Below are 144,179 nucleotides of genomic sequence, written 5' to 3'. Positions count from 1 at the left end.
TTACTAGCAAAGATTGCGGCAGCTGCGAAAAAAACAATATTATCTCAATGGATATCCACTGACACTTTAACGCTCAGTCTTTTACAACCTAGAATTACATACCTATTTAATATGGATTGGCTAGAACTATCCCTTAATAAAGACAAGGAAGCAGAGAAGTTCTTTAATATTTGGCTTCCATATGTTCACACATTAACACCTCAGGTTAAAGACACGCTACGAGCTGTAGTTCAACTTACAGCCTGGTATATTGAAGAAACCTTGTCTTCAGGTGAACCACCATTTTAATTCCTGTATTGATACGTTCCTCATGGATCCATTGTATTGCACATTACTGTTGTGGTCCTGTTGATGTCTTGTCATTTTCTGACCAACATGTTATATTGTTTATTGCGGTTTTACAATAAAAATATGTTTTAAAAAAATAGCTGTCTGCCCATCCTATGTCTCTGCTACTGCTCCCTACTATATCTCCTCCCAAATGTGTATAAATAGCTGTCTGCCCATCCTATGTCTCTGCTACTGCTCCCTACTATATCTCCCCCAAATGTGTATAAATAGCTGTCTGCCCATCCTATGTCTCTGCTACTGCTCCCTACTATATCTCCTCCCAAATGTGTATAAATAGCTGTCTGCCCATCCTATGTCTCTCCCTACTATATCTCCCCCAAATGTGTATAAATAGCTATCTTCCTTTCCTATGACTCTGCTGCTCCCCCTACTATATCTCCTCCTAAATGTGTATAAATAGCTGTCTGCCCATCCTATGTCTCTCCCTACTATATCTCCCCCAAATGTGTATAAATAGCTATCTTCCTTTCCTATGACTCTGCTGCTCCCCCTACTATATCTCCTCCTAAATGTGTATAAATAGCTGTCTGCCCATCCTATGTCTCTGCTGCTGCTCCCTACTATATCTCCTCCCAAATGTGTATAAATAGCTGTCTATCCATCCTATGTCTCTGCTGCTGCTCTCCCTCTACTATATCTCCTCCTAAATGTGTATAAATAGCTATCTTCCTTTCCTATGTCTCTGCTGCTGCTCTCCCTCTACTAAATCTCCTCCTAAATGTGTATAAATAGACGGCAGCCCATCCTACAGTATGTCTCTCCCTACTATATCTCCCCCAAATGTGTATAAATAGCTGTCTATCCATCCTATGTCTCTGCTGCTGCTCCCTCTACTATATCTCCTCCCAAATGTGTATAAATAGCTGTCTGCGCATCCTATGTCTCTGCTGCTGCTCTCCCTACTATATCTCCCCCAAATGTGTATAAATAGCTGTCTATCCATCCTATGTCTCTGCTGCTGCTCCCTCTACTATATCTCCTCCCAAATGTGTATCAATAGCTGTCTGCCCATCCTACAGTATGTCTCTCCCTACTATATCTCCCCCAAATGTGTATAAATAGCTGTCTGCCCATCCTACAGTATGTCTCTCCCTACTATATCTCCCCCAAATGTGTATAAATAGCTGTCTGCCCATCCTACAGTATGTCTCTCCCTACTATATCTCCCCCAAATGTGTATAAATAGCTGTCTGCCCATCCTATGTCTCTGCTGCTGCTCTCCCTACTATATCTCCCCCAAATGTGTATAAATAGCTGTCTATCCATCCTATGTCTCTGCTGCTGCTCCCCTTCTATATCTCCTCCCAAATGTGTAGAATTTTTTTTTGAATAAAGTATTCTTTATTAATTTTTTATCATTTAAAACATATACAAAATAAAACATACACATACTAAACATAATTAACATTCCACATACAATATTGTTAATCAACAAAATAATATAAAATAAAGAGATCACAATATAAACTAAAATTAGGTCAACCTTACAAAATATATCTAAGTCTAAGGGAGTGCATATCTCGACTCTATCCATCTAGTTTAAATACGGTCAAACTAAAGGCGGGTATCCACTACTAGATAAACAAACGAGAGCACGATTACGACATTGCAATGCTGAATGTGATGGGATCGTCAGGTTGACCAGCATGTATGGGCGATGATAAATGGCGAAAACGACCAGCGTGCACGTGCATCGCTGGTCATTTTTGTCATTTACATGCCCGATTTGTGGGCGATTGCACGATAACGAAGTAGTTATCGTGAAATCGCCTGTCAAAATCGCCTAGTGGATACCCCCCTTTAGACTCTGCTTTATGGGCAAGGTACAAATATCACTCATGTTCCACAGTAGCATTAAGTAAAGAAACCCACTCCAGAAATTCAGGCCCACTAGGAGCCATCCATGAGCGAGCCAAACAGACTTTTGCCAGAGCACATAAATTAATAGCATATTGAGTGCTATAACGGTCCAGCTCATCATCTTCTCTAGCCCCCAAACTACAGAATTTTGGTGTAAGTACTTTAATGGGAATACTGGTGTGAGACATAGCAGCCCTTACCTTAGTCCAAAAAACCTGAACCACCGAACATTCCCACAATAAATGCCAAAATGTGCCCTGAATAATACCACATTTAGGACAGAGATCAGACTGTCTACCTCCAAAACGTACCAATCTCACAGGGGTTAAATATGTTCTATGTAAAATAAATAATTGTATCTGCTGAAAACGTATAGATGCAGTAGCCTTGCATAGAAACCCTAAAGCTGACTCCCACTCCTCATCACTAAAAACACCGACCATAGATACCCAGTCACTACGCAGTTTGGTTAAACCATCCCCATGATGCGATGACATCATTTAAGAATATACAATTGACACTGACTTCCGAGGACCTAAGGATAACACAAACTCCTTTACTGGAAAATTGGAAATAGAAGGAGGAACACCCTGAAATTGGGCATTTAGGTCATGTCTGAGTTTCAAAAACCTATAAAAATATGTAGCCGGCAGATTAAATTCTTCCTTCAATTGAATAAAAGATTTCAAAACCCCATTTAAATATAACTGCCCCACTGTACCAATACCTCTTTTATCTCAAACCTGTTTAATAGAAAGAGTGTCCAATTCAGAGAAACGATGCGAACACTACAAGGGGGTGTCCGGATCAATCCCATCAAACTGGACCAGTGCATGAGCCTCACGCCATATCCTAATTGCTTGGGCAAGAGGGGAGGACTACTTCTAGAAATCTTGCCACTTAGCAAGGCTTGCAGTAGGGTATGTCCCAGCATTGCCTCCGACACAGAGTAAATAAGGAGTCAGCATGGCTGTCCTGCAACCAAGACCGAACATGAGCCAACTGTGCAGCATAGTAGTAGAATCGAAAATGTGGAAGGGCCATACCACCATTCACCCTGGGTCTAGTGAGAACATCAATTTTTAATCGGGGCCTCTTACCTGCCCAAATAAGAGAAGAAAGCATACTATTTAATTTCCAAAATATAGATGCAGGAATATATACTGGGGACTGTTGTAATTGTTAATATTAAAATGAACCTCTATATACCCCTGCCTGTACCTTCTAAAATCCTTCCTATAAACCTCTAAGGATGACGCTAATTTGCGTACGCAGTCATACAATAAATAGAGACTCCAGACTCAGAACATGTGGTTCCGAAGCACAAAGTATTATTCAAGTAAAAGTACAGTCAGTTACACGCTATGATCTGTGTACAATTTAGCGCAAAGGAATTATGCAGACCCCAAGTACAGAATACATACGTATGCGCTCTGGACCAGATCACGACATTCAGAAAGAAAACCTCCGTCTATCAGCATTCAGCAAGAAGACTAAAATTCCAGCATTTGAGCACACATATTTATAGCCCCCCAGAATAGACCGGACAATAGAGAAGTTTGTTGCTGATGTCATTGGTACCCAGGGGAGAAGCATATGTTACAGTGCATTTAACAGGCTGGTTCAAATAGACTCTCCCTGCCTCTAACAGCTGAGGGTCTTTCCCCTCCCTGCCCCCATGCTACATCTTAACAGTTGTTCCTAAAATATACATTTTGTTGCTTGTAGTCTCTGCGGTCCATAAGTTGGGAATGCATGATGCGATCTCCACTCCGATAGTACCGGAATTCTGTTGAAAGAGTATGCATCAGTACGAACCCAAACACTGCTGTCTTAACATGTATAGAACCTTAGTTATCAAATATCTTTATTTCACAGCATTTAAACTAACTGAACCAACTTAAATCATATACTTTAAAGCTTATTAAACCTTATGTGTGAATATGTAATATGTGAGTATTCGGGGTTTGGTATAAAGACGTATTAATGTGTGTATGAGGAAGGATGCAGTTAACTCTCACTGAGTGAACATTTTAGCAGTGTGAAATGCTGAGCCAGATAGTTCCACATGCCCACTCTGTGAGCAGTCCCCCCCACCTGTCCCAGGCTTCAAAAGAAAAACTTTTTATTCTTCCAGTCTCTTGTGTGAAATGCAAATAACCCAGCTACAAGAGACAGACCTAAGATTACACTCTAATTTTTGAAATCATGTCATTGCAGGAAGCTTGCTAATGTAAGGTGTGTATTCAAGCCAGACCACCTGTAGTGAGGGCAAACACTATCCAGGAAGCTTATCTACACAAGCCAGTTGTCACCTGGCCACTTGCTCTAATGCAATTTTGGCATACTGTAAAGTAATTTCTGAAATATATATCCTTTATAATACGTAAAGTAATGAAATGGGCTTTTGGTGAATCGCCTTAACCTATGGCGATGGTCACAGATGCATTCGCATGATGCTAATAGTATTATCGCCACATGTACTAAAGTGTGAGTTTACCTAAAATGGCGCTTAGGCGGCCATTTTGCAAAATGGCATCTTGCGGCCAGTCACAAGATGGTGTCGCTGCGATTCAATTTTAAACTGATCTTGTCTCAGCTAATAATCCAGTTTTGACATAATATATAAAGAAATTTGGGTTGCAACGCCAATTTTATCAGGTTCTCTCTGCCCATTATTGTAAGAGGAAGCTTAGTCCAGGAACCAATCTTCTCCCTCAAATAAGAGAACAATGGCATTAAATTCAAATCTATAAAATCTCTTGTTAGATTAGATATCCAGACCCCCAGATATTTAAATCTAGAAACCCAACAAAGAGACAAAGGTATCTCAGGAGCAACAGGAAGAGCACCCCTTAATGGTAATATAGAAGATTTACCCCAATTAGTAACAAGGCCTGAATAGCCACTAAACTCTGCAAATACTTTGAGAACCACGGGCATGGAATTCCTATAATCCTTAAGGAACAAAAGAAAATCATTTGCATACAAAGCTATTAAATCAACTCTAGTCCCCAGCTGTAATCCCACAACATCAGAATGAGCCCGCAGAATACATGCCAGTGGTTCTGTTGCTAGGGCAAAAAGGGCAGGGGATAATTGACAACCCTGTCTCGTACCACGAAATAATGAAAATGGAGGGGAGATAAAACCATTAACAGAAACTCTAGCACTGGGTCTATCGTATATAAGTTGTACCCATTTGAGGAAAACAGGCCCCACCCCCATACAACGCATATCTTCCTACAAATAGGGCCATTCCACTGAGTCACAAGCTTTTGCGACATCTAATGAGACAACAACTGAATTTGCTTCCTGCTCATGAGATGCCTGCAAATGAGTGTAAAGATGTCTAATTTTTATTGATGTAGATTTACCTGGCATGGAGTCTGATCCGGATGCACTACAGAGGTAATAACCCGATTAAGTCTCAAGGATAACATTTTTGCAAGTATTTTGGCATCGGTAGGGATCAGGGATATTGGTCTCTAGGCATCAGGGAATCTAGGATCCTTCCCAGGCTTCGGCAAGACAATTATGGCAGCCTCCAACATAGAGGACGGAAACACACCTTCCTCATACAGATTATTAAATAACTGAAACAATCTAGGAATAAATATCCCAGCATGTTTTTTTGTACAATTCAACCTCTCTGAATCGCCCAAGATTTCCCTCTGCTGCCTCTGGCCGTGCAAAAGAGGTCAGAGAGAAGTACATGACATATTTTAATGGAGATGGTGCGGTGTCATGGCAGGAATAAATATACTCATGTATGGGTATTGATTAGATCTGAAAACACTGTAAACTAATAAATCTATTTTCTACTTGTTATTTTACTATTACTATTTCATTTTAATGTAAAGATTTATAAAAATAAGGCTTTAAATTTAATCAAATTAAAAAACAAGATGTTTCCCTTTCAAAAGCATATCTATCCCTTATTTGCATAGACCTTACAATCTTTCAAATACATTTTTGCCCATTGATGAGGATTTAGGATACAGCTAGTTCAGGAAGGAGATTTATCCAGGTGGGGTAAAGTATTTCTTTGAATTTAGCTGCTGGAGTGATTTATTAAACATTTGGCATTTTACACTTATGACGTATGTCGTTATAAAAAAAAAGCTTGACCCCACCAGGAATCTGTGCATTGCGAAAGTCGGCACTTCTTAAAACATCCACCAGGATGTTGTCCGCTTCATAGTGTGTGGGATGTCGATGTTCATAATACCTACGCATAAATAGCAGACAATTTTAAATTATAGGGGCCATTATCCAGACCATCATCCCCAAAGTTAAGTATACGGTTGCTGGGGGACACTAACTTTAACTAGTGGTATTAAGGGGTGGGTGTGAGTTATGCAGCAGATGGGGGATAAGGTAGGTGGATAACTACTTAACGTTACATTATATTGGTAATCTGTTTGTGGCTGTTGGTAAATATATGTTAATAATCTAACCAGGGTCATCCTGACAACCTTAAGCTGGCCACACACATGGTGATCTGCACACGATCAGCCGATGTGTATGATTTGTGTACGATTTCCCTTGAAACACTCCCCGGCAGCTCTGCATACAATCTCCACGCGATCTGCACACAATTTGGTGTCCAATCTTCAAACGATCTCTCCTGCATCCAGACTTTCACAGTGCATCGTGTCCTAGATTGTCAGATCTGCCCTACTGCATGGCAGATCTGACGATGTGATGTGCGACCAGCGGGGATGCGCATCACATTGTGAGTGGGGAATCAAAAATTCATCATCGCCAAAAACTGGTGCGGGCACTAACAAGTGCAGAGTGCACACCACTGGTTGAAGTACTGGGAAAGGTAGTAGGTGGCGAGGGGCTGCGCGACACCGAAAAGGTGTGGGGCTGTAACGGAGAAGGATTTTGAGAATGGGGATCCACGGAACTTAATTGTGGGGCGGGGAAGTTGCCTGAGGCCGTTGGGTTGCTGCCTGGTATTTAACACTATGGTACTTGCCATACTCAAGTCCCCCTCAATAGCATGTACTATGATCTGTTTGTGAGGTTTGCCAATCGCTTGAAAGGCCTGACCTGTTCCTGAGGAATGGACAGCATTTCATTGGCGAGATTTAAACCAAAAATTTGATGTGCATCCGGGGGCTTCTGAACAACCTCCTCCGCATGTTTTAAATATTGCTCACTCCTTGATGTTCCCGAAGTGGAAGCCTTGCTTGATGTTTTACGCTTCTTAGCGGGGGCCTTGGATGGCGTCTCCATCACAGGTACTTCCACTTCATGCTGCTCGCTGGTCACTGGATCAGGATCTACATCCGCCAATAGTAACTTAAAATACAAATGTATATATTATCAATATCAAAAAATGTAAGTTTCATTAAAAGGCTTCTAATTTAACAGAAGAAAAATAAATATAAAATGAACACTTCCACAGATGCCAAATATAAAACTATATCCCAAATAATGCAAATAAAAGCAACTAATATAAAAATTTAGATTATTAAAAATTTGGTCAAAACATCCAGAAAATTGGATCGGCATAAATTACCGCCTGCCGCACTGGTGGCGGTAAAATTCCTAAAAGCGGCAACCCAATATCGGTGGAAATCACGAACGTTGATAAAGGTAAGTAACCTTAATTTTTACCCCCCCAAACCCTTTCTTAAGGGTGCCTAACCCTAACCTCCCCTTCCCCTAGCCTAAACCTATACCTCCCAGGGAGGTGCCTTAACCCCCCCAGGAGCCCCTAACCTAGCCTTCCCCCCGCGACTGTACATGCCCGGCTTACCTTCGAATGGGATGCCGTGCGTCTGGCTTCATGCGTAGGTATAATGACAGGCATCGGGATTTCGACGCCTGTCATTTAACTCCTGCCGGGATTAAACGGACTCGGGATTTCCATCCGTCGGCTTCCCAACTGCTTCTTCACAAAATACCTAGACTAAATTTTTTTTTTTTTTAAAACAAAAATACAAAAAAAGATTAAAAAAATATATGAAAAGATTTTAGAAAATACCTTTGTGACTCTCAGTCTCCTGGGGCACCACATCAGGCGACTGTGGCTCCAGCGAGCAGCGGGAACGTCTATTTGGTTCTTTGTCAAGAGTAAATAGGAGCGGGTCGTAATACCATAGCGATGGCTTACGGACCTCATCTGCCCCTGCCTCAGAGCGTTGTATTTCTAGAAATTTTTTGTGCTCCCTCAAAAATACGGTACGCAGACCCTGGATCCTGTTCTTGACCTAGTCTATGTCCGCATCAGGCTTTTGCTCTCTACTGTAGTGTGTAATTTTCTAAGTGCCTCATTTTTCTTAACTCTATTTGAGTAATCTTTGCTTTTTCCAGAGGCACTCATTTGCTTGGTAAAGCTCAATGAATCTTGTCCAAAACTTGGTATCCTTGGATGAAGGCATGTCTGAAAAATATTAAATAAATAAAAAAAGATTAATAACTAAAAGAAACCGTATACATTAATAAATCTCATGCCCCCCCAGTAGCAGTGATCCCCCTTATGCAGAGCCCCCTATGCTGTGCAATGCCCCTAGCAGTAGTGCAGCCCCTTATGCAGAGCCCTCTATGCTGTGCAATGAGCCCAGTAGTAGTGCATGCCCCTTATGCAGAGCCTCCTATGCTGTGCAATGCACCCAGTAGTAGTGCATGCCCCTTACGCAGAGCCCCCTATGCTGTGCAATGCCCCCAGTAGTAGTGCAGCCCCTTATGCAGAGCCCCCTATGCTGTGCAATGCCCCCAGTAGTAGTGCAGCCCCTTCCGTGGAGCCCCTATGCTGTGCAATGCCCCCAGTAGTAGGGCAGCCCCTTATGCAGAGCCCCCTATGCTGTGCAATGCCCCCAGTAGTAGTGCAGCCCCTTATGCAGAGCCCCCTATGCTGTGCAATGCCCCCAGTAGTAGTGCAGCCCCTTATGCAGAGCCCCCTATGCTGTGCAATGCCCCCAGTAGTAGTGCAGCCCCTTCCGTGGAGCCCCTATGCTGTGCAATGCCCCCAGTAGTAGGGCAGCCCCTTATGCAGAGCCCCCTATGCTGTGCAATGCCTCCAGTAGTAGTGCAGCCCCTTATGCAGAGCCCCCTATGCTGTGCAATGCCCCCAGTAGTAGTGCAGCCCCTTATGCAGAGCCCCCTATGCTGTGCAATGCCCCCAGTAGTAGTGCAGCCCCTTATGCAGAGCCCCCTATGCTGTGTAATGCCCCCAGTAGTAACGCAGCCCCTTATGCAGAGCCCCCTACGTAATGGGTGCTTTTTTCGTGCCACAAAAGCTAGCCAGACAATGCCTCTATCTATTGTATTGACCCCAGGAACATTGGAGGACAGTGGTGGACTTTACATACCTTTACTTACCTTGTTTTGGTAGGTTCACGCGCTCCTCTTCTGGATGCTTCCGTCTTCAACTCTGCAGAGAGTGACGAGTGAAAAGGGAGTGTCCGGCTGTCCGCCTGGCGCCAAAGCTAATCGTTATTGTTTGATCGTTCAGCGAACAACATGTACATTCTGAACGATTAAACGATAACGACATCGTCCACGTCGTGCTGCATGTACCCGCGATGAACAATGTCGAAACGACAAGCGGGAGAGCGCATCGCTGGGCGTTTTTGACATTGAACAGAATGATTAGTAAGCGATTAATGAATGATTACAATATCGTAATCGTTTAATCTTTCAATTTAATCGCTCAGTGTGTAAGTCACCTTAATTCAGAGATTAAATGCCTGGTTCCCTAGCAGCTATCGGACTACAGGATCCTGAGTGCACAGAAAGCACATGACTGGCAAAGTTGGTAGGAACTTGTAGTAATAGAGGTGATATTCTGAACATTAAATTAAATCAGAATCATGAAATTCTGATCCTTAGAACATTATACATAAAGCATAATATATTGGGTTGGATGCTAATCTGCCCACGGTGCCTTTTTGGGACAAACTCTGCTGCCTATCTCATAATGAGGTAGTGAGGGGTCGCCACTCCTTTGTATGAAAATAAATCTATAAATGAGAGGCGCTAAGTTTGTATAGACTAGTGTATAATTTATTTGTGGCAGCATTTGCTGACAAATATACTAGATGTAAAAGATAAAATATGTTCTTTCAACTAGTAAAATAGCTAAAACAATACATATATATTTATATAATTACAACAATTCCTTTGTATGAAATATATTGAATAGCAATGTTTAATAATACCATACAATAAGAGGCAATCTTTAAATAGCAATAGTAGTTAATAGACCTTCAAATAGATTATATGCACACAGGGCCGGATTAATGTCTGTGGAGACCCCTGGGCAACAAATTTGTAGGGGCCCCTATCAATAAAATTATCAAAATTATATATTTGTGAGATTATAACAAAGTATAATATATCAAGATTGTTATCAATCCCTATAGAAAGCTGATACGGATTATATAAAGTCAAAAAATACAAATAACATTTTACAAAATGTATTGTAATCTTACAATTATCTTGCATAATTCAAAGAAATAACACAACAAATACACTAATGGCATTACCATGAAGTGTATGTGTTAACAGGGTTTTATTGTTATTATCAATTATGTGGAGTCGCAAGGGGTCCCAGTCCACAGTATCTTACAAACTACATAAACAGTAATAGTTTCAACAAAACAAGAACATTTTACTTACTGTACACTACAGAACATTATAGGACATATTATAGGACATGTTCATGGTTTATATACATTAATTCATCAGCAGTCCTAATGCTCAAATAGCAGCAGGACAGCCGAACCCAAAAATATATTTGCTTTTAAACTAATAGAAAGCATGCTTTCTGGCTTTTTGAGAGGCAAATAAGTAAATGACATCATTAAAGTCAAGTTCACGCAACATGTCATGTTCAGTACTCATCAGCGTGAGTCACGAAAGATGACTTTGAGACATTGTTGCTCTTAGTTCTTTATGATCTTCATTTTGGAAAAGGACCGTTCACCACTGCAGTTTGACACCATCATTACCAAGTAGAGCCTTAGAAGAATTTCAACATTTGGAAATGTTGATTTAAAATTTTTCTCAACAAGAATTTCGTAGATGAACAGTTCCTTTGGCATATTGTGAGTGTAGTCTTCTTTGTAAAGCTTCACAAAGGCAGCAAAATGCACTAACTCATTACCAAGGCTGTGCTCTAGGTAATTTTGGTATATGCTGACAAGACTAGCTGCAGCTGAATAGATCTCAGAAGAATTCAACTCTTCAAGCTGGTTGAGGAACCCAAACGGCTCACAAACCATATCATAAGCAGCTATTCTCTCAATTAAGGATAGAATCAACTGGTCAACAACTGGGATAAAGTTTTCAGTGCGAAACTTCTCCCTGGGAGTCGCCTGGGCAATCTCTGCTTTACCATAATCCAGTGGGTTGAGGCTTACATGTCTAATGCGATGACGAATCGGAGTATAGTCGGCTGTTCAAGACAATCTCTTCCCCAAATCCTCATAATCATCAAAGCTCTCTCTCTTTGACTCTACAAATGTTTTCAGGGACTTGAGTGCCATTACTGCAGATCTGAGTACCAATGTATGGTCCTGTAGTATGTGATTTGTTGCATTAAATCTTTCTAAAGTATCATTCCAGAAAGACATGTACAAAGCAATTTCCAATGTACTCATCTTCTCATGAAGACTCTCTGCTTCATTTAGAACTACATCCTCCTGCTCCTGGTCAGTTGAAATGTCACCTAGTGCTTCTTTAATCTTTTCATATCCTTGCACAATGGCTTTTGTTGCATCAGCTCTGCAGGACCAACGAGTTTCACTCAGTCTTTTGGGAATATGCAACCGTGTGTTTGCCTGGGACAACTTTTCCTTTAGAATTCCATAACGTGTTGAAGATACATTGAAGAATACATATATTTGCTGTACAAAATGAAAGTAACATACAGCTGCAGAGCATGTTTTGACTGCTGATTTTCCTACTAGATTCAGAGAATGTCTACATAGTGGCACAAAAACTGACAAGCTATTTTTTTCTCTTATGAGAGCTTGCATTCCATGGTACTTTGGTTTGCAGCATTATCATAGGACTGCCCACGACAGTCATTTATATCAATGTCATGGCAGGCCAAAACTTCAAGTAATGAATTATCCATAGCAGCTCCTGTGTGACCACGGTTGGACATGAAAGTTAGAAATCTTTCTTTTGGTGTTGTGTACTCCATATAGCCTATGACCAAAGTCAGTTGATCGATGTTAGACTCATCTGGGGTTGAATCAAGAGACACTGAATACTTTTATTCCTTTATTCTTGTAATTATTTGCTTCAAAAGGAGTTGCCCCATTATTCTTCACAAAAGGTGGATGACAGGTAATTTGTATGACCACGACCTTCATTTGCATTTAAGTTAATATGTGCAGAAAGAAATGGCTCATACTCTGAAAGTAATACCAAAATTCCTAGATAATTTCCATTTGTTGGTGATGCAATTACTTCATCTGTACCTCGAAAAGCCAAACCATGCTCAGCTATAAATTTTATGGTCCTCACAACATGCATGAGTGGCTTTCGCCAGTATCCACACATTTCTGCTTCTTTTGTTGCTAAATCCTGGTCAACTCCTGCAATTATTTTCCCACGCTTTGCCAAAATGAATGCAGATTCTAGATGAGATTTAGATTTTTCATGTTCAATAAACCGTTCATTTGCATGTTTCCAGTCGCAAAATCCTGGATAATTTATTCTTCTCAGTAGCAACAAGTTTCCATATGGTAACGGTAGACTTTTCCAGTTGTTGGAGAGAAGCAGAGCCAGGAACGATTTTTTGTCTTGTTCTGTGTTTTCTGATGAAACAAATTCCGTGCACATTTTCGCAAAAATTGTTTCCCACTCGCAGTTTTGTAATTGAGATGACCCTGTTTTTGCCCAAAAGGTTATCATTTCCTGTGTTGATGATTCTGGCCATTAGCCAATATCATTGTCAAATCCAGGATTTTCGCCCCCAGTTTCCTCATTTTGTTTCTCTTTCGTTCCTTCCATCATTGAATTACTACTATCTCCTCTGGATTCTTCACAACTATGTGAATAAGAAGTATTTGCCACCTCTGCTGTTAGCTGTGATGAAGGTGATGCTACTGTTGGCACTGATGCCACAGTTGATGCCACTGCTGGCACTGACGATGTTGAAGCTGCTACAGCAGGCTGTCTCTTGCTCATAAAGTAATCCTCAATTCTTCCAACCTTTGCATTAGTTTCTTGTTGCTTACTCTAATGTTCTTTAGCCAGTTTCTTTTTTCTACAGCACCCTCATATATATAAGTGGAGTTTTATGTCTGTAACTTATCCTTGGGTAAATTGTTTAAGGAACAGAAAAAGCAGTTTTAAGTAACCCAGCCTACATCCCAGTGACCAGTATTCAATTGACCCCTATACACAAGGGAGTTAGAACATTTGGGGATGGCAAGATATAATATAATTTTGGTGCCACCCAAACTTACCTGTTGGTGGGTGGAAGCAGGTCGGTAGCACAGGGGAAGGAGGAGGCCGACCACCTGGGACGAGTAGGCAGCACCATAATGTAGCAGGAGGCCAGGGACTGTGCATTATAGCAATAGGCTGCACAGCCCCTGCACTGCACGGAGGAGGTATAGCAGGTGGTCTTTTAACTTAAAAGACCACACATTAAACTTCTGTGCATGGGATGTGCAGTCTTTTACTATAATGTACCGCCACCGACCGTCCGCGGCCGACCGCTCCGCAGTCGCCTCTAAAATGTTTTGGGGGGGCGAGCTGCCCCTTTAACCCTCCCTCCCCTGCCATACAATACACAGAACATTCCAGTGACTCACAAATTATTATAATCATTGTGTTATAATATACAAATATTACATATAATGTATGTAATATTTAATCTCTTTCCATATGCTAATGTCTGCAATTGCAAAGCAGTCACAGGATGTCTGCAATTGCAAAACCATCACAGGCCAACATAAAGACGCCCACTTCCCCTATCTCACATCCGTAATACCTTGCAATCCAGCGAAACATCAGTAACATCAAGTAACATTGGAGCCTCTTGCACAATTACAGCAGTTCACACCTTATTAACCTTGTTAACCTCATCACATGCAGTGAGTACTCAAGCTGTGTATGCAATTGCAGTCGGTAATTTATGCAAGCCCATGCATTTTTGTTTTGTGTTGCGATCATTCTAATGCTCTGATTTTGACCAGTTAAAACTGTTCTTTTTACCAAAATAAATGATACTATTTCTTACCTTGCTGCACTTGCTGCAGTGTCCAGATGATTTGATTCTAAGGGCCTGATTCAGACCCGCTTGCTAAGATGCGTTCGCACGCAGCCAGTCGATTGTTTGCCGATTGGTTCCCACACGTGCATGTGTACGCATCGCAATGCACGTGTGGGAACCAGTGCGAGCAATTGGGAAGCGTGCGCATAGACATCCTGGCTGAATGAGTGACAGGAGAAGCCGTTTGTGGGTGGTGACAGGGGCTGGCCACTAAAAATGGGGGAGTGGAGGTGCGAACGCAGGCGTGCCTGAGCATCTCAACGCCATTTCAGAGGCGTGTATAATTAAGAGGCAGCTTCATAATACACGTCACTTGGCTGAAATTTACACTGAAGCGTTCACAGTGCTTGCAGCAGGTCAACCACAAGTGCTGCGATCGCATCTGATGGTACTCGATGTTACCGATGGTTGCATACACTTCCTGGAGATGACGTGCACAAGTGGTTGTCTTAAGACATGCTGGTGGGTATCTGCATACACAATGCAATTGCACTCTAAGACAGTGGGCATGCTAACCGTTAACCTGTGGATAAAGAGAGAAAAAGATTAGTGCCCCTCATGCCCCTCAAATACTCCACATGACCGCAACATGGCATCAGGCATCCCCACGTAGCTCAGAGGTGGCAGCAGACTCTCCCTCACATAACAAAATGCTTACAAATAGCAACAAATCATAACATTTCTTACCTTGCTAGTGTCCAGATGGTTTCATTCTAAGTTCACTCAAGATTCTAGCACACAGTCACTGTGTAGAGTAGGGATGAGCGGGTTCGGATTTCTGAAATCCGAACCCCCCCCCCCGAGCCCCACCGATCCGAGTCAGGCTCGACTTTTCCTGCCTGACTCGGAACTGAAGTCGAGGCAAAACGTCATCATCCCACCTTCCGGATCTCGCGGGTTTTGGATTCTATCAAAGGTCCCCGCGTCTGCGCCATTTCTCACTCCGGCTGTGGACAGTGAAGAGGATGGGTGGGACCTAGGGCTGGCTGGGCTGTGTTGTGCTGCTGTTGTCCATAGGAGCTGTGACCACTCAGTAATAGGGGCTGACTGGGATGTGTTGTGCTGCTGTTGTCCATAGGGGCTGGCTGGGCTGTGTTGTGCTGCTGTCATAGGGGCTGGCTGGGCTGTGTTGTGCAGTTAGTTGTCCATAGGGGCTGTGTCCACTCCAAAGTCTATAGGGGCTGGCTGGACTGTGTTGTGCAGTGTCCCATAAAGGCTGTAGTCCTAGAGGGGTGCTGTAGTGTTGTCCAGGGGGTGATCTGTGTATCAGGAGTGCTCCCCCAAAGTGTTTGTGAATTGTGTGCACTGTGGCCGCACGTGCATCAACAAAGTAGCGCCAAGCGTGCGCCTGTGTCATAAGTAAAGGGCCAGCTGGCTCATCTGTTAAAGGGTGGTGTAACCCCCAAAGTGCACTCCAAACAAAATCAAAAAATATTTTCTGTGTTTGTGAATTGTGTTCACTGTGGCTGCACGTGCATCAACTAAGGAGCAGTGCCAAGCGTGCGCCTGTGTCCCATCAGTCTGTTAAAGGGTGGTGTAACCCCCAAAGTGCACTCCACAAAAAATAAACAATTCTTTTTTTCTGTGTTTGTGTGCGAAATGTATGCGCAGTAGCCGCACGTGCATCAACACCGCAGCAGCGCCAAGTGTGCACCTGTGTCATAAGTCAAGGGCCGGTTTGGACATCTGGTCCGGACTGAAGAACGTGCCAAAAATCTAAAAATTTCTGAGATGTCTACTGTCACTGCATATGATACTGTCACCACTGACAGAATGGTGGAGGAATTATTTTCTGTGTTTGTGAATTGTGTGTACTGTGGCTGCACGTGCATCAACAAAGGAGCAGCGCCAAGCGTGCGCCTGTGTCATAAGTAAAGTGCCAGATGGCTTGTCCGTTAAAGGGTGGTGTAACCCCCAAAGTGCGCTCCAACCAAAATAAAATAATCTTTTTTTCTGTGTTTGTGTGTGAAATGTATGCGCAGCAGCCGCACGTGCATCAACACAGCAGCAGCACCAAGTGTGCGCCTGTGTCATAAGTAAAGTGCCAGATGGCTTGTCCGTTAAAGGATGGTGTAACCCCCAAAGTGCGCTCCAACCAAAATAAAATAATCTTTTTTTCTGTCTGTGTGTGAAATGTATGCGTAGTAGCCGCACCTGCATCCTCAAAGCAGCAGCAACAAGCGTGCATCTGTCTGTTAAAGGGTGGTGTAACCCTCAAAGTGCGCTCCACAAAAAATAAAAAATTCTTCTTTTTTTTCTGTCTTTGTGAATTATGTGGGCTGTAGCCGCACCTGCATCCTCAAAGCAGCAGCAACAAGCGTGCGTCTGTCTGTTAAAGGGTGGTGTAACCCCAAAGTGCGCTCCAACCAAAATAAAATAATCCTTTTTTTTTCTGTGTTTGTGTGTGAATTGTATGCGCAGCAGCCGCACCTGCATCCTCAAAGCAGCAGCGACAAGCGTACGTCTGTCTGTTAAAGGGTGGTGTAACCCTCAAAGTGCGCTCCACAAAAAATAATAAATTCTTCTTTTTTTTCTGTCTTTGTGAATTGTGTGGGCTGTAGCCGCACCTGCATCCTCAAAGGAGCAGCGACAAGCGTGCGTCTGTCTGTTAAAGGGTGGTGTAACCCCCAAAGTGCACTCCAACAAAAATAAAACATTTTCTTCTGTGTTTGTGAATTGTGTGCACTGTACGTGCATCAACAAAGGAGCAGCGCCAAGTGTGCGCCTGTGTCCCATAAGTCTGTTAAAGGGTGGTGTAACCCCCAATGTGCACTCCACAAAAAATAAACAAATCTTATTTTTTTCTGTGTTTGTGTGCGAAATGTATGCTCAGTAGCCCCACGTGCATCAACACAGCAGCAGTGCCAAGCATGCGCCTGTGTCATAAGTAAAGTGCCAGATGGCTTGTTCGTTAAAGGGTGGTTTAACCCCCAAAGTGCGCTCCAACCAAAATAAAATAATCTTTTTTTCTGTGTTTGTGTGTGAAATGTATGCGCAGCAGCCGCACGTGCATCAACACAGCAGCAGCACCAAGTGTGCGCCTGTGTCATAAGTCAAGGGCCAGTTTGGACATCTGGTCCGGACTGAAGGATGTGCCAACAATGTCAATTTCTGACATGTCTACTGTCACTGCATATGATACTGTCACCACTGACAGAAAGGTGGAGGAATTATTTTCTGTGTTTGTGAATTGTGTGCACTGTGGCTGCACGTGCATCAACAAAGGAGCAGCGCCAAGCGTGCGCCTATGTCATAAGTAAAGTGCCGAATGGCTTGTCCGTTAAAGGGTGGTGTAACCCCCAAAGTGCGCTCCAACCAAAATAAAATAATCTTTTTGTACTTCAGGGTCCATAGGGTATCCACAGGATACCTTGGGGTATAGGTGTGACGTCAGTTGCAGGGCACCAAAGAGTTAAGCTTTCAGCCTCCCAGGATGCACTAGGTCCCCCTCCTATACCCCGCCACAGCCAGCGGTGACCCCAGATGTTCCGGACCATGGCCGGATTCAAGGGGGACAGAGGTAAGCAGCGGGGTCCCGCGGTGGGTCCCCGCTGATCACATGGTCCTAAGTCCCCAGGCAGGGGGCTCCCTGGGGACTGGCTACAGCGTGGAGCCAGGCGACCAACCTGCGCTTCCACTACCCCCTGGGACAGCGGACCGCAGCAGAGCAGTAGCGCTGCGGCGTCCCAGGGGTTAAATGCATGCCAGGGGAGCGCGCCTTCCCTGTCTCACAGCCGGCGCCTCCCCCGCTGCACACAGCCCTCTCTGCACTGTGCTGACTGGCCCTGTGTCAGCGCTCCTCCCCCAGGCCAGCCTTCTCTCTGCTCCTCGCGGCCATCTTTTCAGAAGCATGGTGAACGCTGCTGGAAGCCTGCATTGGAAGCATCATGGTCTGGGTCCCCCCGCATACCTCTCCTCCACTGTGGTCAGGTCTGTGTATGCAGCGCTGTGTCCTACCAGGCCCTGTGTCTGTGTAGTTGAGTGATCAGCGCTGTTAGTGCAGGAATTGATTTTCTTTGCATTGTATGTGACTGTGCTAGCGCTGCTGCCTGTAACTTTTCTTCTCAAGACTGTCAGCTTTATTACTGTCCCTGTTCTTTCTGCTAAGCCCTTGCGGTGCGGTGCTGCAGGGTGGTCTCTCGCCTATTTAATATATAATTGGTGAGAGGGGTCACATACGTGGTGCCATCATGTCTGAAAGTGATTTTCCCCTCCGGCTACAGTGTACCACGTGTAAAGTACCGTTAGCGGAGGGGGAGGGTAGCGCGGAGGGCCTTTGCCGGCAGTGTTTGTCCATGGCGCGGCCTCTTACGGTTACAGCACAGGTACAGGAGCCGCCCTGGGCTTGTTTCGCTCAGGCGCTAACAGCTTTAGTGGGCCAGTTAGCTCCGCAGCCCGCGTTTACTCCGATGGGTTTGTCCCAGCAGTCTGTGGTGTCGTCACCCATGCAGGGTTTCCCACGACAAGTGGTGGTACCCCACAGTCTCCCTATTTCCCCGCTCCCGGTTTCTCAGGAGCCAGCGTGGGTTAACTCCCTGACGAGTTCTGTACAGCACTTGTCGGATGTGTTGCAAGGGGAGTCTGTGATGCAGCCTCATAAACGGCCGGTGGCGTCTCTGTCCGCTCCTTATGAGGATGACGAAGGGACGTCTGCTGATGGGGAGATTCTGGATCCTTACGATCAGGAACCTCTCCATACTAAGGACGCTGATGCTAAGTCCAAAGTATATATTCCTGGACTTATTCGGGCGGTCCGCACAGCCTTGGTGATTGAGGACGAAGTTCCCCCAGCGGCTAAGTCTAAGTATGCCTTTTTCAAAGACGTGAAGGGCGATGCCACAGTCTTTCCTCTTTCGGGTCAGTTGGTGGACCATTTAGAGGAGGCGCCTGGCGGTGGCTTATCCGTTCGCGGATAATTATTTTGCTAAGTGGGAATCCCCTCCACAGGTGATTTCTCACGTGACCCGTCTTGTCCGTAGTGCCACATTGCCGATGCCATCCATGTCCTCCCTTAAGGATGCTACGGACCGCAAGGTGGAAATCTGCCTAAAGTCCGCTTATACCCTTGCGGGGGGGGGCAGCTCGGCCGGCTATGGCCATTTGCTGGGTTGCCAGAGTGATGGAGCGCTGGGCGGATTCATTAGAGGCTTCTTTTGATTCCGACTGTCCGGCCGTACAGGCGGAGTTGATTGGCAATCTCCGTGATTCGGCCACCTACATCAACGAGGCGGCTCTAGACATTAGTACTCTGGTGTCTAGAATTTCTTCAGCAGCGGTAGCTGCTCGTCGCACCTTGTGGCTGCGATCCTGGAAGGCGGACGCAGATTCCAAGAAGGGTCTGGAAGCGTTGCCGTTTACCAGAGAAGTTCTCTTCGGTCCGGGTCTGGATAAGATTGTGACCACGCTGGCGGCAGCCAAATCTGCTTGTCTCCCGTCGGCCGCTGCTCCTTCTGGTTCTGGACCATCGTCCTTTCGGTCATCTAGGGCCCAGGGCAGGCCCAAACCACAGTCGTTTCCTCGTCAGGCTGGCCCTTGGAAATCGGTCAAGCCCCGAAAGCAGGCATGGAGTACCAGACGTCCGGCCCCCAAGCCAGATGACAAGCCTGCGGCCTGACGGTCCGGGCCTCCCTTTGGGGGATCCCAGGGTGGGAGGCCGCCTGCTGCAGTTCACCCAGTGTTGGTCGGTCACTACGACAGACACTTGGGTTCTGGAGGTGGTCTCCCACGGGTACGCCCTCTCCTTCCGGCACAGACCCCCGGCTCGATTCTTCACCACGGGTCTACCATCAGACCGGAACAAGGCTACGGAGCTGCGGAAGGTATTGCACACTATGCTCCAGGCTGGAATTATAGTGCCTGTTCCATTCTCCCAGAGGGGCCAGGGTTTCTATTCAAATCTTTTTTTGGTACAGAAACCCAATGGGTCGTATCATCCGATTCTCAACCTCAAAGCACTCAACAAGTCTTTGCGGGTACCGAAGTTTCGGATGGAGACCCTACGGTCCATCATTCTGGCACTGGAACCTGGGGACTACATGGTGTCATTGGACATACAGGACGCTTACCTGCATGTCCCTATTCTTTTGCGCCATCAACAGTTCCTCAGGTTTGCAATCCGCAGCGACCACTTCCAGTTTCGGGCGTTACCTTTTGGCCTGGCGACAGCACCACGTGTTTTCACCAAGGTGATGGCGGTCATGGCGGCTTCTCTGCGGCTGCAGGGAGTCCGCATGTTGCCGTACTTGGACGACCTGTTATTGGTGGCGGGATCTCCAGAGCTCCTGTTACGCCACTTGGACCTGACCATTGCCCTGCTGCAACGGCACGGCTGGCTAATCAACTGGCAGAAGTCCACTCTAATCCCGTCTCGGAGGATTCTGCATCTTGGAGCCTTATTGGTCTCGGGACAGCAAAAGATCTTCGTGATGGAGGAAAAGATCTCTGCTTTACAGTCAAGGGTGCGCAGTTGTCTGCACAGCCGCCGGGTGTCGCTACACTCGGCGATGAGGTTACTGGGCTCCATGGTGTCGGTGTTCGACATGGTGGAATATGCCCAGTTTCACTCCAGACCTCTGCAGCACCTGATCCTGTCAAAGTGGAACGGGCTGCCTCAGTCTCTGAAGTCCCAGACGATTGTGTTCACCCCGGAGGTTCGCCTGTCCCTTGCTTGGTGGTTACAGACGACCCACCTCAGCGAGGGACGTCCGTTCTGGGTTCCAAATTGGGTCCTGTTGACAACGGACGCCAGTCTTCGGGGCTGGGGAGCAGTTTCGGGTCAACATCTGTTCCAGGGCAGGTGGACGCCGACAGAAGCGGAGCTTCCAATCAATATCTTGGAACTCCGTGCGGTCTTCAATGCTCTCCAGCAGGCACAGCGGTTTCTCCAGGGTCACCCGGTACAGGTCAAGTCGGACAACGCTACCACCGTGGCCTACATAAACAGGCAAGGAGGAAACCGAAGCCGGGATGCTCTCGTAGAGGTGTCTCGGATCCTGGTTTGGGCGGAGCGCAATCTTCCGGCCATATCAGCGGTCTTCATCCCGGGAGTGCTCAATTGGGAGGCGGACTTTCTAAGTCGCCAGGACGTTCATCCGGGGGAATGGTCCCTGCACCCGGACGTTTTTCAGCTACTGGTGGACAGATGGGGTCTTCCAGAGATCGACCTCATGGCGTCCCGGCACAACAACAAGTTGCCGGTGTACGGGTCTCGCACAAGAGACGAAGGGGCGTCTCTGGTGGATGCTCTGTCCGTCCGGTGTACGTTCCGGTTCGCATACCTGTTCCCTCCGGTCTCCCTTCTTCCACAGGTAATCCGGAAATTCAAACGGGATGGAGGGACGCTCCTGTTGATAGCTCCCACGTGGCCCAGACGGCACTGGTTCTCAGACCTTCAGGGTCTGTCCGTGGACAGTCCTCTGCGGTTGCCGCTACGACCGGACCTCCTGTCTCAGGGTCCTTGTCGTCACCCGGACCTGACTCGGCTGTCTTTGACGGCGTGGCTGTTGAGACGGCCATGCTGAGGTCCCGGGGGTTTTCCAGCTCTGTGGTGCGTACCATGTTGCGAGCTCGGAAACCGTCTTCCGCGAGGATATACCATCGCGAGTGGCATACGTTCTTCCAGTGGTGTCAACCGAGAGGTTATGCACCGCGGGAGTTTCGTCTGTCTCGGATTCTCGCCTTCCTGCAAGCGGGACTAGATCATGGGCTTCGCCTTGCTTCTTTGAAGGTACAGATTTCGGCCCTGTCTGTCTGGTTTCACCGTAGGATTACTACAATCCCGGATGTGCGCACCTTTATGCAAGGTGTTGTCCGCATTCAGCCGCCCTTTGTTCCACCTGTGGCGCCTTGGGATTTGGCTGTGGTCCTGAGGGCTCTCCAAGGACCGCCGTTTGAACCACTGGGATCAGTGGATCTTAAATGGCTAACAGCTAAGACTGTTTTCCTTCTGGCTATTGCTTCGGCCAGACGTGTTTCTGAGTTAGGGGCTCTTTCTTGTAGACCCCCTTTCTTGGTTTTTCATGGGAACAGGGCAGTACTCCGCACTCAGCCCGAGTTTCTTCCCAAAGTTGTTTCCCAGTTTCATGTTAACGAGGAAATCGTTGTTCCGGCCTTTAACTCACCGGGTCTTTCCGTGGGTGAGGCCTCTTTGGATGTTGTGCGGGCCTTAAGGACTTATGTTGACCGCACTTCTTCGTTTAGGAAGTCGGACGCTTTGTTTGTCCTCTATGGCTTCCGTAAAAAGGGTTGGCCTGCTTCAAAGCAAACTTTGGCAGCCTGGATCCGTATGGCTATTTCTGAAGCTTAGCTTCATGAAGGCCTACCGGTTCCTCCTTCTCTGAAGGCTCATTCCACTAGGTCTGTGGGTCCTTCGTGGGCAGCTCGACGTGGTGCCTCTTCAGTCCAGATCTGCAAGGCTGCTACGTGGTCCTCTGTCCATACCTTCGTTAGGTATTACAGGTTTGACACCTTCGCCTCTCAGGATGCTTCCTTCGGGCGGCGGATTCTCCTTTCTGCACGGAGGGTCCCCACCCTTAAAGGATACTGCTTTGGGACATCCCCAAGGTATCCTGTGGATACCCTATGGACCCTGAAGTAGAAAATATGAGATATGGTAAGAACTTACCCTTGTTATCTCTATTTCTACGAAGTCCATAGGGTTCCACAGGACTCCCGCCCTGTCGCACCTGTGCTGCAGATGGGCTTTGCTCTGGTCACCGGTTTTCCATCTCCCTCTGGTGAGAATTTGATTCTTGTATGTGTCCAGATCTTTGTTCTCTCTCTTCCTTCTCCTCCTCCGGCCTATGGCTTGGTAACTAACTGAGGTGCCTTGGCTCGGGGGCGGGGTATAGGAGGGGACCTAGTGCATCCTGGGAGGCTGAAAGCTTAACTCTTTGGTGCCCTGCGACTGACGTCACACCTATACCCCAAGGTATCCTGTGGAACCCTATGGACTTCGTAGAAATAGAGATAACAAGGGTAAGTTCTTACCATATCTCATATTTTTTCTGTGTCTGTGTGTGAAATGTATGCGCAGTAGCCGCACCTGCATCCTCAAAGCAGCAGCGACAAGCGTGCATCTGACTGTTAAAGGGTGGTGTAACCCTCAAAGTGCGCTCCACAAAAAATAAAAAATTCTTCTTTTTTTTCTGTCTTTGTGAATTATGTGGGCTGTAGCCGCACCTGCATCCTCAAAGCAGCAGCAACAAGCGTGCGTCTGTCTGTTAAAGGGTGGTGTAACCCCCAAAGTGCGCTCCAACCAAAATAAAATAATCTTCTTTTTTTCTGTGTTTGTGTGTGAATTGTATGCGCAGCAGCCGCACCTGCATCCTCAAAGCAGCAGCGACAAGCGTACGTCTGTCTGTTAAAGGGTGGTGTAACCCTCAAAGTGCGCTCCACAAAAAATAATAAATTCTTCTTTTTTTTCTGTCTTTGTGAATTGTGTGGGCTGTAGCCGCACCTGCATCCTCAAAGGAGCAGCGACAAGCGTGCGTCTGTCTGTTAAAGGGTGGTGTAATCCCCAAAGTGCACTCCAACAAAAATAAAAAAAATTCTTCTGTGTTTGTGAATTGTGTGCACTGTACGTGCATCAACAAAGGAGCAGCGCCAAGTGTGCGCCTGTGTCCCATAAGTCTGTTAAAGGGTGGTGTAACCCCCAATGTGCACTCCACAAAAAATAAACAAATCTTATTTTTTTCTGTGTTTGTGTGCGAAATGTATGCTCAGTAGCCCCACGTGCATCAACACAGCAGCAGTGCCAAGCGTGCGCCTGTGTCATAAGTCAAGGGCCGGTTTGGACATCTGGTCCGGACTGAAGAACGTGCCAACAATTTCTGACATGTCTACTGTCACTGCATATGATACTGTCACCATTGACCTAATGGTGGAGGATTACATCGGTGACAGCATCCAAGTAGGCATGTCAGGCAGTCCGTACCTGTACTGGCAGGAAAAGAGGCAATTTGGAGCCCCCGGTACAAACTGGCTCTATTTTACCTGAGTTGCCCCCCCTCCACTGTGTACTCCAAAAGAGTGTTTAGTGCAGACGGGAACCTTGTCAGCGAAAGGCGTAGGAGGTTGCGTCCACAAAATGTGGAGAAGATGATGTTCATAAAAATTAATTATCAACTCTTCCAGGGAGACCAGTATCCAGAACGTACAGGGGGACCTGTGGTGGTGGATTCCAGCGGGGATGAATTAATACTCTGAGGATGAGGATGTACACAACACTGAAGAGGGTGAGGAATCGGTGGATGAGGAGGATGAGGACGACATCTTGCCTCCGTAGAGCCAGTTTGTGCAGGGACAGATTAATTGCCAGCTTGTTTTGTGGGGGCCAAAATGAACCAATCATTTCAGCCACAGTCGTGTGGCAGACCCTGGCGCTGAAATGATTGGTTTGTTAAAGTGTGCATGTCCTGTTTATACAACATAAGGGTGGGTAGGAGGGCCCAAGGACAATTCCATCTTGCACCTCTTTTTTTTCTTTGCATTATGTGCTGTTTGGGGCCTAGTTTTTCAAACTGCCATCCTGTCTGCCACTGCAGTTTCACTCCTAGATGGGCCACGTGTTTGTGCTGCCCACTCGTGTCGCTTAGCATAGTCATCCAGCTTCCTCGGTGCAACCTTTTTGATATAAAAACACTATTGTGAGGTGTTCAGAATAGACTGGAAATGAGTGGAAATTAAGGTTATTGAGGTTAATAATAACATAGGAGTAGAAAAACCCACAAATTCTGTGATTTTAGCTGTTTTTATGCTTTTTAAAAAAAAAAAAAAATACAGATCCAAAACCCAGAACCCAAAACACGGAAGGGTGGTTTTGGCAAAACCAATCCAGATCCAAAACACGAAAGATCCAGATCCAAAACACAAAACACGAAAAGTGGCCGGTGCACACCCCTAGTGTAGAGAACTGTTTGATGAAGCAAGAAAAAGATTAGTGGCCATCATATATATACAGATGTGTCCACAAACATCTAGCCTCAATACACCATACAGCACTTGGTGCAAGTGAGGCGCCAGGTCCCATGCAACTCCGTTGGCGTCAGCCATGTTTTTTGCAACTTTTTCACTGAAAATGCGATGCACCAGGAGACTACGCTGATTAATTTGATATGCATCACTAGTATATCTGTGTGCTGCTGAGTCTGTCAAATCAGTGTTGTATATTTAAATTAATCAGCAGTCTCCTGGTGCGTCCTATTGCGACTTAAGGTCCCTACACACTAGACGATATTCAGAACAATTTGGCCGGTTCCAACACATTGGAACGACAAATCGTTGAAATCGTCAATTGTGTACGCACTATACATGCTCCCGTGGTGTCATCTGTTGCATCTTCAGATCTTTTGTACATGCAGGAAGATCTGTCAATCTCGTTAATGATTTCCCTCAGATCGTGCAGTGTGTATGCTCTACCAAGCGAGTAGGTGATATGTTTAACATTATATAGTTAATGAAGAAAAGATCAAACGACGCATGATATATATAATGTTCGGTCATTTGTTAATTGCACACTGTACAGCCATGGCCAAAAGTTTTGAGAATGACACAAGTATTGGTTTTCACAAAGTTTGCTGCTTCAGTGTTTTTAGACCTTTTTGTCAGATGTTACTATGGTATACTGAAGTAAAATTACAAGTATTTCATAAGTGTCAAAGGCTTTTATTGACAATTACATTAAGTTTATGCAAAGAGTCAATATTTGCAGCATTGACCCTTCTTTTTCAAGACCTCTGCAATTCGCCCTGGCATGCTGTCAATAAAATTCTGGGCCACATACTGACTGATGGCCGCCCATTCTTACCTAATCAATGCTTGGGGTTTGTCAGAATTTGTGGGTTTTTGTTTGTCCACCCGCCTCTTGAGGATTGACCACAAATTCTCAATGGGATTAAAGTCTGGGGATTTTCCTGGCCATGGACGCAAAATTTCGATGTTTTGTACCACGAGCCACTTTGTTATCACTTTTGCCTTATGGCAAGGTGCTCTATCATGCTGGAAAAGGCATTGTTAGTCACCAAACTGTTATTGGATGGTTGGGAGAAGTTGCTCTTTGAGGATGTTTTGGTAATATTCTTTATTCATGGCTGTGTTCTTAGGTAAAATTGTGAGTGATCCTACTCCATTGGCTGAGAAGCAACCCCACACATGAATGGTCTCAGGATGCTTTACTGTTGGCATCCTTAGATGTGTGGCCAGCTTAAGACTGCACATCTAATAAGGCACAATGAGGATAAGACCTATTAAATATATGCTTTGTGTTAGTTTTTGGGTCTGGGGCCTGTGGCTCTCTGGGCTGGTGTGGCTGGACTGTTTCATGGCATCATAATTTACACTTTTTATCACCTCTTTAGTTTGTTTTTTATATTTGTAGGACTTTTTACACTTTTAATTATAACCTCTTACTTATGTAAGATTTCACACATAGGATTTTTTTTTATATTACTCCAACTATCACTTGTAATCTCACACTAGTGTGATGCCGTGGGGCAGTTCTGCTGGGTTGGCATGGGGGGGGGTCCCGTGCCCTGAACTTTTTCCATAGGAGTGTTAGGGACCTGCCTGATAGAGGTCATCTGAATGCATTGGGCAGACCCATAATTATGGCCATTACTATGCTATGAACCTCTTTCACACAATTTAGTAGAATTATTATTAGGTTTAGCATTGTTAGAGTATGCACTTGCAATTTTTCCCTTTTTTTGCTAGCAGCACTACAAGTGTCAGCAGGTAGCACCTCACATTGCGCTTAGGGTGTGCAATCTAGGGCCTCTCCCCTATTTGTAAGAGTGTTTGTTGCTGTGATATACCTACACTTATTGGTTGTTGTGATGTTTGTCAAATTTGTCAATTTTGTGTTATTAATTTTGAACTGAGATTCCACCTGGAAATTTGCTGCAAATTCGGCCACTTTATTAATTTCTTGATTTGGGAGTGATTAAATTAAGTGCAATGTGAATAGGGGTGGGAAGGGTTCCCCGAGCTATTAAATTTTCTCTTGCACCCAGCACTTAGAGGCCTATATAATTTGTTTTTTTACATAAAATAATGTAAAAACATGCAGTTTTTGCATAAATGTACATATGTAAAGGATCATGAATTCTATCCTCAAACTTCATATTATCAATACAAATGTTGTGTAAGATACAACACACAACAAATATTTTCAAGTTTTGTGAGCACTGTATTGTAAAGCCTCTCCAGATTTGGATAAATATCAGAATCTGATTTTGAGTAATCCAAATAACTGCTCAATAACTCCATGAGTTGATTTATGAGCTTGATTATATTTTTTCTGAGCAGTCCCCTTTGGTTTGGTAAGTTGCGTTAGTAGCCAAGGCTTACAACCATATTCAGAGTCAATTAAAAATTACAGAAATTGTAAATTATAATTGTAAAATTATACATTTTGAGAGTCCTATAGAAGCAATGAACTACACTAAAAACAAAGTTCATAGAATTAATTTCTAAAAGTTATGGATGGTTAATTAAGCATGTTTTATAAGTTTGGTCGAAACAAACCTTAATTCCTTTTTTTATTAATGGGTACTAAAATTATATATAATATTAAAACAATTAAATTTACATGAGATGCGTAATTTTTCAAAAAAGAATGATAAACTTGCCTAATCAATGCTTGGAGTTTGTCAGAATTTGTGGGTTTTTGCTTGTCCACTTACCTATTTTTTTTATATTGGCAAATTATTAATATGAATAATACACGTATTACATTATTTAATTTTTTACTTTTCACATATTTTACAATATATCATTATTATTTCTATAAATAAAACTGTTTTTAAAGGGTAAACTATGCAAATATTTAATTTCTACTGAATGAACTATGGAATTATCCCAACAGATAACTCAGATATCTGCTGGTGTCTTAACATTTCCATTAGCAGCACAATCCCCATAGGCTTCTTTGGGGCTTATGATGCTGTACAGAGTTACCAAGTTGAAAAAGGCTAAACATCCTGGACTTAAAAGTCCGCTACTGTTTAATAATAATTAGATATAACATACCTAGTAACCAGGCTTTCGGAAAATCGTTATTTTCAATTTAAAAAAATATGCTGGAATGTGTAAAATTGGAAGCGTAATAGGTAGAACCTGGGAATGCTGCATATATATTCATAAATCTTAACTCTGAATCACAGACTGATTGAAAGTTCATAGAGTGAAAATTCTTTCAATTCCTACAAACTTCGTCTAAATATTGGGAAGGTGTGAAGGCTACATGTGTGCAGTTAATCGCTCCGACTACATTGGGGAATTTGTCAATATTGTAGAATCCTTGTTTCAATGCAATCCACTTATTCATTGAATGCGGGAAAGTAATATCATCCTTACTGTGTGTTAATGTAGCTTCTAGTACCTTCCCAAAACACTTGCTAATTCCACAGATTACAGAAACAGAATTCTGAAATTACTCTGAAGATAAGAAATGTTGTGCAGCCAAAAGTATGGTTACTCCGGAAATTGCCTGACTACGTCTGGTTCATGGTGAAATATCCCGCTTAATTCATTTTAAGGACGTACACATCTAATTATTGTGTTAGCCACTGAAGCCTTTGGTCTTTGATCTACACATTGCAAAAGTTACCGGGTTTGGGTTTGATAAGAACCCTCCCCCGGCAATGGCCACTGCGCATGCGTGGTTTGTATGACCAAACATGCAGGAGTCTGGGCAGAGGTTAGAAGAGACCACTGATGTGGTCACATCAGCCCGGGCACAATTTAGGAATGGGATCCTTTCAAAAACCTTTATAATGCAGAGGTAAGCTAATAAACACAAACCAATTATTTACATAGCGAGGGCTGACATTTCAACATGCACGTGCATTCAGTTAGCCAACAAATTATCAGATGTTAACTACAGCCGGATCCCCTGCACCAAGTGTACGGGCTAAATACATGTGTCCTTGCACAAGACGGAGGGCCTGGGGGAGGCACTGTTGCTGCCCCACGGCTCCTGTATCTGGCTAGCAAGGTGCCAGGAACGGCACCCTGCAGCTAGGATCAGTACTGCTGTGCCGCCTGGAGCATCCTTTGGTTAGCAATGCACTTACTGGTGCTTGCTGCCACACCCTCTCTGTGCAACGTAATAACATCATGCGTGTAAAGTCAAGACGTCACATGATGAGGGGTCAGGGCCAACACGGCACAGTTGAGCAATATTACAGCACTGATGAATGCTATTGGTTTATGTGAATGTACAAGACTAAATGGTGAACTCACCTCTGGCTGTATTGAAACCTTCCCCAAAATGTTGATTTTATGGAACATATAAAGCACAGTGTTATATGAATCTGCTGCATAGAACATTTTACACTGTGTTTTATTGCAAAATTGATGTTCACTAAGCACATACAGGCAAATAAGTAATAAAAAGCCACATAGGATGTCCCTATGTCCCTATCAATCTCAAAGATACATCTATATAGTAAGCGATAAAGTATGTGTGTGTGTGTGTCTGTCTGTTTGTCCTTTATGCACGGCCAAAGTTTTGTACCTACAGTAACTGGGTAAAGCAGAAGATACAATAATTTACTGAACAATGCCAGCGGAAGTCATATCAAAATATGGAATGCCAAACATTCAAAAGCAAGGGCAAAAATGAGGTGAAGAAAGTCCAACATTATGACACTATGACCAAGTCTGCAACATCCTGACGAAAGAGAAGGAGAAATCGGGCCAAACATTTTTTTAACAAACATGCCAACAAAAAACATGTCTCAAATAAATCATCATGGGCAAGGGCGGACAATGCACTCCCCAAAGCTGAGTGAATGCCAATTGAGGAAGGCCCAGGAAGGTTGGATGGTGACGTAGGGGATCCCGATGCAGAACGGGGATAAATTTGCGGAGGAGGATTTAGGGGAATCGGCGCATGGAGGTGACTTGTACTGGATTCCATGGGTGCACTTTGCAGGGGTATATATGGGGTTATCGTGGTGGTTTCATCAACCTCATCTGCCATACCACGATAGATAATTCCATATATAAGCCACCTGCAAAGTTGTTGGGTTCTGGGCTTAATTTTCCTCAACTCATTGCCCATGTTGAGACCAAAAACAGTTAAATCATCCGAACTAGTCTGAAGAACCTCCTCGGCACGTGATAAAAATTTGTCAGCCTGACCCAGTCCGGAACTTGAGGCTTGTGCCACCTTGCCTGCCGACCTCCGTTTCTTGGCCGGTGGCTGGGAAGGTGGTGTTGGTGGTGGCTTCTCGACAATGCTCGCCTCAAGTTCCACTAGCTCACTGGTCGGAGGCACAGGATCCATTTCCTCCGTTGGATGAAGCTAGGAGAGAAACAAATGTTAATTATCTAATAAATTTTATTTCAAAAACAAACAAACCAATCATTACTCACTAGCAGGATAAAATTTAGTTGGGGAAAAAAGAAGCAACATTTCAAGTGGTGCATACATGACTACATACCATGTGTAAACTATTTTAGCGCTCCAAAAATGTATTACAGAAAATTGTGTGAATCCTGAGTCTCCGGTACTTCCACAGGAGGATCCTCCTCCACGTCCTCATCCAGTGAGCTAATGGACCGACTCTCCGGCTCTTTCGCCACGACGAAGGACAGGCGAAATGTCATAATACCATAATGTTGGTTTCTTCACCTCATCTCCCCCTGCTCCTGAACATTTGGCATTCACATATTTTGTGTGCTCCCGCATGAATGTTGTTCGGAAATTATTTACCTTCTGCTTTACCCAGTCACGGTCAGCATCTTGCTTCAGGCATCTGCAATACTCCAGCAGCTTTTCGTACGCCTTGTTTTTCAAGCCGCGATCTGAGAATTCTCTTATTTTCATATTCCACAGACACTCATTGGCTTGGTACAGTTCCAGAAATCCTGTCCAGTATTCCTTGTTACCAGCCATGTCTGAAATGTAAGATTTTAAGAAACATTCAAAAATCCGGTTACTATAATTTCCCCCCCAAAAAATCAATGATATCTGCCCCATCGAAAATTGTACAACCCTTATGCTGTGTCGCTGTGATCCCTTTATACTCTGGCACCTGATGTTCCTCTCCCCGTGATAGAAATACCCCTTTATAAATGTAACTATTGCACCTTTAAACAATGACCATTTATTCAGTGTATAGCGTAGTATACATAACCCCAATATAAACTGTGTCCACCTTCTAATAAAGTCCCCATATATTTTTGACACCTGCTATATACCACCATATATACCGTTTCCTATGCTCTCAACAGTAAAAATAACTGCTTTACTACTAAAGGAAGGTTTACTATTGACTGGTGTTTTATCAAATGCAAGGTTTTCTTTAAAGTACCCAGGTTTTGGAAAACATGGCAGGTTATCCTGAACATGCATTATTGCCTCTAACAAACCACATTTCCAGTAACAAGCCAGGTTTACTAGATTATGCCATGGTTTTCTTTAACAGGTCAGGTCTACTAAAAAACGCCATGTTTATTATAACATGACAAGTTTCCTATAACAAGCCAGAATTACTATGACATGCTAGGTTTTCTAAAACTAAACAGGGTTACCAAGACAACCCAGATTTACTCAGATATAACCTGACAAATTTCATATAACAGGGCAGGTTTTCTGGTAACAAGGCAGGTTTACTATAACATGCCAGCTTCTGTATAACATGCCAGGTTTTCTAGGACACATACCAGATTTTAACAAACAAGCCAGGTTTTGCAGAACAAGGCTGGTTTTCTATCACATGCCACATTCTGTATTACATGCCAGGTTTTCAAACACATGCCAGGTTTTCCAAGTCACATACCAGATTTTAACAAACAAGCCAGGTTTTGCAGAACAAGGCAGGTTTTCTATAACATGCCACATTCTGTATTACATGCCAGGTTTTCTCTAACAAACACATGCTAGGTGTTTGCTGCTCAACACATCTCCCACCAGCGCTGGTGGCCCCAACTCAACAGTCATTTTATTTTTTTTGGCCCCCCCCTTGTACCCCCCCTCCCCCACCCATCCCCGTTGGTGAGCCCCCCCTGGTGAACCCCAAAACATGGCAATTTGTATATATGGCCCCGTTGGTGTCTCCCTTCCCCCTGCTGGTGAGCAAACGCTGGTGGGGTCAACACATATAATTCCCATTTATATATATGTGGGCCCCGCAGGTGTCTCCATTACCCCCCCGCCCTCCCTTTCTGGCGAGTCCCCGTTGGTGGCGCCAACACTTTTAATGCCCATTTATATATATATATGGGACCCGCAGGTGTCCCACCCACCCCTGTTCATTGGCCCAACTATCATTAGGCTTTATGTGTCCCCCCATGGTGCTGGCCCCCGCTGATGCCAACCCCCCCACATAGCCCGGTTTTGACCTGCTGACTTAAATAAAAATATAAAATAACTTACCTTATATGAAGTGTCTTGGGCTTGCTGAGCTGCAACTCCACGTCTTGTCTTCTCGGCGTCGCGTTGTGCACAAAATGGAAGCTGGGGAGTGACTACTTAGTCAAAATCGTTCAAATCGTTCGCAATGAACAATTTCAATGATTTGAACGATAAAAGAAGAACGATGAACGAAATCTCAGTGCAAACACGTCAGATGTCAGATATCGTTATCTGACAAACGTGAATGTGCATCGTTCATGGTTGCACACATGAACGATTTTTCTATGAGATTTGAATGATTTTTTAAATCGTTATCGTTCAAATCTGAAAAAAAATCTGACCATGTGTATGCACCATTAGTGCAGGTGCAGTGTGACAGTTGATCCTCCGACTCACTGCTCTTCCGTTGGAGCTCTGTCTGTCACCCACTGGTACATATCAGCCTGTGCCTTCAGATCAGTACAGTTTTATGCACTGAAATATATCCCTGAGTGAACTTGCTTAAACCAAGAATTCAAATCAGAGACTTCACTGCCTACTTGGTGGGCACCGACAATGGCGGGCTGGGCGCCCCCCGTGCCGCAGCGTCATGCGGGCCGCGGGCAGTCTGTGTCACTGTGACACAGACTGCCCGCGGCCAGCGCCGGCAGCTGTGTGTTTGTTTTGAGTGGCAGCCAATGAGAATCTTTCAGACTGTCACTGACTGCCGCTGCGCCCACTGCCAGAGCCACTCCATCTTCCGGCTCCCGCAGTGGGTAATGGGAGAGGCGTCATGATGTCATGACGTCACTCCCATAATGCAGAGCAGCCTGGCCCGGGAAGGACAGACGGAGGAGCGGATGGCGACGTTGGGAGTGGGGATTGAGGTAAGTGTTTTGTTTTTTGGTTTTTTTATTACGTGTGTCTACTGGGGGAGGGGCGGGCACTACAAGGGGGAGACCACTACTGTGGGCAATACAAGGGGGGTCTACTACTACTGGGGGCACTACAAGGGGGAACCACTACTGGAGGGACTGCAAGGGGGGGACTACTACTACTGGGGGCAATACAAGGGGGGGGACTACTACTACTGGGGGCACTACAAGAGGGAGACCACTACTGGCGCCACTACAAGGGGGAGATCACTACTAGGGGCACTACAAGGGGGAGATCACTACTGGGGGCACTACAGGGGGGGGCTACAAGGGGGACCACTACTGGCGGCACTGCAAGGTGGAGACCACTACTGGGGATTATTACTGGGGGCACTTCAAGGGGGGGACTACTACTACAAGGGGGACTACTACTGGGGGCACTACAAGGGGGGACTACTACTACTAGGGGCACTACAAGGGGGGACAACTACTACTAGGGGCACTACAAGGGGAGGGGACAACTACTAGGGGCACTGCATAGGGGGGAGAGGACTACCACTGGGGGCACTGCATCAAGGGACCACTGCTGGGGGCTCTATAAAAAGGGCAATACTGGGGGTACTGCATAGAGGGGAGACTACAACTGGGGCCACTGTTTAAGGGGCACTGCATAAGGGTTACCACTATTGGGGGCACTGCATGGGGGGTGGACTGCTACTGGGGGCACTATATAAGGGGCACTGCATAGGGGGTACCACTACTGGGGACACTATATAAGGGGCTTACTACTGGGGGCACAAGGGGCACTGCACAGGGGGGACCACTACTGGGGGCACTGTATAAGGGGCACTGCATAGGGGGATCACTACTGGGGGCACTACTGGTGGCCTGCATAAGGGGGTCCTCTCCAGGGGCACAGGGGGGCACTGCATATGGGCACCATGACGGGGCTGCCCCTAATCTTTACTTTTACTTTACATTAATCCCATATGGATCCGCCTCACTTTCTTCGGGCACCCTGGCTACATGCTACTCCTCTGCCAGGGCCGCCTGCATGCATTTGCCCACCAGGCTAAAAGTTGCCAGCCAGCCCCTGGGCACCATGTAGACCTCTATTGCCCTGATGAACTTCAAGCATAGCCAAAAACCTAATCTTCGTTCAAACTAGGGGTGTGCACCGGCCACTTTTCGTGTTTTGGTTTTGGATCTGTATCTTTCTTCGTGTTTTGGATCTGGATTGGTTTTGCCAAAACCACCCTTCCGTGTTTTGGGTTCTGGGTTTTGTGTTTTGGATCTGTATTTTTTTGAAAAAAAGCATAAAAACAGCTAAAATCACAGAATTTGTAGGTTTTTCTGCTCCTATGCTATTATTAACCTCAATAACCTTAATTTCCACTCATTTCCAGTCTATTCTGAACACCTCACACCTCACAATAGTGTTTTTATGTCCAAAAGGTTGCACCGAGGTAGCTGGATGACTATGCTAAGCGACACGAGTGTGCGGCACAAACACGTGACCCATCTAGGCGTGAAACTGCAGTGGCAGACAGGATGGCAGTTTGAAAAACTAGGCCCCAAACTGTACATAATGCAAAGAAAAAAAAGAGGTGCAAGATGGAATTGTCCTTGGGCCCTCCCACCCACCCTTATGTTGTATAAACAGGACATGCACACTTTAACAAAGCAATCATTTCAGCGCCAGGGTCTGCCACACAACTGTGGCTGAAATGATTGGTTCGTTTGGGCCCCCACAAAACAAGCGGGCAATTAATCTGTCCCTGCACAAACTGGCTCTACGGAGGCAAGATGTCATCCTCATCCACCGATTCCTCACCCTCTTCAGTGTGTACATCCTCATCCTCACAGAGTATTAATTCGTCCCCGCTGGAACCACAGGTCCCTCTGTACGTTCTGGAGGCTGGTCTCCCTGGAAGAGTTGATAATTCATTTTATGAACATCATCTTCTCCACATTTTGTGGAAGCAACTTCCTACGCCTTTCGCTGACAAGGTTCCCGGCTGCACTAAACACTCTTTCGGAGTACACACTGGAGGGGGGGCAACTCAGGTAAAATAGAGCCAGTTTGTACAGGGACCTCCAAATTGCTTATTTTTCCTGCCAGTACAGGTACGGACTGTCTGACATGCCTACTTGGATGCTGTCACCGATGTAATCCTTTAACAGACAGACGCACGCTTGTCGCTGCTGCTTTGAGGATGCAAGTGCGGCTACAGCCCACACAATTCACAAAGACAGAAAAAAGAAGAAGAATATTTTTATTGTTTGTGTAGCACACTTTGAGGGTGTCACCACCCTTTAACAGACAGACGCACGCTTGTCGCTGCTGCTTTAAGGATGCAGGTGCGGCTACAGCCCACACATTTCACAAAGACCGAAAAAAAAAGAACAATATTTTAATTGTTTGTGTAGCACACTTTGAGGGTGTCACCACCCTTTAACAGACAGACGCACGCTTGTCGCTGCTGCTTTGAGGATGCAAGTGTGGCTACATCGCACACAAGTCACAAACACATTAAAAAAATAGTTTTTTATTTTTTGGAGCACTTTGAGAGTTACACCACCCTTTAACAGACAGACACGCTTGTCGCTGCTGCTTTGAGGATGCAAGTGTGGCTACAGCCCACACAATTCACAAAGACAGAAAAAAAAAGAACAATATTTTTATTGTTTGTGTAGCACACTTTGAGGGTGTCACCACCCTTTAACAGACAGACGCACGCTTGTCGCTGCTGCTTTGAGGATGCAAGTGCGGCTACAGCCCACACAATTCACAAAGACAGAAAAAAAAAGAACAATATTTTTATTGTTTGTGTAGCACACTTTGAGGGTGTCACCACCCTTTAACAGACAGACGCACGCTTGTCGCTGCTGCTTTGAGGATGCAAATGCGGCTACAGCCCACACAAATCACAAAGACAGAAAAATAGAACAATATTTTTATTGTTTGTGTAGCACACTTTGAGGGTGTCACCACCCTTTAACAGACAGACGCACGCTTGTCGCTGCTGCTTTAAGGATGCAGGTGCGGCTACAGCCCACACATTTCACAAAGACCGAAAAAAAAGAACAATATTTTTATTGTTTGTGTAGCACACTTTGAGGGTGTCACCACCCTTTAACAGACAGACGCACGCTTGTCGCTGCTGCTTTGAGGATGCAGGTGGAATCTAGACTGGATTTGGAACCGGGGACACACTACCTCCATCAATTGTCTAAATCCCACTGCACTAATGGCGGATACCGGACGCACGTCTAACACCAACATAGCAGTCAAGGCCTCAGTTATACGTTTTGCTTCAGGATACTGCTGTCGTACTTCATCCTCATCGCTAGGGACTGTTGGAGGGTCAATTGTTTAGTAAAAGTAGTGATGTTCCTACTTCCTCTCTGGGATGATGAACAACTCCCAGCAGCAGCAATAGCACTAGGAGGAAGTGGTTCTTGATCTTTCTCTATTTTATTTTTATCGGAGAAAGTTTGGTCCTGCATTTATGTTATATTGATATATACGTGCGGCTAAAGCGCACACAAACACAGAAAATATTTTTTTATTTTTGCTGGAGAGTAGTGCACTTTGTGGGTTACACCACCCTTTAAGAAATGAGCCAGCCAGCTCTTTACTTATGGGACACAGGCGCACGCTTGGCGCTGCTCCTTTGTTGATGCACGTGCGGCTACTGCGCACACAATTCACAAACACAGAAAATAATTTTTTTTTTGGTTTGGACTGGAGTGTACTTTGGGGGTTACAGCACCCTTTAATGGTCAAGCCAGCCGGCCCTTTACTTATGACACAGGCGCACGCTTGGCACTACTTTGTTGGTGCACGTGCGGCTACTGCGCACACAATTCACAAACACAGAAAATATATATTTTTTTGGTTTGGACTGGAGTGTACTTTGGGGGTTACAGCACCCTTTAACGGTCAAGCCAGCCGGCCCTTTACTTATGACACAGGCGCACGCTTGGCACTACTTTGTTGATGCACGTGCGGCTACTGCGCACACAATTCACAAACACAGAAAATTATTTTTTTTTTGGTTTGGACTGGAGTGTACTTTGGGGGTTACAGCACCCTTTAACGGTCAAGCCAGCCGGCCCTTTACTTATGACACAGGCGCACGCTTGGCACTACTTTGTTGATGCACGTGCGGCTACTGCTCACACAATTCACAAACACAGAAAATAATTTTTTTTTTGGTTTGGACTGGAGTGTACTTTGGGGGTTACAGCACCCTTTAACGGTCAAGCCAGCCGGCCCTTTACTTATGACACAGGCGCACGCTTGGCACTACTTTGTTGATGCACGTGCGGCTACTGCGCACACAATTCACAAACACAGAAAATTATTTTTTTTTTGGTTTGGACTGGAGTGTACTTTGGGGGTTACAGCACCCTTTAACGGTCAAGCCAGCCGGCCCTTTACTTATGACACAGGCGCACGCTTGGCACTACTTTGTTGATGCACGTGCGGCTACTGCTCACACAATTCACAAACACAGAAAATAATTTTTTTTTTGGTTTGGACTGGAGTGTACTTTCAGGGGTTACAGCACCCTTAATGGTCAAGCCAGCCGGCCCTTTACTTATGACACAGGCGCACGCTTGGCACTACTTTGTTGATGCACGTGCGGCTACTGCGCACACAATTCACAAACACAGAAAATCATTTTTTTTTTAGTTTGGACTGGAGTGTACTTTGGGGGTTACAGCACCCTTTAACGGTCAAGCCAGCCGGCCCTTTACTTATGACACAGGCGCACGCTTGGCACTACTTTGTTGATGCACGTGCGGCTACTGCGCACACAATTCACAAACACAGAAAATATATTAATTTTAGCACTTGGGGGGAGCACCCCTGATGGACAGAGCACCCCCTGGACAACACTACAGCACCCCTTTAGGACTGGGACACTGCACAGGACTTTGCAGTGGACACAGCCCCTATGGAGAACTGACTGCACAACACAGTCCAGCCAGCCCCTATGGACTTTGAAGTAGTGGACACAGCCCCTATTAACAACAACAGCACAACACAGCCAGCCCCTATGGACTTTGAAGTAGTGGACAACAGCAGCACTACACTACACTACACAGCCCAGCCAGCCCTAACTCCCACCCTCCCTCTTCACTGTCCACAGCCGAGTGAGAAAATGGCGCCGACGCGGGTACCTTATATAGGATCCAAAACCCGCGAGACTCGGAAGGCGGGATGATGACGTTTTGCCTCGATTTCAGATCCGAGTCAGGCGGGAAAAGTCGTGCCTGACTCGGATCGGACTCGGATCGGGGGGGCTTGGGGGGGTTCGGATTTCAGAAATCCGAACCCGCTCACCCCTAGTTCAAACTACACCACCATGCCATATTTGGTGAAGCCACTGTATGTGTGCATTTGTTTATTGGCCCCTGCAATACTTCAGGAGCAGCTGATAATGCCTTGTTGCCCCGATCTGAGTATTTTTTATTTTCAAGGCACTCATTGGCTTGGCACAACCCCCAAGATCCTGTCCAGTATTCCACTGGCATTTAAATACCAAATTTTATATAAAACATTTTTGAAAAAATAAAAAAAAAGGTTGCCTGTGGTTATTTTACAATTATTTTCCAAAAATGTGTATAATTATAGTTTTATTTTAATTTTTACATGTTACCATATATATATTTGTAATGAGTGATTTAACATATTTGGAGTCTATGAAAGTGTGGGGGGCCCTGGTTTATACAAATCTGTTGACCTTTTCACTTTGGTTTATTTAAAAAAAAAACTACCTGGCTATTTTAATTACTACATGCTGGAACGCAAAATTTTTAAAGATAATTAAACAGGGAGAAAGGCACAAGGGTGACAGGGCACTATACACAGGGGAGTAGAAGGGCTACACAGATGGAGAAATGGTATGAGGGCACTGCAGAGGTAAAGTGGACCAAAAATGAGAAGAGAGGAACGGTGCATACAGGATGAAAATGGAGTCTACACAGAGGTGCACATGTTTTAATAGCATAAAGGGTTTGTATTGAAAACCAAATCTATACACTAAAATATAACTCTTTTATTAAAAAGAAAACTACGTTATCTAAAAAATATTAAGTGCTGTATTTATAAAGCAGTCACAATTCTGGAAAAATAAAGTAGATAAGAAGTTTCCAAAAACAAGCAATCAGCTTTGAGGTAGCATTTATCTAGTGCAGGCTATAAAATAATAGGTAGTAACTACTTGGTTGCCATGGCCAACTTCTCCACTGGTCAATTCTTCACACTTTTCACTGTTTTATAAATATACCCCTACTGTTTTTATACCCCTCATTATTTTGTAAAGTTTGGTATACAACACAATGCCTACCCGTGGACACAGGCCTTTTTTAAAACTTACTAGGGTAGATGTATAATAGCGACACTTCGTGTGCCGCGATAACGGTTCCCGCTTCGCCTCTATAGCGAGGCGAAGCAGGAAGCGCTACCGATGACATGTATAAACATCTCATCGCCCGGAGAGGGGAAGCGTTAACTCCCCCATCTGGCGCTACCCGCTAGAGACCGCAGCGCATCAGCCTAGTGCTGATGTGCTCTGTCTCAGTCCCAGCCGGCTCCACTGAGCATGCGCGGTAACTTGCAAGTATCGCGAGATCCCCGTGTGCAACTTGGAGCCGGCAGCTGCCGCAGCAGGGACAGCGCTGTCCCTGCTGTGGGGATAGGGCAGCAGCAGGCTGTCGACAGAGCTGTAACTAGACTTTTTGGTGCCCTGTGCCAGAAAGAGCATTGGCGTCCCCCTCATATTTCAAAGGGACATATAATGCATCAAAAAAAGGAGAATGGACTCATGGGGAAGGGCCAGGGAAGAGATAGGAGAGGCCAGGAGATGCTGGGGATGAAATTAGAGGAAGCTACAAGTGAGAATGATAATAAACAGAAATTTGACAGGCCCAAACAGCGCCCCCGACCTGTGGTGCCCTGTGCGATGGCACCGGCCGCACTACCCTAGCTACGGCTCTGGCTGTCGATAGCTACAGCGGGCCGAATGGTCAGGCGCTCTGACTGTTCATACATGGACCAGCTTATCGGCGCTGCTATCTTGTAGATAGCAGCGCCGGTAATGACAGGGGCGTATAGCGCCCCTGTCATTTACCGCTGAAACACCCGATCATACATCCGGGAGAAGTGCTATCAGCGAACATAACGTGCGCTGATACCGCTTCTGAGCTTCATACATCTCCTTCACTATCTTGTTTGCAAACCTTTGTTAAAATTACACTATAGTGTCCTTTTGCTATCTCTCTGTATTTGTCCTTACCATACTCAATATAGTAGGCCGCAAACACAAGGGTATGTTTACAGTTTTTCAAAACATTTGGTAGTGCCGGGTAGAGGAGCCAGTGAAACATCAGAAACCTACGTGTAATTAATTTATAAACAAAAACACAGAGTGGGTATTTGACCAACATTGAAGTAGGCTTTGGGCGCTTTAATGGGAAAATACTACTTGAAGTGAAACTCTGCATTGTTTAGGTTTTGTTGCTACACATACAGGGGTATTCAATTTGGAGCGAAAATTTCGGAATCAGAGTTAAATTATCGCCGTTGACGTCATTTTCGCCGATTTCAATTATCCCCGTATTCAATTTCAAAGACTTTTCGCAGGTTCGAAAAGTCTTTGAAAAAAAATGGGGATAACTTTTCACCACTGAATAGATGCCAAAAAAAAGTGCAGAATTGGGGTTTAGGGGTGCAGGCTTAAAAAAAATAGCCTGCAATCCTGGGAATGTCATTTAAAATTAAACTGTGTCAAAAAAGTAAAAAAAAAAATTAGGGACACCCCAAAAAAATTATTTAAAAATTGGGGTGAAAAAAGAAAATGGAAAAAAGTGTTTAAAAATAGGGAAATAGGTTCAGGGCTATTCTGCAAGTATGCGGCACGTGTTTTCTAGAATAGGCTATTAGCGGCAGGTGCATTTTGCAGAAATTTTGAAAAATTACTTTAGGGACATAAAAATATGCTAGTACCCATTTTCATGTACCCCAAATTTGATGTGACCACTTAAAAAAATGAAAAAAAATAACCTAAGTGCTCTTCTCCATCACTTCTTCAATGTCGGAAAAAAAACACCTGCCGCGGCTATTTAAAACCCCGACTTTCATTTGCAGGCTAAAACGGGGGGACCCATAGTGATTCCCCGTGTTTTGACAGCTTTAGGGGGGTCCTACAATTTATTCCAGGTAAATCCCGTTTTTTTTCGCCAATCCTATTTCGCCGGCTCCCGTTTTCGTAGCTTTTTAATTGAACACGGGGATAAAGCGGGCGCGTGCCCGATACTCTATCCCAGAAAATCAGCGATGTGGAGTGAAAAGTCCAGCACGGACTTTTCGCTCCAAATTGAATACCCCTGATAGAGATGGAAAATAAACAGGGCACATCCGCTATTTATGTCTGCCCACACATTTCAGCATCACCTACAAGAATATTGTTACTTGGACATGATAAAGCTGTTAGCAAAGGCATGCTGGGATATGTACTATATCAGAAGATTAAGGGGCTGATTCAGAGCCGCTCGCTGTTAATCTGCGCTGGCTGTGAATCAGGGCGTGGATTTTTTTTTTTCTCCTGGCCACTCGCTAACCTGTGGGTGCCCACCCACAGCTTATGCGAGTGGCCTGGAGAAGGTCACGATTATCGCGACCATTTGGGCTTGCGAGGAGACCATGTGGTAGGGTCTCTGCTCTCACAAGGCTGAGTGGACTCCCTGCTCTAATAGAGCAGGAAGTCCACTACTGACATCACCAGTGATGTCAGTAGGGCCGCCCACAAACGCCAGGTGTTCCTAAGGGAACGCCTGCGTTTGTGCAGCCATCCCCCCTCCCCGCCTAAAAAACAGGGCAAGCTGTCAATCAACATCGACAGGCGCCACGTCTTGTAGCGAGACCCGTAGCGACGGAGCTGCCGTCGCTGGACGAGGCTCGCTCATGCGCATGCCGTAGGTGGCACATGCGCATAGGGGGACCATCAACCCGCTTGTGAGCGCTGTGCGCTTCCAAGCTGGTGTGAATCAGCCCCTAAGTTAAGAGTATTGGGCAAATTTTAAATATAAATGTATAAACATTGAATTTGTATACATATATATAAAAAAAATAAAAAAAATAGAGACACGTACTAAAGGCCAAAACAGGAAAACATGCTCCAAAGAAATCTTTAATTTACACTTCCTTGGAATGTGAAATAATGTAGATTTTGGATTATAAGAGCTTTTAACATTATGCACGGTCTGCCTGCCAGGGAACGGCACCATTACTGTTAAAATATGACAGGTACCGCTCCCTGATATCTTTTGCCCCTGCTGTGCCACCTTGGGGAAGCAAAGGACGATTGACTGAGGGCCAGTTTTCAACCCCAGGTTCTACTGAAATTCCCGTTGTCAAACTCTGTTGTCCCTGGCTTTTACGCAGCAGTAGGTTATGTACAACACAGGATGCCAGGACCACCCAATTAATCTTGTCGATACGAAGATTTATTGGCGTGTGGAAGACTCTAAACCTATTGCTCAGAATCCCGAAAGCATTCTCCACTGCTCTTCGCACTCAGGACAGGCGATAATTAAAAATACGCCTTTCTGGCATCAGTGTCCGTTGGGCATATGGTTTGAGCACATGTTCGTGTAAGGCGAATGCCTCATCGGCAACGAAAACATACGACAAACTGTAGGAACACTGTTCAGCAGTAGGAAGATTTAAGGTCTTCACCATCCTGTCGTAAAATGTGGTATTTTTAAATGAAACACCATCGGAGGCTCGACCATTCTTTCCAACATCGGTAAATAGAAATTCATACTTTGCCGAAACAATCGCCATTAGGACAATGCTGAAATAGCCTTTGTAGTTGTTGCTGGGTTGGGATATCCTGATATGCTGCCCATCGATGGCACCGCCGCAGTTCGGAAAGTCCCATTTCCTCTCAAAATCAGTAGCAATGCTCTGCCAATCAGCAACACTAGCAGGAAACTGAAATTAGAAACAGAAAATATGTGTTACAAAATGTTGAACAAATTTTTTTAATAATAAAAACATAATCACATATACAGACTTTTTAATTAAAGTGGGTCGTCACATACTGATCCTAAAGAAATGTGTAAATGCCATTTTTTTATGAAAAAAATGAGCCAACGTTTTGTACGCTAATATTGGCTCACCACCACCATATATGATTTGTTTTTGTCTTTTAAATTTGCAAATGCACTGAACCCTACCACGTTCCCCGCTATACACCTCACCACATCAAGAATAGTTGTTGCAGTGCTTTGACGATGCAGCGTTGCCAGGCTGTAGCTGTCACCATCAATGGACAGTACATAGAACAGACTATCGGCAATGCTATCTTCAAGATAGCAGCGGCGATAATGTGCATAGTGCCCATATATTTTACTAGCCAGAATGTGATTAAAACATAGGGGAGAAGCGCTGTCAGCGCACTTGACGTATACTGATAAAGAATCTGCCATTCATACATCGGAACTATTATCACAAAAAGGGACAGTCCTTAAGGGGGTCTATTTACTACGCAGTGTTTTAGGAGACAGAGTGAAGATTCATAAGGTACCAGGCAATGTTTGAAAAAAACACTGATTGGCTGCCATCCTTATAAAAGTTTTGACTCTGTCTCCAAAATAATGCTTATTAAATAGACCCCCTTAGCAGGTCTGAATAAAGGGGGGGGGGGTGACAGGGGCGGTTGTACATGAGCCCCCACACACGGAAGGGCCCCTAACTAACGGCCCCTGTCTGCACCTGCCACTAGTGTACCCTCCGATTGTGTAGTGTAGACTGCATGGAGCGCGGCCACAATACACAGTGACATCCACACAGCCGCCAGCTGCCCTGCATTCCGGCTCCCCCGCAGCGGGTAATGGGAGAGATATCATGACATCTCACCCATACTGTAGTGAAGGAGAAGAGCTGGGTATCGGAGCGGTAAGCGGCATTTGCGTCAGGAGCAGGGATTCAGGGAATTTTTTTAATAACAGCTTTTTGTGTGTGTGTGTGTGTTTGATAAGGGGCACTGTCACTGCATAGGGGGGAGCGCAAACAGGCAACACTGTATAGGGTGGCCGCTACAGGGCTAACTGAATAGGAGGGCCACTTCATGGGGGCACTGTATAGGTGGGGGTGCTACTAGGGGCTATGCATAGGGAGGGACTACTACTGGGGGCACTGTATAGAGGGGGAAACTACTGTGGCCACTGCATAGGGGGGACCACTACTGGGGGCACTACTACAGGGGGCACTGCATAGGGGGGCCACCCTTACTGGGGAAATTGCATAACGGGCATTTCTACACTGGTCATTACTACTGGAGGCATTAAGGTGAATAGAAATACCACATATTTCCTTTACGGGACTGTCCTAAGGCTGCAGGGGGGTTTCCAAAGATTTGTATCCCCCAAAACACAAAAAAAATCACTTTTTGCATAACTACATTCAGACACAAATCTTTTGGGTCAATTAAATTGCAATAATTTACCTCACCACCAAATAGTCTTTAGAATTTAATATGGTGATACATTTTGCCTGCGACAAATAACGTCACCGACTAAAGTTTAGCACAAATAAATTTTGCCAAATAAATGAATATATGCCCCACAGTGTCTCAATGCATGCATTTATCTGAATGTATAAAGTGCAAATTTAACTTACCTTTAAATACTCAGACTTGGGCGCCTGGTATATGGCCTTACATGTCTCCGGTATTATGACGCCCAAAGCCTGTGGTGAAATGAGGGAACCAAACTTTAGGTCAGCCAAGGATCTTCCGGTTGCCAAAAATCGTAAGGTAACCACCAGCCTCTCCTCAGCTTATATCGCCCTCCTCATATTGGTATCCTGTCGCTGGATAACAGGGGTCACAAGCCGCAACAAATCCTGAAAGACCACGTCGTCTGTCCGCAAGAAATTCCGGTAGTCATCCGGATTATTCTCACGGATTTCCATCAACAAAGGCATATGGGACACGGTATCCCTCCGCAGTAGCCACTCCTTTGTCCAGCAAGAGCGAGGCCTCCTCCTCCTCTCGGCCCTCTCCCTCTCAGACAAGATTGCGACTCCTGCATACGCCAACATGATTCGCTGACGAAGGGTTCTGTCACGCTGGGAGGCGGTTTTCTGGAAGCTAAGGCCTGAGGCTGCGGGAGGAAATGGAGGCGAGGGGCCTGAATGTACGACCTCCGCATCCACGGGTCTTGGTCGTTGGCGAGACCTAGTCAAAGGTGTGGAATCTAACCCACGAGATGGTGTTCGCCAGTGACCCCACCAATCGGGATATGGGCTTGAGCTGCACCTCGTAAGCAGGTCACGGTCCTTTGACTAGGTGACCAAAGCCTGCGGGAAAAAGGAGAGACGAACACTCGTGGCCCAAAGGGTCTGTGCCAGTAAGGGGCACGTAGGGACACTGCACTTGAGGTACAAGGAAGTGTGCACTGCAGACAGAGATTATGACGCTGGAGAGGTGGGTACGTATAACTACACTCAGGCTGTGATGGTAAAGCACTGGTGAAATGGATAGTATACTGCACACAGGCGGCGGTGGTAACGCACTGGTGGAATGGAGGTATACTGCACACAGGCGAGGTGGTAACGCACTGATGAGATGAATGATATAGCTGCACACAGGCTGAGGTGGTAAAGCACTGGTGAGATGAATGATATAGCTGTACACAGGCTGAGATAGTAAAGCACTGATGAGATGAATGATATAGCTGCTCACAGGCTGAGATGGTAAAGCACTGATGAGATGAATGGTATAGCTGCACACAGGCTGAGATGGTAAAGCACTGATGAGATGAATGGTATAGCTGCACACAGGCTGAGATGGTAAAGCACTGGTGAGATGGATGATATAGCTGCTCACAGGCTGAGATGGTAAAGCACTGATGAGATGAACACAGGAATAGATCACTGGAAGCAAGGGAACCTGGAACGATAGACCACTAGTAACACTAGCAGCGACAATGGTTGTTCAGGCAACTACCTGATACACAGGAGCCGGATATATACCCCTGGAAGCTCACTGATTGGTCCACAGCATCAGCTGACCGGCCAGACTGTCAGGGAAGGAAGGATAGTCAGAGAAGGAAGTGTCATGGCGGCGCCCATGACAGGAACTCCGATCCCCGCGCACCAGGCCGCCCGAGTCACCAGCATCAGGGAGAATGCTCAGCACCTCCCACGTCGCTGCACCAGCCGCCCGACTGCCCGGGAAGTCAGGAAGCCGGCGCGACGGTAAGGGACGGCCGATCCCCGGCTGAACTCTGACAGTACCCCCCCTTTCTGGGTGGACACCGGACACCCACCAGGTTTACCAAGAAATCTAATATGGAAGGCTCGAACCATTTGAGGCGCGTGAACGTCTGTGGCTCTGATCCATGCCCTTTCTTCCGGACCGTACCCTTTCCAGTCAATGAGATATTGGAGGTTGTTAGATTTGGTAAATCGAGAGTCCAAAATCCTCCCTACCTCCAACTCTGTACCTTGAGAAGTTTGCACTTGAGGTAACTTGGGAGCAGAAGTTTGAAAACGATTCAGCACTAGAGGACGCAGCAAAGAAATATGAAAGGTATTGGATATTCTTAGTTGAGGAGGGAGTTCCAACTTATATGCGACTGGGTTGATGACCTTGCGAACACGGTAAGGACCAATAAAGCGTGGGGCTAGCTTCATACTGGGTACTTTCAATCGGATGTTCCTGGAGGATACCCAGACTTTATCTCCAACTCTCAGCAGTGGAACAGCGACATGTCGTCTATCCGCAAATTTTTTGTAGTTTTTGGATGACTGCTTCAGAGAGGAATGAACCCTCTTCCAAACGGTTGCGAAAGACTCCACCAATTCAGAAACTGCAGGGACCTCTACTGTAGGCAAATTTTGAAAATCTGGGACTCGAGGATGTCTCCCAAACACCGTAAAAAAAGGAGTGGCTTTGAAGGAAGTGTGATATTTGAAGTTGTGTGAAAATTCTGCCCAAGGTAATAGATCCAGCCAGTTATCTTGTGAGGAGGAAACGAAGAGTCTTATGAAAGTCTCCAGCTCTTGGTTAACTCTTTCGGTTTGCCCATTAGTTTGTGGATGGTAGGCTGAAGAAAATTTTAACTTGGTTCCACAAGTGCTACATAAGGCTCTCCAAAATTTAGCTACGAATTGAACTCCGCGGTCGGAAATGATCTCTTTAGGAAGTCCATGCAACCTGAATATTTCCTTAACAAAGACTCTTGCCAACTGAGGAGCAGAAGGGAGACCCATCAATGGAATAAAGTGTGCCATCTTAGAAAAGCGATCCACCACTACCCATATGGTATTGTATCCTTGGGAGCATGGTAGTTCAGAGATGAAATCCATGGATATATGGGTCCAAGGAGTATTAGGAATGGACAGGGGTCGCAGGAGACCTGCTGCCTTCTTGCGGGGAGTCTTATGCTGAGCGCATTTTACACATGAAAGAATAAATTCTCGAATATCCCCTTTCATTGTGGGCCACCAATAGGAACGCTGAAGGAACTTGTAAGTCTTGAGGATACCAGAATGGCCAGCAAATAGAGAGCTATGAGCCCAAGTTAGTAATTTTCCCCGTAGTTCTGGGGTCACAAAAATTTTCCCTGGGGGAGAAGTCAACATTTGAGTAGAGGCGAAGACTACAGGATCTAAAATTGGTCGGGAACATTGATGATCCTCTTCCTGAGTGCTGGACAAGAAAGACCGTGAGAGGGCGTCAGCTTTTCTGTTTAGACTGGCAGGACGAAATTGAAGTTTTCAATTAAATCTTGAAAAGAACAGGGACCAACGGGCCTGTCTAGCATTTAGACGGTGAGCCGTTTGGAGGTAGATTAAGTTTTTATGATCTGTGATCACGGTAACTGGAAAGTTGGCTCCTTCCAACAAATGCCGCCATTCCTTTAAAGCTAACCGCATTGCTAGTAGTTCCTGGTCACCAATTCCGTAGTTCTTTTCGGCAATGGAAAACTTCCGAGAAAAATACCCACAGGGATGGTACTTTCCATCACTTGAGATTTGAGACAGTACTGCCCCTACCCCTACTGAAGAAGCATCTACCTCAACTGTGAATGGTTTGTCCAATTGGGGTTGGCACAGGATAGGTGCAGTGGAGAAGGCTTCTTTTAATTTTTGGAAGGCTTGGATGGCAGTATCTGGCCAGCGAATGGGATAGGCACCCTTCTTTGTGAGATTTGTGATAGGAGACACCAGTGTGGAGAAATTTGATATAAAACGCCGGTAATAATTTGAAAAACCCAAGAAGCGTTGAGTAGCCTTCAAGGATTTTGGTAACGGCCAGTCAGAAATGGCTTTTAACTTCTCCGGATCCATCCGGAGGGTCTTTCCAGAAATTATGTGCCCTAGGAAGGGTACCGAGGTTTGTTCGAAAAGGCAATTGGATATTTTTCCATAAAGATGATGCTTCCGGAGGCGTGACAAGACTTCGCGGACATGCTGGCGATGATCTTGCAAATTTTTGGAAAAAATTAGAATATCATCCAAATAGACTATAACAAAACTGTAGAGTACATCCGGAAGATCTCGTTCACATAACCCTAAAATATCGCTGGGGCGTTGCAGAGTCCGAAGGGCATTACGAGATATTCGAAGTGGTCGTCTCTGGTGTTAAAAGCGGTCTTCCACTCATCTCCAGCTTTAATACGTATTAAATTATACGCACCCCGCAGATCAAGTTTGGTGAACAAAGAGGTCCCGCGAACTTTATCAAAAAGCTCCGGAATCAGAGGCAGAGGATATCGATTCTTTACAGTAATCTGGTTGAGACCCCGGTAGTCAATACAAGGCCGAAGCCCGCCGTCCTTCTTGCTAACAAAACAAAACCCCGCCCCTGCTGGAGAAGTGGAGGGCCAGATAAACCCCTTAGCTAGATTCTCCTTTATATATGCCGCCATAGCGGCTGTTTCAGGAACTGATAATGGATAGGTTCGACCCCGAGGAGGGTTCTTCCCTGGCACAATACCACAGTCCCAGGAACGATAAGGTGGAAGTTTATCCGCAGCCTGTTCGCAAAATACATCGGCAAAATCTTGATAAGCTGCTGGTAGACCGGGAACAGAGGAACACTTGGGCTTGTCAGACGGGGGGAAGCTTATATTTCCACTGGAGGACACCGCGATAGTGCGGACAGGGAGTACTTGGATGAGACATCCATGGAAACAACTTGGACCCCACGATAAAATCTGCATAGTGGACCACTCAAACGTAGGATTGTGCTTTTGTAGCCAGGGGAGGCCTAAAACTAGTTCATAGGCTGAGTCGGGAAGAACAAAAAATTCAATAGTCTCCTGGTGCAGACATCCATTCCTCAGGAACACTGGCAGGGTTTTTGAGGAAATGGATCTCCCTAGCAAGGTCTTGCCATCTACACCAGAGAGCAGTAATCTATTTGGCAATGGAACCACCAGAATGCCTAGGGTCTGAACCAGTGACTTAGAAATAAAACTGCCGGCAGCCCCAGAATCCACAAGGGCTTTAAACCATCCTTGTCCTGGACTGGTAGGAGAGCGACACAGGCAATAAACTGTCATTTATTTGGGAGGAGTTAGAAATAACCCCCAATTGCATGCTCCCAACATCAATTAGGGTTTTGCGTTTCTCGTCAACACAGGACAATTCCTTAATGTGTGCTCCGGAGCAGCACAATACAAGCACAATTTATTTTGAAAACGCCGGTTCCGTTCGGCGGGAACTTAACCGGGATCTGTTAATTTGCATCGGCTCCTCACTGCTAGAGAAGGAAGGAGAGGAATGACCTCCCAAGGATGGGCGATCCCGAGGACGATCTCCACGCCCCCCATTTCCCCACCGCTCTCTATGGCGAAGGTCAATTTTTATACAGAGGGATATAACATCCGAGAAGGTGGGAGGTAAGTCCCTAGATGCCAATTCATCCTTCATCCTCTCAGATAAGCCATGTAGGAAGGCTGCCTTAAGTGCTTCCTCGTTCCATTTTAGTTCGGACGCCAGGGTTTGAAATTGTACTACATATTGCCCGACGGACCGCGTACCCTGACGGACACAAAGCAAATCTGAAGAAGCAGAGACAGATCTCCCGGTTTCATCGAAGATCCTTTTGAAAGCTGCCACGAACTCTTCATATCTAGATACGAGTGGATCTGCTCGTTCCCACAAGGGGGAGACCCAATTAAAGCTGCCCCGGTTAGTAATGAAATTACATAGGCCACCTTAGACCTTAGGGAAATTCTGGGGTAGGCATTCGAACTGGATCTCACACTGGTTTATGAAACCACGACATCGTTGAGGAGTACCATCGAACCTCTCGGGAGTAGCCAAGTGCAAACGGGATTTTTGAGGAACGACCCCCGAAGGTAATACAGGAGAAACCGTAGGAGCGACAGAAGGTGCAGCATGAGACATAGCTGCCAGAGTGTTCTGAATAGACAGGAGCTGACCAGATAATTCCTGTAGGTACTGGGCCACATGCTGCTGTGCCGCCTCTTGGTTATCCATGCGAGTCGTTAGCTCCTGGAGATTCCCAGTACCTGGAGAGCCTGTAGCTTCCATTTGGCCTGAACAAACTGTCACGCTGGGAGGTGGTTTTCTGGAAGCTGAGGCTGCGGGAGGAAACGGAGGCGAGGGGCCTGAATGTACGACCTCCGCATCCACGGGTCTTGGTCATTGGCGAGACCTAGTCAAAGGTGCGGAATCTAACCCACGAGATGGTGTTCGCCAGTGACCCCACCAATCGGGATATGGGCTTGAGCTGCACCTCGCAAGCAGGTCGCGGTCCTTTGACTAGGTGACCAAAGCCTGCGGGAAAAAGGAGAGACGAACACTCGTGGCCCAAAGGGTCTGTACCAGTAAGGGGCACGTAGGGACACTGTACTTGAGGTACAAGGAAGTGTGCACTGCGGACACACTCTACCGGGTTGCCGGTTAGAAAGAGTGCACCACGGTGCAATACTGTAACACTTAGGTAGGGACCACAGAGTCCAGTAACGAGGTGGGTAGTGGTACTGGATAGTATACTGCACAAAGGCAGCGGTGGTAACGCACTGGTGGAATGGAGGTATACTGCACACAGGCGAGGTGGTAACGCACTGATGAGATGAATGATATAGCTGCAAACAGGCTGAGGTGGTAAAGCACTGGTGAGATGAATGATATAGCTGCTCACAGGCTGAGATGGTAAAGCACTGATGAGATGAATGGTATAGCTGCACACAGGAATAGATCACTGGAAGCAAGGGAACCTGGAACGAGAGACCACTAGTAACACTAGCAGCGACAATGGTTGTTCAGGCAACTACCTGATACACAGGAGCCGGATATATACCCCTGGAAGCCCACTGATTGGTCCACAGCATCTGCTGACCGGCCAGACTGTCAGGGAAGGAAAGATAGTCAGAGAAGTAAGTGTCATGGCGGTGCCCATGACAGGAACTCCGATCCCCGCGCACCAGGTCGCCCGAGACACCAGCATCAGGGAGAATGCTCAGCACCTGCCTGGGAAGTCAGAGGAAGCCGGCGGGATGGTAAGGGACGGCTGATCCCCGGCTGAACTCTGACAGGTTCCATGTCAGAATAGCACAATAAACAGACTTTGCTATTACATGTAGCATGAACTGGTATCACGCTATCATGTACGGTCCCAGGAAAAAATAAAATAATTTTCCAGAGAGATAAGTCACCATAATATGGGAAACACAAAAACACAAGACAGACAGACACATTTATGTATAGAAATTACCTATTACACATTTTCTTCAATCTTGAGTGCAAACCGTTTTGTCCTATTGGCAATGCCACTTATAGGTCAGTGGGATTTATGTTTCTTACTGATACTAGGATATTTGGTAAATGCAATCGATTACCTGTATCATATAATTTAATAGTATGTATCCCAGCTTGCGTTTCTAATGTGTCATCAAACATAACAAAGTGGAAGATGCTCAAATCAATTTGGCTCTTCAGGTGCATGAAAGAGAGGGGTCATACTAAATAGAAAGGGGGGTGTCCCCCAACACACTAAATTGTACCTGCAACAATACTTGAAAACTATATGGTAATATAGTAACACTGCCGGTGATTCTTTAGATGCTACCCCCGATACTTGCACCAGCCCTATGTCAGTTGCCGTTTCTCCACCTGACTCTGGCCTCTGTGGCTGTGGCACATGTGGGAACCCAGCCGCTCTCACTGACACGCCTGTGACACTCCCATAACACGCCCATTAGACAGACTATTTTAGAGTTCACTTCAGGCCGTCTCCCTCTCACCTATCGGGAACGTCCATCACTTTGTCGCCCCCATTTCTGATACTGTCTGTCCCCATCGCAACAGCATCTTTGTGCGTACACTCTGTATGCCGAAAGGATTCTCTGAATGTTTTGCGCTTTCGCAGCTGCAATAATCACTCAACTACGCGATTATCGGCACTGCATGGAAATTGCGTGCGCCTCTGAATTATAGTCCTATTATCCCTCGCCTGTGCAACCTGTCATTCCTGTTGCTATACATTACAGAAGGACCCATTAATTATTGGCATCAGGAAGAAGTAACATGTCGAAAATAATTGATTTAAGACCTTAATAAATTCCCTGCAATAGTCTTTCACGTCGGCCTAAATGTTCTGTCAATGGAACCTTTCAGTATTTATCTCCCCATGTCAAGGGCGTATTAACATCTAAGGGGACCCATGTGCAGAGACCACCTTGCTCCATTACACCCTACCCTCTCAGGCAAGTGGTTCCTCCTTCTTCGCGGCGCCATTTTCCCAGTGATATTTGGGAAGATGGAGCATGTGCACAAGAGAGCAAAGACTCTGACATAAAGCCTTTCCGAAGACATAACTGGGAAGATAGTGCCACGTAGGAGGGGGAACCTCTTGTCTGAGATGGTAAGGTGTGATGGAGCAGGCACCAGTTATTTATGCTCTGAGGAAGGGCCCCTGCTATGGTGTTTGGCACCCTCATATAGTTAGTATCACACAATTCTAATGCCGAAGCAAATGGCTCCATTGGTAAAGTGTCTGACTACAAAGTGCAATGCATACCCTGCTTACGCATATGCACCGGCCCTGCTCTTAGCCCAGTATGCACCGCACACCCTGCACCCATTAAAGATACGCCTATGCCCTTTATTCATTGACTAGCTAATTCAGAAGATTATGGCAAAGCCAGTTTTCAAGTCTCCCATACAATGACATTTATGATGCCGTACATGGGTAATGTTTTCACTCTGTGTTACCCTAGTAATATTTGCTAACACTTATCACAATTCACCATTTTTAGGACATAACTGTTGTTTGCATGGGACACTGAAGAGAAGGTTATAAAACCTTACCCTAACAAAATAAACAGGTCGAAATAATATGTTCATTATGCAATTACACTCAACCTCTTGAAAAACTAGGCTAACAACACCGGTAAACATCTGAAGTGCCATTAAGTACCTCAAAAAATCAAACACTTTAATAATGTTAACAAGTCTTAACCTAGATCATACTTATATTCAAACTGCATATTAGTGGTTATATCTGCAAATTAGAGATGCGCACTGACCCCCGTGTTTTCGTTTTGGATCTGTATCTCCCCTGGTTTTGGATCTGGATTCGTTTTGGCAAACCCTCACCTCTGTGTTTTGTTTTTTGGTTTTGGATCTGGATTTTTTCTTAAAATATCATAAAAACAGCTAAAATCACATAAAATGGGCCTTTTTTTTGTTCCTGCAGTATTATTAGCCTCAATAACATTTATTTCCACTCGTTTCCAGTCAATTTTGACCACCTCACAGCTCACAATATTGATTTTTTTTCATCTAGTTAAGGGTCAAAAGGTTGCATCCAGTTAGCTGGCACAAAACTGAGTTATAAATAGAGTTGAGGACTGTGCAAAGATGATGATTGGGGTACCCCTTGAGCATTGAAGAATTGATAGTTGATAATTGATACAATCACTGGCTGAAGTAAGAATTGATAGTTGGCACAGCCACTGGCTGAAGTAAGAATAGTTGATAATTGGTGCAGCCACTGGCTGAAGAATTGATAATTGGTGCAGCCACTGGCTGAAGTAAGAAGAGTTGATACGTGTTAATTGGTGCAGCTCCTGGCTGAAGAATTGCTAGTTGGTGCAGCCCCTGGCTGAAGAATTGATAGTTGGTGCAGCCTCTGGCTGATTAATTGATAATTGGTGCAGCCCCTGGCTGAAGAATTGATAATTGGTGCAGCACCTGGCTGAAGAATTAAGAATTGGCGCAGCCCCTGGCTGAAGAATTGATAATTGGTGCAGCCCCTGGCTGGAGAATTGATAATTGGTGCAGCCCCTGGCTGAAGAATTGATAAATTAATTGGTGCAGTCCCTGGCTGAAGAATTGATAGTTGGTGCAGCCCCTGGCTGAAGAATTGATAATTGGTGCAGCCCCTGGCTGGAGAATTGATAATTGGTGCAGCCCCTGGCTGAAGAATTGATAAATTAATTGGTGCAGTCCCTGGCTGAAGAATTGATAGTTGGTGCAGCCCCTGGCTGAAGAATTGATAATTGGTGCAGCCCCTGGCTGGAGAATTGATAATTGGTGCAGCCCCTGGCTGAAGAATTGATAAATTAATTGGTGCAGCCCCTGGATGAAGAATTGATAAATTAATTGGTGCATCCCCTGGCTGAAGAATTGATAATTGGTGCAGCCTCTGGCTAAAGAATTGATAAATTAATTTGTGCAGCCCCTGGCTGAAGAATTGATAGTTGGTTCAGCCCCTGGCTGAAGAATTGATAATTGGTGCAGCCCCTGGCTGAAGAATTGATAATTGGTGCAGCCCCTGGCTGAAGAATTAATAATTGGTGAAGCCTCTGGCTAAAGAATTGATAAATTAATTTGTGCAGCCCCTGGCTGAAGAATTGATAGTTGGTGCAGCCCCTGGCTGAAGAATTGAAAATTGGTGCAGCACCTGGCTGAAGAATTAAGAATTGGTGCAGCCCCTGGCTGAAGAATTGATAATTGGTGCAGCCCCTGGCTGGAGAATTGATAATTGGTGCAGCCCCTGGCTGAAGAATTGATAAATTAATTGGTGCAGTCCCTGGCTGAAGAATTGATAGTTGGTGCAGCCCCTGGCTGAAGAATTGATAATTGGTGCAGCCCCTGGCTGAAGAATTGATAAATTAATTGGTGCAGTCCCTGGCTGAAGAATTGATAGTTGGTGCAGCCCCTGGCTGAAGAATTGATAATTGGTGCAGCCCCTGGCTGGAGAATTGATAATTGGTGCAGCCTGTGGCTGAAGAATTGATAAATTAATTGGTGCAGCCCCTGGCTGAAGAATTGATAAATTAATTGGTGCATCCCCTGGCTGAAGAATTGATAATTGGTGCAGACTCTGGCTAAAGAATTGATAAATTAATGTGAGCAGCCCCTGGCTGAAGAATTGATAGTTGGTTCAGCCCCTGGCTGAAGAATTGATAATTGGTGCAGCCCCTGGCTGAAAAATTAATAGTTGGTGCAGCCCCTGGCTGAAGAATTGAAAACTGGTGCAGCCCCTGGCTGAAGAATTGATAATTGGTGCAGCCCCTGGCTGAAGAATTAATAATTGGTGAAGCCTCTGGCTAAAGAATTGATAAATTAATTTGTGCAGCCCCTGGCTGAAGAATTGATAGTTGGTGCAGCCCCTGGCTGAAGAATTGATAAATTAATTGGTGCAGCCCCTGGCTGAAGAATTGATAAATTAATTGGTGCATCCCCTGGCTGAAGAATTGATAATTGGTGCAGCCTCTGGCTAAAGAATTGATAAATTAATTTGTGCAGCCCCTGGCTGAAGAATTGATAGTTGGTTCAGCCCCTGGCTGAAGAATTGATAATTGGTGCAGCCCCTGGCTGAAAAATTAATAGTTGGTGCAGCCCCTGGCTGAAGAATTGAAAACTGGTGCAGCCCCTGGCTGAAGAATTGATAATTGGTGCAGCCCCTGGCTGAAGAATTAATAATTGGTGAAGCCTCTGGCTAAAGAATTGATAAATTAATTTGTGCAGCCCCTGGCTGAAGAATTGATAGTTGGTGCAGCCCCTGGCTGAAGAATTGATAATTGGTGCAGCACCTGGCTGAAGAATTAAGAATTGGTGCAGCCCCTGGCTGAAGAATTGATAATTGGTGCAGCCCCTGGCTGGAGAATTGATAATTGGTGCAGCCCCTGGCTGAAGAATTGATAAATTAATTGGTGCAGTCCCTGGCTGAAGAATTGATAGTTGGTGCAGCCCCTGGCTGAAGAATTGATAATTGGTGCAGCCCCTGGCTGAAGAATTGATAAATTAATTGGTGCAGTCCCTGGCTGAAGAATTGATAGTTGGTGCAGCCCCTGGCTGAAGAATTGATAATTGGTGCAGCCCCTGGCTGGAGAATTGATAATTGGTGCAGCCTGTGGCTGAAGAATTGATAAATTAATTGGTGCAGCCCCTGGCTAAAGAATTGATAAATTAATTTGAGCAGCCCCTGGCTGAAGAATTGATAGTTGGTTCAGCCCCTGGCTGAAGAATTGATAATTGGTGCAGCCCCTGGCTGAAAAATTAATAGTTGGTGCAGCCCCTGGCTGAAGAATTGAAAACTGGTGCAGTCCCTGGCTGAAGAATTGATAATTGGTGCAGCCCCTGGCTGAAGAATTAATAATTGGTGAAGCCTCTGGCTAAAGAATTGATAAATTAATTTGTGCAGCCCCTGGCTGAAGAATTGATAGTTGGTGCAGCCCCTGGCTGAAGAATTGATAATTGGTGCAGCCCCTGGCTGAAGAATTGATAATTGGTGCAGCCCCTAGCTGAAAAATCGATAGATGGTGCAGCCCCTGGCTAAAGAATTGATAATTGGTGCATCCCCTGGGTGAAGAATTGATAGTTTATTGTTCATGCAGCCTCCGGGCTGAGTAGTAGTGGAATACAGAGCTATGATTAGTCCTGCAACAGCCTTGAGGCCTGGAACTCTTGGCAAGTTGCTGCGATTACAGCCTTGAGGACTGGTGAGGAGTGATAACAGGTGACCTTTGGGCCGTGAAGGAGGTTGCGGCCTTTGGGCCATGTAGCAGTCTTAAGGGCTGAGAACCCTTGACTGAATGTCACTGTTGTGCGACTTGTGCCATCGGGTTGAGACAACAAGCAGCAATTGGTTCAGAATTTTCTTTAAAAAAAATGAAAGGGGCATGCAGGAGATGCTCTCTGTGGCCATTACAATTTCTGGACATTCATAAACCGTAACATTAAAAATGTCAGGCAGCAATGCCCCAAACAGCACATAATGGAAAGAAAAAAGGTGCAAGATGGAATTGTCCTTGGGCCCTCCAACCTACCCTTATATTGTATATATATGAAACAGGACATTCACAGTTTAACAAACCAATCACTTCAGCCACAGGGATTGCCACTTGTGGCTGAAATGATTGGTTTGTTTGGACCCCTCACAAAACAAGCTGCCAATGCGCAATGGACATTGGTGGCAATGATCCCATACACAAACTGGCTTTATAATACATTAGATATAGTCATCCCCATCAGTGTGTGCATCCTCCTCACACAATATGAATTCGTCCCCGCTGGAATCCATACAGAGTCAGACGCTTCTGTATTTTTTGGACTTAAGTGCTGGTAAAGGTCTTCCTCGTGGAATTTGTCATTCATTTTGATGAACATCATCTTTTCCACATTTTGGGGAAGTAACCTCCTGCGACGATCACTGACAAGGTTCCCGTCTGCCCTGAAAACTCTTTCAGAGTACAAACTGGAGGGTGGACAACTAAAGTTCAGCAAAGCCAGTTTGTGTAAGGGAATCCAAATTGCCTCTTTTTCCTGCCAGTAGTGAAACGGACTGTCTGACATGCCTATTTCGATGCTATCCCTAAAATAGTCATCTGCCATTCTCTGAATGGTGACCGTATCAGACAAAGTCACGGAAGACATGTCACTCATTGTAGGCAGTTCTTTCAGACCCAACCAGATGTCATTAGATTTTGCTGACCGATCTGCATCATCACCAGCAGTGGGTCTCTTAGGAAAATGTACTTTTTCCTGGCAGCTATAGAAACTGAAGGTAGGAGATGCTGCCATGTCACGTTCCGCTTGAGCTGACATTTTCTTCACCACCAGCTCTTTGCATCTTTTCAGATTTATGTTCGTCGGAAAGAAAGACACAAGGTATGACTTAAACCTAGGATCAAGTATGGTCGTCAAAATATAGTGATCTGATTTCAAGAGATTGGCGACCCTTGGATCCTGTCGAAGCAATTGAAGGGCTTGATCTACAAATCCCACATACTTAGCGGAATCACTCCGTTTCAGCTCCTCCTTCAGTTTCTCCAGCTGCTTTTGCAAAAGTCTGATTAGGGGAATGATCTGACCCAAGCTGGCAGTGTCTGAACTAACTTCACGTGTGGCAAGTTCAAAGGTTTTGAGAGCCTTGCACAACACGGAAATTATTCTCCACTGTGCTTGACTAAGGTGCATTCCTGCCCCTTTCCCTTTGTCATAGGCCGTAGTGTAGCCTTGGATGGCCTTTTTTTGCTCCTCCATCCGCTGAAGCATATAGAGGGTACAATTTCACCTAGTAACTACCTGTTGCTTCAGCTGATGGCAGGGCAAATTTAACAGTTCTTGCTGGTTCTGCAATCTCCGACATGCAGTTGCTGAATGTCGAAAATGTCCAGAATCTTTCAGGCCACCGAGAGCATCTCCTGCACGCCCCTGTCATTTTTGAAAAAATGTTGCACCACCAGATTAATTGTGTGAGCAAAACATGGGATGTGATCGAATTCACCCACATGTAATGCCCGCACAATATTGCTGGTATTGTCAGAAATCACAAATCCCGAGGAGAGTCCAAGTGGGGTAAGATATTTTCCAATTATCTCCCTGAGCTTTTCTAAGAGGTTCACAGCAGTATGCCTCTTAGTGAAACCGTTGATGCACAGAGTAGCCTGCCTCTGAATGAGTTGGCATTTGCTTGCACAGTTTGAGGCCTACCCAGTGGGATGTCACAGTCATGTAATCTTTAGTTTGCCCTATCCCACTTGTCCACATATCTGTGGTTAAGTGGACAGTGGGCACAACGGCAATTCGGAGGACATTAATAAGATTTTTTTTAATGCCCTTGTACAGATTGGGAATTGCTATTCTAGAAAAGTGGAATCTAGAAGGCACATTGTAGCGGGGACACAGGACCTCCATTAACTGTGTAAAACCCACTGCATTAATGGCGGATACTGGACACACATCTAATACCAACATAGCTGTTATGGCGTCAGTAATCTGCTGTGCAGCTGGGTGTTTGCTGTCATACTTGTTTGCCAATGCAAAGGACTGTGTGACAGTCAATTGTTTGGTTGAACTTATTGAACTACTAAAAGTAGTCATCTTCCTGGTCCCCTTCTGGGATGAAGATCCACTTATAACAACAGTAGCAGGAGCAGGCATAACACTCAAGAATCCTTCTGGGCAACAATGGGTAGGAGAGGAGTCAGTTCTTATGATATTGGATGCAGGACTACTTCTGATCACGAATGAGGATGTTGATGATTATGCAGGCGCTTGGATCCAGATAGAAGGGAGCAGCTTGGTGACACTGGACTGATTGTTGTTTGTTTTTTTTGTCCACAAACTTGCAATACCCTTTCCGATTTGATGAATGCGCTTCAAGTGATGTAACAGGGAGGAGGTTCCAAGATGGTTAAGGTCCTTACCTCTACTCACTGTTACTAGGCAATGGTCACAAATGGCTTGGCAAAAGTTGTCCGGATTTGGGTGGAAATGATTCCACACGTGAGAAGTGGATTTTTTGGTCCTTTGCCCAGGCATGGCAACAATGGGATTTTTCCCACCATGGGCAACGACTGTTGCCTGATTTACAGTTTTTACACAAACATCCTCGCCATCAACATCCTCATCATCATCAACATCCTCATCATCCTTGTTGTTATCACCAACTAGATAGTGTGAATGTAGGAGTCAGAACGCCATTTCAGGGGTGTGCATAATTAAGATGCATCGTCAGCATACACGTCACATGGCTGAATTAAACAGCAGCATTCGCAGAGCTTGCGGTAGGGTATGGTCAGTCACAAGTGGTGCGCATGGGTCCGATGTCAGTTGATGTTACCGATTGTTTCATACACTTCCTGAAGATGACGTATGTTACTAAGGGAAAGTGGGCATCTTGTGTCAGGCTGGTGGGCGTCTAATTACATACCGCGATCGCACGGCAAAAGATAGTGGGCGTGCTAATGTCTTGCTAGTGATCGCTTTGGCTGCAGACAGCTGCGTGCAAATGCAGCCTAGCAACCAGGTCTGAATTAGGCCTTAAGGCCCTGATTCAGAGCCGGACGCTCTGACAGAGCGCTCGCTCTGAATCAGGGCCGTCCCTCTTACTGTTTGGAGCGGCCTCCTGGCCGCTCGCATAGCTGTGGGTGACCACCCACAGCTATAGCGAGCGGCCAAAATGATGGTCACGATGGTCAAGCACACGCTATAAAGGACTGCCCGTTGTCAGTTCTTTTTTTCACTTGGTAATTGTTACGTTTACAGCCACTGGGGGATACTCTTTTTCATGCAACTTATGTCTGTTGATGTCTTTTATATTAAAGCTGTGCTTCACTATATATATCTCCCCTCTCTCTTGTTCATTTGTGGGTACTGATCATGTGTCCTGTGAGGGGAGTGCTCCAAGGGATTGGAATTTGTGCTTTGAACAAGACCAGTTGAATTTTCCCAAAGGAACATACTGTGATGTAATGTATATCTAAGCGCAGGTTGAAGTGATTGTTAATTCTTTCTGCAACACTAGAATGAGCCAAACACGAGGGAGAAATACACAGGCGGCACAGAGATCACTATACTACCATGGAACTACCTTTATTGTTTTGCAGAATATGGACTCTATGTTGTAATTAGACTACCAGCATGCCCACTAGATATGTTGCCCTCGAAGATGTTCCCATAGAAACAACTAAATGCTCAATGAAGGTAAACGGCGTCACTCACAGGGTCTTGTAGATTAAGTATCACACTGAGAACTGTGTCTGTCTTGTTTGACGTTTCAGTCCAAATGACTTTAATCAAACGTGTTCTTGATAAAAGTCATTTGGACTGAAACGTCGAACAAGACAGACACAGTTCTCAGTGTTATTCTTAATCTACAAGACCCGTGAGTGCCGTCATTTACCTTCATTGTGTATATACAGTATATATATATTAATATTGGAAGTTTCTTGAATACAAACAAGGCGCGCTCGGAATCCCCACCCCCCACATCTGTCTTTTAACAGAACAATCATCTAGTTATCACCAAGTCTTACATTTGATAAATGTCATTATGTCATACAGTATATAACCCTCAACAGTTTTTACTTTGTCATTATTTATTCAACAAAAAATAATCCAACATGAAGAATCCATCTCTGAAAAGTAAATAAGCCTTTAGGATAATCGGAGCCGGTTATTACTAATCATGTGCTCTTTATCAGTTGGTCATCAGTCAGTGCTACCAGCTCTGTCAGGGCCAGTGCTAGACGGCATCCCTTATGCACTCGGTAGTGGCCCACACCTCTCTCTTACCATGGCAGACGTAAGGTGAGAGCAGCATTATATTACGCCTCAGGGCATGGTGATTGTGACATCATAGCCAAGCACCACACTCCCGGTCCATTACAGACATGGGGGGATCAGTAGCCGACAGCTTCTCCAAGTCAGCAGCCAGCAGTCAGCAGTCTCTGGGTGCCACCAGGAGAATGAAAACACTGGGATGACTGACATTACGTTATTCATTGTTTTATGTTCCACGTGGCCATTGGCTTTCTAGTAGGGGTGTGCACCGGCCACTTTTCGTGTTTTGGATCTGGATCTTTCTTCGTGTTTTGGATCTGGATTGGTTTTGCCAAAACCACCCTTCCGTGTTTTGGGTTCTGGGTTTTGTGTTTTGGATCTGTATTTTTTTTTAAAAAAGAATAAAAACAGCTAAAATCTCAGAATTTGTGGGTTTTTCTGCTCCTATGCTATTATTAACCTCAATAACCTTAATTTCCACTCATTTCCAGTCTATTCTGAACACCTCACACCTCACAATAGTGTTTTTATGTCCAAAAGGCTATGCTAAGCGACACGAGTGGGCGGCACAAACACGTGACCCATCTAGGAGTGGCCCCAAACAGTACATAATGCAAAGAAAAAAAAGAGGTGCAAGATGGAATTGTCCTTTGGCCCTCCCACCCACCCTTATGTTGTATAAACAGGTCATGCACACTTTAACAAACCAATCATTTCAGCGCCAGGGTCTGCCACACGACTGTGGCTGAAATGATTGGTTCATTTGGGCCCCTACAAAAACAAGCTGGCAATTAATCTGTCCCTGCACAAACTGGCTCTACGGAGGCAAGATGTCATCCTCATCCTCCTCATCCACCGATTCCTCACCTTCTTCAGTGTTGTGTACATCCTCATCCTCACAGACTATTAACTCGTCCTGCTGGAATCCACCACCACAGGTCCCTCTGTACGTTCTGGAGGCTGGTCTCCCTGGAAGAGTTGGTAATTAATTTTTATGAACATCATCTTCTCCACATTTTGTGGAAGCAGCCTTCTACGCCTTTCGCTGACAGGGTTCCCGGCTGCACTAAACACTCTTTCGGAGTACACACTGGAGGGGGGGCAACTCAGGTAAAATAGAGCCAGTTTGTACAGGGGCCTCCAAATTGCCTCTTTTTCCAGCCAGTACAGGTACGGACTGTCTGACATGCCTACTTGGATGCTGTCACCGATGTAATCCTCCACCATTCTGTCAATGGTGACAGTATCATATGCAGTGACAGTAGACATGTCAGAAATTGTTGCCAGGTCCTTCAGTCCGGACCAGATGTCCAAACTTGGTCCTGCCTGCCCTGCATCACCGCCAGCGGGTTGCTTAGGATACCTAAGTTTTTTCCTGGCAGCCCCAGTTGCAGGAGAAAATGAAGAAGGAGCTGTTGTCATGTCACGTTCCGCTTCAGCTGACAGTGTTTTCACCAGCAGGTCTTTGCACCTCTGCAGGCTTGTGTCGGACGGAAAGAGAGACACCACATAGGATTTAAACCTAGGATCGAGCACGGTGGCCAAAATGTAGTGGTCTGATTTCAACAGATTGACCACCCTGGAATCCAGGCAAAGCGAATGAAGAGCTTCATCCACAAGTCCCACATGCCGAGCGGAATCGTTCCGTCTTAGCTCCTCCTTCACTTTCTCCAGCTGCTTCTGCAAAAGCCTGATGAGGGGAATGACCTGACTCAAGCTGGCAGTGTCTGAACTGACTTCACGTGTGGCAAGTTCGAAGGGTTGGAGAACCTTGCACAACACGGAAATCATTCTCCACTGCGCTTGAGTCAGGTGCATACTCCCTCTTTTGCCTATGTCATAGGTGGATGTATAGGCTTGAATGGCCTTTTGCTGCTCCTCCACCCTCTGAAGCATATAGATGGTTGAGTTCCACCGCGTCACAACCTCTTGCTTCAGGTGATGGCGGAGCAGGTTCAAGAGTGTTTGCTGGCGCTCCAGTCTTCGGCACGCAGCCGCTGAATGGCGAAAGTGGCCAGAAATTTTTTGGGACCCCCAAAGCGTCTCCTGCACGCTCCTGTTGCTTTTCAGAAAATTCTGCACCACCAAGTTTATTGTGTGAGCAAAACATGGGACGTGCTGGAATTTGCCCAGATGTAATACCCGCACAATATTGGTGGCGTTGTCAGATATCACAAATCCCCAGGAGAGTCTAAGTGGGGTAAGCCACAGGGCGATGATTTCCCTCAGTTTCTCTAAGAGGTTGTTGGCGGTGTGCCTCTTACTGAAACCGGTGATACACAGCGTAGCCTGCCTTGGAACGAGCTGGCGTTTCTGAGATGCTGCTACTGGTGACGCTGCTGTTGTTGCTGCGTAAGGTGATACATCTACCCAGTGGGCTGTCACAGTCATATAGTCCTTAGTCTGCCCTGTTCCACTTGTCCACATGTCCGTGGTTAAGTGGACATTGGGTCTGTACAGTCTCGGTATCGCCTGCCTAGTGAAGTGGAATCTAGATGGGATTTGGAACCCGGGACACACTACCTCCATCAATTGTCTAAATCCCACTGCACTAATGGCGGATACTGGACGCACGTCTAACACCTACATAGCAGTCAAGGCCTCAGTTATACGTTTTGCTTCAGGATGACTGCTGTCGTACTTCATCCTCATCGCTAGGGACTGTTGGAGGGTCAATTGTTTAGTAAAAGTAGTGGTGTTCCTACTTCCTCTCTGGGATGATGAACGACACCCAGCAGCAGCAACAGCAGCAGCGGTAGCAATGCAAGATCCTCCGGAGGAATCCTGGATAGGAGAGTCAGTCATGCCAGAGACATGGCCTGCAGGACTACTTCCGATCCTGACTAAGGAGGAAATTGACGAGGAGGGAGTTGACGGTGTGGTTTGCAGGTGCTTGGATACAACAGGACAACGGGATTTAGGTGTCCCTGGACTGCTTACGGTCTTAGCCAAAGTTTCTGAACTTGACAGTAACTTTTTATGAACGCGCTGCAGGTGCCGTATAAGGGAGGATGTTCCTAGGTGGTTAACGTCCCTACCCCTACTTATTTCACCTTTACATATGGTACATATGGCAAGACAGTTGTTGTCCGGATTTGGATAGAAATATTGCCAGACCAAAGAGGTGGAATGTTTGGTCTTCTGCCCAGGCATGATCGTGATGGTCTTTTTCATCCCACGGACAACAACTGTCTCCCCCGGAGCCTGATTTAAGCAAACCACATCACCATCAGAATCCTCCTCGCCAACTTCCTCCTCAGCGCCAGCTACACCAGTATCCCAATCCTGTTGTACTTCAACAGTGACATCTTCAATTTGCATATCAGCAATGGACTGTGGGTGCTCCTTTCAGCACTTGCAGGGGGCGTGCAAATGGTGGAAAGAGCCACCTCTTCCCGTCCAGTGCTGGGAAGGTCAGGCATCGCAACCGCCACCACACTTGGACTCTCCTTGGGGATTTGTGATATCTTCTTAGAACGCACAGTTCTTCACTGTGCTTTTGCCAGCTTTACTCATTTGATTTTTTTAGCGGGAGGAGGGCTTCCATTGTCATGTGAAGCTGACCCACTAGTCATGAACATAGGGAAAGACCTTAGCCGTTCCTTGCCACTCCGTGTCATAAAAGGCATATTGGCAAGTTTATGTTTCTCTTCAGATGATTTAAATGTTTTTTTTAAGGTAATTTTCCTGAACTTTGTCATTTGGGATTGTATGTGCCCTCTACTATGACATTGGGCATCGGCCTTGGCAGACAACGTTGATGGCATGTTATCGTCCATGTCATGACTAGTGGCAGCAGCTTCAGCACTAGGAGGAAGTGGTTCTTGATCTTTCCCTATTTTATTTTTATCTGAGAAAGTTTGGTCCTCCATTTATGTTATATTGATTTGATATATACGTACGGCTAAGGCGCACACAAACACAGAAAATATTTTTTTATTTTTGCTGTAGAGTAGTGTACTTTGGGGGTTACAGCACCCTTTAACGGTCAAGCCAGATGGCCCTTTACTTATGACACAGGCGCACGCTTGGCACTACTTTGTTGATGCACGTGCGGCTACAGTGCACACAATTCACAAACACAGAAAATATTTTTTTGTTTTTGTTTGGAGTGTACTTTGGGGGGTTACAGCACCCTTTAACGGGCAAGCCAGCCGGCCATTTTCTAATGGGACACAGGCGCACGCTTGGCGCTGCTCCTTTGTTTATGCACGTGCAGCCACAGTGCACACAATTCACACACACAGAAAAAATATATTTTTTTTGCACTTGGCAGGAGCACCCCTGATGGACAGAGCACCCCCTGGACAACACTACAGCACCCCTTTAGGACTGGGACACTGCACAGGACTTTGGAGTGGACACAGCCCCTATGGACTTTGGAGGAGTGGACACAGCCCCTATGGACAACAGCAGCACAACACTACACTGCACTAGACTACACAGCCCAGCCAGCCCTAACTCCCACCCTCCCTCTTCACTGTCCACAGCCGAGTGAGAAAATGGCGCCGACGCGGGTACCTTATATAGGATCCAAAACCCGCGAGACCCGGAAGGCGGGATGATGACGTTTTGCCTCGATTTCAGATCATAGTCAGGCGGAAAAAGTCGAGCCTGACTCGGATCTGCCTCGGATCGGGGGTGCTCGGGGGGGTTCGGATTTCAGAAATCCGAACCCACTCACCCCTACTTTCTAGACAGAAAAAATGGTTAACAGTTACAGTATACTTTACCATCATGTTTACAGTTGGCACAGTAAAAATTCTTTAAATACCATTACTATAGTGTCTGCATTCTGTGCTCAACATTATACTGTGGGCAAAACATTCCAATCCCTCCCGCCTGAGCTTTGTATAAAGCAACTTGGTTTGAAACATTCAAGTTAGTGTTAAGACCATGCCAAGGAGAAAAGAAGAGAACACTGGTGGCAGTTCCTAATTTTCCTAAGAGTGGGCACAGAGACGTCAAGAGCTCTGACAAGCCCAGGTACTGTGGGGGCGTGACCAAATCTGGGGATGTGTGGCCATGCCCCCTCCCAGAAAAAAACCCCATTAAGAAAGTGCTCAGCACAGAGGGTGGCACCAGGGGAGGAGAGGCACCTGTAACCTCCTCTCAGCCCACTACCACTGTGGGTGCTGGTATAGCAGCCACAGAAGCACATCAGGCAGTGAGAGGAAACTGTTCCAGCAGCAGTCTCTGCTCTCTAGCTACATGATGTGCTGCTCTGCTATACCAGTCAGTGGTAGTGGGCAGAGCAGTGGAGGCTGTCACTGACCCAGACTCCTCCAACCAGCCCGGGTAAGTAGTATCCACTCCCTCCCCTCTCTGCGCCCCTGCATGAGCGCTGAAAGGGGGAGCAGGTACTAATTACCCAGGTTTGTTTATGGGGCCAAGCAGGAGTCCTGAGCAGCTATGCAGGTGGAAGTTTTCATAAAAAAAATTTCACACCCCCAAAATTTGCCCACACCTCCCCTCATCACCCAGGCCCATGTTTGCTCTCTATTGGGTAGATGTATTAACAGTAGAAGCGGTATCAGAGCACACTATGCGTGCTGATACCGTTTCTCCCCCATGTATTATTTGGTGTCTGAGCACATACCGCTCCTGTCATTATCGGCAATGCTATCTATAAGATAGCAGCGCCGACAGCCTGGGCAATGTATGACGGTCAGTTCGCCTGATCGTTCTGCCAGCTGCAGCTATCAATATCGCCAGCTACAGCTGGCATTGCCCTATCACCACAGCAGGGACAGCACTGTCCCTGCTGCGGCGGCTGCTGGCTCTGGGTGCTGCATGAGGAATCTTGCGAACGTCGCAGTCCTGCTTATACATTGGTAACATCGAAGCACATTGGCCCGTCACGCACAATTACAGCAGCTCTAACCCGTTGCAGAAATTGCGAGTCTCATTACACGCAGAAAGCTCTCAAGCTGCATATGCAATCTCCTGGGATGCTGGGCACTCCCACGGAGTCAAGCTATCAGGATTTCCCGTTAAGCCATGCCCACTTTGTTTGGGCTATAGAGTGTGCACCGAGTGTCACCACACCCGGTGACACCTCTGGATGTGCTGACAAAATTATCAGAGATGGGTACACCAACTATATGGTAAGGCAAGGGTAGGCAGCATGTGGCACTCTAGCTGCTGTGGGACTACACATCACTGCCACTGTTTTGCTGTTACTGCATGCTAAAGCTGTTGCAAGCTGGGATGTTTAGATCCACAGCTGCTGGAGTGTCACACGTTGCCTACCCCTGTGGTAAGGATTGTCAGCTGACTGGAGAATAGTTTAAAATTGCAATTTTAGCCCCTTCCTTCAGCCCTACCATGAGATGAGTGTAAATGGCTTTACTCTTTAAAGATTCAAGCTCAGCCAATGGGAGATCAGAGCAGAAAGCCAGTCAGAGCTCACCTCTAGCCTTTTTAATGTTGGTGCCATAGCGAGCAATCATGACTTGCAGCGTCATTTATTCTGCCCCATTACTCCGGGTTCTATTAGCCCGTGCCTGTGAAGTGGGTTCAATCTGATGGTGGTGAGGATGTGAAAACCTGAAGAAAGTCATTGTGCCAAAGCTGAGAAAAGATGCCGCCGGCAAGAGGAATAAAAAAACATGGTGCAAAGAAGGCACCGGATAATAGAAAGAAGATGTTCTGTACCTGGCAGCAAAATGCCCCCTTGCTGTCCAGGAGAAGACCAGTGACAGGCAAGAAAAAAAATAAGAAGAAGCCCTGGGCTAGTAGAGGGCTCTTTACAAAAGGTTGTACCGTACTGTGTCCACCGTTTCCCAGGTGCACCAGGACGACAAGAAATGTTAGCTAGAAGCTGATTGGTTGCTATGGGAACCGTCTCCTTTTGTCCTCTTTAGAAGCATAGGCAAGTGCAGGGAAGGGGTGGTACCAGTCCCCCAGAAACCCCTTATCAGTCAGCTGCTCAAATCATGACCACAATAGCAGGAGTGTATAATATTAGTTTACTAGAGCTACGTCACAACATACAGTATAAAGAACAGAGCTGCTGTACATACCCAGTGGAAGTAGCCAAGTTTGCTGTGTTTGTGGATCTGTGCGCTCAATCAGCACACTAGACCAGAGAGCAGCTGCCAGCAAGAAGAGACAAGCATCTTCCTATGAGGTGGGAGAACGTGTGCTTAGACAGCTCAGTTCTGTCTCCTATTGATTATTGTGTATGTACATTTATTATGGGATGTTTAACCTTTTCCACTCCGGCAGGGTGTCCCTACTGCCCAATCTAACGGCTTAACGTGATCACTTATATGTCTGAAAAATAATACATACACTGCACTTTGTATGAGGCAGACTATAACTTGTTAAGTGCTGATTATGCCCTCCTCATGGGCTGGCAACACTCGCTCTAAAATCAAACATATGGAAATACCTGTCGAAATCCTGCATTTGCCTCTGAGAGGGTTTGATATATCTCCACCATAGGCTCTTATGTTAGCTCTGCTTGGCAGAGCTGCAGGTGGTACATACAGTATAACGCTTGATATATATATATATATATATATATATATGTTGAATTTGCAGTGTATTATTATCTTTTATACAGTGCATCCGGAAAGTATTCTCAATGCTTCACGTTTTCCACATTTTGTTATGTTATAGCCTTATTCCAAAATGGATTAAATTCATTTTTTTCCTCAAAATTCTACACACAATACCCCCATAATGACAACGTGTAAAATGTTTTTTTTGCGATTTTTGCTAATTTAATTGTCAAAGCTGAATAATTGGCTGAGACAAGTGCAGTTTAAAATGTAATCGCGGCGACGCCATCTTGCGACTGGCTGCAAGACGCCATCTTGAAAATGAGATCACAAGACGCCATTTTGCGAATGGCCGCCTAAGCGCCATTTTAGATAAACTCACATTTTAGTACATGTGGCGATAATACTATTAGCACCATGCGATTGCATCTTTCACCATTTCCCATACGCACATTAATACACACAATTGCGCTGTTAACTATTTGCATATTAGCGAATGCATAGGACTTTGTATGAAACCGCTATTTTATTAGCTTTATGCGCACGCATCTGCCCCAAGTTAACTAGCGTCTTTATATCAAACCCTGAATACCCACACATTACATATTCACACATAAGGTTCAATAAGCTTTAAAGTGTATGATTTAAGTTGGTTCAGTTATTTTAAATGCTGAGAAATAAAGATATTTGATAACTAAGGTATTATACATGCTAAACAAGTCGTGTTTGGTTTTGTACTGATGCGTATTCTTTTTACAGTATTCCGGTGTTATCGGTGGGGAGGTCGCATCATGCAAACTTGAGTTATGGATCACAGAGCCTACAAGCAACAAAATGTATATTTCATGAACAATTGTTAGGATGTTGCAGAGGGCGGGAAGGGAAAGATCCCCAGCTGTTAGAGGCAGGGAGAGTCTATTTGAACCAGCCTGTTAAATGCGCTGTAACAGATGCTTCTTCCCTGGGAACCAATGACATCATCAACAAACTTCCTTATTGTCCTGTTTATTCTGGGGGGGGTATAAATATGTGTGCTCAAACGCTGGTTCTTAGTCTTCGTGCTGAATGCTGTATGACTAGGGGTCTCTTGCTGATGCCTATCTCCGGGTCCGGAAGCGCTGCATATGTATACTGTACTTGGATCTGTATAATTTCTTTTTGCGCCTAAATTGTGTCTGGATCAATTGCGTGTAAGTGTCTGAACTTTTACCTGAATAACACTTGTGCTTTGGAACCACAGATTCCACGTCTAAGTCTTTATTTATGGTATGACTGTGTACGCAAATTAGCTTCATCCTTAGAGGTTTATAGGAAGGGTTTTAGAAGGTTTAGGCAGGGGTATATTGAGGTTCTGATCCAGTATCATTAGTTGGGGGCTCGTAGTGAAGTCACTTAACTGCTCACACGGTACATACGTCTATCGATATTTCAGCAAAGGGTGGAGTGGCCACATGCAGGGTTTGCCTGCAACCGCTTTGTGCTGAAAGATCGCTATCCATCTCCGTGTGAATCAAGGAAGCTGACTAGAATCCAGGGACAAGAGAGGAAAAAGTTTGTTTTCCTCTTTTGATAGAACCTTACGTTTAAAGGGGTGTCGCAGTACTGAGTACACGGCTAAGTCACAGGTTTGCGCATAGCAAAGACGCACTTTTGTGTATGTAGTTAAAAAGTCATTATACGGTTGTGTGGTAGTCGCATTATTGTGTATGCGACTGGTCGCACAATAGCGTATACATACTTCCGGTTGTGCTGCCACATGTTTGAACAAAGCCATTGAGGTTTAAATTTTTTTCTATTACCAATATCTGGGTTAACGTGTATTTTTCTGCGCAGGAAAAAAGTGTGTAACAGTGAATATTTGTTGAACAAAGTTAAGGTTATCGTATGATCCTTAAGGGCTAGGTGCAAGGGTTAGTCTAGCCGCTCGGTAAGCAGCTTTACCATTCTATACACAGTAGCAGGTGTACATGTTGTCCTTGTCGTAGAGAGGTGTGTGAGAGTAGCCAACATATAAACTCTCATAGGTGTGGAAGTTGCCTTACTAAATCTTATCCGGGTGTAGAAGTTGCCTTTTTCAAATCTTATCCAGGTGTGGAAGTTGCCTTACTAAATCTTATCCAGGTGTGTGGGCGCCGCCGACTTAAATCGTCCACAGGTAAGTGAAAGTATCTTGATTGTCTTTCACCAGTTTAAATCTTTATTGAAAAGCGTAGGAGTTGTCTCAGAATGGGAGCCACGCAAACAGTAGAGATGTTAGGCAATGATGTGCTGCTAATGGAGGCGCCGATCGGATCGGCCCGTCGTATCATGCATGCCAAGTACGGTACTTATGCAATAAGGTATTGTGATTTATGGTTTAATATGACGAGGAAGAGTGTTAGACCGTTTCCCAGAATTGGTAGTTTTGATAAAAATGTGTTAGACAATGTCCGGGATCACATCAGTTTGATGCGCTCCCGAGAGAAAAAGGTTAAATATTTTGAATGTTTAAAACTGTGGCAGCATGAAGGGGATGCGTGGCTTAAAAATGTCCAAACGACGCAAACTAGCGTCGTGAGTACATTGCCAGAAAATACATCCGCGATGCTAAATTGCAATACGGGTGAGCCGCGAAATGGCGCGCACGTGCGGCAAGGTAGCGCCGTGGTGAGTATTGCCAGCAGTTCACGCTCACCTCCCCCACCTTATGTGGATGGAGGTGCAAGTACAGTTACCAAAAATACCTATAAAAATATAACAAGCAACTTGTACCCCCTCTTAAGCAACTATAAAGAAAATGTTCATGATGCGTATGATGAGCCTATTGTAATGTCTGCCGTTTCCCATGCTGTGCAGATGATAGATGCTGCATCACCACAATCACAGGTGGTGCCGCCATCTCCATCGGTAACAGCAAGGGAAGTGTTAATGCCCTCTGCACCCATAGAGGAAGTTGTTCATACCATACGCAGCAGAAGCAGACTTATCCCCCAGCCAGGTAATCAGGTCAAAAGGTAGCAGCGCTACCGGTCTGCATCCCATTCGGACAATAACTGTTCCAAATGGAAATGCAGATGCAAACGGTATAGTGCCCACGAGGGAAGTAGTAATTCATTGTCCTTGGACAAGAGCAGAACTAAATTCCATCATAAATGATTTCCCCAATCCCAAAAAGGAATTAGCCAAATGTCAAAGATTTTTGAGAAATTTGGGTAGTTCACATGAACCCACTAATAAAGATTGGCGTGTGGTGTTAAGGGCCTGTCTGCCACGCAATACCGACGTGACAAAATTTATCACAGATTGTGTATTGGATGGTGACGTTCCCTTAACAGACCAAGTAAACCAAGGTAACATTTCCCGCATTGTAACTCAATTGGGTATATATTTTCCAGTAGTAGTTAACTGGAACAAAATTTTCACCATTAAGCAGAAAGAGAGTGAAACTGCAGAAGATTATTGAGATCGGGCTCTGCAGGCTATCACCCAGTACACTGGGATAGAAGATATTAAAGATAGCACTCACCACAGGGGAATGATAGTTACGGTACTTGTGGATGGTCTGAAAGAGAGTTTAAAAACTCGGGTTCAGACCTCACAGCCAGGCTGGCGGGGACTCACAATAGATACCCTCATTAGAAACCGCCATTGAACATGATAAAAACATCTCCAAAAAGAGAGAAGCCCAGAGCAAAAAACTAATGGCTGTCAGTATACAAGCTCTGGAGGTTATGACGGTAACATCACAGCCAACAGACACACTTGCACACACACTCACGTCTGAACAAATATGTGCTCTCACTAACCCCACTCAACAACAAACACAACTCTATCCCACTAACCCGATGCAACCACAGGTCCCAGGCTATCCACCAACTTCTTATACCCCACAATACCCTTACCTTCCCTATCCTTACCCACATCCACCACCTTTACCCTCTGCGCAAACCTCACAACACCACATGTCTTCACTCGTTACATGAACATGTTTTAACTGTAAACAAACAGGACACTTAAGTAGAAACTGTACAGTACAAAGAGTATGGATCCCACATCAGGGAAGACCTGGATATCCCCATAAGGGATATGCACAGAGGCCAGCAAATGTTCAGCAGGCACCAGCTCCAATTGTAGCCATAAATGCTTTATTGGAGAATGGTAGCCAACGCTAGGGGTCAGGTCATACCTGTAGTCTACAGATGGTCAGGTTAACGGGAAGTACTAGGGAAGAACCGGTCATGATGGTTGATGTAGCTGGTACTGAATATCCTTTTCTTGTAGACACAGGGGCAACCAGGTCGGTGATAAAATATCCCGTTAAATTGCAGGTGACCAACGAGACAGTACCAACAATGGGTGTAACAGGTAAAGTGGAACATTATCCTTTAACAAAGTCCACAGAGGTTACTATTGGGCCGTTGCATACCAGGCCTTCTTTTCTCCTGGCTGCTGCGGCTCCTACTAACCTACTGGGCAGAGACTTGTTATGTAAGATGGGATGTGTTATATATTGCACCCCTGATGGTGTATTTTTAGATATCCCAGAGAGAATGGTATACGAGGTGCGGGATATGTTAGACACTCCTCAAAGGATAATGTATCACTCTACAGTTTTAAATGAAACTCCATCAAAGGTAGATGAAATGTTGTCCCTAATTCCAGATTCCCTGTGGACTAAAGATGGACAGGACACTGGATTAATGGCAAACGTAAGCCCAGTAATGGTAAATTTAAAAAGCAGGAGGTAGAACTAGGGGTTTTTCCAATAATTGAGCGATTATTGCAACAGGGAATTTTAGTTCGTACAGCTAGTGTAGCCAACAGTCCCATCTTTCCAGTGAAGAAGAGTGGTGGGAGGGGTTATAGGCTGGTACAAGACCTAAGAGGTGTTAATAAGGTAGTAGAGAGCCAATTCCCTGTAGTACCAAATCCAGCTGTCATTTTGATGCAGATCCCACCAAATGCAACCCATTTCACTGTCATTGACCTCTGTTCTGCTTTCTTCTCTGTGCCTCTCCATCCTGACTGTCAGTATCTATTCGCATTTACATACAGAGGTTTACAATACACATGGACACGATTACCCCAAGGTTTCATAGACAGCCCCAGTATCTTCTCCCAGGCATTGCACGACTGTTTACAATCTTTTCAACCTGCCAATGGATCTGTTCTAATTCAATATGTGGACAATTTATTGCTATGTTCTGACTCGTTTATGTCATGTTTGAATGATACTAAACTTTTGTTACTTCATCTCTCGCAAACAGGACACAAGGTGGCTAAGGACAAACTACAGCCGTGCCAATCCAGAGTAAAATATTTGGGACACTGCCTAACCCAGGGATTATGACACCTTACAACAGATAGAATCCAGGCCATACAAAACATGACACTGCCGCAGAATCAACAGCAAATTCGTACCTTCTTGGGAATGTGTGGATACTGTAGAATGTGGATACCAGGTTTTTCTATTTTGGCCTTACCTTTACAGGAATTAGTCTCTTCCTCAAAGCCCGATCGTGTCATACACACAGAGGAATCAGAACTGGCTTTCCTTAATCTTAAGGACAGTCTGACAAGAGCTCCTGCATTGGGAATACCTGATTATGAAAAACCTTTTGATTTGTATTGTACGGAAGCCGATGGTTGTGCTGCAGGTGTCCTTACACAAAAACATGGTCATGCCAGTAGACCCGTAGCATACTACAGTGCCCAATTGGACACAGTAGCAAGATCACTCCCCACCTGTTTGAGAAGTGTAGCAGCTACCGCTCTATTGGTGAGTAAAAGTGAGGACGTAGTATTGGGCCATGATATGATTGTCTTCACTCCCCATGCTGTATCTGCTCTGTTGAACTCAGCTCAAACCAGACACGTCTCCTCAGCTAGGTTCACCAAATGGGAACTAGCTCTAATCGCTTCTGCAAATATTACTGTTAAACGTTGCAGTACGCTGAATCCAGCAACATACCTACCATATGTACAACATGATGTACAAAGGGTGGAAGGAGAGGAGTTGCTGGCGGGAGGTGAGTTCGGCAGACATAATGATACGCACGATTGTATGACATATCTGAATCAGACCTTTACTGCTAGACCTGATATACATGACACACCTTTAGAGAATGTGGATGTAACTTTTTTTTTATAATTCTTTATTTTAAATGGTCAAATAGAATACAATATAAGACAAAAAGGAGAACAAATACAGGGTCACAAAAAACCCGATACAAACCATATTTTCAACAATGATAGACAAATAAAACTATTAAAAAAAAATGCTTGGTAAGAAAGAGGGGGGTAAAAAGAGGACAGGTGGAAGGGAGAAATGAGGAGGGGGGGGAGACACGACATATCGTCTAGAAATTAATATATCTCAGACATTTTCTGGAGGGTAAACCTCAGTCGTTGCCCACGGGTCCATGCACCAAGTGTGTGGAGGGAGAAGGGGGACTGCGCTCAGCGAACAGCCAGGGAGCCCAAACTTGAGAAAAAGCATGCCCTCGATCTTGGAGGTAATAAGTTATCTCCTCCATGGTCGCAATATGCCAAATCTGACTCTTAAGTATAGAGAGGAGTGGGGGGGGAGGTCTTTTTCCAATTTAGAGCTATAAGAGACTTTGCTGCTGCTAATATGTGTGCAACTAACTTTTTGGAAAATGTATCAATATTCGGGGGTGGGTAACACAATAGAAATATCCAAGGATCTTTTGAGATCGGAGCTTCCAGAAGGGAATTTAGTAGATTATGGACAGAGTCCCAGAAGGGAACAATAATTTGACAGGTCCACCAGATATGGACCATAGTACCCCTGCAGAGATGGATGTAACTTTTTATACGGATGGGAGTTGTCATAGACAAACAGACACAGGTGAATTATGTACAGGTTATGCTGTTGTAAATGACACAGACATCATAGAAGCTAAACCTCTCGGTCCTCCTCACTCAGCCCAGGTGGCAGAGTTAGTAGCACTGACTAGAGCATGTGAACTGGCAGCAGGCAAATCTGCTAACATTTACACTGACTCGAGGTACGCGTTTGGGGTGGTGCACGATTTTGGGGCTCTATGGCGTCTGAGAAATTTTATGACAGCAGCAGGCACACCAGTTGCACATTCCCGACACATAAAACATCTTTTAGAAGCAATCCAACTGCCCAAAGCAGTGGCAGTAATTAAATGCAAAGCCCACACATGTGAGGATGACCCGGTGTCACTTGGCAACAATAGAGCTGATGAAGCTGCAAAATGGGCAGCAGGGTTAAAAATGTTTTCTCCAACTGAAACAATTATGTAATTTCAAACTATTGATATGCTGAAATTAATTGAGATGCAAAATTTGTGTTCAATTCAGGAAAAATCCATTTGGAAGTCCAAGGGATGTGGGCAAGAGTCCTCTGGGCTCTGGAGGGACGGACATGGTAAGCCAGTAGCCCCCAAGGCATATTACCCCAGCCTGGCTGAGGCAGCACACGGTCTGACTCATCTGGGTAAACAGGGTATGTGCAAGTTGGTGAGGGCATACTGGTGCGCACCAGGTTTTTCTTCACAAGCAGAAAAGATAGCAATGTCCTGTCTGACCTGCTTGAGAAAGAACATAGGGAAGCGATCCCTACCGAACCTTCCCACATTCCACCGACTGATGGACCTTTCCAGGTGATACAAATTGATTTCATCCAATTACCACCCTGCAGGAACCTTAAGTATGTTTTAGTGTGCACAGACGTATTTTCTAACTGGGTTGAGGCCTACCCAGTGGCCACTAATACTGCTGCGTTTACTGCCAAGAAAATAGTTCAGGAATTTGTATGCAGGTACGGTATCCCTAAAATCATTGAGAGTGATAAGGGCACCCATTTCACAGGTGATGTTTTTCAAAATATGTGTAAGCTGATGGGTATTAATAGCCGACTTCATACTGCCTACCGACCGCAAGCCAGTGCCAAGGTAGAGAGGATGAACAGGACTATTAAAAATAAGCTAAGTAAAATCATGGCAGAGACTGGACTAGGATGGCCAGAAGCGTTACCTTTGGTCCTACATAGCATAAGGACCACTCCCAGACCTCCTTTGAATCTGTCCCCATTTGAAATATTGTTCGGTAGACATCCTCATTTTATTTTAAGTCCACAGGAAGACCTGAAGGGTAACAACGAGGTAACTGTAAAGTATCTTATATCAATGAGTAAGCAGTTAAAGCAATAGCAGCAGAAACTGAACTTGTTGTCTAATGATATGCCTGAAACGAACTGTCATGTTGAACCAGGAGAATATGTAATGATCAGAAATTTCTTGCGTTCAGGTTGTTTGACTGATCGGTGGGAAGGTCCGTACCAGGTGCTGCTGACAAGTACTACATCTTTGAAGGTGGCCGAGAGAGATACCTGGGTCCATTCCACTCACTGCAAAAAGGTCAACCAACCGGTGGAGAACCAAGTCGGAGACAAAGCTGGTAGCGTGGACCTGTCGATCGTGAGCTTGTTCCGGGAGGATTGAACAGGTTGTAGTGAAATACCTGCTGTGTTCATTTTCATATTCTCTTTTAGAGTGTTCACCTTCCTGGTCAGTCCGGGGATATCCAGTGTCTGTGATGGGATACCGATTGAGGAAACGGGAGCTGATGGCAGTGCCAATGGAGTGGAGTCAGGAGGAGTGTCTGACCAATCTGAGTACTGTTATTGTTAAGTGAGCTGTCATACCGGATACTCGGGGAAGGTGTGGAGGTTTATCGCCTGAAGATTCCTGTATTTGTGAGCTATGTGGGTCCCTAGTTGATGAGAACTGTATCCAACGGTGCCAACCTAAATATAATCCGTACTGGGGTGGGTATCCTCTAGAGGATTATCATAGCATGGTAGGCAAAGTGTTAAATCAAACTGATTGCTGGGTGTGTTCACATGTGCCACAGGGACAGCATAACGTAGGGTTGGTGCCATTTCCGCTGAATATCACGGAAATTTTAGAATTGCAAAAAGGGAAAACATTGGTTGGAAAATTCCTCTCATCCAAACCACCTCATTTCAAACTCTATCAATTCCAAGTAGATAGATCACTTTTGTGTTTAAACATCCTTAGAGGTTTATAGGAAGGGTTTTAGAAGGTATAGGCAGGGGTATATTGAGGTTCTGATCCAGTATCGTTATAATTTAAAAAATAAATAAATAAATCACACGTACGTAAGTATTCACAACCTTTGCTCAATACTTTGTTGATGCACCTTTGGCAGCAATTACAGCCTCAAGTTTTTTTGAATATGATGCCACAAGCTTGGCACACCTATCTGTGGGCAGTTTCGCCCATTCCTCTTTGCAGCACCTCTCAAGCTCCATCAGGTTGGATGGGAAGCGTCGGTGCAGAGACATTTTCAGATCTCTCCAGAGATGTTCAATCAGATTCAAGTCTGGGCACTGGCTGGGCCACTCAAGGACATTCACAGGGTTGTCCTGAAGCCACTCCTTTGATATCTTGGCTGTGTGCTTAGGGTCGTTGTCTTGCTGAAAGATGAACCGTTACCCCAGTCTGAGGTCAAGAGCGCTCTGGAGCAGGTTTTCATCCAGGATGTCTCTGTACATTGCTGCTTTCTTCTTTCCCTCTATCCTGACTAGTCTCCCAGTTCCTGCCACTGAAAAACATCCCCACAGCATGATGCTGCCACCACCATGCTTTACTGTAGGGATGATATTGGCCTGGTGATGAGCGGTGCCTGGTTTCCTCCAAACATAACGCCTGGCATTCATGCCAAAGAGTTCAATCTTTGTCTCATGAGACAAGAGAGTCCTTCAGGTGCATTTTGGCAAACTCAAGGTGGGGTGCCATGTGCTTTTTACTAAGGAGTGGCTTCCGTCTGGCCACTCTAATATACAGGCCTGATTGGTGGATTGCTGCAGAGATGGTTGTCCTTCTGGAAGGTTCTCCTCTCTCCACAGAGGAATGCTGTAGCTATGACAGAGTGACCATCGGGTTCTTGGTCACCTCCCTGACTAGGGCTCTTCTCCCCCATTCACTCAGTTTAGACGGCCGGCCAACTCTAGGAAGAGTCCTAGTGGTTCCAAACTTCTTCCATTTATGGCTGATGGAGACCACTGTGCTCATTGGGACCTTCAAAGCAGCAGATATTTTTCTGTACCCTTTCCCAGATTTGTGCCTCGAGACAATCGTGTCTCGGAGGTCTACAGACTATTCCTTGGACTTCATGCTTGGTTTGTGCTCTGACATGCACTGTCAAGTGTGGGACCTTATATAGACAGGTGTATGCCTTTCAAAATCATGTCCAATCAACTGAATTTACCACAGGTTGACTCCAATTAATCTGTAGGAACATCTCAAGGATGATCAGTGGAAACAGGATGCACCTGAGCTCAATTTTGAGCTTCAAGGCAAAGGCCGTGAATACTTATGTACATGTGATTTCTTAGTGTTTTGTTTTTTTTATTAAATTTGCACAAATCTCAAAAAAACTTTTTACATGTTGGCATTATGGGGTATTGTGTGTAGAATTTTGAGGACATAAATGAATTTATTCCATTTTGGAATAAGGCTGTAACATAACAAAATGTGCAATAAGTGAAGCCTTGTGAATACTTTATGGATGCACTGTAGAATATACATATCATGTTAAAAATGCACATTTAGAGCCCACACTAATAGAATAATTAATTCATCCCGTTCCCTACTAGTTAATTGAACAGATTATGTAACATAAACTTGTTCTGTATTTGCCCTGTGTGTCCACACTGAATTCATAACTCAGCAGGATGACATCATCAGCATAATATATGCACACCATGTAACAACACCTGATAGTATGTTTATAAAGTTACATAATTATGTTCATTGACTCCGTTCCACAGTATGTAACAGAAGCATTGTTGCTGAACTAAGGCATCTGATGTGTTCGTTGTTCAGTAATCTGAGCTCCAAATACAGAATAGCAGTGTGTGACAGGTCTCATTAGTGGCTTTGTAGTAAAGTCTGATAGTCATTGCTGCCACCTTTACATGTGACTATACTTCCCACGCATGACTTGGCACATGGTAAACTCATGTGACCTAGAGATAACTCATTTGCAGTGCACCCATTATCTACATCAGGGGTAGGCACTCCAACTGCTCTGGAACTATACATCCCCGCATTACCTGCCACAGCTTTAGCATACCCCAACAGCAAATATATGACAGAGAATGCTGGGATGTGTAGTTCCAGAGCAGTTGGAGTACCACACTTTGCCTACCCTGTAGCTACACAGAGTGAAAACAGACATATTTAGGACTGAACTAATGTTCAGGAGAATCTAGCCTATGAAATCAATGGGAACTAATGACAATATTAGTGTAAATATTGCATACTGTACCTCTCAACCGTCCTTATTTCCGCAGACCAATCCCGATTTCCGCTGACCAATCCCGATTTGTGGGACTTTCCCACAATCAGGACATACTTTCCTATTTGCAGAGTAAGGGGGAGATAAGGAATGAGGGTTGGGAGGTACCCCGATTGTGGGTGTGGCCATGCTCATCAGGGAAGTGAAGACATCATTATGACACGGGAACACCCTCAGTGTGCCCCTGCTATGTCCCCACCACTACCAATTCCGAACTTCAAAATGTTGGGCTATATGATATTGGCATCATGCTATCTTCATCAATCTGCCCAAATTATGCTCACATTATCGTGATGTCAATAGGCCTTGTTTTATTGGGTTTTGCAAATGTGGAAAGTCCCAGCCAAAAAGGGACTTTAGGGAGATTTAGCTTTATTGCATAACTATATAGTGTTGCTAAGTAAGTAAGGGGTCTATTTACTAAGCCTTGGATGGAGATGGTTCACTTTAGCTCCATCCAAGGCTTAGTAAATAGACCCCTAAATGTTTAAGCAGCTAAAGCACTGATCATAGACGTATCTGTAATGGCTGCAGGGTGTGTGGTGCACCCATGGTTCAAGGGGGACCTACGCTGTATAACCTGCTCTCTAGAGTAAGGTCCAGTCATGCTGAGACGGACACCATTTTCCCAGCGCTGGCACCGGTTTACTGGCAAATGAAACAACACAAAAATGTGCACATGGTGCCCCCTCATCTGTGACACAGCTTAGCATCCCAGCACTCCTCCTGATATGATATCACAGGTAGCGGAGGTTTGGGCAAAAACAGAAAAGTGCTGAAATCATTTTCAAAATAGTCAGTTCTTAAGGTTGAGTCTTCTACTTATGAAATATTTATATCTGCTAGCATTCCATAGGTGACACTGCACTGCACAAAAGTCTACATGAGTATGCTATGATGTTTTCTGAGTACATTTCTTTTTTATTTTAAGAAAACTGCTTTGTCTTTATAATTCTGCATGTCAATTTCTTTCTTTTTTTATTCCATAAGCATCATTATTTTTGTCATATTAAACTAAGCATGTAATAAAGTTCTTTTTAAATTATGAATGTGTTAGTCTTGTTTTTTTATTTTTTTATATAAAGCTACATTTATGCTGGGAACAGTTTAGTTGAAAAATAACTTTAATTAAATTAGATTGTAATTTCAGTTTGGGATCTGTCCCCGAGTAAATGAACATTTCCTAAGAATTTCTGCTTGTATTAAATGTCAATGGTGGCAGAACTGTTTTGTTTTTTTTAATTGAATGTGCGATATAATTTGGCGGGATGTTTATCACCTTAAGGGTGGGTATACACTTGCACAATACCGGCTCGTTTTGGGGTAATCGTAACGACAAATCAGGCAGTGTGTGTGCCCTACTGTGCGCTCCCGTGGGTCGCATGTGATGTCATGTGACTGACGATATCGCATGCAAGGCTATAAATATTAATGAAGGACAGAACAGTAATCGTTCCATCGTTCTCTATTAAGTGTGTGCCGGCAATCTCCTTTGGAACGGGGCAAAGGGAAAATCGCCCCCTCCATTGGCACGATTTCTGGTCGTACAAGACCAGGTAATTTGCTTTAATTAACCCATTCTCACCAGCAAGTCGTGCATACAAAGATGGGTGTCATCGTTACAGCTCTTCAATGCAACATTGTTTATCTGGGTTCAAATTTCTACCATTTAGCTAGGTCTGAATGAGACTCAGGTATGGATAGAAATGTTGTGTGGGTAGAAGCTGTGATGCTCTGTGCAATAAATGAAAGGTAATGACATCAGAGTAACATATCAGATGCGCTGTTAGCTGCAGAAGGTAACCTTTGAAAATCAGGGAGCTTGTAGTCCTGCATTGAAAGGTCATCTCTCCTACAGTTATATCACTTGCATGAAGGGAAATCTCCCTGTGACATAGCCAATCATAGTTTACTGGATAAACACAGAGAGAGGACAGTAAGTTACAGTGCAGATAAAAGTGGACAGTTACATTCTGTAGAACATGTTGCTGCCAGGCATAAGCTTTCATGTACAAGCTTAAGTAACAGTGACACACATATTGCTACAGTGAACAGTCACGGGGCAGCTGGTGTATGTGGGCACGTGATGCATCAACCCCAAACTAAAGCAGACTGCCAGCCTCAGATACAGGACACCTGTATGCTGCTGTAGTATGATTCAGGCACAAGGGGCAGAATTTACGAAGCAGCGTTAGCCGCTGCTTCCTGGTGGGTTGCAGGTACATATTTTAAACGGCACTCGGAGTCAGTGTAAAGCACACCGGGCTTTACACTGACTCCGGGTGCCGTTTTAAATATGTACATGCAACCCGCCAGGAAGCAGCGGCTTACAGAAACCGCTGCTTCGTAAATTCTGCCCCTGGAGTGGGGTCAGCATAAGGAAAGAGGTGGGGGTGGTTCAGTAGCTGTACAGTAGAGGGAGGTATGTGGGAGTTATTGGAAGCAAATAGGGAACTGGAATCTAGACAGAGTGACTAACACGAGAAGAATTGTGACAGAAGAAACCGGCATAATAAAAATAGAATTAAAGACAGTACGGTTCAATTACATACCGGAAGAAATTTGCATATGCAGCGCAAATACAGTTGTACCTGTCTGAATGAGATTGCTGGATATCCCAGTGCAATAATGACTTTTTGTGATATAGAGGTTAAATACATTTTAAGTTGTCAGGAATGACATTAGGGCCAGCTTCCAAAGGCGTCCAGTGTCTTTGGGGACTGACTTTCTTACAGGAGTGTTAAGTGTATTACATAACATGAAGTGTGCCTACAAATGCATGATTAATTTGTGTTATTAACGTGCTAACTCAGGGCCTGATTTACTACAGATCGCAAGTCCACAGTTGCTAATATCAGCGGTGTTATTTAAATATAGAGGAACAAGAAAAAAGAAAAGATTTATGTCTGGTGCACTTATAGGGTAATAGTAATTCAATATACAATTAGTTTCTCTGATTCCATAATAAAATATAACTTTTATTGACTTTATTACTAAAAGGCTTTAGTCTAGGTACAAAAAATGAAAAGAAAAGGCAAAATATTTAAAATGAAGAGTAAGTGCATATATGTATGAAAAAGTGATTTAGAATGTCACCTGCCATCGGTTTTTGACACGTGTATTGTAATAAAGTTATATTTTATTATGGAATCAGAGAAACTAATTGTATATTGAATTACTATTACCCTATTACCTTTTTTCTTGTTCCTCTATATTAAACCCTAAAGATTGCAAGGTAGCACCTTCATGTAATTATACTGCAATTAATATTTATGAAGTTCTAGGGTGTTGGAGAATCATCAAAATATTCTCTGTGGAGGAGCGATATATAGAAATACTTTGGTGTTTATTGATGTTATTTAAATGTTTGCATTCACATTGTGATCGCAGCCTGACATAAGGACGCCCACTTCCCCTTACTCACATCTGTATATTAGGGCACCATAGCGAAACAATCGGTAACACCGAGTTGCACACTTGCACAAGCCCTGACCTTACTCAGAAATTGCTAACAGCCACGCACACTATCAGTGTTCTGGCTGATTATGGCCACGCAGTGGATAATTTATGCACGCCCCTGCAAAGTTGTTGAAACGCACTGGCACTCCTGCGCTCACCCGACCACCGCCTCCCGTCACCACCCACAGACGGCTCTTCCTGTCAGTCACTCTGCTCTGAGTCTGTGTAGCCTCTGTAAATGCAGTTCCCATCGCAATTGCTAGGTCGTGCACGCACACTGCAATGCATGTGCAGAACGCAACAATCGTCTGATCGCGTGCGTATTAGCAACTGCGTTCCCTGCTGAATCAGGCCCTCAAGCAGCAGTTTTAGAGATAGTAGAAATGTTAATTGTAATTGTAAGGGATGGTGCTAAAAGCTTACTTGCCAACTCTCACTGATTATCAGGGAGACTCTCTGACATAATAGCAATCTCCCTGAGGAGTCCAGCCATCTCCCCGACTGCATCTTACCGCCATTATGTAGCTGTTATATACTTGGGAAATAAAGGAAATCAGAGATATATACATTCAAATGGATTATCAGTGCCATTCCGATGGCTACATGCATTTTCATATAAGGCTTCACTTGGACACTTATATGGAACCACTTGTAAACCACAATACATGAGCAAGCTCTGAAAAGTACCAGTGTGTTTTCACCAACAAGTAGATCTTACTAACTGCTTTGGGGCTGGTTTACATTTGGATGGAACTCAGGCCCCCATTTGTCAAGGATGCATTACCCCTATAGCCCTCACTAAAGGGGTTATGCCAGGTTTCTGGCTTTAACAAACACCGGTAACAAGATTACCGCTGTTTGTCAAGCATCGCTCTCGCTATATTTTAGTCGGAAAGAACGATGCGGGCCCCATTGCCTGCAATGGAGATCCGGCAGTGTCTTTCCGGCCTCAGCGAAGCCTTCATGCACTGCCGGGTCCCCGTGTCATGCGCAGACGGACAGTCGCGCATGCGCATAACACTGGAGCCCCGTTGCTGGCAGCTCCAGCAAAGGACCTCACCGAGGGCCAGGACTTTGTGGGACCTTGCCGGAGGCATAAGTATTGTTAAATACCAATCAAATTTTCGTTTGTATCAGTGATACGAAACGAAAAACTTCACTAGTGTTTAATATGGTTGATAAATGGGGGCCTCAATTTTATGGCCCACCTCTCAGATGTAGCAGCACACTTTGGGCCTCATTCAGAGGCGGTCGGAGGACGCAAGCGGTCGCTCAGAAACTGGGCGGCCACTTGCATCCTGACCGCCCGCCTCTGTTGCGGTCGTTAGGCTGTGGGTTAACACCCACAGCTCTAACGACCGCTCCGGTGATGGCCGCGATGGTCAGAGACCATCGCGACCATCGGGGCTTACGACGAGACCCTAGGGTAGGGTCTCCCTTGTCGTAAGCCCCGGAGAGCTTCTGGCTCTGTCAGAACCGGAAGCTCTCCACTGACATCACTAGTGATGTCAGTGGGGCCGCCCCCAAATGGTAGGCGTTCCCATGGGAACGCCCCCGTTTGGGCTGCCACCCCCCCGGCCCGCCTTCCAAACGGGGCTAGCTGTCAATCAACATCGACAGCTCGCCCCCTTTGGATTGAGACCCGCTACGACCGGCGCTGTCGGTCGTAGCGGATCTCACGCATGCGCACGACGGTGCCGGCGCCGTCGTGCGCATGCTCTGTGGGGGGCCATCGACCCGGGCCGAGCTCATCGGCTCTAACGACCGGGTCTGAATGACCCCCTTTATCTCATAGGTGGTGCTTTCACATCTCCCTGAAATACTTTTTCAAAAGTAGGCAAGTATGACTAAAAGAGGTAGGATGTTGGACTTTAATGAGCTATTTTTAGTGTTCTCCATAGCCCACACACAGGTACGCCAGTGACAATACTTGTTGTGCAGAAACACAACATTATACATGGTAAAATCACATCATCATAATCATATGGTGACATTTAAGAAACAGATGGCGCCACCGTGATGAGAGAATCTGCTATCAATGACCATTACCCTGCTCTCGCCACAGACTAGCTTACCGCACTGCTCAGGAAACAGCATAGGCCTTGTTAATCCATGAATAAGCAAAGAGATGATTACAACTGCAGTGATATCTCAGGCAAACCGAGTGTGGTGGCAGCAGAGGCGGGGGCACGAGTGCAGACTCCGTATGGGCCTCCTGTGGTGCAGTAGACTTGGCATTGTACCAGAGTCTACTGCACATGCGCAAGTCTCTGGTAACATGGTGCCCACACCATGGTCCCGGAGACTTCTCTACTGCACATGCGCAAATCTCCAAGAAAATGGCTGCCACACCATTTTCCCGGGGCTTTGTGCTACCGCTGCAGCACCGACGCTGGACTCCAGAGAGGTAAATATAAAAGACATGGGTGTACGGTGTGAGCGCCCCTGATTCCCGATAATCGGGAATCTGCGTTCAGCAGTGCACTGCTGAATCAGGCTCATTATTGTAAATACTCTGATTTTGTTTTCTACATATGTGAATATCTGAACTTGTCTTCTACTGTGTAAAGGCCCCATACATCAGAGATTGATTGCAGCAATCGTGCAATTTGCAATCGATTGTGTGTAAAAATATTTCCCTTTTTCAATCGATTGTGGCATCTCTGCAATCTGCAATCGATTGAAAAAGATAAAGATTTTTATACACAATCGATTGCAAATTGCACGATTGCTGCAATCAATCTCTGATGTATGAGGACCTTAAAACAATGGAAACAAAGCAGACAAACAGGTATCAAGGAGAATTCTAAATGATAAATTGAAGCTGTATAGATAACCAATAAATCTGTATGAAAGTCAGATCTGGAAAATGTGTATGACGTAAAACAGTTTAGAACGCAGGAACCTCCTGACTCCTTTGGAGCAAATCGGCATGGCAACCAGTCTCATTCTGCACAAATCATTCCATCTTATTATGGCCCCTAGGTGGTTGCTCTAAAGTTAGTAATGGGTAATAGTTAACGTTAGCACTTTCACATGTATTTTATAATAATGGCCTCTTTTATTTATTGCAGTTTTACAGTAACGAGCCTAATTGAATTAACTAGCAGTTGTCACTTTCTTAATGATGACATCTGTTTATAATGTCACCGTCTGCCTGTTTTATTGACATGAGCTTTATTAAATCAGTGTGTTAGATATAGTGATTCCTGACTCACTGGGCTTTGACTCATTATATTTTTCAAGGGCTTATTGGGCTTCCCTCACTGAAATTGTATGTATTCATTGATGTGCTTTAATGAAAATATTCACTTGGTCATCTTCAATCTGATTACACAGGTTAATTTACCCTGGGGCTGATCCACAATAGGAGCAAATAAAAAAAAAAGCAAGTAACTTTGCACCTGGAACAAGCCATGTTGGCTGCAGGTGGGTCAAATATAAAATGTACAGGGAGACTTATGCTGCATACACATGGTACAACCTGCACAACCAAATATACAGTCAGGTCCATAAATATTGGGACATTGACAGAATTTTCAGATTTTGGCCTCCATTCACCACCACAATGGTTTTGAAATGAAACAAACAAGATGTGCTTTACCTGCAGACTTTCAGATTTAATTTGAGGGTAATTACATCCAAATCAGGTGAACGGTGTAGGAATTACAACGGTTTCAATATGTGCCTCCCACTTTTTAAGGGGCCAAAAGTAATGGGACTATCAACTCAAAAGCTATTTCATGGACAGGTGTGGGCTATTCCCTAGTTATTTCATTATCAATTAAGCAGGTAAAAGGTCTGGAATTGATTCTAGGTGTGACATTTGCATTTGGAATCAGTTGATGTCGACCTTCAATATGAGATCCAAAGCGTTGTCACTATCAGTGAGGCAAGCCATCATTAGGCTGAAAAATCAAAACAAACCCATCAGAGAGATAGCAAAAATATTAGGTGTGGCCAAATCAACTGTTTGGAACATTCTGAAAAGAAAGAACGCATCGGAGAGCTCAGCAACACCAAAAGACCAGGAAGACCACGGAAAACAACTGTGGTGGATGACAGAAGAATTATTTCCCTGGTGAAGAGAAACCCCTTCACAACAGTTGTCCAAATCAAGAACACTCTCCAGGAGGTAGATGTATATGTGTCAAAGTCAACAATCTAGAGAAGACTTTACAAGAGTGAATATAGAGGGTTCACCACAAGATGCAAACCATTGGTGAGCCACAAAAACAGGAAGACCAGATTAGAGTTTGCCAAACAAAATCTAAAAAAGCCATTACAGTTCTGGAACAACATCCTATGGACAGATGAGATAAAGATCAACTTGTACCAGAGTGATGGGAAGAGAAGAGTACGGAGAAGGAAAGGAACTGCTCATGATCCAAAACATACCACCTCATCAGTGACGCATGGTGGTGGTAGTGTCATGGCGTGGGCATGTATGGCTGCCAATGGAACTGGTTCCCTTGTATTTATTGATGATGTGACTGCTGACAAAAGCAGCAGAATGAATTCTGAAGTGTTTTGGGCAATATTATATGCTCATATTCAGTCAAATGCTTCAGAACTCATTGGACGGCGCTTCACAGTGCAGATGGACAATGACCCGAAGCATACTGCAAAAGCAACCAAAGAGTTTTTTAAGGCTAAAAAGTGGAATGTCATGCAATGGCCAAGTCAATCCCCTGACCTGAATCCGATTGAGCATGCATTTCACTTGATGAAGACAAAACTGAAGGGAAAATGCCCCAAGAACAAGCAGGAGCTGAAGACATTTGCAGTAGAGGTCTGGCAGAGCATCACCAGGGATGAAACCCAGCGTCTGGTGATGTCTATGCGTTCCAGACTTCAGGTTGTAATTGCCTGCAAAGGATTTGCAACAAAGTATTAAAAAGTGAAAGTTAGATTTAGGATTGTTTAGTTTGTCCCATTACTTTTGGCCCCTTAAAAAGTGGGAGGCACATATTGAAACCGTTGTATTTCCTACACCGTTCACCTGATTTGGATGTAATTACCCTCAAATTAAATCTGAAAGTCTGCAGTTAAATCACATCTTGTTTGTTTCATTTCAAAGCCATTGTGGTGGTGAATAGAGGCCAAAATATGAAAATTCTGTCAATGTCCCAATATTTATGGACCTGACTGTATATCGCTGATAGATTTCCCTCCAACTTTCTGTAGTGCAGGGCAAATGATTTTGGGTAGATATCTATGATAGATATTTCAGTGAAGTCATGTATTTAGAGGCAAATCTTGACAAAATCGTCCAAGTTGGCCTGCATGTACGGTCGACCATAGATATCGTTATCGTTCATGTGGGAATGCGCATCGTTGGTCGATAGCCGATCGTTCACTGCATAAAAATGAACAATATGAACTATTTATCGTTGAACGTTATCGTTCATATTGTTCAAGAAAATCGTCCCGTGTGAATGCAGCATTAACCTACACCTACCGACAGGTTGTGTGATCGGATTGGAAACACAGATCCACCGGTCGGAAATGCCGACCAGCGGCCATTGATGTTCTGTGATTCATCGAAGGAATGGTGAAATTCTCCATGTTAAATTTCACAATCATATTTTGAACCTGATCGGGAAATCAGTGAAATCCAACATGTTGGCTTTCACTGCTCCTGCAACCCAGCATCTCTGGATCGCAGGAACGCGACAATCCATCGCTAGTGTATGGGCCACTAATGATGTGGGAGGGGCGTGTCCTAGCTCAAATCTAAATTGCAGTGTAAAAAAGCTGCCCAGCAGTTGTGGGCTACATGCAAAAGCAGCCAGTACAGTATTTTCCCTGCATGCAAAAAATTTAAATGTATTTGCACCCCTTGCATTGCAACATGGAGTGTCCCTTGACTCCCCTGGTTTTTATTTACCCGTGACTCAGACTCATCCCCTTTATATATAATTGCTTTTTTTTTGTTTACAGGGATTTATTTAAATACTGTAGGTGCGAGCAGTCATGGGTGGGTTGTAAACACATGCAGTGGCGTCCTCACCTTTAGTTGCACCCGGTGCGGGTGTACAAGCAGGATTGCGGCGTAGCCGCGCGCCGGGGAAAGGGGCGGGGCCTCAGGACAAGTGGGCAGGGCCTCACATGTGGGGGCGGGGCCGCGCACCCGAACCCTGGTTTTAGTGTCTCCACGGGGTCCAGGAGGTGCGGGCTGTCCCCGGGGTCCAGTGTGTTTGTAGTGCTGGCTCCTTCACTGTGACAGGAGCCGAGTGCTGCACGGAATTTTACAGTGCAGCACCCGGCTCCTGTCACCAGAGGGGGAGTCTGCATTTTGGTGTCACCCCTCGGCGGGTGACACCCGGGTGCGGCCCGCACCCCCCTTGTGACGCCACTGAACACATGGACATGTGACTAGGGATGGCCATCGGTGTGGTTACCATCGGTGGTGATATAGCAAGTGGCCATCCATGGTTACCAACTATGCAATAGATGACTTTCAATGGTTTCACCAACCGATGGTCACTCCTGTTCTTTGACTCACTGGCCCGTGGGCCAACCAGAACCAGGGGGCGGGGCTTTGTGGGTGTTGGGTACGGAGCTATCCTCCGTGTCCCTGCACCTTTTTAAAAAAAAAAAATTGGTTATGCTGTGCCATCGATGGAGGGAAACCATCTGGTTGTCCCCCTTCGAAGGTAAAAGCATTCAACACCGGCCATAAATCATCGATGGGTCCCTATATGTGACATTATGACATCACATCAAAGAGGCAGGGCTGCAGGAACCCGGAAGCAGAGGAGTGCCAGGAGCATCCTTAGAAGTTTCAAGAAATGAGAGGAGCAGAATGCACATTTTTGTGGCCCATATCCCCTCTGAAAATATGGTGCCAACATCTGCACAGATATTAGAAAATACTCTGGAACAGTGTCAGTGCCTTAGTTATCTTCTGTGCATAAACTTTAGTTCTGGCAATTTCTTTTTGAAAATATCACAGGAATTATGCCGCTGGCGTCTGCCTGGTAAGACATTTTTCTGCGTACCGGATGTGTGACTTGGGTTCCCCCTTGACTCCAGGGGGTTTAGGGGTCTATGTACTAAGCAGTGATAAGATACAGAGTGAAAAGTGATAAGTCTGTGATAAGGTGCCAGCCAGTCAGCTCCCAACTGTAATTTTTCAAACACAGCCTGAGAGATGGCAGTTGGGAGCTGATTGGCTGGCACCCTATCACAGACTTATCACTTTTCACTCTGTCTCTTATCACTGCTTAGTACATAGACCCCATATTTACTAAAGTGAGAGTTTTTAGAAGTGGAGATGTTGCCCATAGCAACCAATCAGATTCTACTTAACATTTAACAAGCACCTTCTAGAAGACAATAGCTAGAATCTGATTGGTTGCTATGGGCAACATCTCCACTTCTAAAAACTCTAACTTTAGTAAATTTACCCCCAGGTCCCAGGTGCCTCACACACCATGCACCCATTATCGATATGCAACTGGGCTTCACCCGACTTAAAAATTCTGCTAGGTTAGTGCTGTATTGCAATCTCCTTGTCATAGTAGGGTAAGAGCATTTGGTGAGGGAGGTACATACATCTGTTTTTGCTTTAAACCAATTTAATCGCAACAAGTGCACCTGAATTACACAAAGTACGTACAATGTCTTCCTGTGCTATAGTTTGAATTTCCGCGATTTATGTGGAAATATATTTAGCTGTGTGCTATTGGTATTTGACATTAGGGCAGGAAATAGAAATCAGTATATAAATGCAGCATTTCAGCCATTACAGTATATAAAGAAAGGAGAGTCAGGACGCTACCTAGTTCTCCTGCAATGTCTGTTGCCGTAGCAATTACAACGTCACTTGATACGCACTTTGGCTATATCTGAGTAGTGAAAAACAAACACAAGAATGAGATCTGTCATGTGCTGCGGATGTGAGATCTATACAGATGCTTATATGGACATGGACATACATACTGATTCCTGTATTGTTTTTAATCAAGATATTGCTGCTTATTAATAAAGATGTCTCATATTCATTATATAGAATCAAGTATTTCAGACCACTTCTTGCTGAATTTATTAATACTTTAGTTTATTGCAGTGTTCTGTCCATTTCAGAGGATAGTGAAGCAGTGGGCCACCAGCCACCCACGTAAGTCTCAGGGGTCTATTTACTAAGCAGTGTTAGGAGACAGAGTGAAAAGTGATAAGGTGCCAGCCAATCCGCTCTTAACTGCCATCTCACAGGCTGTGTTTGAAAAATGACAATTGGGAGATGATTGACTGGTACCTTATCACTTTTCACTGTCTCCTAACACTGCTTAGTAAATAGACCGCTCAGTGACATGTGGAACACACATCATATGACAAAGCACACAACTTCTATCATCCTCCATGCAGTGCTACATACTATGTGCTAGGAAGTTACAGAATACTTTTTGGAATATTTGCGTAAATGTGGCATTTAAATATGCTCAGTTCTTCATCTAAGTCATAAAAATAAAGAAAATGATTACATTTTATGTTTTGGTTGGAAAAGTGTCTACATATCTAGGAATCGGTAACTTGTGTGACCCCCCCGAGCAGCAATTACTTTAATCAAACATTTACGGTAATTGTTGTAATAAAATGATTCATGAACTGTAGTGTGTGTAGAAATTCAATACTAAAAGGACCAACTAGCAGGGACGATCCATTCTCCACTATGCAGGGTACTGAATGGGTGGTAAGGCTCTGGAGCAGACTTGCCTACTCTCCTGAAACCTGTGAGAAGCTCCCGCTTTTTTGGGTAGCCCCCCGCACCCCCATAAGAGTAGGTACTCATCCCGCCCACTTCCTAGAGAAGTGGGCAATATGCAGAGAAACTTAACTTGAATCGGCGGATTCGCGGAGAGAAGGCTGAGCCTAATGAAGTAATACTATGATAATTGCGTCATTTGGCCCGCCCCTATTTAAATATACACAAATTACGTCATTTTGCCGTGAGGGGGAGGGGCCCCTATTTAAATGCACACAAATCGTGTCATTTTGCCATGAAGGGAAGGGGCACCTGTTAAATATACACAAATCACATAATTTTGCTGTGAAGGGGAAGGGTCTAATTGCGCAAATCGTCCGGAGAGAGGTACTGGAATGAAGAGTCGAGGGATGTTTGACGATAATGAGCCTAGGTCAACAGGACCATGTATTTTGCCTCCTGGAGCCATATTATAAAGACTATATGCCCCTGCATAGAGAGCTGCTCATAAAGCAGCCATGGTTTTTAGGAAATAGCATTACTAGAGATGAGCTGAGCGTGCTACAACCAATCAGAGGGGAGAACTGTGGCCGGTGATTGTATGGCGAGATATAAGAACTCAGACATGGGCAATATTCACAAATAAGGTCCTAATGCGAGTGAGGAGAACCGGAGGCAGCGAGAGATTGATCTCTGATAAACCTACTAGTGCCCAGCTAGCCTCTTATAGCTGCACTGATTGGTGTCTGCAAAGCCCAGCCATGGCACATATACATTATATATCAGATAACGTTCTCTCAGATCATTACCAGTCAGACTCTGTGAATTGACTGCCATTAGCTGGGAGTTGGGGTACACACTGCTAGAAATAAGACATTGTGCATCTGCATGTGACAGGGCAGTTGATTCAGTTAGTGACAGTCGATGAACCCATTAATGGGAAGTATAATATGCAGGTTGTCTTCTAATCAATAATAATGTCAGCACTTTGAGTTAGCACTCCACTAGGGATGCTCATCATACCTCCCAACATATCTGATTCTAAAATAGGGCTGTCTGAAAAGGAGCATGGCCTCCTGGGTAAGGGGTATGGCTTCACAGCACATCCCTGTTTTCATCATTCTGGGGAATCTGTGTTTAAGGCCCCCAACTCTTTCCCATCCCCCTTCTGCGGGACATGTGTGGGACAGTGGGAATGTCTCCCAGAGTGGGACAGAGGTATGGCCCATTGATGGTTCCCTGCAGCCCACCGGTGGGAATGTCTCCCACAGTGGTACAGTTGGGAGGTATGGCCTATCGATGGGTCTCCGAAGATGGTACACTGCCATCAATTATGGACAATGATGGTGCCATAGATGGACAGCACTTTTATGGATAGTCCTTGGAGGAACTGGTTCGATCTAGCAAAGGAACATGCCGCACATTAACATGTGATATATAATGAATCCTGAAATAAATGCCATATTTTTATTTTTTCTTTATTTCCAGCTGTTGCATAATGTGGTAACAAACAGAAGATCCCTGTAAACCAGAGGTTCCCAAATGTGGTCCTCAAGGCACACCAACAGTTCAGGCTTTAGAAATATCCACAGTTTAACACAGGTGGTAAAATTAAATTGACTGAGGTATTAATTAAGTCACCTGTGGTCAAGCATGGTTATCCTTAAAACCTGGACTGTTAGGGTACCTTGGGGGTCGAGTTTGGGAACCTCTCCTGGAAACTGATCAGCTTTTGCTTTTTTGTTTAGATGTCAATTGTTACTCATACAACTTTATATGACCTGGTATTAGTTCTACCTTTTCTATAACTTGGTAGCCACAGAACAGACCCTGGTTCACCCATGAGATCCGTTCTGATACTCAGAAATCTCATTACATTATATATTGTAATTATCTTCATTAATATTTACTTTCCTTGCATTGTAATCTATATTTACTAATAAATAGCTTTTAATCATTTGTCTGATATCATCCTGTATGCAAGCCACACGCAACCTGATGATAATCTAGCATATCGCTAAGAACACACTGCATCTTCATTTCATACCCCTAGGATAGTGCTTGGGTATATCTGTCAGAGTTCAGCCGGGGATCGGCCGTCCCTTACCGTCCCGCCGGCTTCCTCTGACTTCCTGGGCAGTCGGGCGGCTGGTGCGGCGACGTGGGAGGTGCTGAGCATTCTCCCTGATGCTGGTGTCTCAGGCGGCCTGGTGCGCGGGGATCGGAGTTCCTGTCATGGGCGCCGCCATGACACTTCCTTCTCTGACTATCCTTCCTTCCCTGACAGTCTGGCTGGTCAGCTGACGCTGTGGACCAATCAGTGAGCTTCCAGGGGTATATATCCGGCTCCTGTGTATCAGGTAGTTGCCTGAACAACCATTGTCGCTGCTAGTGTTACTAGTGGTCTCTCGTTCCAGGTTCCCTTGCTTCCAGTGATCTATTCCTGTGTGCAGCTATATCATCCATCTCACCAGTGCTTTACCATCTCAGCCTGTGTGCAGCTATACCATTCATCTCATCAGTGCTTTACCATCTCAGCCTGTGAGCAGCTATATCATTCATCTCATCAGTGCTTTACCATCTCAGCCTGTGTGCAGCTATATCATTCATCTCATCAGTGCTTTACCATCTCAGCCTGTGTGCAGCTATACCATTCATCTCACCAGTGCTTTACCATCTCAGCCTGTGTACAGCTATATCATTCATCTCACCAGTGCTTTACCACTTCAGCCTGTGTGCAGCTATATCATTCATCTCATCAGTGCTTTACCATCTCAGCCTGTGTACAGCTATATCATTCATCTCACCAGTGCTTTACCACCTCAGCCTGTGTGCAGCTATATCATTCATCTCATCAGTGCTTTACCATCTCAGCCTGTGTGCAGCTATATCATTCATCTCATCAGTGCGTTACCACCTCGCCTGTGTGCAGTATACCTCCATTCCACCAGTGCGTTACCACCGCCGCCTGTGTGCAGTATACTATCCATTTCACCAGTGCATTACCATTACAGCCTGAGTGTAGTTATACGTACCCACCTCTCCAGCGTCATAATCTCTGGCTGGCTCCAGTACCACTACCCACCTCGTTACTGGACTCTGTGGTCCCTACCTACGTGTTACAGTATTGCACCGTGGTGCACTCTTTCTAACCGGCAACCCGGTAGAGTGTGTCCGCAGTGCACACTTCCTTGTACCTCAAGTACAGTGTCCCTAAGTGCCCCATACTGGCACAGACCCTTTGGGCCACGAGTGTTCATTTCTCCTTTTCCCGCAGGCTTTGGTCACCTAGTCAAAGGACCGCGACCTGCTTACGAGGTGCAGCTCAAGCCCATATCCCGATTGGTGGGGTCACTGGCGAACACCATCTCGTGGGTTAGATTCCGCACCTTTGACTAGGTCTCGCCAACGACCAAGACCCGTGGATGCGGAGGTCGTACATTCAGGCCCCTCGCCTCCGTTTCCTCCCGCAGCCTCAGGCCTCAGCTTCCAGAAAACCGCCTCCCAGCGTGACAATATCTCTGCTATCATGTTTGGCAAGTTTGGAGGTTGGTTACCTCCTCGCCCAAGCTGCTACTGATTTATTGATGTTGTTAAAATTTAGAGCACCTGTACACCCTCAAACAGCAAACATAATAATAACACGTCCCGCAGGATTTATTACCATATGTGTGTGTGTCTTTTGTATATTATGTTGCATGCATATATGTTATTCCTGTGTATGTTGCATGCATATATTTTATTCCTGTGTTTGTTGCATGCATGCCATACTTGCCTACCTTTTTTTTTCTCTTCCCGGGAGAAGCAGGAGGGTGGTGATGAGGGGTGGAGCCTGACGATCCACGTCATTGAACCCCGCCCCTCAAATTTCAATAGGCCACACATTAAGCTCCACCCCTCAAATTTAAATAGGGGTGGGACTAAATAACGCATATCATGCAGAATTGCGTCATTAAGCCCCGTCCCCTGCACGGAGACCCGCGATCGCCGTGGAAATTCTCTCCATTCTGCCCACTGTGGGAGAAGTGCCTACCCTTCCGGGGTTGCGGGGGACAGAAATACCATTTCTGTCCCCCGCAACCCCGAAAAATTGGGAGCCTCCCGCGATTTCCGGGAGGGTAGGCATGTATGATGCATGCATATATGGTATTTCTGTGTATGTTCATGCATATATTTTATTCCTATGTTTGTTGCATCATGCACACATGGTATTTCTGTGTATGTTGCATGCATATTTTATTCCTGTTTATGTTGTATCATACTTACCTACTTTGCTGGGCAGCTTTCCGGGAGCAACAGGAGGGGACTTGCTGTTCTCCTCTTTGGGGGGCGGGGCCAGACGATAGACGGCATTAGGCCCCGCCCCCTTTACAGAAAACCCCTGTGATTTGCGGGTCCGTGAGGAGGGGGCGGGGCTAAATGACGCAATTTGCCTAATTTAGCCCCGCCCCTTCCCGACGGACCCGATAATTTCAGGTAAAATCTCCCCATCCTGCCCACTTCACTAGGAAGTGGGTGGGATGCGGGAGATATGCCTACTCTTCCGGGATCGCGGGGGGTTACCCGAAAAATCGGGAGCCTCCCGCGATTCCCGGGAGAGTAGGCATGTATGTGTTGCATGCATATATGTTATTCCTGTGTACATATTACATGCATATATATTATTCATGTGTTTGTTGCAATCATACAGTGCATCCGGAAAGTATTCACAATGCTTCACTTTTTCCACATTTTGTTATGTTACAGCCTTATTCCACAATGGAATCAATTCATTTTTGTCCTCAAAATTCTACACACAATACCCCATAATGACAACGTGTAAAACATTTTTTGAGATTTTTGCAAATTTAATTTAAAAAAAAAAAAACACTAAGAAATCACATACAAATAAGTATTCACGGCCTTTGCCATGAAGCTCAAAATTGAGCTCAGGTGCATCCTGTTTCCACTGATCATCCTTGAGATGTTCCTACAGCTTAATTGGAGTCCACCTGTGGTAAATTCAGTTGATTGGACATGATTTTGAAAGGTATACACCTTTCTTTCAAGGTCCCACACTTGACAGTGCATGTCAGATCACAAACCAAGCATGAAGTCCAAGGAATTGTCTGTAGACGTCCGAGACAGGATTGTCTCTAGGCACAAATCTGGGGAAGGGTACAGAAAAATATCTGCTGCTTTAAAGGTCCCAATGAGCACAGTGGCCTCCATCATCAGTAAATGGAAGAAGTTTGGAACCACCAGGACTCTTTCTAGAGTTGGCCGGCCGTCTAAACTGAGCGGACGGGGGAGAAGGGCCCTAGTCAGGGAGATGACCAAGAACCCGATGGTCACTCCTCTCCAGAGAGGAGAACCTTCCAGAAGGACAACCATCTCTGCAGCAATCCACTAATCAGGCCTGTATGGTAAAGTGGCCAGACGGAAGCCACTCCTTAGTAAAGAGCACATGGCAGCCCACCTGGAGTTTGCCAAAATGCACCTGAAGGACTCTCAGACCATGAGAGACAAAGATTGTACTATTTGGCATAAATGCCAGGCGTTATGTTTGGAGGAAACCAGGCACCGTTCATCGCCAGACCAATACCATCCCTACAGTGAAGCATGGTGGTGGCAGCATCATGCTGTGGAGATGTTTTTCAGCAGCAGGAACTGGGAGACTAGTCAGCATAGAGGGAAAGATAAATGCAGCAATGTACAGAGACATCCTGGATGAAAACCTGCTCCAGAGTGCTCTTGACCTCAGATTGGGACAACGGTTCATCTTTCAGCAGAACAACGACCCTGTTAGAGTCTGTGGCCCTCATTCAGAGCCACTCGCAAACAGCAGTACGCTCGTTGCGTTCCGATGTTGACTAACCGCGCATGCGTCGGTGTAACACTGCGCATGTGCGTACGGCAGATTGCGAGTTTTTTTGGTCTCGTTCGTCAAATAGCGTACAGGAAGTGACATGTCAAATGTGATTGACAGAACAGGGCGTTTTTGGGTGTTGACAGGGGTGGAGATGGAAAAACGCAGGCGTGGCGAGGCGTTTTTGGGGCGTACATACATTAGCAGATGCGAGCGTAAAATGTGTTCGGACCGACTCATACGTCACTGGATGATCCTCTTTCCCTTCAAAATGCTCGCACAGCTTAGGGTCTGGATTACTCGACCACATTGGCGATGGCCTTCTCCTCCGTCCCGGGACTCCACGATGTTGTTGCGATTAATCGCGGGTGGTCTGAAAAGCAATTAGTGTTGGATTGAAAACCGGCTTGGTATGTGTTTTGAAATCAGTTTTTTGGGATAGCACAAAACCGTACGCAGGTGGAAATCATAGCTGCTAATGTCAGGATGACACAATCAATTTGCGTACATTTGTGGGGGTTTATTTTGGCCTCAATTTGGTGGTTAGGGCCTATTGTAACAATAATGTCATCATGTTTTAATTTTCTCACCTTTTTATTTTTGCCTGTTGAATTTGCCTCGTTATGTGATTTTTTAAACGTTCCTTAAAGAGCCCTTTTTAAAAAAAAAAAAAAAAAAAATTTTATTTTTGCAAGTTTTTGCCTTTTGGGCCAGGATTAAATGTAACCCATTTGTACAATAATGTCACAATACAATGTTAGATTTTTGGCATAAATTTATTGGTCAAACCAAAACTAAAATAATAAAAAATTTGGGGACATCTTTTTTTTTGCAAAGATCATTTCCAAAATCAAACAAATTGGCCCAACATAACTGTAGACATAAACGTACAACAAAAAATTAAAAATATTTCACAAGAAAGGAGAGGGAAGTTTTGACCAGAAAGGAATATGAGCCAAGCACAGAAGGAGTGTGGGAAAAGTCGCCATTGCTGTCACCATTTTTTCACCCGTTTGGATGGGGGAGGGAGGGCGCCAGACCGGGTCCGGGATGTCATCGGGCTGGCCTGTCCAGAGGCAGATGTTGTGGCCTCTGGACTAGGCACATTTGGAGGATTGGCTGATGTTGTGCCAGAGGTGGAGGATCCTGATGTTCCGGCAGGAAGGGAGGTCGGCTCCACCATGTGCTGGCGAACAAGCTGCTCCAGGGCATTGGCGATGCGGGTGTTGGCCCTGGTATTTTCCACCAGGGCCTGACCAATGGTCACGTTGGCCGCAGCATTTTGCTCCAGGGCCTCAGCCACCCGTACCAGACTGGCGTCCATCCTCTGCAGAATCTCCGTATGGAAATCCGATTTGAAATTGAGTTCTGTGAGGAGGGCCACTGCCTGCGAGGGGGATTGCCCTGGACTGGCTTCTGCAGGGTCCTCAGCCGGATGTACTGGTTCCTCCCCTGCAGAGCCAGCAGAAATTCGGCGGCCAAGGCTCCCCTCTGGAGCAGACTCATCCGCCTGTGTCTCTGTTAGGAAAAATGAGAAAAGACTCACATTAGAATCTACATATTGGCCCACTAACATTTCAGAGTTGGTGACATCAAAAGATTTACCAGGGACAACATGAGGAGCCGCAAAGTCTGGCATGTCCGTATCCATGTTGGACACGCCAAACACCTCCACAGCCTGCACACACCCCTGTGCCAGCTCTTCTAAATCCGTCAACTCCAATGACACAGGGGTGGGACCCCCACCTGTCCCCCTTGCATGCCTAGCCCTGTCCGCGAGTTTTTGCTTTAGGCGATATTTGAAGTCGGCCCATCTGTGGGAAAAAATGGAAGCCATTATCCTTTTGTTTAAAATGGGGTTTGTTTTTAGGGGGGGCAAGTGTTTACTTACCGCCGTTTGACATCCCGGGCTAGATGGACATAATCACCCACCCTATTGACAGCAACGGCTACCTCTTCCCACATTCTCCACTTCTGGCTTAGACTCATATTCCTGTCTGCCTGTGGCAGGATGTCCACACACTTCTGAATCAAAACCTCCATCTCCTTTCTTGTGAAATGTGGCTGCCTTTTTTTTTTGGCAGCTTTGGCCGGAATACTGGGCCCAGCAGCCTCTTCCATGTCAGCCTCGTCACCTATTTGTGTAAATATTCAGATTTCTCAAATTCACAACTTGCCCAATCTTATGTTTCAAATTAATCATTGATACAAAATGCATGAAAGACTTACCGCCTGACTCTTGGCCATTGTTTCCCTGGTCTGTAGCCATGTCTGAGGTCCAAACAAGAAATACACCAGAATTTAAATGTGTTTTGGTGACGTATTTATACATGCGTCCTTATTTTGCGGCCGCATCATTGATTGTGCGTTCCTATGATCCCTCCTTAATTTGTGCGGGAAACGAAACACTATTTATGGCTTGGTGTGTCTCGAGTCGAGGTGGCGTTTTTGGATTGTTGGAGGTTACCTTGGTTGGAGTTTCTTGTTTGCGGTTAAAGGAGTTGGCGTTTGGAGTTTATTTTGTTTGCTAGATTTGCGTTTTTATTTTCCGTTCTCTTTTTTGGTTTTTTTTTTTTTGGCCTCGTTTCTTGATTTGGTAAGTTTTGTGAAGTCTATCTTTGGTTCAATTGGTGTCTCATTGTGTTTCTTCTTGTTTTTAATTTTTGGATCCATAATTTCATATCTTTTAGCTTTTTTTTAATTTCTGACCCAAAGACCTTTTGATTTGGAATCTTATATATTTGCTCAAGGTAAGTACATTTTTTATCTTGTATTTGCGAACTAATTAGCGCATTTTTACTACTTACTATTGTGACTTGTATTTGCGAACTAATTAGCGCATTTTTCTCAGTTTGTTTATTAACTTGTATTTGCGAACTAATTAGCGCATTTTTCTCAGTTTGTTTATTAACTTGTATTTGCAAACTAATTAGCGCATTTTTAAATGCTTATTAATCCTGTTTAATTTTTGGTGGTTGCCCATTGGCTTTTTTGGCTTAAATTTCAACCCATTTTGATGTACTGTGTGCAATGTCGTTTTGCTCTTTGGCCAAATGTGTGTTTCGCATATTTTAAGTTTTGTCTATCACAAAATTTAGAAACATAAATGCACACACTAAAATTTTTCAAATTATTTTTTGGATTAATTGCAGTTTGGCCGTATCATGACAATACCCCGGCATGTAAGCAGCAATGGATGGTATCATCAAGCTAAGTTGTTCTTAATTTTCTTTTGGGGTGGGTCCAAAGCCTTACATTCCAATCTTGCCATTTCAGGTTGATCTTGGGCGGATTGTTCTGGCCATGCTCCTGGAAGCCGACCAACCTCAATCTCGTCCCAGGCGTAGGCATCGTAGGCGTGCAAGGCCCCAGATATTTCGAACACGTGTCACCCTTTTTGGAATGCCCGATGATGAGGTTTTAAGACGCTACCGTCTTCCTCCCAAAATCATCATAGACACTCTCATTAATAGAGAGTGATCTTGAGCGGCAAATTGACAGTCCAACAGCAATACCACCACTTACGCAATTTATGGCGGTGTTACATTTCTGTGCCTCAGGATCATTTCAAACAACGGTGGGAATAGTGGCGGGCATCTCACAATCCTCCTTTTCCCGGATCCTGAGGGCAGTGATGGAGGCACTTTTCAAGCACCTCCATCATTTTATTCAAATGCCTTTGGATATGGGTGCCCTTAGTGTGGCCAAGGCCAATTTTTACCAAATAGCTGGCTTCCCACACATCATAGGGGTTGTGGATGGTACTCACATACCACTTCAGCCTCCAGCACGGCTGGAGGCCATATTTCGAAACAGGAAACACTATCACTCCCTGAATGTAATGGTGGTATGTGATGCCTCCCTCCAGATCCTGTCCCTGAATGCAAAATTACCAGGAAGTGCACATGACTCCTTCGTCATCCGGCAATCAGGGATATGGCACAAATTAACCAACCTACAAGCTGGTGATGCGTGGCTTCTGGGTAAGTGTAGACCTTTAGTACATAACAATGTTAAGCTTGATACACAGTGATCCTGATGTTGTCTATTCTTTTTCACAGGAGACAGTGGATACCCTTGCATGCCCTGGCTGCTCACTCCTTATTTGGCTCCCACACCAGGTCCACAAAGTGAGTTTAATACCGCACTTACAGCCACCAGGCAAGTGGTGGAGCGCTGTATCGGCCTTTTAAAAGGCCGATTCAGATGCCTCCATCGCTCTGGTGGCGAGCTCATGTATTTGCCGGATATGGTTTCGAAAATTGTGGTCCTGTGTGGGATCTTTCACAACATCGCCATAAGGAGTGGTGTTCCAATGCAGCCAGAGGATGCCTTACCTGAGGATGGCCCCCCCGAGGTTGGTCGGAGGTCAGTATGTGGGGGGGCCATACGCGATGATGTGGTGGCCCGATATTTTAGGTAATTATTGACCAAACAACAGTGTGTATACCCAATGTGTTACGGTTTTTTAGCGTTCATCTTTTTTGATATTAATTCTTGCACCATCTTCTGTTTGTTTGCATAATCTTTGGCACTCCCAAGATGACTACTTCCTGCTACCCTTCAAAAACCTTTATGTGGAAACTTCGGGAATATATTCTGACACCAATATTGCAACGCCATATTTTTTAAATCATGTGGGCATGGACCTTCGTCAACCAGTTCTTGATTTGTTGTGTGTTTGTTTCGTGTTTTTGGTATGTGGTGTATTTCTGATTATCACTGTGTGTTTTGTTTGTGAGTGACCACTTTGTATTTTGATTTCTGTTGTGAATAAATATTTGGAGAGTGTAATTTGTTTCCTTTTTGGGCACGTTAGAAGCAAGTGTAAACAAACTCCCAAACGTTAATTTTACCTAAGGGGTAACCCAGTAATGAAGCAAGTGGAGCTAAAATGTAATATGTTTTCGGGGTACTAACCAACACAACAAGGAATCCTGTACAATCAGTTGCCTTCGTAAGATTGTCCTAAGCAGTTTGGCCACCAAATAGGAACCTGAAAAATGGTGTAAACTTTCATGTTGACCACCACAAAAAAGGAAAATGACATTGGTACTGGGAGGTGTTTGCATTCAAAATACAACACACAATCTGTAGTGAGATTCTGTGGCAATCCTTGCTTGAAGAGTCTACTTATGTCAGTGTAAAGAATCTTGGATTTACTCCAAACGCATGAGACAGAGCTTGATTTAAAACTGATTTATTATGAAACAATTCGAAAATAAAATTAAAAAAAAACTAATTCCTAAGGAGGACCAACAGATGGTCAAGGCCCTGCATAAGCCCGGTGACCTGCTCCCGCATACGGCCCACACAATTCAATATTTCTTCCCGACGCCTCTGTTCCTCTGTGGGTGACAACATTTTGGGGATTAATAAATCGATAATGAAGCTACATTCTAAAAAAACACAAAACAAGCAAACCAAAACTTACAAGCTTGTGGGCCAAAAAAACATTACACGGATAAAACCCAGCACCCCAAAATGTAGGCCAAAAATACAAGGGCCCTAAAAAAAGGCACACAGGTGTGATATGTGTATGGTGACATCAGCAGGAACAGGTAAAGACAACCCCCAAAAATACCCTAAGGCGACAGAAAGGCAAAAAAAATGTGGACGACACAGGATTACATACAAACAGTTTGTGGTGTCCAAAATAAAATTTAAAAACATACCGTTCTCAAAAACGACAGAGCCAGAAGCCACTCCCTGGACCACCTCGGAGGTGGCTACATTCCCCAAACCTAGGGGCAAGGTGTTTGAGGAATCCTGGGAGGGGGTATTTGGAGGAGGGACGGATGGAGGAGAGGGGGAATTGGGCTGGAGGGGAAGTAGGCCTGAAATTTCGGCCACAGGGTCTGGGGAGGAGGGGGTAATAGACGAATTGGGGGTTGGAGAGAGGGGCCGGGACCGGCGTCTTGTCTGGCGATGCCGCCGTTGTGTTTGCTGTGCCCCTAAAAAATTAAAAAAATATTGTGGTTAGTTTCAAGAGGAATCCAAAAAAAAAAAAAAAATGACTCAATAGGACAGACATGAAAACATGCACATGCAGATATGACTACAATGACTCAATAGGACAGACATGAAAACATGCACATGCAGATATGACTACAATGACTCAATAGGACAGAAATGAAAACATGCACATGCAGATATGACTACAATGACTCAATAGGACAGACATGAAAACATGCACATGCAGATATGACTACAATGACTCAATAGGACAGACATGAAAACATGCACATGCAGATATGACTACAATGACTCAATAGGACAGACATGAAAACATGCACACACAGTTAGGGCCCACAAGATAAACTTGAAAACCACAGTCCAGAACACTTACTTTCCGCAATCTGCATGCGAAAGCATGCCAGCAAGCGGGGCGTCCGCCGGTGCAGGTCCGACCACCTGCGCTCCAGCTGGCCAATATGTCGGCGTGAGCCGAAGGAGCGCAGGCGTCGACGTACCTCCGCATATGCGGAACGCTTGCGCCTATTGGAGATGGGTAGAGGCTGACTGGTGATCCGCCTGTCCATCACCTCCGTCAGCACCAGCAGTTCGCGCCTGGTGAATGCGGCGGATCTCATGATGGCAATGGTGTTTTTTTGGCAAAATATTTTTAATAAAGCACCCCAAAAAATTTTGATGGGCTAATGTATTTGGGAAATTAACAGGACAAATTCTATTGGTTAGTGTATGAGTCATGTGTTCGACAGGGCCACAAATCTCTTGAGAGTTATGATAGGCTTGATGCAGTGACATGCGTAAGCAAATTTAAATAAAGAAATGAACCACAGAAAAATTGTGGGGAGACAAACAAATAGAACAATTGTTTAATTGGGGCTAACATGTCTTTTGAACAATAAAAGCGAAGGTTTCAGCCGTACGTATTCTGCGAGCAAATACAAACACGGACAAGATTAAAGTTTATTGCATTGTGTTGAAAAAAAAAAAACAATTAAGCTAATTGATACATTGATTGCCATGATACGATTGAGGGAGGTAGGCAGGAAAAACGAGCAGGTAATCGGAATCTGACAGTCCCACTTCCGGTTTGTACTTGTGCGTGCGTTCCCTTCAAGCCATTTCGGGGATGTACGCTCGCTATTTGGCACGCTCGTTAGTTAGAGGAGGGGTCGCCTGAGTTTGGGGCGGATTTTTAGCTGCGTACGAAAATACGAGCGAGTGCTTGAATTTTAATTTTTTTTACGTACGCCGAACGTACGTACGCCCACTTGCGAGTGGGTCTGAATCAGGGCCAGTGTTTGTTGTGGAAACATGAGTAAACACCTGAACAAGTTTAAACTGAAAAGTAAGTTGCTTAATGTGGTTGTTGGTGGAAATGAACAATAAGATAACTGAAGTCCAGTAATAACAAACTAATAACTGTAGCAGGAGGAAACTGTAGTGAGTGGGAATAAATAAATGTCCAGCACGGTGACAGAGATGAATAAGGTGAATCCAGATAGACTGTAAATGTGAAATGGAAATCCGGGTATGCAGAGTAATGGCTTGAGAGGGATATCCGGAAATGTTGTGATGTTGGATGTACAGGAATGGGTTAACTAAGGAGACAGGTTCAGGCAGGAGTGGGTCTGGTGGAAGGTACAGGGCAATCTCCAGCAGAGTACAAGGCAGAGCGGTGCAGGCTGCAGGGAGCCGAAGGCAGACAAGGAGCAAGGCCAAGCACCGGAGCACAGGTCTCAGGGTAAGGAGCGCAGCTGGCACTGTGAAACACGTTGTACTGGCAACTACAGGGCACTCCAAACACCCTTAAGTACCCAGCAACAGAACGTGATAGGCCAGAGAGAGCAGGTGACCCACAAATGATTGGCTTGGTATGTCACATGGCCAAAGACAACATGGTGGTGCCCAGACAGCCGTGACGCGGAGACGCCACTAGTCTTACACCTGTCAGGATGGCACAACGCTGGCAGACCTCTGCGTACACGCAATGCCAATCTCCACACCAGCTCCCCTGCCAGAAGGACCGAGCCACAGCGCCCTCACCGGTAAGGACCGCAAACCTCCATGCCGCAAAACCTGGGTCGTGGCAGACCCTAAGCACACAGCCAAGATATCACAGAAGCAGCTTCAGGACAACTCTGTGAATGTCCTTGAGTGGCCCAGCCAGAGCCCAGACTTGAATCCAATTGAACATCTCTGGAGAGATCTGAAAATGGCTGTGCACCGACGCTTCCCATCCAACCTGATGGAGCTTCAGAGGTGCTGCAAAGAGGAATGGGTGAAACTGCCCAAAGATAGGTGTGCCAAGATTGTGGCATCCTATTCAAAAAGACCTGAGGCTGTAATTGCTGCCAAAGGTGCATCAACAAAGTATTGAGGAAAGGTTGTGAATACTTATGTACATGTGATTTCTTTTTTTTTTTGTATTGAATTTGCAAAAATCGTAAAAACTTTTTACATGTTGTCATTATGGGGTATTGGGTGTAGAATTTTAGCAGGAAGTGACATCAATCCCAATTGAGAATATAAGGGGGGACAGAAAAAGCACTTCATTATAGCTTGATCATGGGATCAGAGCAAATCAGGGGCGGATTGGGCCGCCGGGAACTTGGGAGAGTTCCCGTTGGGCTGGCCCCCTGTTCCCCTCTGTAGCTTGACACCAGGCCGAATCACATTGCTGCGGGGCCGACTGCCAGGATCGGAGCTCAGCTCGGATCGCGGCAGCCTTCCCCATTCGTTCTACAAGCAGGGTCTTGAACGGGGTCGGGGGAGCCCTGTCTCAGGTCTCCCCATGCAGGCATTGGCTGGCTGCTACACTACAGTGTAGTGCGGCAGGGCAATAAAGTTTTTTCAATATTGCGGCGCAGCGTGTGACGTCACGTGCGCCGCACTTGTGGCAAGCAGAGAGGAGGAGCCGCGGCTAGAAGAGGAACAGAATCAAAACACAGAATAAGGTAAGTGACTGGAATGAGGGCTGACCACAGCACTAGATTATAGAAGAGCCATTATTTTTTTGATTCAAATCCCAGTTTTAAAAGATAGGTGCTCTCAGAAGTATATATAATATATATAGTTAGTACATGAAAGAGGAGAAAAAGTACTTCTCTATGGGCACACTATTACAAATTTATTTTCTTTTAAAAATTCAAAACTGTATAATGGACTCACTGAGAATACTATACAAAAAACGTGTTTGTCAGATATGGGTATTTTAATTAGCATTAGACATTAGTAGAAGGGGGAGGCGCAAAAATATGTGATGGTTGTGAAATACTAGAGCATGACAAAAGTACAAACAAATAAAAAACAACACCAGTGCCTTAAATCAAGATAGAAAGTGATATCTCATATTATAGATTTGATCTGGAGCTGGAGAGATCGGGTGATAGGGTGAGGCTGGAGAGGCATAGGGAGGTGAGGCTGGAGGGACAGAAGGAGGCTGGAACTGCAGATACATTGGGAATAAGGCTAGAGAGACACGGGGGCTGGAGAGACACAAGGGGAGTGAGGCTGAATAGTACTGGAGGGAAGTAGCTGGATATTTTCCGCACCTGGCAGAAATAGAAGGAAAAGACTCAGGAACAGTAATATTCATTAAGGCACCAATTCTAAAGAAACCATATTACTGGTACAAATTGCACCAAATTAGCAAATACAGGGCTCCATTTACTAACAAGTTTGATCCATTACAAACTCATTGCGTATGTTAATTACAGCCGGAGGTATTTATCATGACATACCGTGGTTTTTAGGCAGCACTATTTTAATTTCATGTCTGCATAAGAAATAGCAGTGTGGTACAATTTAACAACGAGCTGTATTTGCCACTTACCGCTCGTGTTCTTAATTGAAACTCTCCAGAGTACAGTAGCTTTTATATAGGGATGTGCGCCGGACCATTTTTGCCAGATTTGGATTTGGTTCTAATTCGTCGTCCGGCTTTGGATTTGGATTTGCCAAACTGCGGTGACTGGCTTTAGATTTGGATTTGGATTTTTTTACAAAAATTGACAAAAAAAGCTTAAATCACATAAATTGGTCTTTTTTTTTCTTCCTAGAGTATTATTAACCTCAATAACATTAATTTCCAGTCAATTTAGACCACCTCACAGCTTTTAATATTGTTTTCAACATTATTGGCCAAAGGTTGCAGTGAGCTGACTGGTTACTAAGCGACAAAGCAGCGGCACAACGACACAGACACCACAGTATAAAGCACATCTATGACACATTGCCTCACAACAGTGGCAGAAATGAAAAGTAGTGCACCCACCCAGTGGGGTACAGCCAGCAGAGTCACAGTACTTGTTTACATAGTAGGCTACGGCCCAAGGAGTCACAGTGCACAATCTTATTCACATTACACTGCACATAGGGCCTGATTCACATTACACCATAAAGTAGTGTCTCTTATTTATGTTACGACACACAGTAGTGCCCCTTTTACACAATGCCCACAGTAGTGACCCTTTTACACAATGCCCACAGTAGTGCCCCTTTTACACAATGCCCACAGTAGTGCCCCTTTTACACAATGCCACAGTAGTGGTGTCCCTTACACAATGCCCCCAGCAGTGGTGCCCCCTATGCAGTCCCCTTAGTAGAAGGGTCCCCTATGCAGTGCCCCCAGTAGAATGCCCCCCAGTAGCAGGCCCCCCCAGTAGTAGGCTGCCCCAGTAGTATGCCCCCCCAGTAGCAGGCCCCCCCAGTAGTATGGCCCCCCCAGTAGCAGGTCCCTCAGTAGTATGGCCCCCCCAGTAGTATAGCCCCCCCAGTAGTATGGCCCCCCCCAGTAGTATGGCTCCTCCAGTAGCAGCACCCCCCAGTAGCAGGCCGCCCCAGTAGCAGGCCCCCCCAGTAGCAAGCCCCCTCAGTAGTATGCCCCCCCAGTAGTATGGCCCCCCCAGTAGCAGGCCTCTCAGTAGTATGGCCCCCCCAGTAGCAGACCCCCCCAGTAGTATAGCCCCCCCCCAGCAGCAGGCCCCTACCAGTAGTATGGCCCCCCCGCACCCTCAGTAGTAGGCACCCCCAGTAGCAGACTCCCCCCCCCCAGTAGAGCCCCCGGCCCTTACACAAGTAAAAGAAATAAAAATAAAAACTTACCTGTATCCCCGCTCCTGCGCCATCCGCTCTGTTGTCACACGCTGAGGAGGGAGCCGGAAGACGTAGCTCATGTGTGAGCTCCAGCCGGCTCCCTCCGTGCAGCAGCCAATGAGAGTCTGTGTGACTCTCATTGGCTGCTGTAACAAACACACAGCTGCCGCTGGCGGCTGTGTGTTTGTGTCTGTGTAGGGCAGAGCGCTATCACAGCACTCTGCCCTACACAATAGGAGCCCTGATGTCGGATTCTCTAGTGAGAATCCGACATCAGGCGGCCGCCGTTCGGCCCCGAAAGGGGATCCGAGTCAGGCGGTGAACACCCGAACAGGGTTCGGGTGGACTCGGATCCCCAATGTTCGGAGCGGTTCGGATTCCACAGAATCCGAACCGCTCATCTCTACTTTTATATAGCGATAACGAGGGCTAAGGTCCCTGCTAGAAGGCTTCATCATCCAAGATCCTGCCCACAATGCACTGCTGCAGCTTTGTCTGCACCTTCCCTCCTGCTCTCCACCCCTATCCTCCCACTCTCCGCCTCCTAGTCTCTGCCTCCTCCATCCAGCTCACCTCCTGTTTACTGGCGTCCACACTGATCCTCCTTACTCGCTGGCAGCCAGATGGGTAGAAAAACACAGCTGGCTGCTTCAATACCACTACCGCTTGCCGGCGAGCGGGTCAGTAGTGAATTCGGGTTAAAAAGAAAAAACTTGCAGCGAGCAGTAGCGCAAAATATCATAAACAGTTTATTAATATAATTGTTTGATCAGGGAAGTTCGCATATTGCCCTGCACTAAAACTTCTGATACTAGGTATTATCTGGTTGAACTTCTGTTATGTGATTATGACATTGGTTATATTCCTACGCAAACAGAAGTCTTCCGAGCCATGTGATCTCCTACCTCTATAGTGAATACAGACTGAAGTCACCATCTGACCAGGGAAGATCAATTTTTTCAGAGTTTCCCCTTTTGCAGAGAAATCAACATATAGGTAAGGAAGACTTTCACATAGAATAAATCGCATGTACATCAAAAAAACTGGCATATCAGGGGCAGACAAGCCTGTTAGTAGACAGCACATCCAGAGGATATTGGAAGCTGGTTCCTTGCTTGAGAACAGAGCCACAGTGCTTTCTACTCACAGGCTTGTTTGCCCCTTATATGCCAGTTTTATAGCTGCATTAGTATAAATTCACAGACGCAACTACCGCAAAATGCGCAAGAAAGGCTGCAACTGCCTCTGACTCAGAATCATCCCTATGAGGAGGGAGTATTATAATTATGTTAAATTTGATATTGGTCACTCAGTTTGTAGCTTAAGTCAAGTCTATAAATTTATCATTGGTATATGTTAATGGTCACATAGTTTGTAGTTTTATATAACTATATCAATTTACCATTGGCATATACATGATGAAAGTTGTAACTTCACTATTGGTATATATATGATGAATTCTGTAAAAACCAGGATGATGTTTTGATGATATTAGGCGATAAATTACATTTATTGATATGAATTATGTTCTTTGAGATTGCATTATATGATGGACATTTTTTCAATGTATAGGTCCATCTTAGGGACAGTGCTTTACCAGTTTTCTACCGGATCATGTGCATTTTCCAAATTTGGTATGTACGTTACCAATGTTTAGGTCCATCTTAATGACAGTACTTTGCCAGTTTTCTACCGGATCATGTGCATTTTCCAAATTTGGTATGTACGTTAATATTGACACCATAGGCACTTTTTAATAAGACCCCGCACCTTTACTTGTTCACTCTTTTATATGTTTATTCTTCAATTTAAGATATATATGCCCCCGATGAAGTCCTAACGGAGAAACGCGTTGGGTTGAGAATTAATTCATTGATCAGTAGGCAGAAACCTGCCTATTGAGATTCTGGCCCTGTATGTATTAACAGCAGGATATACATTGCCTTCCTCTGTTAAAATCATTGAAGAAATTGTGTAAGCAGTTTTTATGTATAAAAAAAAACTTTTATTATATCAAATTGACAATTTTTTTTAAAAATAAATTGTTTATCATATCTAACATTGGGCCATATTTTGGGTGTCTTTTTTTGGTGAGTGGGGTCTTTATTAGAAAGATCAATTTGGAGCCTATGGAATCTACTATCATCTACACTGAAGTCAGTCCAATACATTAAAGAGTAAAAGGGACTTGTCGTGAATGAAATTTTCCTATAAAGGAACCCTATCGGACATTATTGGTGTGGATTCTGAACCATCAAACGTCTGAAATCCTCCCTTTTCAATTGGTGTTATAAAAGACATTTAAGTGATTTGTGCCCTCTAAGTATTTTTTGTATTTTTAGATATTTGTTCCCACTAACAGGGGTTCCACTTGAGGTGCAGCATTTATATTATAGAGCAAAATAAGGGCATTTCTTTTATATATATATATATATATATATGTAGATGTATGAGAACACATCTACATATATATATATATATATGTAGATGTGTTCTCATACATCTAGCCTCCTTGCGCTTTAAACAGCCCTTCTAATTGCTCCATGCCTTGGCGTGACACAGTATCGCCGATCATCTTTGTGCAACTTTTTACCTTCAAATGCATCTTATTCACAGTGATGCAAATATTTAGCACAAGCTTCTGCTGATTAAAATGATACGTAGCATGCCTATGTTCTCTGTACATCTGCAGGTGTATCTGAAATGCTATGTTACAGTGTTACAGTAGCTGACAGCTCTCAACCATAAATGCCATCAATTCAGTATCATGTACTAGAAACAAATAATAGAAAATAAATAAATGACACATCTAGTCATGTATACTATGTTGCAGCCCCTGTCTCCTGTGATTATTATTTATACTTTATGGAAAAACAATTGGGGAAAATACATGAACACTGCTATTCATAAATGAGCTGGCATATGGTCAAGACCATCGCGACCATCATCATGGATGCTCGCAAATGCTGTGGGTGGTCACCCACAGCTATGCGAGCAGCCAGGAGACCGCTCCATTTTCATGGAGGAGGGCCCTGATTCAGAGCGAGCGCTCTGGTCAGAGCGTTCGGCTCTGAATCAGGCCCTAAGTCCTTTCGAATTTGTGCACCATGACCTGTTGATATATCATAATTAAATTGGTCTGGGTGACCTTCTAAATCATCTGGATCCATTTGGTATTCAATTTGAATGTTAGAATCAATACATATGTTGTGGATTATGCAACAGACTACAAAAAATTTGCATACTTTCTCAGCAGAGTATTGCAGAGCTCCTCCTGATTTTGCTATACATCTAAATCTTGACTTAAGGATACCAATTGTTCACTCTTATTCCACGCGTTGAAACATGGGCACGATTATAATTTGCTTCTGCATTATTTCTTGGTCTAGCAACAGGTGTTAGTAGCCAATTTCTACATCCATATCCTAAATCTACTGAAGGAAATAAAGCAAAAAATGTTTTATAAATATTAAGACATTTTTTAATAAATTAAACTTGAAAAATAAATTAACATTTAATATTATAATAGGGAAGACTTTATAAATACATTTATAAAATTACTCATTGCCCATAATCTTTAAGCTCGTTCGGCAGTTAGATCCCACCAGGTTCAAACATCCGTGTCACTCAATACATCCATCACATTCATTATACACAATCAGCTCCATAATTGCTAAAACTTTCATAGACTGACAATGCATGTACACTGTCTTCAACCTCCATGTTGCTATAACAACCCCAAACCCTACAGCTGTGTGTTCTCGCAACTGTACTAGTTTGCATGTCCTCAATCACACCAATATTTTTTTCCTCATGTTCACCCCCCGTCTTCTTGCATGCGCACCACTGATTCCTTGCAGTGGTCCCAGCCACAAGACTCGGTCATCTATCTCTGCCACTTCTTTCTTTCTCCACCAATACACAACTCTGCCCCCCCTAAAAATGCCACTATGTCTTTACCTTCCCACCACACCACTCTGTCTGCCACAATCTCTACTATTGTGAGTTCTCCCATTGTTCTAGTTAGCATTTCTCATCCTCACCAATCTGTCTTTACAAATCTGCGCTGCTTTGTCTTGCCGCCTCCATGCTGCTCTGTGCCCACCATTCATGTCGCTGTGTTTCCCCAAACCATGCCACTGTGTCTCCTACCCATGTACATCACTGCTTTCAAACAACCAGCATCATTATGACTGGCCCCCATCTGTACAGATTAATATTCCCCTCTCCATCCCTTTCTGTAAGCCCCATCTAAAACATTTTTCTTCTGCCCCCATCCACCGTACTCGTATCCAAACTGCATAGGTCTATGTTCTGACATATCCTCAGTTGCATAGACTGCATGTGTGTATTACTATAAGCACTCAATTCTGTGAATTAGCAGCTCACTCTGTGAAGTAGCTGAATCTGCAGATAACCTCATGGTGTCATGCCATACAATTTCATGATTTACGCAAGGATCAAGTTCATTAAGGCATCAGCCTTATTGGTCTTAATTTTTATCTTTAAGACAATTGATTGTCTGAAAATTATTTGGTTTCGAAAAATTTCAGATTATGTACAAGAAGCCTTAATGGTACTTCTGTAACCGTAAGCTTTGCAATCTATGGTATATCATTGTTTAAATTGAAAATTATTTAATATAAATAAATTTGAAGGTGCAACCCGGGCCACATGCAAGGGCAACAAAACACTCTATGCATTAACTAGCGATCAGTGAATGGTCACAATTATACTCAAAGCATTATTATCTGACGGTCACTGAAACCCACTATGTATTATCTTACAGTCACTGATACAGTCTATACATTATCTGGCGGACACTGTTATCATCTATACAGTATCTGGTGGACACTGTTACGCTGTGAGCATTATCTGGCGGATACTGTTACATTCTATTCATCATTTGGCGGTCACTGTTACGCTGTATTTTGCGGTCACTGTAACATTGTATGCATTTTATGGTGGACACTGTTAAGCTGGCCACACACTAGACCAGTGTTGGCTAACCTTGACATTCCAGCTGTTATGGAACTACATAACCCAGCATGCACTGCTACAGTTTTGCTATTAGGGCATGCTAAAACTGTGGCAGGGCATGCTGGGATATATAGTTCAATAACAGCTGGAGTGTCAAGGTTAGCCAACACTGCACTAGACCAACTTTCATTCATGATTGGTTGGAATGAAAATATGGTAAGGAAAGGGAGTAAATGATGATCAGCAATTTGCTCCTAAATGCCAGAAAACTGATGAAAATGGTCGTCAGACAAGTTTGTTAAATGTTTGATCTAAACAATTTGTTTAAACAACAGTTTTTGTCCATTTTCCGGCGTTTGGGAGCAAATTGCTGATTGTCATTTGCTTTCATACCTTACCAGATTTTCATTCCAACCAATCAACTAGTTGGCTGTTTGGATGTAAGTTGGTCTAGTGTGTGGCCAGCTTTAGACTTTGTACATTATCTTCCAATCACTTTAACACTCTGCATTCTTTGGCAATCAATGTTGTGCTCTGCATTATCTAGCGGGAAACGTTAGGCTTTATGCGTTATTATCTGGCGGTCACTGTAACACTCAATGCATAAAGCTTATCATTGACTGCCGGATAATGCATAATAGTGACCGCGTAACTGTGATTCGCCAGATACTGCGCAGTGTGTAACTGTGTCGTCCACATAATGCAGAGAGCTTATCCGTAAATGGGCAGATAATGCATTGAGTGTAACAAAGACCACCAAATAAAGCATAATGTATTACAGTGACTACAAGAAAATGCAGAGAGTGTAGAAGCTACCGTCAGATAATGAATAGAGCGTATCAGTGATCACTAGATAATTAATAGAGCGTATCAGTGATCACTAGATAATGAATAGAGCGTATCAGTGATCACTAGATAATGAATAGAGCGTATCAGTGATCACTAGATAATGAATAGAGCGTATCAGTGATCACTAGATAAAGCATACAATTTTCCACTGACCTGCAAAAAAATGCATAGAGCATAACAGTGACCGCCATATAATGCATAGAGCATAACAGTGACCGCCATATAATGCATAGAGTGTACCAGAGACCGTTAAATAATCCATAGAGTCTAACAGAGTCTACTAGTGGCCGCCTAATGATGCATAGAGCGTAAGAGTGACCAGCAAATAATGCATAGAGTGAAACTGTGATGACTAGATTATGCTTTATTTGGCGGTTACTAATACGGTTTATGCATTAATTGCTGGTCATGGTTGCGCATGTAATCATTATCTGCCGGTCACTTTTACGCTCTGTACAATTTCCGGTGGTCACGGTTATGCTATAAGCTTTATTTGGCAGTCACTGTTGCACTCTATGCATTGAGTGTTACTGTAACCGCCAGAAAAATAATGCATAGAGCGTAATATTAACTGTCAGATAATGCACTTAGGGCCTGCTTCAGATCCGCTCACAAGCGCACAGTGCTTGCAAGCGGGTCGATGGTGGGGCATTGCGCATGAGCGGCGTGCACGAGCCCCGGAGCGAGTGACAAATTCACTCGCTCCGGGGCTCGCTACAAACGGGGGGCTGACGATGTTGATCGACAGCTTGCCCTGTTTTGTGGGGGAGGGGTGGCTGGCAAACGGAGGCATTTTTGAAGGAATGCCTGCCGTCTGTGGGCAGCCCTACTGACATCACTCGGAAGCTCACTGGGACTTGCGGCAGATGAGACCCTACCACAAGGGTCTCGTCGCAAGCCCGATGGATGCGACCATCACCTGGCCACTCGCAAAAGCTGTAGGTGGTCACCCACAGCTTAGCAAGCAGCCAGAAGGCCGGACACGAAAGAAAAAAAAAAAACGGCTTTCAGACCTGCAAGCTGCACCCCAAAGATAATGCATACAGCGTAACAGTAACCACCAGATAATGCATATAGCATAACAGTAACCGACAGATAATGCACAGAGCTTAACAGTGACCGGCAGATGTTCGCCAAAAAATTCACATAGCGTAATTTTTAACACCAGTTAAAGCATAAAGCATAAAAGTGTCCGCCAGATAATGCATAGACCGTATAAGTGACTGCAAGATAATGCATAGTGTATTTCAGTGACCACCAGATAATACATACAGCATAACAGTCATCACCAAATGAATGCATAGAGTGTAACAATGACTGCCAGATAATGCATAGACGTGTTTCAGAAACTGGTATATAATGCACAGAGCATAACAGTGATCTCTAGATAAACTATAGAGCATTACACTCACCACTGGAAAATGCATAAAGCGCAACAGTGACCGCCAGATAATGCATAGACCGTTATAGCGACCATCAAATAATGCATAGAGCGTAGCAATAATCACCTGAAAATGCATAGAACATAACATTGACCTCTAGATAATGCAAAGGGCGTAACATTACCCACATGATAATGCAAAGAGCGTAACTTTGTCCTTATGATTATGCATAGAGAATAACAGAGACCGCCAGATAATGTATAGGCAGTAGGGATGACCCAATTACTGTAAAAAATAATCATAGTGACCACCAAATAAAGCAGAGTGTCACAGTGAACACAAAATAATGCATAGCCAGTTGCATTGATCATTCAGATATTCAGAAATCAGCATATTGACTGCCAGATAATCGAGTTAGAGGATGGTCAGTGAGGTTTTTGATTTTACAGGACAGAGGTAAAGTTAAGGCCCCCATACATCAGAGATTGATTGCAGCAATCGTGCAATTTGCAATCGATAGTGTATTAAAATCTTTCCCTTTTCAATCGATTGCAGATTGCAGAATTGCCACAATTGATTGAAAAAGGGAAAGATTTTTATACACAATTGATTGCAAATTGCACGATTGCTGCAATCAATCTCTGATGTATGGGGACCTTTAGACGGCCAGATCATGTAGCACGGCTGGAGTAGGGGTTATGTTTGTCTGTATTTGCCCGAGGGGCATGCCCTTTTAGAATAGAAGAAAAAAGAGAGAGAGCGCTGAATTCAGCAATTTGTATTTATTAACAATATTTATATAAAAAATATATTATCAGTGGCAATCATACATACATATACATCAATTGCCAGCCAGCAATGTTTAATACAATTTGGTTAATCTTTCCATCATACACCACACATAAAAATACAAAACTCATATAATTAAAAATAAACAATAATGAAAAAATTCCCTTATAAGATTATTTCAGTGAACAGAGATGTTTGTTATTAAGGTTAGATCTCTATTATAGCAAGGGAGAATGTTATCCTTTCAAACACTGTCACCAATATAACTGTATCTAATATTCAAGCAGTAATTTAAAACAGATACTTTGTAAAAAAAAAATCCCCTTTAGGTTTGAAACATAGTATTGAAAAAATGTCAATCTGGTGCAAAGCTTTCCAATAGCACTTGTTCTCTGTATTGGATAATTGAACTGCTTCACCTTTGATCGACCTTAAAGCAACTTTAGGTTTGGAACACAGTATTGAATTTCTAAAGTGTCAATCTAGTGAAAAACTTTCCAATAGCACTTATTCTCTGTTTAAAATAATTGAACTGCTTCACCTGTGATCAGCTTTAAAGTAACTTGATTTTTATAATGTTACTTATACCCCTTTTACACCAAAGCAAAAACCTGGGTTTTTGCAGGGTCTACCCGGGTTGCAGCCCAGTGTAAAAGGGTCCCTGAAAAATAACCTGGGTCAAGTGACCCTGCAATCCAACCCAGGTAGCTACCAGGGTTGGACCCAGGATGGACCCAGGTAATGGTGCAGTGTAAACGGTGCAACCCAGGTTATCTGATCTGGATCATGCCTAAAATGAGTGGATTGGTGGTTGTGGAGCATTCACCTCCCACTTTTTATGACCTCACAGGTTTAGCAGGGCAGACTTGAGTTCAGTGTGAACAGGGCTGACCTGGGAGTAACCCAGATGAAAGGTGCAGTGTAAATGGGTCTGACCTGGGTCTGACCAGGGTTGGAACCATGTCCAAAAACCCAGGTCGGACCTGGGTTTTTGGTGGAAAAGAGGTATAATATTACTCTTATACCCCTTTTACACCAGAGCAAAAACCTGGGTTTTTGCTGGGTCTACCCGGGTCGCAGCTCAGTGTAAAAGGGTCCCTGAAAAACAACCCAGGTCAAGTGACCCAGCAATCCAACCCAGGTAGCTACCAGGATGGACCCGGGTAGTGGTGCAGTTTAAAAGGTGCAACCAGGGTTATCTGACCTGGGTCATGCCTAAAATGAGCTGATTGGTGGTTGTGGAGCATTCACCTCCAACTTTTTATGACCTCACAGGTTTAGCAGGGCAGACCTGAGTTCAGTGTGAACAGGGCTGACCTGGGAGTAACCCAGATCAAAGGTGCAGTGTAAATGGGTCTGACCTGGGTCTGACCAGGGTTGGAACCATGTCCAAAAACCCAGGTCGGACCTGGGTTTTTGGTGGAATAGAGGTATTATTGAACAGCGTGGATTGTAGTAGCCGGCAATGCTTGATATAAAACGCGTTACTCCGCCTTTCAATACGGCTGCTTCCTCAGTCAGTGCTGACTGAGGAAGCAGCCGAATTGAGAGAAAGGAGTAACGCATTTTATATCAAGCATTGCCGGTTACTACATATCCACGCTGTTATTTGTGTGCTCCAAGGGGACATACATCTCCAATCTCCGGAGATAAGGTGATCCAATTCAGAGCGGTATTGCGGACTTATTGTCATGATACCAGGTGACTTCGATAGAGCCTGCCAAACACATGCTCGGAAGGAGTAAACGAGGCACATCCTTCGGAGGAGAGAGAGTTAGCCAGATACCTAGGCAGCGGGCGGATGGTCTACTGGATCGCATACACCTGCGGGCTCACCATCCCGGGTGCCGAACACACGCTCAGAAGAAGCTGATAAGGCACAACCTCCGAAGGAGAGCTACTTAGCCACAGACTCTGGCTGCGGGTCTACGGGCTGTTGGATCATCCTAACCCATGGATTCACCATTCTGGTAAAGGATCCAATTTTTACATTTTTTTTTTCTTTACCACATGGCCATGGGGGTTATTGTTAATAAATGCACACTGCAGGAGCTGGGAAAGAGATCTCCTCTTATAAATGCACAATTAAGCTAATTTTTTGCACTGGACTGATGATTTCCCTGTATAATGAATAATGTGTGCATCTGAAATTCATTAAGAGTAATATTAGTAACATTATAAAAATCAAGATACTCTAAAGCTGATCACAGGTGAAGCAGTTCAATTATTTTAAACAGAGAATAAGTGCTATTGGAAAGTTTTTCACTAGATTGACACTTTAGAAATTAAATACTGTGTTCCAAACCTAAAGTGCTTTAAGGTCGATCAAAGGTGAAGCAGTTCAATTATCCAATAAAGAGAACAAGTGCTATTGGAAAGCTTTGCACTAGATTGACAATTTTTCAATACTATGTTTCAAACCTAAAGGGGATTTTTTTTACAAAGTATCTATTTTAAATTACTGCTTAAATATTAGATACAGTTCTATTGGTGACAGTTTTTGAAAGGATAACATTCTCCCTTTCTATAAGAGAGATCCAGCCTTAATAGCAAACATCTCTGTTTACTGAAATAATCTTATAAGGGAATTTTTTCATTATTGTTTATTTTTAATTATATGAATTTTGTATTTTTATGTGTGGTGTATGATGGAAAGATTACCCAAATTGTATTAAACATTGCTGGCCAGCAATTGATGTATATGTATGTATGATTGCCATTGATAATACATTTTTTATATAAATATTTTTAATAAATACAAATTGCTGAATTCAGCGCTCTCTCTCTTTTTTTCTTCTTTACTTACTCAAAGTCAAGAGGTTTTTGAGTAGACCTCTTATAGAGAGCTGCAGATTCAGCAAAATATTTAAATAATATTTTTTATATATTTATTTTTTATTTCTAATTATTCTATATTAGATTAGCGCCAGGTACTGTATATTTTTGCTCTGTATTCACCCCCTTTTAGAATAGGACTATATTTTGAATTGATGCGGGCTGTATATAGTTGTATAAATTAATAGGTGAGGTTAGTACAGCAGTTCGTGTAACACAGACGGGAGGGAGTTAACTATAGGGGACAGTAGGTTAATGTTAAATAGGGGAAATCCAGTAATAAAGATAGGTTGGGAATCTATGACTACTTCTTTAAGGTTGGACCTCTGTACAAAAGGGACAGTTGAGGGGATGCTTGTCCTTTATCACATTTCTTGTGCTAGCCAATTCTCTATCTCCCTGAGCATTTGGGTGATGTGAGCTTCACGGGAGATTTGATGCCTCATCCTTATGGCCACCATAAGTCAGGTCAGGAAGCCCCACTCTGTATACCTACCTTATGTCACTGAAGTCGAACTGGCAGCCTCTCAGGTGGCTCAACACCTCACTTGCTCTGCCAGGCCTTGTCTAGCTGTCGGTGATAGGACATGGTGCAGGGAGAGTGCTCCGGGACTGTGTATGCAGGGGACCTGAGACATGATGCTGGGGGGTGTGCCTGGACTATCACCGTTAGGAGGCCATGGACATGATGCAGGGGGATTGCCTGTCATTCCCAGGGGCCTGGACATGGAACAGGGGGCTGTGGCATCCCTCCCTGCTATTGCACCCTGTGCTGGGCAATATTTAGTGAGTGAAGTGCAAGCTTATACAGGGTGAAAGGGGCGTGGTCTTGGGGAAAAGGGTCATGGCCTAGAAAGCCTGAACCCCTTAAACAACTTGAGTGTTATGTTGGAGCTAAGGGTCACATACTGCACCTGCGGTCAACTCTGCGGTCAGTGCCGGCTCCAACACTGTCAAGAGTTGAGTGTGGCACGTAATGTTACAGTGCAGCTCCCGGGTCCTTTCACTGAGGGGTGGTTGGCACATTGGTATCAACCCTCAGAGGTTTACTCCCAGGTGTGGCCGCCTCCCCCCACACGTGATGCCACTGACATGGGCAGTGCCCCAGGACTGTCTTCCGCCTGGGTACCGGGTCATAGTGCCGAGGCGATGCACAGAGACTCTCATTTCCCGGGGGTAGGGACATTGATCGGGGGGGTGGGCTCTGGGATTGTCAATGTGGGTCCGGAACATGGTGCAAGTGGGCGAGCCGGGACATGAGGCAGTGGGGGTGCGCCAGGGTTGTCATCTTCCAGGATATGCGACCCCACAGTGGAAGAGCTTATAAAAACTGGGGTCCAGGCATGCAAGAGTCCCTGGTCAGCACTGTGTCACTGTCCTCCACCCAACACTTCCTTCTTGGGCACTTGAGCGGATGGTACAATCTCATGGCTACTCCAATGTAGAACACTTTTATTGCTGCTCTGTCCCCACACAGAGCAGCCTCAGCATCAGGGTAGGCAAAGACCTTTCACCCATTGCACAGTGATCACTCAAACAGTTTCAGGACTCAGTGGGACAGTTGAAAGCAACAACTCTTGGTAACAGGCATTTCTTCTCTGCCATAGTAAACATCCAAAGCAGAGCAAAACTGCCGAGGAGTGAATAAAATAGTGATGTCAAACATCACAAACTATAACAGCCTCCCCTGACACCAATCAAAAAGGACTTTAAAATTCTTTAATATGAGCGGTTCTAGGTCTAAGTACTGTTACAGTGTGCCCACCCCCCAAAAAAAAACCTATCCCACTGTATCACTCACAAAAAAGTTAATCCCCTCAAAGTATATTGATTAAAAATTAAGAGTTATGGTATAACATACCTTTGTTAACTCTTTTTCTTCGAGGTCCATGGGGTCCACAGCAAATCCATAGGGGTATGTGGTTGGAGTGATCCAGGCACCAAACAGTTAAACAAGCTTCAGCACCCAGGATGCACTGGGTCCTCATTCATATATACCTCGCCCCTGGCCACAGGCAGTCAGTTTGTTATCAAGCCCAAGCAGGAGAAGGCAAAACAGAGATGGGAAGGAAGGACCCTTGTACTTCAGAAAACCTCTCTAAGAAGAGAGAATTATAGAAGATACAAAAGATTACCCAAAAACACCAGGTGCATTAGGGTGGGTGTCCTGTGGATCCCATGGACCTCGAAGAAAAGTGTTAACAAAGGTATGTTGTACCATAACTCTTATTTTCTTCTTCAGGGTCCATGGGGTCCACAGCAAATACATTGGGGATGTCCCAAAGCAGTTCCCATAAGGACGGGGACGCTCCTGTGTTTCAGTAGAAAGGAGAATCCTACACCTGAAGGAAACATCCTGAGAGGCAAATGTGTCAAATGCATACAATTTGACAAAGGTGTGGACTGAAGACCACGTGGTTGCCTTGCATATTTGTTCAGCAGAGGCTCCACGACGCACCGTCCACGATGGTCCCACAGATCGAGTAGAATGTGCTGTGACCGTGTTCGGCACAAGAAGATCAGCTTGTGTGTATGCTTGAGAAATTGTCATATGCAACCATCTGGCCAAAGTCTGTTTGTTAGCTGGCCAGCCTCGCTTATGACAGCCATTCCACACAAATATAGAATCTGACTTTCTAATGGAGTTGGTGCAATCTACATAAATACGTAGTGCACAGACAACATCCAGTGATGCTTCACTAGCCAAAAGGCCTTAAGCTTGAAAAGCTGAAACCACAATTTCTTAATTTCTCATAAAACCGGGACACCACCCTAGGAAGGCAACCCGGACCTATTATGAAGAACAGCTCTATCCTGATGAAATATCAACCAAGGAGAGAGAAAAGACAGGGCTGCCAAATCAGAGACCCTACAGGCAGAAGCAATAGCCAGAAGGAAACTGTCATCTCTGTCAACCACTTTAGGTCTTCTGACTTCAGGGGTTCGAATGAAGGTGCCTGCAAAGTCCTGAGAACCAACATCATATTCCACGGGCTACTGGGGGGACAAAGTGAGGCTGAACCCTCAGAGCACCCTGAAAAAAAGAATTCTAACGTCAGGCAATGGGTCGATCCTTCGCTGAACCAAACTGAAAGTGCAGAAGCCTGAACTCTCAGGGTGGCCAGATGGAGACCTCGGTCTAAACCAGCCTGACAAAAAGAAAACACTCGAGAAACCCTAACCACCGTACGGTCACATTTTCTCAGTTCACACCACTGAAAATACGAGTGGCAAATTTTGTAATAAATGCGGCCAGAGGAAGATTTCTGTGCCCCCTGAATTACAGAATTGGAAAACCTTTTCCCTTTACGTCGGAGGTCTCAAGAGCCACGCCATCAAAGACAGACGAGGAAGATCTGGATACAGGCAGGGACCCTGTATTTACAGGTCCGGCCTTAGAGGAAGAGGCCACAGAGTGTCATTACAATGTAGCCCATACAGCCTGCAGCTGGGGCCAATTGGAGCACTTCCTTTACAAAAGTCCACAATGTAATGTGCTCACCTTTAAATATATCTAATAAATGTGAAGTACAGTTATAACTGACAGTTTTTACACAAAAAACAAAGGCAGCATAACTAAGCAAAACGTAATGCATTTAAGCAATATATTTGCCACAGGCTCTTCATCAACTACAAAAAGCCAAATAGCTTAGTAGGATATTGAGCTCTGTATAACCTGGCCACCCAAGCAGAGGTATATTGGTCGATAATCTGAGAAAAGGAAACCCAAGGGAGTTCCTGTCCAGAAGCTGGTAGGTTTGACTGATGTGGTGACTCCTTAACACAGTGAACACATAATCCATCTTGTATGAAATCCTGTGGGGATAACCCCGGCTTTGCAGGCCATACATGCCACCAGCACAGGGGCTTGAGACACCTGTCTTTCAGATTCTTTGGACATAACACTGATTTTTACAATTATGCAAAGTTCTGATGTTTCACACCCAAAATTCCCCCACACCTATAGTACAGGGATATGAGGAGAAACAGCAGTGATAGGTTATAACTGACAGTTATTTAAACATAGAAAGGCAGCACCACACACAGCAGATTTGCATAAGTCACTTGCAATGCATAATATTTTCCCTTTATATGAGTATATGCATTTTAAGCTGTTAGTCAACTATGAACAGCCTCAGGCCAAGTAGGCTATAGGGCTCTGTATAACCTGATCACCGTGGGAGAGGTATACAGGGAGACTGACCCGACCTCCTGAGAGCACCTGAAAGTGGTCTCTGGCCGACTCATATAGAGGGAGGCTGAGAGGAGCAACCCAGACGCGGGAACCTTGAACTGGGCTGGTGTGAGGGTTGGGGGAGGGGCCGCCGGGGAGAGCGAACCTCCCCTATGCTTTATGGATCCACCCGGCTCACTGACATGGCCGCCGCCATCTAGCCCCCGGCTGTCAGGAATCCCTCAAGTCCCAGTGGTCTAGTGTGGGAGGCAGTTTACCTGGCTCCTCACTACAGCGTTCCCCCGGGCCAGTCTCCACCGCCAAAGGATGGACCGCCCTGTGGCTCCAGCATCAGTGGCCGCAGGAACCACCTTACCTGCATCCCCTTGCTTCCCGGTTGCAGTCCAGGACCCTGTGCCCCTCCCGAAATCACTGGCTTCACACCAGTGTTGCGGTGCCGGCGGGGGTAGATGGAGCAGCGACACGGGTGTCTAACCAGACGCTTAGCTGCTTCAGGTCTCCCCTCAGTCAGCACGTGCCGCTTGCTCAGAAGAAAAACAAAAAAACTTGTCTTGGGACTGCTCCCTCAGTCCCACTGTCAATCTGCCTTCTCGCACCAGACAGAACAACTGACTGCCTGTGGCCAGGGCCGGGGTATATATGGAGGAGGACCCAGTGCATCCTGGGAGCTGAAGCTTGTTTAACTGTTTGGTGCCTGGATCACTCCAACCACATACCCCAACGAATTTGCTATGGACCCTGAAGAAGAAACTTTTTTTGCAGGCTAAAAGTCAGTCATCTTGATGCCCCCTGGACGAGGCCACAGAGAGTACACCTGCTGGAGGCTCCTTCTAATGGCTTTGTAACGAATTTGGAAATTCCTATCTAAAAAATTGGGGGATTTTAGAGGTAAAAGGTTAAAAAAATGTACTTTCTCTAAGAGGGGTATTCAATATGAAAAGTTAACTTCACTGTCGAAGTTAACGTTTCATATCGGAGTTTTTACCTGCGTATCGGGCGTGCTCCCGCTTATCCCCGTATTCAATATAAAATTAACGAAAACGGGAAACTCCGAAGTTGGATTTGCGTAAAGTTACGAATTTTTCCTTAAAAAAATTGTAAGACCCCCCTAAAGTAGTAAAAACATTGGGGATCACTATGGGTACCCCCGTTTTAGCCTTTAATTGAAAGTCGGGGATTTAAATAGCCGCAGCAGGTGTTTTTTTTCCGACATTGAAGAAGTGATGCAGAAGAGCACTTAGGTAATTTTTTTAATTTTTTTTAAGTGGTCCCATCAAATTTGGGGTACATGAAAATGGGTACTAGCATATTTTTATGTCCCTAAAGTAAGTTTTTAAAAATTCAGCATTTTTGCACCTGCCGCTATAATTCTATTCTAGAAAACATCTGCCGCATACTTGCAGAATAGCCCTGAACCTATTTCCCTATTGTTAAACAATTTTTTCCCATTTTTTTTTTTCACCCCAATTTTTAAATGACTTTTTTGGGGTGTCCCTATTTTTTTTTTAAACTTTTTTTGACACGGTTCTTTTTTAAATGTCAGTCCCAGGGGTGCAGGCTATTTTTTTTAAGCCTGCACCCCTAAACCCCAATTCTGCACTTTTTTTCGACACCTATTCAATTGTGAAAACTTATCCCCGTTTTTTATCAAAGACTTTTCAAAACTGCGATAAGTCTTTGAAATTGAATACGGTGTAAAACTAAAACCTGCGATAATGACGTCATACCTCCGATATTAATGCAAAAACGATGTTATCGCACCCATATTAAATACCCCTGTAAGTCTCTATACTGGAGCAATAGCAACTTAATAAAACAAACCCCAATTCTAAAATATAAAAGCAACAATGAGTTATGCCTTTACAAAAAAAACCACCATAGGGAACATCACAAAAAGTGGTCCAAAATCAGAGTGTCTGAATTAACTTACAATTGGAACTGAAGTTTACTACCAAATCCACATTATTTATGTTTTGCATTGAAATTGCATGCAGCACTGAGTGACATTTCTACCAGCCAATGCAAAATTTTAGACTGGTCCCTCCTATAGTTTTGAAGGTGTAGCCCCTTAAACACCAAGCCCCCCTCCCTCCCCTCCAGAATTCTCTAAAGAGATTTCCTTTTTTTCTTTCAATTACAGCCTTAATATATGGGCCTCTACTGTGCCCTTTTAATAAATAATCCATATTAAAAATGTATTTATACAAAAATTAGTTTACTTAAATTATTTAAACAAAAAAAATGATATAGATTATTTATATATTTTTCATTAATTAAATTTAAGAATATAAATCTTATGATAATGCTAATTGATTATGAGAAAAGAATTTTAAAAAATTATAATAATACCTAACAGCCAGCCATCTGAAAACATTTTTGATTGTCGTAAAATGTAAGAGCCATGTGTTCCTCCCGGGAAGGCTGAATGTGTATTTTTTCGGTTTCGATTCATCTCTTCTAATTCGAGTGAAGGAGTATATGGTACATGTGTACAGTCTGTTACTCCAATTACACGAGGGAATTTTGCTATCTTGGAGAATCCTTTTTGTAATTTCTTTAGGAAGTTTTGATCATTTGGGAAAAATATGTAATCTTTTGAATGTTTCAGTATGGCATCTAGAACTATGTTAACCACTTAACTGACAAATTACTTTTCCAAAAACCGCTCAGAAATTGTCAGGTTTTTTTATGACTGAATTACATCTTATTAAAACGTATCTAGCACAATTTTATAAAAAAAAAAAATTTAAAACACCTTATACCATAAAAATTGAAATTTTGGCCGCTGTGTTCAAATATCTGTAGAAACCATTGAATGTTTGAAGTCACAGCCACCAATGTTTACTTAACATCGGTTCGCAAACCATCGATAGTCCCACCCACCCCCCGCACCCCACCGCTGGACTCCTTCACACCCTGCCACGGATGCAGCTGGACCCCCGCACCCTGCCATGAATGCCACTGAACTCCCGCAATGCAAGCTGGCCCCCACGTATTGTAAATACTGAAAAAAATCCCATATCCAAAATGCTCCTGGTCCCGAGCATTTCGGATATGGAAAACTCAACTTTTATGTATATATGTGTATATATTGTGACACAGTTAGGTTAGGGGGTCCCTCTCCCGGGTAGAGGACTCCTTCCTTACACACACACACAGCAGCAGGGAAGCAGCACACCAGTCTGGATGCAAGCACAAGCTGGTCGGCGCCAGTCTTTATTGTACAATGTCAGAAATAACATAAAGAAAACATAAACATAAATCCTAGCCCTGTCGGGGCACTAACTTCACAGGTAGTTCCCTCACTACCAGAACCTGGCAGGGCCTAATGCCCTCGCCAGCAACAAAGGCACAGCACAACACTCACAGATAGGTTTTCCAAGTGTGAGACACTCAGCCCTAAACACACTAGGCTTATATTGGCCACTCTCAGGTGGAACCCCTAACAAGCCTGTTACCAGGCTGCGAGAACCAAAATCTGGAGTGGCCGTGGGTGGAGCCCTCCCTCTCCTCTCACCCACAACCCCCAGGTCCCAAACCGGCTTTTCAAAAAGCTGAGACTCAAGCCTGCTACACTGCAGCCTTTCTCCTGGGGATTTAAAACACATAAGACAGGAATCTGGGATAAATGTCCCTGTCACAGACCACTTTACCAGTGATCCTATCACAATATATATATATATATATATATATATATATACACACACACGTACTATATATATATATATATATATATATATATACTCATGCACACACACACACATATGTATATAATATATATATAAAAAATATCATACAAACTCGGCACTTGCTTTTCAAACTGCAACTCCTTTGAATACAGGGAATGTTGATTCCAAAATATTGCAATAATTTGTTAAGCTGACCAACCACTTAATGGCCATCTGGCCAGTCCTTACACTGATTCTCAGATAAATGATCTTGGTATGCCACCTTTGGCTCAAGCTTGCACACATTTTAAACATGAATATGGGTCCTGGCTTAAAGAGACAGGACCACACCCAGGGATATACATATATATATATATGTATATGTGTGTATATATATATATATACACACATATACATATATATATATATATATATATATATATATATATATATACACATCAATATGTGGATTCGGCGCCGAATAGTGGGTAATTAAATGTGTTTAACTCATTCAACACCACCTGTGATAAACTAAGCAACACTTGCCCAAGGATAATGTGCGTTAGCTTTAAGTCAATAATTAAGAGCTAATGGTGTTAGATAACCAAAGAATTATGAAGAAAATATGATTGACATTTAGGCAACTACTTTGCAGCAAAGTGCTAGTGCATAAAAAGTGACTTAAAATTTGCTGAAAACCTTTTGAACATACAAAGTGCTAGTACAAAAAGCTAACTTTTCAGTTAGTATAATGTACAGAATGTAATTAATCTAAATATAAAAAGTAAAGTGCCATAATAAATTGATAAAATATATAAATATTCTATGTATCAAAGATTAAAAAGGTAATAAATAAAAATCAATAGGCTACACAAGATGATGATCTGTACATTGGTGGAGGCGTGCAGCAGGCGGACAGGAGGCTGGTGCACTGCCGGAGCCACCCTCTCTGTGAAATCCTTGATTCTAGTTCCGCAGCGCCGCTGTTCTCAGTGCGCTGCATGAGTGGTGAGCTGCAGAGTTGGAAAAAGATGTGGAAAAATACTTCAAAGTAAGAATTCGTTAAAAAAATAGAAGTGTTAATAGTTTATTTTTATCAATTAAGAAAATGCAAAGTGAATGACCAGAAGAGAAATCTAAATCAAATCAATATTTGGTGTGACCACCCTTTGCTTTCAAAATAGCATCAATTGTTCTAGGTACACTTGTACACAGTTTTTGAAGGAACTCAACAGGGAGGTTGTTCCAAACATCTTGGAGAACTGACCGCAGATCTTCTGTGGATGTAGGCTTGCTCAAATCCTACTGTCTCTTCATGTAATCCCAGACAGACTCGATGATGATGAGATCAGGGCTCTGTGGAGGCCACATCATCACTTGATAATTGATAAAAATAAACGATTAACACTTCTATTTTTGGCAAGTTTGCTGATTGTTTTTTCCACACCTACCTAAACCTTTTGCACAGTACTGTATATAATCACCAAGGCACTCGTGGGACACAGTCAGCGATGCAAAAAATGTGTATTAACTTGTCAATTTTTCACGCCCTTTCGTCAGGACACACCAAATATTTACATACAAAAAACAGTGAACACTTACCCACCATAAAAACCCTCCATTTCTGTTCTGTCAGCCACCACCGTCCTCCTGCACACGCCGGGAACATGGGCGCCGTCGGGTGACACACTTTAGCCAGTATTGCCAAGCAACCCTACGGCTTGCGATCCACACAGAAAGAGGCCCCAGCAACCGCATCCGGAACTAATAGCGCTGGAGGGGGGCATAGAACAACACTATTAAAATCAATAAGTCAACCATCATATTAAACAATATCCCCACATAAAAATACATAAAACAGGACGGACATAGCTCATACATATATTATGCTGTAACAAGAGGACACTAAACAACATAAATCATATAAATATCATAATAAAGAACAGCAGTACCATAAACTATTCCAATTAATCTTATTGTTCAGACCCTTATGGAGAAGATCCAGCATGCCTCATTTAAAAGTAAGGCTTTATCTCTATCACCCCCATGGGGGGATTTTGGAACAGGATCAATAATGGTATATTTTAATGTTGGAATTCATGGCCTTTATCTTTAAAATGCACAGCCACTGCCTGATAGATAAATTAATAGCTGATCTATGTAGTGCCATTCTATCCTGGAATTTCCATGTAATCCGGCCCCACAGTGACACCTAATAATATAAACTACAAAAGCAGTCATACACGTAAGAACATGTCGATTGTCAAAACTCTTCTCAGAATGGCTGTGTTTAAAAGATTTACCAGGAACCAGATACCTGCAGGTAGTACAATTATAACAACTATAACATCCAGGAGGTTTAATGTACACATTCATGGTTTAGGAATACCTCTCCCTGTAATATCAGTAATCATGAAACGGTCCTTAAGATTACGACCTCTCCTGAATGCTGCTATAGGTCTCATGTTTTTCCCCTATATACCCCTGCCTATACCTTCTAATATCCTTCCTATAAACCTCTAAGGATGACGCTAATTTGCATACGCAGTCATCCAGTAAATAAAGACTCCAGACCTAGAACATGTGGTTCCAAAGCACAAAGTATTATTCAAGTAAGTACAGCAGTTACACGCTATGATCCTCATATAATCTTAGCGCAAAGAGATTATACAGATCCAAGTACAATTATACATACGCAGCGCTCTCTGGTCCAGATGTTAGGCATCAGCAAGAAACCCCTCGTCAATCAGCATTCAGCATAAAAGACTAGGAACCCAGGGTCAGCACACATATTTATACCCCCCAGAGATAAACAACACAATAGAGAAGTTTGTTGCTAATACCATTGGTCCTAAAGGAGAGGGCATATGTTGCAAGGCATTTAACAGGTTGATTCAAATAGACACAACCCAGCCTCTAACAACTGGGGATCTCTGGTTTCCTGCCTCATGCAACATTCTAATGGTTGTTCATATTATGTACATTTTGTTGCATGAAGTCTCTGCGGTCGATAAGTTGAGAATGCATGATGCGATCTCCACACCAATGGTACCGGAATACTGTTGAAAGAGTACGCATCAGTACAATACCAATCATGGCTTACTTATCATGTATAAAACCTTAGTTACCAAATAATTTATTTCATAGCATTATAGTAAATGTGCATACTTGAATCTTATACCTTAAAGCTTATTAAACCTTTTATGTGAATATGTAATGTGTAAGTATGCAGGGTGTGATGTAAAGACGCTAGTTAACTTGGGGCAGATGCGTGCACATGAAGCTAATAAACAGCGTTTTCATACAGGATCTTATGCATTCGCTAATATGTGACTAGTTAACAGCGCAATTGTGCGTATTAATGTGTGTATGAGAAATGGTGCACTTAAATCTCACTTAAACTAAGTGAACACCTAACAGTGTGGAATGCTGAGCCTTATAGTTCCACACGCCCCCCTCTCTCAGCAGCCCCCACCCTTCCCAGGCTCAAAAGTACAGTCCTTTGTTCTCCCAGGTTCTTGTGTAAATGCAAATTAGCACAGCTACAAGACCCAAACCTCAGATAACACTCTTGGCTTTGAAGGTATTTTATTGTAGGAAGCCTGCTAATGTAAGGTGCTACAAACGACCCTCTTGCTGTATTCGAGCAGGGCCACCTGGAGTGAGAGCGGACGTTATGTCCATGAAGCTTGTCTTCACAGACTAGTTGTCACGTGGCCATTTGCTCTGTTTAGCTAATGCAATCCAATTTTTACATACTGTACAGCCATTTCTGAAATATATCCTTTAGGGGAATTATAATAATATACACTTTATCCAGAGCACCCAAACTACATAAAGTCATGAAATGGGCTTTTGGCGATGGTCACAGATGCAATCGCATGATGCTAATAGTAATATCGCCACATGTACTAAAGTGTGAGTTTATCTAAAATGGCACTTAGGCGGCCATTCGCAAAATGGCGTCTTGCGATCTCATTTCCAAGATGGCGTCTTGCGGCCAGTCGCAAGATGGTGTCGCTGCGATTCAATTTTAAACTGATGTTGTCTCAGCCAATAATCCAGCTTCGACAGTTTAAACACAGGTAAATCCGGGTCAGTGGTTACAATGAGCCAAAGCGCTTTGGTGGCATGACAAATCACAGGGCTAGCTACCGTATAACTGCTGATGCCCTGGGATAGCATCAAAGAACATCTTTCGTGATAAAGACGTGGATTTGGGATCCGTGGCATCTGCAGTTCAGCAGGTGTCATTGCAATCTTACTGCTCGCTCATACACTTGCAGCATAGTGCTCCTCCAGTCACTGCTGTCTGGACTCATCTGCACTGACTGTACGCAAAAACCAGCCAGAAAGTGTCTGGAAAGGACTCAAAAAATAAAAAACTGGCCTGTAATACAAAACACAACTCTATACCCTACTGGTTTGAGTACTCCTGAGTCTTCTGATCAGTCCTCTTCTGTCTACAACTGGTATCAAATCTTCTTTTGTTTGTGGCAAATTACATATGGGAGTAACTTACTTATACCCCTTTTACAACAGATCAAAAACCTGGGTTATTGCTGGGTCTACCCGGGTCGCAGCTCAGTGTAAAAGGGTCCCTGAAAAGTAACCCAGGTAGCTATCAGGGTCAGACCCAGGATGGACCTGGGTAATGGTGCAGTGTAAACGGTTTCACCCAGGTTATCAGACCTGGGTCATGCCTAAAATCAGCTGATTGGTGGTTGTAGAGCAGTCACCTCCCACTTTTTATGACCTCACAAGTTTAACAGGGCAGACCCAGGTTCAGTGTGGACGGGGCTGACCTGAGAATAACCCAGACCGATGGTGCTGTGTAAACGGTGTCTGACCTGGGTTGGAACCATGTCTGAAAACCCAGGTCAGACCTGGATTTTTGGTGGAAAAGAGCTATAACTGTCAGTGCGGAGGGAAAAACTAACTGACAGAATTGCAGGAGTTTACATCACTGACCAAACTAAAGGCTCATACACACGGGACAATGTGCTATATGAACGATATTGTTGAAAGATTTCCCTTGAACTTTCTGTAGTGCAGGACAAACAATATTGGGTGTACACACTGATAGATATCTTTAAAGATGTCTTTCAGTGAAGTCAACCTGCCAGATCTCTGAACAGGCAATTCTTGACAATATCGTCAGATATGCATGTACAGAAGACAAAAGACATCGTTAACAACCCGCAGGAGCGCACGTCGCTGGTCATTCACTGCATACACACTGAAAGATATGAACGATATATCATTGAACGATATCGTAATCGTCCATATTGTTCATAAAAATCTTCTAGTATGTATGCGGCTTAACAGTCTGTAAACTAGTGGCTTCAGTATGGCTGGTGTCACCCAGTGCCCTAAATGGACCCTGATCACGTCGAAGGCACGTGCCTCATGGAGAGGGGCATGGCCTTGTTGATGGGGGGTTGCCACTAGAGACTCTCCCCACACTGCTGGCTCCTCCTCGACCCGCTCCCAGCTTCTATCATTTGGTGTGACCCACTCAGAGGGTGTCACCTGGTGCGGTCCGTACCACCCTACAGCCACTGCTGTAATGTCCTGACTTATGTAAACTCTCACTTAATTGATTTGCCCCCACAGAATCTCAGCTGTCTTATGAAGAATACGTAACATCCTTAGGAAACATTGAATACACCATATCTTTTCTCCTCTGGAAAACTTTCAGTGCTCTCATTGACATAGTGTTACATAAAATTTCAATTATTTGCTACTGTTTGTGAATAGCTTTTCACATCGCTTTGTTAAGGCTAACAATTGGCTCATTGTGAGCTGCAAGCTTACATTTTCCTCAGGATTTTTGGTATTATGATATTTTCTGCTTTTTGCAGAAAAACAAAATGATGCATATTCAAAATATGTGTCATGGTCTCGGTATTAAAGACATTGATGACTTGGTTTATTTTTGTCAAATTTCACAGAAGGTCAAGATATAACTGTATTCAGTATCTTCCTTTGTAATAAATAATTTGGGCTTTTTTTTTTTCATATAGACCTAAGATGATGGGCTAACAGTAACATTTAGTCATTGAGCTAATACCTCTAATTATAAAGGGCATTCAGAGTAGGTCTTTACACAGTGGTTTTCTACAATATGCCATTAGAGATCATACTGATGTTATATTAGCTACTCATTTAGTGCACTCAATGATCTTATGGCCACTCTGGAGTTGAGCATACTCCTGTATGTTTTTGTACTGCGCCAACTCTGGAACTAAGGCCCTGATTCAGAGCCGGACGCTCTGACAGAGCGCTCGCTCTGAATCAGAGCTTCTTTTTTTTTTTATGGAGCGGCCTCCTGGCTGCTTGCATTTCTGTGGGTTGCCACCCACAGCTAATGCGAGCGGCCAGGATGATGGTCGTGATGGTCAAGACCATCGCGACCATTTAGCTTGCGACGAGACCATTGTGGTAGGGTCTCATGGCCGCAAGCCCCAGAGAGCTTTCGGCTCAAACAAAACGCCTCCGTCTGGGCAGCCACCCCCTGACCCGCTCACTCAACATCAACAGCACGCCCCCTTTGGTGCGAGAACCGGAGCGACGGATTGCCCGTCGCTATCCGGGTCTCGCGCATGCGCACAATGGAGCCGCCTCTGTCGTGCGCATGCGCTCTGGGCCGCCATCGACCCGGTTGCGAGCGCTCAGCTGAATCAGGCCCTGAGCACACACATGTACATGCGATGCAGAGCCATATGCAATTTAAGCATTTATCAGGCACATACATTGCAGTACACAAACAAAAACAAACTCCATGCAAAAATACACACAAACATAATAGCATACATAAAATGCAAAATACAGTTTTAAGGAACAGTAAGCTCGCCTTTCTACCAGGGCCGTCTCAAGGCACGTTCAACCAGTGAGGTCGAACAGGTGCGACACCCCATAGAGGACGCACCCCTCTTAACCATTCCTGATTGCAGCGGGACAGTCACGTTTTTCGGGCACTGCCCCTCTGTTCCACCTATGGGCTGAAGTGTCCTGCAGGAGGTTGGGCACCTCCACCGCCGCAGCTGTGTGGTGGTGCCGGACCCCGGAGAAGAGAATTCATTGCAGGGAGAGGGCTGGGGGCAGCCAAGCTACTGACAGAGTGCTGGGCTCTCCCCAAGCCTGACCTTAAACGGGAGGCGTGCCATACAGGCACGCCCCCAAATAACATCATTTAGAGGGTGTGGTCTATGGTAATTAGGCCACACACCCATTTTCGCTTGCGTGAATATCCCGTTCTGCAAATGGAGCGGCTCCCCTTGGAACCGGCCCTGCTTGCTACCACTGAAAGGGTTTTGCACCTGCACTCTGCATGATATAGGGACACAGAAGACTAAGGGGTCTATTTACTAAGCAGTGTTAGGGGACAGAGTGAAAAGTGATAAGGTACCAGCCAATCAGCTCCCAACTGTCATTTTCAAACACAGCCTGTGACATTGCAGTTCGGAGTTTATTGGCTGGCACCTTATCACTTTTCACTCTATCTCCTAACACATCTTAGTAAATTGACCCCTAAGTATTTTTCTGAGTGATTTTATCCACAGAACAGATCAGGGAAAGTTATGCAACAACCTATAACAGCAACACATACTCCCTACAGGGAAAGGGAGTATCATACACAGCATCCAATCTTAAAGCGAAATCTACTGTCCAGTGAGTTTTCAACATTCTATTGCTCTACAAGTGATTGATCAGGAGAGCGGAGAGGCAGGATTAGGGTTACATTAGAAGTACTTGACAAGCTCACGGTACGGTGACAGTGAAAGGCGGAAAGATTGATGAGGATTGCTGATACAATACAATAAAGTGACTCATTCAGACAGCGCCCCCTCAGCATTGCACCCTGTTTGGTGGCCATTTTTCCAAGACTGCAAAATTCAGGACTCTACACATAAGTTTTCATAATGAAAATCTACACCTGAAAATTATACTGAATTTGTGTTTTGCAAGTTTTTACCATTTTGAATGAGACACACACAAGGGGGCTTACTGTATGTAATAGCCTGCGAGATACAGACACAAGCGTAACTCTGGTCAGTCTGCCCATATTTTTAAAGCGGCAAAATTTAAAAAGGCAATATCAGGTAGCCTGTGAAAGGCAGGCACAGAAACCGGCTGTGTAGAAATAGTATGGTAGTCCAACCAAGCAGATGGGGAGGGAATTGCCGTGAATCGTGGCTCCCTATGGAGGGGGCTGGGCTAAATCAGGCAGAAACGCATCATGTAGTCCCGCTCCCTCATGGCAGTCCAGCAATTAGCGGAGGTTTGACATGACGGAAGCAGGCCCCACCCCCCAAAGTGGCCAGCTGCTTCACTTCTCCAGACTGCTTCCATAGAGGAGATGTAAAAAATCGACAGGTATGATTTATCCTTTGACAAGTGAAGTTACTCTAACAGGCAGTTTAGTATTATCCACCTCCCTTTGTTTGCTGTTGGCATCCAAGTTACGAATATATTAGAACTTTTTTTTAGGGCCCATTGATGGTTTTTGAAAGGATACATGGAAAGTGAAGAACAGAAGTACACTGGGGGTTCCTGTACAATTCTGCAGCTAACCCTTCACTCTCACTCTCTTCACTGAATCACCTGTCACAAATACTATAATTCTATTGTATACAACAAATTCAGTAATCTCCTGTCTGTGCTATCTTCTGCATATATTGTGTAGGATCAGACTGTGCAAACAGCCATTCTGACACGCTCCTTTCAAGTGCTCTAAATAGAGCCAATGTCAATTTCCTCTCTCTGTGTACTTATGTTACAGTTACATGTAGGACGAAACACCATGGGAGAAGATTGGTCCAGTGCCATTGCTGCTCAGAGCCAATTAATCACTAGCCGCATTGCAGGAAATCTACCAGCTGTGAACCATAGACACACTGATCACATTGGCACATTAATCACATTTCAGCTGAAGATATAAATATTTAAGGTGGAGACAATAAGGTAAACATTCTGCACATCAGGCTGGTATAAAGTATAGGAATATAGTGCGTCAATTTGAAATTGTCGCCTGAATGGGATGTGGTCAATGATAATGTCAGCAATCATAATGTCGACACCACAATGTTGATGGTTATGATGTCGTCATTTTTAAAATTACAGGCAACGAGTCAGCATGTTAAGAGGTGAAATGTTGACTTAGTTGGGGGATTAGGGTTAGGCTGCAGGGGGAAGGAGCTAGGGTGGGGCAGGGGGGTGGGAGGTTAGAGTAAGGCTGCAGCGGAGAAAGGTTAAGGCTAAGCTGCAGGGGGAAGGGGTTAGGGTGAGGCTGCAGGAGGAAAGTCTTAGGGTGAGGCTGCGGGGGGGATTAGGGGTAGGCTGCAGGGTAAGGGGTTAGGGTGAGGATGCGGGAGGGGAAGGTTAGAGTTCGGCTGTAGGGGAAGGGGTTAGGGTGAGGCTGTGGGACAGGGGGAGGAATAGTTAGGGTAAGGTTGCAGCGGAGGAAGGGTAGGGTTAGGCTGCAGGGGAAGGAGTTAGGGTAAGGCTGTGGGGGGGAAGGTTAGGGTTAGGCTGCAGGGAACAGGGGTTAGGCTGCAGGGGGAAGGGTGAGGCTACAGAGGGAGGGGTTAGGCACTAGAGGGAGTGTCAGGAGTTATGAATAGGGGAGAAATACTCACCAGAACCCTGGATGATCACATGACTGTCTGGACCCGGAAGCCGCACTGCACTAGTTGCAGTTTTCGGGAGCAAAGCAAGCCACTGCTTGGTCACCAGGGATGATATATCGACATTTCATCACTGTCTACATGATGAATGTTGACATGGTCAATGTCGATGTGGTCAACGTCGACATTATGACTGCCGACATATCAGATTCATACCACCCCCGTCTGAATTTATCATTATTCACATGCAGGGACAGGTGCAATAACAGTATTCTGTCCCTGCGATATGTAATGAGTAAAGTTATTGCTAAGGTGATCACTTTACTTCTGGGTTCGGACCTTGGCCGCGCTACTGTGCACGCGCTGTCGGCACATGTTAGTGGATTCCTCTCCCGGAAAAAAATTGCGATGTGCAGCCAATAGGCAACAATGGCTAACGCTATCTAACAATGGTTCCAGAAAACGTAGCTCCTTTCAGGGGATTTCCTGCAATATCCCTTTGGTAAATATGTCCCAGAGATTTAAAATAATCCAATTTATTTTGCACTATTCAGGGTGCTGGACTCTCCCCTGACTGATCTATTGTTTCAGAATGTGAATTGAACATTTTAATAACTATATAAATTGGAATATGCACTGTCGAAGCCGGATGGTTGGCTGAGACCTAAATTGTAAAATTAATATTTGCACGACGCCAGTTTGCGTTGTCTGCACGACGCCATCTGGCATAGTCAGTATAATATTATTGTGCACGGCGCTATTTTAGCGTTGTGTACATCTGCCGTGTTACTGCACACTGTTAAAGTCTTTACATAATCATGAATACACATATATTTAAAGACTTCATATATTCAGTGCTGACAGACAAGTCTTGTGGACATGTCTGGGACTAGTAATTGGAATACACAAAGATACTGTGAGGTGCAGACGAGTGTTTTAACTGAACCATTGTCTTTAAATCTGACTATCATTGTATGCCTAAACGAACTTGCATTTCCAAGTAGGCTGGAGAGGCCTTTGATTACATTGTGATTCCATCAAGTGTCTGCTGGCCATCTCTGATAACTTAGTTCAGACAGAATTAATAATAAAACCAGTTACTGTTTGAAGCTATATACATATATATACAGTATATATATATATATATATAAATATATATATATATATACATTAGGGGTGTGCACCGGCCACTTTTCGTGTTTTGGTTTTGGATCTGGATCTTTCTTCGTGTTTTGGATCTGGATTGGTTTTGCCAAAACCACCCTTCCGTGTTTTGGGTTCTGGGTTTTGTGTTTTGGATCTGTATTTTTTTGAAAAAAAGCATAAAAACAGCTAAAATCACAGAATTTGTGGGTTTTTCTAATCCTATGCCATTATTAACCTCAATAACATTAATTTCCACTCATTTCCAGTCTATTCTGAACACCTCACACCTCACAATATTGTTTTTAGTCCAAAAGGTTGCACCGAGGTAGCTGGATGACTATGCTAAGCGACACGAGTGGGTGGAACAAACACGTGGCCCATCTAGGAGTGACACTGCAGTGGCAGACAGGATGGCAGTTTGAAAAACTAGGCCCCAAACAGTACATAATGCAAGAGAATAAAGAGGTGCAAGATGGAATTGTCCTTGGGCCCTCCCACCCACCCTTATGTTGTATAAACAGGACATGCACACTTTAACAAACCAATCATTTCAGCGCCAGGGTCTGCCACACAACTGTGGCTGAAATGATTGATTCGTTTGGGCCCCCACAAAACAAGCTGGCAATTAATCTGTCCCTGCACAAACTGGCTCTACGGAGGCAAGATGTCATCCTCATCCTCCTCATCCACCGATTCCTCACCCTCTTCAGTGTTGTGTACATCCTCATCCTCACAGAGTATTAACTAGTCCCCACTGGAATCCACCACCACAGGTCCCTCTGTACGTTCTGGAGGCTGGTCTCCCTGGAAGAGTTAATAATTCATTTTTATGAACATCATCTTCTCCACATTTTGTGGAAGCAACCTCCTACGCCTTTTGCTGACAAGGTTCCCGGCTGCACTGAACACTCTTTCGAAGTACACACTGGAGGGGGCCTCCAAATTGCCTCTTTTTCCTGCCAGTACAGGTATGGACTGTCTGACATGCCTACTTGGATGCTGTCACCGATGTGATCCTCCACCATTCTGTCAATGGTGACAGTATCATATGTAGTGAAAGTAGACATGTCAGAAATTGTTGCCAGGTCCTTCAATAACATTCAGTCCGGACCAGATGTCCAAACTTGGTCCTGCCTGCCCTGCATCACCGCCAGCGGGTTGCTTAGGATACCTAAGTTTTTTCCTGGCAGCCCCAGTTGCGGGAGAAAATGAAGAAGGAGCTGTTGACGTGTCACGTTCCGCTTCAGCTGACAGTGTGTTCACCAGCAGGTCTTTGCACCTCTGCAGGCTTGTGTCGGCCGGAAAGAGAGACACCACATAGGCTTTAAACCTAGGATCGAGCACGGTGGCCAAAATGTAGTGGTCTGATTTCAACAGATTGACCACCCTGGAATCCTGGCAAAGCGAATGAAGGGCTTCATCCACAAGTCCCACATGCCGAGCGAAATCGCTCCATCTTAGCTCCTCCTTCACTTTCTCCAGCTGCTTCTGCAAAAGCCTGATGAGGGGAATGACCTGACTCAAGCTGGCAGTGTCTGAACTGACTTCACGTGTGGCAAGTTCGAAGGGCTGGAGAACCTTGCACAACACGGAAATCATTCTCCACTGCGCTTGAGTCAGGTGCATACCCCCTCCTTTGCCTATGTCATAGGTGGATGTATAGGCTTGAATGGCCTTTTGCTGCTCCTCCATCCTCTGAAGCATATAGAGGGTTGAGTTCCACCACGTCACAACCTCTTGCTTCAGGTGATGGCAGGGCAGGTTCAAGAGTGTTTGCTGGCGCTCCAGTCTTCGGCACGCAGTCGCTGAATGGCGAAAGTGGGCAGAAATTTTTCGGGCCACCCAAAGCGTCTCCTGCACGCCCCTGTCGCTTTTCAGAAAATTCTGCACCACCAAGTTTATTGTGTGAGCAAAACATGGGACGTGCTGGAATTTGCCCAGATGTAATGCCCGCACAATATTGGTGGCGTTGTCAGATATCACAAATCCCCAGGAGAGTCTAAGTGGGGTAAGCCACTGGGCGATGATTTCCCTCAGTTTCTCTAAGAGGTTGTCGGCGGTGTGCCTCTTACTGAAACCGGTGATACACAGCATAGCCTGCCTTGGATCGAGCTGGCGTTTCTGAGATGTTGCTACTGGTGACGCTGCTGCTGTTGCTGCGTAAGGTGATACATCTACCCAGTGGGCTGTCACAGTCATATAGTCCTTAGTTTGCCCTGTTCCACTTGTCCACATGTCCGTGGTTAAGTGGACATTGGGTACAACGGCATTTTTCAGGACACTGAGGACACTTTTTCTGACGTTTCTGTACAGTCTCGGTATCGCCTGCCTAGTGAAGTGGAATCTAGACGGGATTTGGAACCGAGGACACACTACCTCCATCAATTGTCTAAATCCCACTGCACTAATGGCGGATACCGGACGCACGTCTAACACCAACATAGCAGTCAAGGCCTCAGTTATACGTTTTGCTTTAGGATGACTGCTGTCGTACTTCATCCTCCTCGCTAAGGACTGTTGGAGGGTCAATTGTTTAGTAAAAGTAGTGGTGTTCCTACTTCCTCTCTGGGATGATGAACCACTCCCAGCAGCAGCAACAGCAGCAGCGGCAGCAGGAGGCGTAGCAATGCAGGATCCTCCGGAGGAATCCTGGATAAGAGAGTCAGTCATGCCAGTGACATGGCCTGCAGGACTACTTCCGATCCTGACTAAGGAGGAAATTGACGAGGAGGGAGTTGACGGTGTGGTTTGCAGGCGCTTGGATACAACAGGACAACGGGATTTAGGTGTCCCTGGACTGCTTACGGTCTTAGCCAAAGTTTCTGAACTTGACAGTAACTTTTTATGAATGCGCTGCAGGTGCCGTATAAGGGAGGATGTTCCTAGGTGGTTAACGTCCCTACCCCTACTTATTTCACCTTTACATATGGTACATATGGCAAGACAGTTGTTGTCCGGATTTGGATAGAAATATTGCCAGACCAAAGAGGTGGAATGTTTGGTCTTCTGCCCAGGCATGACCGTGATGGGCTTTTTCATCCCACGGACAACAGCTGTCTCCCCCGGAGCCTGATTTAAACAAACCACATCACCATCAGAATCCTCCTCGCCAACTTCCTCCTCAGCGCCAGCTACACCAGTATCCTCATCCTGTTGTACTTCAACAGTGACATCTTCAATTTGCATATCAGCAAGTGGACTGTGGGTGCTCCTTTCAGCACTTGCAGGGGGCGTGCAAATGGTGGAAAGAGCCACCTCTTCCCGTCCAGTGCTGGGAAGGTCAGGCATCGCAACCACCTCCACACTTGGTCTCTCCTTGGGGATTTGTGATATCTTCTTATAACGCACAGTTCTTCGCTGTGCTTTTGCCAGCTTAACTCGTTTGATTTTTTTAGTGGGAGGAGGGCTTCCATCGTCATGTGAAGCTGAACCACTAGTCATGAACATAGGGAAAGACCTTAGCCATTCCTTGCCACTCCGTGTCGTAAATGGCATATTGGCAAGTTTACGTTTCTCTTCAGATGATTTAAATGTTGTTTTCAAGGTCATTTTCCTGAACTTTGTCATTTGGGATTGTATGTGCCCTCTACTATGACATTGGGCATCGGCCTTGGCAGACGACGTTGATGGCATGTTATCGTCTATGTCATGACTAGTGGCAGCAGCTTCAGCACTAGGAGGAAGTGGTTCTTGATCTTTCCCTATTTTATTTTTATCGGAGAAAGTTTAGTCCTCCATTTATGTTATATTGATATATACGTGCGGCTAAGGTGCACACAAACACAGAAAATTATTTTTTATTTTTGTTGGAGACTGGTGCACTTTGTGGGTTACACCACCCTTTAAGAAATGACCCAGCCGGCCCTTTACTTATGGGACACAGGCGCACGCTTGGCGCTGCTCCTTTGTTGATGCACGTGCAGCTACAGCCCACACAATTCACAAACACAGAAAATATTTTTTTATTTTGTTTGGAGTACCCTTTGGGGGTTACAGCACCCTTTAGCGGTCAATCCAGCCGGTCCTTTATTTATGGGACACAGGCGCACGCTTGGCACTACTTTGTTGATGCATGTGCGGCTACTGCGCACACAATTCACAAACACAAAAAAAAATATTTTTTATTTTGTTTGGAGTGCCCTTTGGGGGTTACAGCACCCTTTAGCGGTCAGTCCAGCCGGCACTTTATTTATGGGACACAGGCGCACGCTTGGCACTACTTTGTTGATGCAAGTGCGGCTACTGCGCACACAATTCACAAACACAAAAAAATATATATTTTTATTTTGTTTGGAGTGCCCTTTGGGGGTTACAGCACCCTTTAGCGGTGAATCCAGCCGGCCCTTTATTTATGGGACACAGGCGCACGCTTGGCACTACTTTGTTGATGCACGTGTGGCTACTGCGCACACAATTCACAAACACAAAAAAATATATATTTTTATTTTGTTTGGAGTGCCCTTTGGGGGTTACAGCACCCTTTAACGGACAAGCC

Source organism: Taudactylus pleione, unplaced genomic scaffold (assembly GCF_031769625.1).
Source record: "Taudactylus pleione unplaced genomic scaffold, aTauple2 ptg000225l, whole genome shotgun sequence".
NCBI lineage: Eukaryota > Metazoa > Chordata > Amphibia > Anura > Myobatrachidae > Taudactylus > Taudactylus pleione.
Note: the sequence above shows the minus strand (reverse complement) of the source record.